The sequence below is a fragment of the Aspergillus sclerotioniger genome (assembly GCF_003184525.1).
Source record: "Aspergillus sclerotioniger CBS 115572 chromosome Unknown BO94scaffold_25, whole genome shotgun sequence".
In the NCBI taxonomy this organism is placed as follows: domain Eukaryota; kingdom Fungi; phylum Ascomycota; class Eurotiomycetes; order Eurotiales; family Aspergillaceae; genus Aspergillus; species Aspergillus sclerotioniger.
Window position 1 is genome coordinate 213,815 of NW_020291015.1, and position 102,303 is coordinate 316,117.

The 102,303-nt window shown below is 47.8% G+C and overlaps 27 protein-coding genes, 1 non-coding gene and 1 pseudogene across 29 annotated transcripts; 16 read left to right on the plus strand and 13 right to left on the minus strand.

Moving 5' to 3' along the window:
• Positions 1–5,767: 5,767 nt before the first annotated feature.
• Positions 5,768–5,852, plus strand: BO94DRAFT_t236. Its single transcript has one exon. It is a non-coding gene; the product is annotated as a tRNA-Thr (tRNA).
• A 932-nt stretch (positions 5,853–6,784) lies between these two features.
• Positions 6,785–6,870, plus strand: BO94DRAFT_t237 (annotated as a pseudogene). Its single transcript has one exon. The product of its transcript is annotated as a tRNA-OTHER (tRNA).
• A 2,287-nt stretch (positions 6,871–9,157) lies between these two features.
• Positions 9,158–11,460, plus strand: BO94DRAFT_185162 (peptide MFS transporter). Its single transcript, XM_025606002.1, has 3 exons — positions 9,158–9,527; positions 9,674–10,014; positions 10,068–11,460. Exons 1-3 carry the CDS (start codon positions 9,496–9,498, stop codon positions 11,444–11,446), a joined length of 1,752 nt encoding a protein of 583 aa, XP_025464583.1. The 5' UTR covers positions 9,158–9,495; the 3' UTR covers positions 11,447–11,460.
• Positions 11,461–14,911: 3,451 nt separating this feature from the next.
• BO94DRAFT_588377 (syntaxin) lies at positions 14,912–16,111 on the plus strand (the record flags this gene model as incomplete). Its single annotated transcript, XM_025615883.1, has 5 exons — positions 14,912–14,917; positions 14,973–15,126; positions 15,190–15,656; positions 15,710–15,989; positions 16,047–16,111. The coding sequence occupies 5 exons, from the start codon at positions 14,912–14,914 to the stop codon at positions 16,109–16,111; spliced, it is 972 nt and encodes a 323-aa protein (XP_025464584.1).
• Positions 16,112–16,707: 596 nt separating this feature from the next.
• BO94DRAFT_537855 (BolA family protein) lies at positions 16,708–17,398 on the minus strand. Its single transcript, XM_025612366.1, has 3 exons — positions 17,193–17,398; positions 17,031–17,137; positions 16,708–16,965 (listed from the first exon to the last, which is right to left on the minus strand). Exons 1-3 carry the CDS (start codon positions 17,238–17,240, stop codon positions 16,791–16,793), a joined length of 330 nt encoding a protein of 109 aa, XP_025464585.1. The 5' UTR covers positions 17,241–17,398; the 3' UTR covers positions 16,708–16,790.
• Positions 17,399–17,548: 150 nt separating this feature from the next.
• On the plus strand, positions 17,549–20,029 carry BO94DRAFT_498136 (acyl-CoA synthetase). Its single transcript, XM_025609341.1, has 5 exons — positions 17,549–18,227; positions 18,290–18,591; positions 18,644–19,551; positions 19,605–19,837; positions 19,890–20,029. The coding sequence occupies exons 1-5, from the start codon at positions 17,864–17,866 to the stop codon at positions 19,928–19,930; spliced, it is 1,848 nt and encodes a 615-aa protein (XP_025464586.1). The 5' UTR covers positions 17,549–17,863; the 3' UTR covers positions 19,931–20,029.
• Positions 20,030–21,889: 1,860 nt separating this feature from the next.
• Positions 21,890–23,662, plus strand: BO94DRAFT_522557 (cytochrome P450; the record flags this gene model as incomplete). The annotated part of the gene is made up of 5 exons (XM_025610188.1): positions 21,890–22,101; positions 22,152–23,005; positions 23,070–23,177; positions 23,233–23,399; positions 23,491–23,662. Exons 1-5 carry the CDS (start codon positions 21,912–21,914, stop codon positions 23,660–23,662), a joined length of 1,491 nt encoding a protein of 496 aa, XP_025464587.1. The 5' UTR covers positions 21,890–21,911.
• A 586-nt stretch (positions 23,663–24,248) lies between these two features.
• BO94DRAFT_185333 (FAD-binding oxidoreductase) lies at positions 24,249–26,653 on the plus strand. Its single transcript, XM_025606003.1, has 8 exons — positions 24,249–24,413; positions 24,466–24,975; positions 25,020–25,133; positions 25,181–25,266; positions 25,313–25,564; positions 25,614–25,642; positions 25,687–25,882; positions 25,935–26,653. Exons 2-8 carry the CDS (start codon positions 24,480–24,482, stop codon positions 26,250–26,252), a joined length of 1,491 nt encoding a protein of 496 aa, XP_025464588.1. The 5' UTR covers positions 24,249–24,413; positions 24,466–24,479; the 3' UTR covers positions 26,253–26,653.
• A 364-nt stretch (positions 26,654–27,017) lies between these two features.
• On the plus strand, positions 27,018–28,420 carry BO94DRAFT_537859 (uncharacterized protein). The gene is made up of 3 exons (XM_025612367.1): positions 27,018–27,455; positions 27,533–27,864; positions 27,922–28,420. Exons 1-3 carry the CDS (start codon positions 27,297–27,299, stop codon positions 28,019–28,021), a joined length of 591 nt encoding a protein of 196 aa, XP_025464589.1. The 5' UTR covers positions 27,018–27,296; the 3' UTR covers positions 28,022–28,420.
• Positions 28,255–28,870, minus strand: BO94DRAFT_537861 (MoaD/ThiS family protein). The gene is made up of 2 exons (XM_025612368.1): positions 28,439–28,870; positions 28,255–28,360 (listed from the first exon to the last, which is right to left on the minus strand). Exon 1 carries the CDS (start codon positions 28,735–28,737, stop codon positions 28,465–28,467), a length of 273 nt encoding a protein of 90 aa, XP_025464590.1. The 5' UTR covers positions 28,738–28,870; the 3' UTR covers positions 28,255–28,360; positions 28,439–28,464.
• A 177-nt stretch (positions 28,871–29,047) lies between these two features.
• Positions 29,048–30,311, minus strand: BO94DRAFT_472595 (cystathionine gamma-synthase; the record flags this gene model as incomplete). The annotated part of the gene is made up of 2 exons (XM_025608441.1): positions 29,048–30,085; positions 30,150–30,311. The coding sequence occupies 2 exons, from the start codon at positions 30,309–30,311 to the stop codon at positions 29,048–29,050; spliced, it is 1,200 nt and encodes a 399-aa protein (XP_025464591.1).
• Positions 30,312–30,462: 151 nt separating this feature from the next.
• Positions 30,463–34,414, minus strand: BO94DRAFT_185373 (uncharacterized protein). Its single transcript, XM_025606004.1, has 5 exons — positions 31,515–34,414; positions 31,270–31,467; positions 31,156–31,207; positions 30,748–31,094; positions 30,463–30,687 (listed from the first exon to the last, which is right to left on the minus strand). Exons 1-5 carry the CDS (start codon positions 34,258–34,260, stop codon positions 30,614–30,616), a joined length of 3,417 nt encoding a protein of 1,138 aa, XP_025464592.1. The 5' UTR covers positions 34,261–34,414; the 3' UTR covers positions 30,463–30,613.
• Positions 34,415–39,801: 5,387 nt separating this feature from the next.
• On the plus strand, positions 39,802–43,932 carry BO94DRAFT_185576 (uncharacterized protein). The gene is made up of 2 exons (XM_025606007.1): positions 39,802–40,580; positions 40,657–43,932. Exons 1-2 carry the CDS (start codon positions 39,979–39,981, stop codon positions 43,529–43,531), a joined length of 3,477 nt encoding a protein of 1,158 aa, XP_025464593.1. The 5' UTR covers positions 39,802–39,978; the 3' UTR covers positions 43,532–43,932.
• A 562-nt stretch (positions 43,933–44,494) lies between these two features.
• BO94DRAFT_185551 (phosphatidylinositol-3-phosphate-binding ubiquitin-protein ligase) lies at positions 44,495–46,837 on the plus strand. The gene is made up of 3 exons (XM_025606005.1): positions 44,495–44,732; positions 44,878–45,856; positions 45,927–46,837. The coding sequence occupies exons 2-3, from the start codon at positions 44,894–44,896 to the stop codon at positions 46,572–46,574; spliced, it is 1,611 nt and encodes a 536-aa protein (XP_025464594.1). The 5' UTR covers positions 44,495–44,732; positions 44,878–44,893; the 3' UTR covers positions 46,575–46,837.
• Positions 46,838–47,664: 827 nt separating this feature from the next.
• Positions 47,665–50,600, plus strand: BO94DRAFT_472401 (putative C6 transcription factor (War1); the record flags this gene model as incomplete). The annotated part of the gene is made up of 4 exons (XM_025608429.1): positions 47,665–49,058; positions 49,117–49,400; positions 49,453–49,991; positions 50,097–50,600. 4 exons carry the CDS (start codon positions 47,665–47,667, stop codon positions 50,598–50,600), a joined length of 2,721 nt encoding a protein of 906 aa, XP_025464595.1.
• A 563-nt stretch (positions 50,601–51,163) lies between these two features.
• On the minus strand, positions 51,164–53,458 carry BO94DRAFT_603917 (Zn(II)2Cys6 transcription factor; the record flags this gene model as incomplete). The annotated part of the gene is made up of 8 exons (XM_025616450.1): positions 51,164–51,526; positions 51,605–51,704; positions 51,758–51,864; positions 51,921–52,379; positions 52,439–52,706; positions 52,767–53,077; positions 53,132–53,326; positions 53,410–53,458. 8 exons carry the CDS (start codon positions 53,456–53,458, stop codon positions 51,390–51,392), a joined length of 1,626 nt encoding a protein of 541 aa, XP_025464596.1. The 3' UTR covers positions 51,164–51,389.
• Positions 53,459–55,605: 2,147 nt separating this feature from the next.
• BO94DRAFT_537870 (putative MFS transporter Fmp42) lies at positions 55,606–58,307 on the plus strand. The gene is made up of 4 exons (XM_025612369.1): positions 55,606–55,862; positions 55,925–56,316; positions 56,385–56,547; positions 56,602–58,307. Exons 2-4 carry the CDS (start codon positions 55,926–55,928, stop codon positions 58,088–58,090), a joined length of 2,043 nt encoding a protein of 680 aa, XP_025464597.1. The 5' UTR covers positions 55,606–55,862; position 55,925; the 3' UTR covers positions 58,091–58,307.
• Positions 58,308–58,317: 10 nt separating this feature from the next.
• Positions 58,318–60,817, minus strand: BO94DRAFT_185855 (uncharacterized protein). Its single transcript, XM_025606009.1, has 3 exons — positions 59,939–60,817; positions 59,368–59,875; positions 58,318–59,299 (listed from the first exon to the last, which is right to left on the minus strand). The coding sequence occupies exons 1-3, from the start codon at positions 60,642–60,644 to the stop codon at positions 58,546–58,548; spliced, it is 1,968 nt and encodes a 655-aa protein (XP_025464598.1). The 5' UTR covers positions 60,645–60,817; the 3' UTR covers positions 58,318–58,545.
• A 1,007-nt stretch (positions 60,818–61,824) lies between these two features.
• Positions 61,825–64,159, minus strand: BO94DRAFT_603923 (putative acetamidase; the record flags this gene model as incomplete). The annotated part of the gene is made up of 4 exons (XM_025616451.1): positions 61,825–63,068; positions 63,129–63,599; positions 63,654–64,057; positions 64,119–64,159. The coding sequence occupies 4 exons, from the start codon at positions 64,157–64,159 to the stop codon at positions 62,245–62,247; spliced, it is 1,740 nt and encodes a 579-aa protein (XP_025464599.1). The 3' UTR covers positions 61,825–62,244.
• Positions 64,160–64,725: 566 nt separating this feature from the next.
• On the minus strand, positions 64,726–65,572 carry BO94DRAFT_626675 (uncharacterized protein; the record flags this gene model as incomplete). The annotated part of the gene is made up of 2 exons (XM_025617369.1): positions 64,726–65,387; positions 65,466–65,572. The coding sequence occupies 2 exons, from the start codon at positions 65,570–65,572 to the stop codon at positions 65,219–65,221; spliced, it is 276 nt and encodes a 91-aa protein (XP_025464600.1). The 3' UTR covers positions 64,726–65,218.
• Positions 65,249–66,020, minus strand: BO94DRAFT_603925 (uncharacterized protein). The gene is made up of 2 exons (XM_025616452.1): positions 65,469–66,020; positions 65,249–65,387 (listed from the first exon to the last, which is right to left on the minus strand). The coding sequence occupies exon 1, from the start codon at positions 65,927–65,929 to the stop codon at positions 65,672–65,674; it is 258 nt and encodes an 85-aa protein (XP_025464601.1). The 5' UTR covers positions 65,930–66,020; the 3' UTR covers positions 65,249–65,387; positions 65,469–65,671.
• Positions 66,021–67,056: 1,036 nt separating this feature from the next.
• BO94DRAFT_522596 (uncharacterized protein) lies at positions 67,057–69,055 on the plus strand (the record flags this gene model as incomplete). The annotated part of the gene is made up of 2 exons (XM_025610189.1): positions 67,057–67,509; positions 67,560–69,055. The coding sequence occupies exons 1-2, from the start codon at positions 67,395–67,397 to the stop codon at positions 69,053–69,055; spliced, it is 1,611 nt and encodes a 536-aa protein (XP_025464602.1). The 5' UTR covers positions 67,057–67,394.
• A 736-nt stretch (positions 69,056–69,791) lies between these two features.
• Positions 69,792–77,457, minus strand: BO94DRAFT_626677 (putative cholinesterase; the record flags this gene model as incomplete). The annotated part of the gene is made up of 4 exons (XM_025617370.1): positions 69,792–72,382; positions 75,580–76,680; positions 76,738–77,377; positions 77,432–77,457. 4 exons carry the CDS (start codon positions 77,455–77,457, stop codon positions 70,178–70,180), a joined length of 3,972 nt encoding a protein of 1,323 aa, XP_025464603.1. The 3' UTR covers positions 69,792–70,177.
• A 929-nt stretch (positions 77,458–78,386) lies between these two features.
• Positions 78,387–79,238, plus strand: BO94DRAFT_537877 (uncharacterized protein). Its single transcript, XM_025612370.1, has one exon. The coding sequence runs from the start codon at positions 78,431–78,433 to the stop codon at positions 78,974–78,976; it is 546 nt and encodes a 181-aa protein (XP_025464604.1). The 5' UTR covers positions 78,387–78,430; the 3' UTR covers positions 78,977–79,238.
• A 386-nt stretch (positions 79,239–79,624) lies between these two features.
• BO94DRAFT_472378 (uncharacterized protein) lies at positions 79,625–80,317 on the minus strand (the record flags this gene model as incomplete). Its single annotated transcript, XM_025608426.1, has 2 exons — positions 79,625–80,089; positions 80,144–80,317. 2 exons carry the CDS (start codon positions 80,315–80,317, stop codon positions 79,625–79,627), a joined length of 639 nt encoding a protein of 212 aa, XP_025464605.1.
• Positions 80,318–80,896: 579 nt separating this feature from the next.
• On the minus strand, positions 80,897–81,790 carry BO94DRAFT_537879 (uncharacterized protein). The gene has a single exon (XM_025612371.1). It carries the CDS (start codon positions 81,575–81,577, stop codon positions 81,389–81,391), a length of 189 nt encoding a protein of 62 aa, XP_025464606.1. The 5' UTR covers positions 81,578–81,790; the 3' UTR covers positions 80,897–81,388.
• A 3,486-nt stretch (positions 81,791–85,276) lies between these two features.
• On the plus strand, positions 85,277–86,088 carry BO94DRAFT_548889 (uncharacterized protein; the record flags this gene model as incomplete). The annotated part of the gene is made up of 4 exons (XM_025613424.1): positions 85,277–85,331; positions 85,389–85,515; positions 85,608–85,751; positions 85,890–86,088. The coding sequence occupies 4 exons, from the start codon at positions 85,277–85,279 to the stop codon at positions 86,086–86,088; spliced, it is 525 nt and encodes a 174-aa protein (XP_025464607.1).
• Positions 86,089–86,276: 188 nt separating this feature from the next.
• BO94DRAFT_427470 (nucleoside monophosphate kinase) lies at positions 86,277–86,816 on the minus strand (the record flags this gene model as incomplete). The annotated part of the gene is made up of 2 exons (XM_025607455.1): positions 86,277–86,471; positions 86,535–86,816. Coding segments are annotated over 2 exons (477 nt in total), but the record flags the coding sequence as incomplete, so codon positions are not given.
• A 402-nt stretch (positions 86,817–87,218) lies between these two features.
• BO94DRAFT_626681 (ankyrin) lies at positions 87,219–100,264 on the plus strand (the record flags this gene model as incomplete). The annotated part of the gene is made up of 7 exons (XM_025617371.1): positions 87,219–87,682; positions 88,453–88,909; positions 88,966–89,199; positions 89,252–89,573; positions 89,626–90,032; positions 90,110–90,445; positions 100,256–100,264. The coding sequence occupies exons 1-7, from the start codon at positions 87,420–87,422 to the stop codon at positions 100,262–100,264; spliced, it is 2,028 nt and encodes a 675-aa protein (XP_025464609.1). The 5' UTR covers positions 87,219–87,419.
• Positions 100,265–102,303: the final 2,039 nt, after the last annotated feature.

Here is a 102,303-nt window from a genome sequence, read left to right on the forward strand (position 1 = left end):
CAAGCTTTTCCAGCTCCTTAATTTCCTTTATATCACGAGCTATAAAATCGCCAGCTCGTCTTTATAATAACCACTTTTATTTTTATAATCAAAGAAGTTTTGCCAGAATAACTTTCTCTTCTTCTTTAATAGAATTTTAGGCCTTGATCAAACACTTCTACTTAATATCAGAGAAGAAAGAATTAGATATTTTATAACAGATATTATTTATCTTTATATACTTACTACAGTAATCAGAACTCTCAGATTTAATATATATCTTGTATAGATAGATACAGCACTCACAAGGAAAAACCATAAGAAAACCCTTATCTTCAATCTGTTGGCAGAGACTCTTCTTATAAATAAAGAAATTAGACAATATAATTAATGATTTAGATAAAAATTTTAAGAATTAGTACTGAACACTTATCTCACAGAAGGATGCTACTAATTTATGTTTTTTAAGAACAAGAAATCTTGAAAAGGGAGAGTGGTGTTACAGACCCCTGTTAACTGAATAATTAATAAGACAGACACGTTAGACAGAAGGCTATGTCCAGATAGATGAGAACTCTTATCAAGTAAAATCCTGATCTGAGTAACCAATACCCGGAGCCGTCACACAGCACGTGACCACGATGGACATGTCACTGACAAGCTATAACATGTCAGCGCTATAACAGGACATGGCAGTAATATAAAATAATATATCAAGTAGCATGATATGTCATGACAATACTATAACAGAGAATAGGATATAAGAACACTCTTTCATATATTTAGCTAGTTCTGTTCTTCATGCTCAATATAATCATCTTTAAGTAACCATATGTTTGAAAGCTTAGTAACAATACTCATCCACACTTACTTACAGATAGCTGCACGGCACTATCTGGCCTTACTTCTCTTCTCTTGTTCAGGACCAGTCATCTTTAGATAGTCATCAGTCTGACACTCCCTCGATTCAATTCGAAGGTACGTACACCAGTGAAGCTAAGCTAACAGGAACAGGGAGAAGCGATCCTAGGGTTTGACAACTATATTAAAATAAGAAAATCTAGATTTAGTCTGTATGCTAGTCTTATAGAATTAAAAAAAGATTTTATATTAATTAAACATAACCTGTCTTTACTAAAATTTAAAAAATAAAAGATTTTATATTAATTAAATATAATCTATTTTTATTATATCTTGAAAAAGACCTTTCCAGAAAAATTGTTATACTAATTATTTATTCCTGAGTCAGTGTAATATTTAATAATAAAATATATTAAGATTATTAAAAAAATTTAGATAACCCTGTAAAATATATAATAAATAAATAAATAAGTATATAATATTCTAAAAGTTTTAATAATAAGTAAAACTGCTATCTAGATATTTTTTAACTTTTTATAAAAGGAGAGCCTACTATTCTATAAAGACTATTTTTAAATCTCTAATTATAATAAGTTAAAAATTAAATTAATCTGTTTAATCTATGAAAATTATTATTAGAATATTCTAGATGGTCCCGTACTTATAAATTATTAATTTAATTAATATTAATATATAGAATAATAAATAAAGAACTGTTATATCTGCTAAAGAATAATCTTTTTTTAAAAAGTAAAATAAAATATTTTAAAGTTTCTACTAATATTAAAATATACATAATAAAATATATTAATAAATTTTATTATATATTTATCCAAAAATCATAGTTATAATATTATATTAATAACAATCAATTATTTAATTAAAATAAAGTACCTGATTCCCTGTAACTTTATAATTAATATTATTATTATTATAATTTTAATATATATTTAATATATATATAAATTATATGATTTGTTTTATTCTATTTTCTTAGATAAAGAATCCTAGTTTATTTCTAAGTTTTAGAAATATCTGATTAATATCTAAATATTATAAATAAATTATTAACTACTTATTACTCGGAGACTGATAAATAAACTAAGAAAGTTAATATAGTATTAAAATAATATTTTTAGACTTATATAAACTACTTATAAAATAACTAGAATATATAGTTTCTATTAATCAAGTTTATATTAAATATAATTTATTTAGATATAATTAAAATAATTCTATCTTTTATTAATTATAGATTTTATTCTTATATAGGATTTAAGTCAATCTCTATTTCTAGCTAGCCAGTAATCTAAGATACTAAATAATTTATTATAAGAATATAATTTATTACTGAGTTTATAAACATAAAGATAATTATTATTTAGACTTAGTATTTTAAATAAATAAATAAAAAATTATTTTATCTAAAGATTTTAGTAAGATTAGAAACTCTAGCTTAATACTTATTATATTAAAATATTATAATTTAATAAGAAATTAGACTAGAATATTTTAAGTTTATATCTAATTAAAAAATAATTAATTTTTATATTTATTAACTGAGACTCCTGCTGAGTATAAAGATTTATTTAGTTTTTAATATCAGTTTACTTATTTTTATTAATAATAATTTATTATTAAATTAATATTAATCTTTTTTATTCCATGTTAAAGTTAACAGGCTTGAAAATAGAAAATTAAAAAGATTTTAAATTTTTTCTAGAATTATTAAGAAAGATTATCTTTATTTAATATATTTTATAAAGTAGATAAAATATATTAATCCTATCATTAAGTCTACTAAGTCTTTAAAAAATACTTATTAAATTATAAAGAATTTTTATTGTTATTATTTACAGAAGTCCTCATCTTACAGAATCTCAATTGAAAAAGAAGAGATATATTATTATAATATAATTAGAATATACTTTTATTAAGGCTTTACACGTGCTTTTATATACTGTTAAAAAGTGTTTTATTTCTATAATTCTGTTTATAGCCTTGAGTTATATTTTAATTATTAACTTGTATATAACTTGACTAGTTATCTATCTAAATATAAGTTACTTTGATTGAACCTGCCCGCCTGAGTCTTTTATCTTACCATCTTGCCAGCCCGCACCTTGACACCCTGGGCCTATTTCCCCCAACTATTCACGGCCGCTGGAGGCGTGAATGGTTGGAGGAAATAGGCCCAAGGCACATCTGATACCGGTGAGAATCCACCCGAGTACCTTATAAGTGATGGGTGTTTTGAAAGCGACTCAGAAAGCACTTCATTTATACGGTACTCAGGCGGATTCTCACAATACCTCCATTCCGCAGTACGTGGGATGGTGTCCTATCTTTCTTTTTTCTTTTTCCTTTTTTTTTTTTTTGCCCCATCCTTTCTGTTTTCCTGCTCATTCACAACCTCTTTCTGTTCCGTGATTCTTCCAATGCAATTGACCGCTCATTGTACTAGTCTTGAAGCAAACTGGGCATGTTGGTTTCTATTTCCTTGGTTCGAAGACCGGGTGTGGTGGAGGTGCGAGGTGGAGCTCGAGGATAATGGACTGTCTTGGTGGGGTTGCTGTTGTTGAGGAAGGGTCTCAGACAATGTAACTATTGAGTTAGCTGAGTTGGAATAAACACGTTGAGTCCTTCCCCATCTTATCCGATATGCATAATCATAGAGCCATGGGCTTGACAGTAGAGGCATGGTTCGTAAGTAGTATCGCATTTGGGAAGCAATAGAGCGGGTGGGAAGAAATTGGGGGATTGATATGTCTCAATGAGGTTTTTCGCGGTGTTGAATGAAGATGTAGTATATAGTAGAAATTATCTACAACTAGAGGACTCCGATTTATAGAGAATAACTCTGTGGAACTAAACACTGAATGAGTGTTGGATCCAATTGACTTCCCTTCTCCATGGCACCACTATGTATAATCACGATACTATGCGGAATAACTAATACTATCTGTTGTAGATATCCTCGCAGTACTATGAGTAACACCAAGAACAGGCGGCCGGTTGACCTCATATTGTTGTTTCACGGGGTTATAGATAATGTTAGCTGCCTGCTGTCAGTGATATTCTATATAGTATGAAGGAAGTTCTGATATTCTACTCAAGTCTCTAGAGCATAGTTCTGCTGGTTACAACTTTCACTGATTTGTTGGCACGCAACTCAACGATAGCTTCTATTCACGATAGATTCCCATGTGGATTTGGTCCTTTGTGTTCCTTGTCAGTGATGCTGCGGTGGCTGATGGTTTGGTTCTATCCTACATCGTGGGATGCGTCCTGAACATACTTTCGAACGTTGAGGTAGGATCCCTTGGAAACTTGTACTCGTAGATGTGAGTTTCACATTTATAGGAGTCTTGAGATGATGGTGTTGTCCTGTACGTGAAGTGAGAGCATGGCGATTAATTGAGATAAACAGTGAATCGGGGGGTATGATAAAGAAGAGCTGGTAAGGATAGGTAGCCCAAAGGCCACTCCGTGATTATGAACTAATGATGGAAACGGCTCGGCAGCCAGTCATGGCTTTAGCGATGCTCTGTAGTGATATCTGAGGGGGGAAGCTAGGGGACAAACTATCATGGGAAGAAGGGCTGAGACAAGGTTATAGGCATGGCATAATAAGTATGTATTTTGAGTGGAGACTTCCTCTGGAGATTAGACAATCAAGGAGTCATAAGGGCCATCAGATCCCAATCAGTCAGGGCACGTCCATAAACTGCAGATGACCCCGGGTAGCAAAATATAGAGTAAGAGGTGTTCGCTATATATTGATGCTCCAACCTCATTCTCTCTACTTACATTACGAGGGGACAGACAATAGTTGACATATATAGACTGGCTATTGCTCGGCTGAGAATTGTGGTCTACTTACAAGTCGCAGAAGTGCCTGGACAATAAGTATCAATAGCAGAATGGAGTCGGGGGTGGTCAGTCTGGTACCTCATGCTCAGAATAATCCTTGGCGTTGCTATAGCAATCTCATAAAACTGGTAGACGTTATAAATATATCGAGTATAATCATAGGTCGATGCCTACCCCATGTTGCGAGAGCCGGGATTGATCGAAGATGTCTCTTCTGCTCCGCTGTAGGTGGGTAGAGCTCCTAACCCCTATTTCTTTTACCTTTCGATAGATATTATTAAATTATATCCTAAAGATCACTTAGCTAGGCTGCTACCTATCTATATGGTTCCTTAATTTTGATCCTTCTCGCGTGTTTGGAGAGGAGACAGAGACCTAGAGCGTCGTTCTGCCATCAGAGCCGTAGCACGGCAGAGGAGCAAGGACAAACATTGATACTATTGGGGGCAGAACTCAGATCTCTTTCATTAACCCAAGTATAATCACCCCACTGAATATTGTTCTCTTGTGATAGCTTCAATCTATCATCGCATTCATCATCATACTGAAGTCTTTATCGTAGTGACCATGTTAGCCACATTCGGCGGACTATGCAATCTCACTACGAAATCGAGCTTCGTTACCAAAAGGACTAAACCGTAGCATTTTTCACGATTATAGGGAAGTTTTCAGGTTGTCCTGTTTGATAAACTCTACTGGGCATGCCGTTGTTGGTGTTCTTTCGTTGTTTATCACTGAACTTGGTAATCTATCTATCCTATTCTGCCTTGAGCGAGAAAAGCAGCTGTATATCTTATGTGCACGATAAACTTGGTATAGCTAGCTCGGCGCTGGTTATAGTAGATATACGGCAAAGTAAGAGAGATTGGATAGATATTTGAGGAATATGAATTCGAGAGATGAATTAATATATGAAAAGAATTATGAACTGATTTTATGCACAACATATCTAGGTATTTGTTATGTTCAGGGGCGAATGCCGTTGGGAAACCATGTATAAGAAAATTTAGCTGTAGTATGTAGGCCAAAGTTTAAAGACAACTTTCAACAGACAGCCCTTGTAGCTCAGTGGTAGAGCGCTTCACTCGTATGACAATACTGCCATGAAGAGGTCCGCGGTTCAATCCCGCGTGGGGGCATGTTGTCTTCTTTTTTTCTCCCTGTTGTGTGTGGCCCTTCCCTGAAGGGTGGATACTTGGCCGACGGGTCGACAAATGAAAGTCCCGGGTTCTATCTAGTGCCTAGTAGAACATCCCCAGTAATGACTGAGTGGTAGAATGCTCCATCCACTAAGTATCCAAATACTATTAGGAGTTAGGAGAGGGCTGCAGTTTGACTGCACAAAAGCACATTCCCTTTTTGTTCTATTTTTTTTTTCTGCGTATCATTTGTGATATACTATGTACGCGTCACATTTTCCCAGGTAAGTCTCTGGCAATGAGGTCGGTGTATATCAATCAGTCTTCATATCATCATGCTCAAGGTCCTGAGGTCTTCGCCTCAGCTAACTAACCCTTTAGATACCAAACCATGTGTACGACGCTAGCTACAATAGGTATTATTAAATGCTCCGCGCCATTCAATTGGAGTTCCACTTGTGCACAGTATCTCTTATACACGGAGTACATAGTAAGAAGAGGTCCATGGCTTGGCTCCTTGTAGGGGCAACGCTTCTTCCTCTTCCACCTGCCGAACGGTCGCTTGGACTCTTCGCTGTAGTTGATTGTTAGATAGTCAGTTTCCCAGAAACCAAAGGTACCCTATCTACATAGTGGTAGAGTGCTTCACTTATTCTTATCTAGTCTTCTTTAGAAAGAACCGCGACGAGTTCGCTCGTGAGCATTCTATTTATACCCACCACAGAGCATTAGCTCGGTAGAAATAGTCACCGATAATAATGATAACAATAGACTCTGATATCTTTACTACAAGATGAATTGGGATGAGATATTGCATTATAACATGGCCGTCCATCAACCTCGTGGACTGTTTAGTCCTAGCAGTTTCATAAGGTGGGGCAGCGGGGCGGGACGAGCCAATTAAACAGTTAACTAAGACTGAGTCTGCCCATACCTAGATAGCTCAGTGGCAGAGTACTCCACTTATTCTTATGAGTATTCTTAGGAGAGGGCCGCGGTTCGAATCCGCGCGGGGGCAACCCTTTTTTTTCTGCCAGCAAACAAAAACACCTTTTCTCTAAAGGCCTTTCCTTCCACTCTTCTCTTTTGTTTTTTGGGGGATAGTTTCATCTATTTTTCTTTTCAGTTTTGCTTTTTGGTTATTTTTTTTTGGCTTTCCTTCCTGTCTTTTGCTCCCATGCTGGTCGGAGTCTATACCACATTCCCCTCCATGCTTCCAGTCTGGTACGAGTAAGGTCAAAGCATTCCCTCAGCCTAAGACTATAGTGGAGATGAATATCCTGTTCACCTGGGTTCAGAATGTCTACAGGTCTGTAGTCTGCCTGTTACTCAAATACGTACCAAGTTCTTTAGTAAAAGAACGCAAATTGTTGACTCACAGTCTCCTGCTTTGCGCCGATGTGTGGAGTTGCGGAGCTTGACAAGAAGTGATCGCCTACTTTAAGAGCATTAAAGGGTTGTTTCATGCCCAATAGGCTGCCCTAGTCCCCATCTCATACAAACCGCCTGACGAGGCTTCAAGTTCAGCTTTTCGGCCGACACCTTGTGTGATTCCACGGAACAGAGAATCCTTGATGTGAATCCTGATGTACCGCAGGCTTGAGTACGGGAGGGATGAACAACCTTGGGTGTCGAGATCCTCTTCCAACAGAGCCATTCCACAGCTCAACGAAGGGGACCCTGAAGATCATCCTGGCCTTATTTCTGCCACCATCTCGAGTCGACCTCAAGCCAAGCCCGTTGGGGCAGCGACAAGCCGTGTCCGTAGGAGTCACTCGCAGGTACCCCGTACTGAGTCATTGTAGCGTTTAGGAAGAGGCCAGGCACATATTAAGACTCAATTCCTTGGCCATCAAGAAATGGAACTCATCCAATTATCGCCCTAAGTCTCCAAGGTTGGCAAGCACGCCATCCCCAATAGGCTCGATATTGTCGACAGATCGGACGAACATCGGAGGTGTTGGAGTCTAGTGCATGGAATTGACCAGATAAGAAGAAGACGATCCAATCATCCAAGTACAATTCTAGCAGGCTCGGACATATCGTTGGCTGTTTTCCGGTCAGCTTCGGCGGAAAAGGACAAAGCCAGCGAGGCCGCGGATGACGAATCACCGTTTGAGGGAGGGCGAAGTCGGCCTTCGGAAGGCCAGGATTAGGTAGGGAGGATACTTAACCACAACGGGCGCGCCTTCCGAGTTCTGCTGCCTGCGTGTCTCCTTGTCTCCAGGCATGAATTAAAGTCGTTCTCCTTTTGATTCAGTCGCACAGATGCAAAGTACTCTACAAGTGCATTTAAAATGCAGCTCCAGTGATTGCCTGATGCCAGTCCGTTCTATAGCCGGATGATCACTCAGCACAAATCCGCTGCTGGCCTGTTTTGGGCGGCTTGAGCCGGTCGGCTACGAACTCCACCCCAATTAGGAATGCCTCGATCGTCGTCATGAGCAGACTGCAGAGGGCTTTGCTTTATTGCATATGGCTACATCCAGGATTGCAAGTCAGATGAAAGACTAATAATCAACTTGCCAGGGCACCGTCATGAATTGTGTTCCCACTTCCCACCTCCGCGCTCGATGGGGGCCATTGTCTCACTCGCCGCCTCCTATCACCATGCTTCCAACAGGGCTATGACCGTGGCTACAATCCAGCAGGAAGATAGGCAGGGTCTTGGCCGGGGACGCTACATCCTACGCCTATGAACTATGAATCAACGCGAGAGAGCTGATGGGCCACATCTACACTCCATACGGAGTCGACCATCGCCAGGACGCGGGGAAACCCGACGTTGCAGCCGCTCTCTGCTGATCGTCTCATGGGCGGGGGACGTTGAACTGGATGTGCCGACCGCCAGCGCCCTTGCGCCCTGCGAGAACATCGACGGAGTTTGTCTCGTACTCCGCTGGCCTACGAATGAGACACGCCAGGCTTATCGGCAGGTCAACAGCTTAAAGGTTTATGTTACCTAACGCGTTCCGCATGCGGTGGTTCTACCGACGGCACCAACGATTAAGCCCTCTTGCAGCTTGGCGTCCAACTCGATGAATCCGCTGCAACAGTCGACATGCGATCCGGCGGCTTGAACTAAAGGGAGGAAAAACTGGCTTGTTGGGACGGAACTGAGACTGAGACATTTCTTGTGGTCATGCTGGGCATACGGACAAGGAAGGGACAAAGGAATTGGAAAACCATGTGAGGGGAAGCCACGAGGGAGTGGAAACTCTGGAAGAATTCGTCGCCTTCTCACCGGCAAACTCCGACTTCTTGGCGTTCCATTCTGTAGCCGGGCTTTGGACCGGCGGGCCAATCACGGCAGGTTTCCGCCATCTCGGCTGGTGCTTAACGCTGCTTGTCAATTATTGTCATATCGAGGGTCGCCTCCGGCCTTTGGGTTACATCCGGAATCATTTCTAGGTCTAAGCGATTTGGTCCTCACTTGACCACGGACATGGTCGTTTCATGGTAGTCATTGGTCGCGCCGGGGCAAGACGGTCCCGCTTCGGCTACCTCTCTATATCTCCCACCACCAGTATAAGGTGAGGGCCGATTCCCTCGTGAGGATCTCGTGCCTACCTACCTTTCCTGAGGAAAATTGCGTCCAGTCCCCCGCTCGTCCCTGGGATTTTCCTGCCTGGTCCCTGCAAATATGTCTGGAGATCATGAGGCTGGCATCACCCAGTAAGTGTCCACCACTTCCTTGCTTCAGTTTTCACTTTTCCATCATGCCATGTCAGTTTTCATGGCCTATGACCCAATAAGTCATCTACCCGCCGCAGCTCACCCTACTATCACTTTCCTAACCCCAGTACTAATTTATATCTCAGGCCGCAACAACAGGGCCATGCTACCGTCTCCGACAGCATCGTAAACGAAAAGACAGAATTTCCTGAGGCTAGCGAGAAGGCATTGAGTGCCACTCCCGATGGCGAAGAACCCAACGCCGAAGAGGCCGCTACTCTTCGCCATGTCGCCGAACATCTGCCTATCTCTGCTTGGCTAGTCGCGGTTGTCGAGTTGTGCGAGCGTTTCACCTACTATGGAATGTCTGGCATGTTCCAGAACTATGTCGACCGCCCTCTAGACGGAAGTGAGGGACGTGGTGCCCTGGGCATGGGCCATCAGGGAGCCACTGGTCTAACCACCTTCTTCCAGTTCTGGTGTTATGGTTCGTTTATCATCTCATACGCTCTCGGACTCACGTACTGATGTCTTGGCCAGTTACTCCCATCATCGGTGCCATCGTCGCTGACCAATACCTCGGCAAATACAAGACGATTGTGGTTTTCTGCATCATCTACTTGGTCGGTCTGCTCATCCTTGTTTGCACCTCGATCCCCACCGCTCTCAGCCATGGCGCCGGCGTTGGAGGCTTCATCGTGTCTATCTTGATCATTGGTCTGGGCACTGGTGGTATCAAGAGTAATGTTGCCCCCCTCATTGCCGACCAGTACAAGCGCAAGAAGATGGCAATCTCGACTACCCCGAAGGGCGAGAGGGTTGTTATCGATCCTTCCCTGACGATCCAGCGCATTTACATGATCTTCTATGGCTGTATTAATGTGGGTTCGCTGTCTTTGCTGGCAACCCCTTACATGGAGAAGTATATCGGCTTCTGGTCCGGATACCTGCTTTGCTTGTGCATGTTCGCCGTCGGTACCCTGGTGCTCGTCGTTGGCCGCAAGTACTACGTCGTCCGCCCTCCGCAAGGCTCGATTATCACCGATGCCTTCAAGGCCCTGTGGATCATGATTGTCAGCCGCAACATGGATGCTCCCAAGCCCAGCTGGCAGGCGGCCAACGGCGGTGCAAGGACCAACCTACCCTGGGACGACCACTTTATTGACGAGCTCAAGCGTGCGTTGGTCGCATGCCGGGTGTTCTGTTTCTACCCGATCTACTGGGTTGTCTACGGTCAATTCTCGAGCAACTTCGTCACCCAGGCCGGCCAGATGGAGGGTCATGGAATCCCGAACGATCTCATGCAAAACTTTGATCCTATCTCTATCATCGTCTTCATCCCCATCCTGGAGACCCTGGTCTACCCATTGCTGCGTCGCTTGCGCATTCGCTTCCGGCCCATTACCCGTATCGCCCTGGGTTTCGTCGTTGCCTCTCTGGCTATGATGTACGCAGCCATTGTTCAGCACCTCATTTATTCCGCAGGTCCCTGCTACGAGCATCCCCTGTGCGACGCTTCGGAAGTTGATGGATCGACCACTGGCAATCACGTTCACATCGCGATTCAAACTCCCGCCTACGTCTTCATTGGTCTCTCTGAGATTTTCGCGTCGGTGTCTGGACTGGAGTATGCCTACACCAAGGCTCCTCCGTCGATGAAGTCCTTCGTGCAGTCGATGTACCTCCTTACCAACGCATTTGGTTCCGCTCTCGCCGAGGCCCTGACTCCCGCTGCCTATGACCCTGCTATCATGTGGATGTTTGTGGGTCTGGCTTGCGCCTCGTTCATTGCCGGTATCATCTTCTGGCTGGTGTACCACCACCTGAACGACCAGGAAGATCAGCTGAACGCGCTCGACGCCGATGACGCGGACGCTCCCACGCCGGCTCATGAAGAGAAGAAGGAGCAGGAGAATTAAGCTCCAACCACCCTACCATTCTAATGTATTATAATACTTGACCCGCAGTTCTTGTGTATACGCACTGAACGCGATATGATCTCGCGCAGGCCCGCGTAAGAGCACCTGCAGAGCAGATGAGGGGAGAGCGGGTGTACATACGATGTACGATTATGCATAACTTGTTGTTATTATGATGATTAAATATAATTTGAAGTTGCCTGACTGAGACATCCAATGTTGACCTGTATAATGCGTTGGCCCGCGAAATCATCGGATAAACTGCCTGTGCAGCGGTCCTCCACCGTCGCCGAGCCGTGCCTGAAATTATTCTCGAACAACCCACTCAACCAAATTAAACTACACCGGTAAGTGGAACCTGTTATCTACTATGTACCTGCATCTACCAAGCACCTAGTACCTTAAACCACCTTGGTGGATAAACTCCTTAGGTAACGGATATTCATTTTGCGGTGAACAACTCGCCGGCAGTTCTTCACAGTTCAGACCCGAATACGACCTAGCGCGAGGAAAAGTACCCTAGCAACCAAATATATCTGGATACTTATCGTAGTTCGTAATTTTTTCCAGATACGTAAGTGAATCAAATGAGAGGAAATGTAGGGCATAGAGTGGTTGTGGTTGTGGTTGTGGTTGTGGTTGTGGTTGTGAAAAACCGTTTACTGTCAATTATCTAATGGAATGCGCATGAGTCACGTACCGGTACGATTATCTAGTACTCATCCGCCCAACCCGAACCCATGGATTCGGAGATCAGAGATTGAATGGGATTGGAATAGGTAGAAGAGGGGATTTTTGAGGAGGGGGTAGGTAGGGGTCTTCGTGTTAGTGGGTTTGGATTGTGGGTTTTGTGGCCTGGGATGGACCATGTTTTTGGGATGGGTGGTTTGTTCCGTGGGTTTGGGGGGTGTATCATATGGATGTGGTTCATCGCTCTTAGCTGTACAGTTTGTTGGTGGGTGGGTTAAAATTGTGCTGGGTTTATGTACAGTCATTGGTTTGTGGCATAAGATGGCTGTTTGCTTTTGGATTGGGTTGAAGATGTAGTAGGTGAATTAGATAAATTAGGGAATTGTCATAGACTCAGGCCTAGAATGATTCATGTTATAACTTATGGGATGGGTGTGTACCTTGCTTATTATCAACTTACCGTGCTTTATGTACTCCTATGTAGGTGGTTAAAGTACAGAAGGCACGGAGGTTTAATAGATATATTTCCCTTGCCGCACTGCACAGATATGCATGTGCTACTTGCTAGTTGCTGTGTGATAATTGAATCTCTTTCTCGTAATTAAGGTTTGTTGCATGATCGTGTTCTCTTCGTTTAATGTGAATCAAGCATTCCGTCCCATATGATGGTATGCCAGGGATCCGGGAGAATTGTCCACTGGTGCTGGAAGTTAATGCTAGGCTGCATGTGATGCATTCTTCTCTTAGGGTCACACGTGTCGTGTCACAACATGAGAATGGAAGAACTGGGCCAGGTGGTTCTACATAATCAGTTGTGGGATTTTGCCCAGCAGTACCTAGATATCAAAAATAATCGACATAGGCAGCTATAGCTAACTGCTAAGCCACATCCATGATGATAAGGTTCCGTTGACCGGAATCCGGATGATGGAAAAACGGTTGCCTGAGGTTAGTTACTTTGGCCCTTTGGGGGGCAGTGCCAGATGCGGCTCCAAGGGTTTGTGCGCACGTTGCCATTTAGACACCGACATTTCATTCCTCGATGACTTGGAGCCTGGATGCACGCGCCTGCAGTCGAATGGGGTTCGTTGCTAATTATACTCTCGCTTGTGGGTTAGGCTGGCAGGCTTTGCCCTGGATGGCCAAGAAGGATCGCAGTGGAGCTAGCTGCAGTGGAATCTTCGATTATCGTATTGGAAAGTTGGTGTGTTGTCCACCGTTATCTGTCTGTTTGGGGTGGTGGAATGTAGGTACTATGACTCTGTCAGTATCCTATCTGGATTCTGAAATATACGATCGTCGAATAAAGCAGATGAAACTTGACGGGATGGTTCTGCCGCGCTGGAGATTGGGTGATTGCGCGGGGTGGAGAAGCGGCGTCAAGGGAAATTAGCACTAATGAATACTAGAGATTCCCCTCGCGATTCATTGCTTGTCTAGAGTCGGGAATGCGTATGGGGTAGATTGGGCGCGTAGAGGTTCTGGCGGGTGGGGAGACCGTTGAAGCTCTATCTGGTACCAGGTCATATAGCCATCTATCTAGTATCTACATGTGGTCTGCCTCGTGCTGGTTGCTGGGTGGGACACAGCAGGGCCGATGGTCGGTCGGTTTTGGGGGCTGGTCCAAACCAAGTGGATAGGTAGATAGGTAGGTAGCTCAAGACACGGTGTAGATAGCTCTCGAGTTAATTCCTTTGTTGTCTCCGTGTGGATGCCGTCTTGGAAGGTTCTTCTGGACGGTCTGGTTGCAAAGGATGGCTTTTACAATCAGACTTGGCATAAAAAGCAAAGAGCTGGAAGTAAGGAAAAATCCCTGTCAGGGCCACTCTTCTTATGATTCCACAGGCGAGGAGGGAACTACTAGATATACGGAGTACCGGGCGGTGATGATGATAGATAATTGATATAGCATCATTTCAGCCAATTGCGACGATCGTCCACTGCATAATATCTGCCTTGATCCACCGTAGCATGACTCCAGGGCTTCAGCCCATTCCCTCGATTCCACTTTCAGGCCCGACCGAGCTGTTTCAGCGACCGCCGACGGTGGATGTTTTGATTATCATCATCGAGGAAAAGGGGACTCGAGGATCGCCGGCCGGCCTGTGCAGCTAGTTGGAAGCCCCCTACTAATAATATCGAGAAAACCCATCGTCGGGAGGTTTCACCCCTGATTGTTGACGAGAGGATCTACTGAGTGCAAGAGAAAACAGCTTCACATCCTCTATCCTCTCCTCTTCATTGTCCCTCACATCTAATTCCCATTCCCTAACCTCCAGTCGTTCCTTACCCAGTGATTGATTACTACCTAGTAGTATTTGCCATCTGCGGGCCAGAGCCAGTCCGTCCACTGCCTTTCGCAGCCGCCAGTGGCTCAGCCGCCTTGTCTCACCCGTCACTCTTTCGTCCTTCCCATCCTTTCTTACCTCACTCACTCACTTCCTCTGCTTTTTTTCCTGCCTGCTACTCTCGCAACTTTCTCCTCAATTTCCCCCCCACCTTATTTCTCTTCCCTTCTTGGACTTAATTCTCCTCAACCTTTGGTCCACCTTTCGTCGCTTTTGGGGTAGTCGCAATTTGTCGCCGTTTCGCGCGTACTCATCGTTCTCGTTTCCCGTACGACCCCGAGCTACCACCCACCCACCACCACCTTTCGGAATACACTCTGCGACCTGTCACCACGGTCACCACACTGCATCGCGACTGACCTGTCTCAAGCGACGACCATACGAGCAATTTGACTTCAAGTATTGAAGGATCGCAATAAATATCACCATGAGTGTAGGTTGACCTAGCAAGCCTTCGTTCTGATTTCCTCTGCTACCCCTCCCCTTAGTACCAACAAATCGCGCATTCCCAAGGGTCTGCTAACCCGTCGAATAAGTACGGTGGCAACCAAGGCGGCTACGGCCAATACAACCCCTATGGACAAGAAGACGCCAATCCCTATAGCGACTCCAATGCTATGGAGCAGGGAAATGGCACCTATGGTAAGCGCACCACGTTCCATGACCTTGACCCGACCAGGGCCTAACATTCGTTCGCACATCCAGAGATGGGCTCTTATGACACGCCCGTTGACACGACAACGATGTTGAACAAGTGCAGAGAGATCAACGATGGTATTGCGGATCTCCGCGCCAAGCGGGAGGGCCAGCTTGCGGCCGCTCAGAACGCTTTGCTGGACTCGAGCACCGGAAAGGAAGACCAGGTCTCTCGCCAGACTTTGGATTACATTGAGGATGAGATTAACAACGGCTTCCGCTACCTCCGTGACCTTCTGAAGAAGGTCAAGCAGACCCCCGGCTCCGGCGACAACCGTGTACAGACCCAGATCGACGTCACTAGCCGGAACCTTCGCCGAGAGATCGAACAGTACCAGAGGTGCCAGTCCGATTTCCAGAAGCGCCTGAGGGAACAAGTTCGCAGACGTTATGAGATCGCCAACCCGGAAGCTTCCCCCGAGGAAATCGAGCAGGGTGTTGACAATGTCCTGATGGGTCAGGAACAGAGCTTCCAGGTACGCCTCTTCAGAGAAGTATCGGAAAGTCGATGCTAACATGTCCGTTTTAGGTCACTGGTAGTCGGACTAGACAGGCCAACGACGCGAGACAAGCCGCTTTGGAGCGATCGGCCGCAATTCGCAAGATTGAGCAGGACATGATGGAGCTTGGCCGACTGTACCAGGAGGTTGCAGAGCTTGTTCATCAGCAGGAGCCTGCTGTGGAGCAGATCAGCCAGGACGCAGACAATGTCGCACAGAACGTTTCGCATGCGAATAACCAGATCACGGAAGCTATCGCCAGCGCTCGTCGGGCAAGGAAGTGGAAGTGGTATGCTCTGCTTGTCGTCAGTAAGTGGTCCCGATGCTATTCTCCGATATATAGGCCAAGCTGACACGGATCCCTAGTTATCATCATTGCCATCATCGTTGGTGTTGCCGTCGGTGTTACCGAAGCGAACAAGCACTCATAAGCCGGTGAATCTTCTGGCAACCTGCTATAATTGGCTTGATCTGATGATTCGACCTCGCTCTGATAAACGCTTCGCCATGCCAATGTCCTTCATATCCTAAGATACCCTCTGAGGTATCGAACCTTGGTCTGTTTCTGTTCGCTCTCCGTTCAAGTTTACGCAAGGCTGTAACGAACCTCATATCGTCTGTGTACCTTGTTCTCGTCCAGTGCTCTACTTCTGTTGACTACGCTTACGGTAAGCCAATTTGAGGGTCGTTCGCCTGTTGTGATTCTTCTGTTGTTATACCACTTTGTCGTTTGTTTCTCTTGGTTTGAAAAGCACGTCACCTGCCGATCGTCTCTTTTGTTTGTGCTTGCTCGTCTCTGTCTTTCTGTATCCACTGATCGGTCGTGTATAGTTTCTGCGTCTTGGGGCGTATGCGACCTGATGAACCCTGTCGCAGCTCGTTGGCTAGGATGCGCATGATGCTATCGCAGTGTATATATTAGAGTCTCTTCGTTGCCCCTACTTTGGCGCTAGAACCATGTAATAATCGACTACCTTAATAATAATGTGTCCTGTTATGTGTATTTGGTGCATGGACGAGCACTGTGGTTCGCACAGCACCTGTTCGATTTTGTATATGCATTCGTGGGTATCGCAGACCAAGTGAACAATATCAACCCTTCGCCGTCTATCAAGCCTGGGCCTGTCTTTCCTTCTCCCGCTCCTCCTCCTCCGGTGTCTTTGTCCGCAGTTGCAGCGCATGGATGCCTCCCTCTTGACTCATTTCCTCCTTCAACAAAGCATAGACCATACGATGGCGCGCAGGCTGGGGTTTCGACTGGAAAGAGGGGGAAGTAATCGTGACGCTAGAAGCCATACGTATTGATTAGACCAGGTTTTACCAGATGGGAATAGGAGCGAATGGACGGACTGAAAATGTGTTTCTTTGGAAGTCGCCCCGCGCATCGCGGCATGATGCGCGTGGAGATGAGAATCGTTCCGGATGATAAGGGTGGAGGGGGAGAAAGCGGTTGTCATCTAGCAAATCATAAATTAGCATCGCTATCGCCCATCGGGGGTATGCATTGCGGACCTTCTCCCGGATGAGATCTTCGATGGGGGTAGTGGAGGTGGAGGCCATTCTGGAAGTAGTGAGGGAGAATAGACGGCGGGGTAGGAAGCCTGGAAGGCTGCTGCGGGGGAGCATTGAGGGGCGTGGTTTCTGGAGAGCCGTTCTTGGCTTTTTGAATTGCAAGAAAGTGGTTTGTACGGCGTGCGCAAAGGGTGAGTTTGGTCTGGGGATGGCTTGATGGATGAGAATCGAGGGACCGCAATTGGTCGGAGACGGCGGGTTACTGTTTCGGGAATGGTGCGGAGCAAGCGGAGTGACGGTTTGTTTGTCCGGCATGCAATCCGATGGCTGCTGCTGCTCCTCTTCCACTCGCCCTGGCTGTCAGACAGAAGCTTCCACGATCTTTCTCCCGGACAGACGGCCGACACTTGCATCTGACTGGTTCGATGCAGTTTCTTAACCTTACCATGCCTACTTCAGCTGCGTCAACGACCGATATCCGGAGCGAAGCACCGCCAAGTTGCCGAGCCGAGACCGTAAAGCTCCGATGCGCTTCTTCCCCGTCGCGCGCTGCTTGCAATCCGCCTTTATCTTTTGCCTTGGGTATCCATGCCTGCTCTTTGAGGCTTTACAACCCTTACATATAGTGACGAAGGGGTCATGTTATACAAGCCTCAGTCATCTCATCAATCATGCCAGGACGCACCTTGATGCCGCTCCTCTCGCGGAGCTCAGCAGCCTCGTCTCGACCTCCGCTCCAGACCCTTATAGCTTGGAGGGCTTGTAATCATCGATTCCGGTCATTAGTAGCTCCTGTTATTCGTCGATCGCTTTCATCCCTACCGAATCTACCTCTTTTCCGCGCTCTTCAAAATCACGACCAGTCCAATCTCGCGGTTGTTCACAGCGCGTCTGCTCGTTCCTTTACATATGGCAATTTGGTTGCGGATGTACTGCAGGCGAAAGAAAGGCTGATCGGATCTGCTGGGGGTAAACAAGATGGCTTGTCTGGCGAGAGAGTCGCGTTTTTGGCTGAAAATAGCTACGACTACGTAGGTACTGTGTTTCCTGCCTCTTTTACATTCTGTTGGAATGTCGCTCGCTGACTGGTGTACTAGTGACGCTTCTTTCTATTCTTGCTAGCGATGCAATTGCCCTACCTCTTTCCCCGGCCTTTCCAATTGGCGAATTGAAGTATATTATGGATAATTCTCAGGCAAAGGTGCTAGTTGCTACGGAGAAGTACGCGGGGAAAGCGCAAGATCTTCTCAAGGCGGGTCTGGATCGGGTGCCGGTTCTGGATGTGAAGGACAAGATTAAAGTGGGCGCGCATAACTCGGGTTCCGTGTCATTGGAGGATCTCAATGCGAAATCTCGTGGTGGGATGATGCTCTATACTTCTGGCACCACTAACAGACCGGTAGGATTACCTGCTTTTGCGATAACTAGGAGGCTGGGCTAACAGAAACTAGAAAGGTGTACTGATCCCTCAGTCAGCGCTGACAGCACAAGCCGCGTCTCTCCTTGAGGCGTGGAACTACACCCCTGATGATCGATTACTTCATTTGCTTCCCCTGCATCATATCCACGGCACCGTGAATGCGATTGTCACCCCCATACTTGCAGGATCTTCCATTGAGTTCATGTTTCCCTTCAACACCGATGCCGTGTGGAAGAGGCTGGCAGCTCCATTCCTACCGGCTACTCCAACGACAAGCAAGATAACCTTTTTGACTGCCGTGCCCACTATCTACAACCGACTGCTCTCTTCGTTCCCTGGCTTGAGCCCTGATATCCAGGAGGCGGCAAGGAAAGGCATCTCACCCGAGAACATGCGCCTCAACATCTCCGGCTCCGCAGCCCTACCTACGCCCACCAAGAAAGCCTGGCAGGATCTCAGCAACGGGAATGTGCTTCTTGAACGCTACGGAATGACCGAGGTTGGAATGGCTATCAGTTGTGGACTCGACTTTGCAGATCGTGTTGATGGTAGCGTTGGCTGGCCACTACCATTCGTGGAGGCCAGACTGGTGGACACGGATACCAACGAGGTCATCAATGCAGGAGAAGAGCGCGATAACAATGGCCGAGAGCGTGAAGGCGAAATCCAGCTTCGCGGCCCGACCATCTTCCAGGAATACTGGGCAAATGAAAAGGCCACCAAGGAGTCCATTGTCTCTGGCGAGGATGGCAAAGGCGAATGGTTTAGAACCGGAGACGTCGCAACGCGTCGTATTGTCGACAATGCCGGTAAGGGAACCAGCGGCGAGTGGGCCAAAGGACCCATGTACTTTATCCAAGGCCGTCGGAGTGTCGACATCATTAAGTCCGGCGGCGAGAAAGTCAGCGCGCTGGAAGTAGAGCGGGAACTGCTATCCCTGTGAGTCTTCGTCGTCCAACCTCAACTAACAGCAATTAACCAAATTTTATCAGTCCCCAAATCGCCGAAGCCGCCGCCGTCGGTCTTCCCTCGGACCAGTGGGGTCAGAAAGTCGCCGCTATTGTCGTTCTGAGACCCGAAGTTGCAAAGAAGACCGGGCGCAACGGCAAGACATGGGGCGCTTTGGACATGCGCCGCGCTCTCAAGGACCGCCTGGCTAGTTATAAGATGCCTCAGGAAATGAAGGTTCTCGATGGGCCTATACCAAGAAATGCTATGGGGAAGGGTGAGTGCCTACTTTCCTGGACCTGGTCATTGCTAACACACTTTTTGTATAGTTAATAAGAAGATGCTTGTGAAGGAGGTTTTTGGCATATAGTACAGATTTTGTGATGTGCTATGTGTGATACTGCAATCCATACATAGATCTTGGATATATGGTGTATTGTATGCTGAATATAGATGAGATGTGCATTTGATGAGTCCCTATACATATAAGTAGATATAAGTAGGAATTAAATACACGAGCACCCCGTTCCTTTCGCGTGTCTGGCTAGAGATAAGTTGGTGATAGGAACGGGCCTAGCAGGCCCCCAACCACCAAGTAAGGCAAGTCCCCTCCGAGACTAAACCCCCTCCCCATTCCCCCCTCCTCCAGCAATTTCCACGTAGTTGGCCACCGCTACTTACTTCTGTAGCACATATATCCCAGGATACAGATAACCACCCTACTACCCGACCACTCAGAGCATCTGCCTCCAGATCCAGATCCAGTAGCGGAATATCCCGCCCATCGCTCCACAAGCGAAGTGATTCCTGCACGTCTTCCTGCATCACATCCAAGCCTCACTAATTTCCCCTTCCTTCCCTGCTTGATACATTTGTTGCCTGCTTCGCTTCACTTTATCCCCCCCCCTGCATATGAAATATTACAATAAGTTTACTTGCGATAAGAATTGGGAGATGCTGGGGTTGTATTACTTTAAGTAATAGTAACAGTACTTCTAATGTGATCAAGGTAGGTAGGTAGTATGTACGTATTCGAGGAGAGTTAGAGTAGATAGCTAACGCGATAAATAAACAAACAATCTAAAACATATGGCGTATCAACAATCCCTGGTCGGTGGCTTATGTCAATATTACTTTTCTTGCTTCTTGTTGGGCGGGTGGTTGTGGTTTGGAAGCAAACATGCCAGTACATACATGTCTTGGGGGCACGGACCCCTTTACTGTCCATGGGGCACGGACATGCTCGCAGTGGGTGGGGTTCGGAGAATATGGGATGAGGGGGGGGCTTTGATCTAGAGGTGGTTATATAAGTGATAGAGTGTTTTGGAATCGCGGTACTGTTACTGTGTTTTATGTCCTAAGTGGTTGTGATAGTTTATAATAATAGTGTTACCGTGGAGTAGATTGAATGTGATGGAGATGTGATAGCCTACTGGTCGATACTATGCGGGTGATATCGGCCATCAGGCGAATAGCAGGAGTACGGTTACCCGTACGGACCACTAGCGTTCGTATGGAGGAAGGTGCAGTGGTCATTTGTCTATATTAGTACTGTCATGTTGGACGAAGGGGTGGCATAATTTTTTTTTTTTTTTTTTTTAAGAATCGGCACCTAATAAAGCAGCGCTGCTACATGACTGAGCTAGTGGTACAGCTGCTAGGCAGAGGGAGTGCTGAAGCACATCGCTTGTTTGACTGCCACTGCTTGACTAACCACCATTTCTGACTATCGGTGAATATCCACCTCAAAAAGGATGAAGCCAGCATAGAAAGCACGATCAAGTTTATGAGAGCCGCACTGATGCTGTCAAGCTGCAAGATGTCTGTTCATCCAGCCACACTGATCTCAGCAGGTCAAAACAGGAACGTCTTCCTGGCCGGCGGGGTTGGAAATTGGGATCGTCAACGACACATTTGCTTTTCCCAGTGACACTGTCCCGGTTAGAGCGGCTCTCTGGCGTCACTCAAGATATGTGAGCCATTTCCCAGAGGTCTCATGGCCGATGACGGCTCCGCTGGCATCTGGGGGGCCTTATCCAGCCGCAATAGGAACAGAACCCATACGAGAGGTACCTTGCGGAAGCTTACCTATCGCAACATGAGTCGAGTCCGGTCTGGCCAGAGGCACCCATGGCATTAGACGGATATTTGTGCCGTTTTCAACGTGTGCTGGGTGTTAGCGCTTGTCATCTGAGGGGGTTCATAGCTGGATGCATGTCATATATGCAGGGATTGTTACTATATCTGAGAGAATAATGGGTATATTATGTCTTGCCATGCCCACATGAGATCGGAGTTGATGGGTAGTAAATTCTGCATCAGAGGGCAAGGGAAACTAACGGTTACTCAAAATGTACACCCTTATTCTTCTCTCAGTTGTCTATCTCTTCGCGAGAACCATCTACCGGATCTACTTTCATCCTCTTAGTAAGATCCCAGGACCCAAGCTAGCAGCAGCCACTCACCTTCACGAGTTCTATCATAATGTCATTCGTGGTGGGAAGTTCATCTGGGAAATTGAGAACATGCATAGACTATATGGTAGGGTGTCCCAGACCACCAATGGTTCACCAAACTGAGAATGCCTATAGGGCCGATTGTGCGAATAAATCCACGGGAAGTTCACATTTCTGACCCATCAATGTACGATGAGATCTATGCGGGAGGTGGACGAAAGCGCGAGAAGGACACGGGCTTGGTGTCATCTTATGCATCATCGTATGCGGCGCTGGCAACTATCGACCATGACCTTCACCGTGCTCGTCGAGCCCCATTGAATCCATTCTTTTCAAAGAAGTCTGTATCTGAGCTCTCAGACGTCCTTCATGAGAAGATTTCCCTTCTGTCACGGCACCTTGAGCGGGCACATGCAGAACGAACTAGGATCACATTAAGCACTGCCTTGATTGCCCTGACGGGCGACATCATCACCCACTATCTTTATGGTCAGGATAATGGATACCTAAAAGACAGAGACTTGGCGAAAAGAAACATGGTTTGGGAGATCATGGCCGAAGGCACTAGCGCATGCCATCTGTTTAGATTCTTTCCATGTATTCCCACGTTAACGAAGGCTTTGCCTGGACGTCTCATGCGCCTCATTCGTCCGGCGCTGTCAAATGTTTATGATATGCAGGAACAGATTGCTCACCAATCAGAGGAAGCCATATCAAGCCATGGCTCTCTCAAACTGAGGACGATCTACCATGCTTTGAATGACCCCTCCGTCCCTGCTTCCGAGCGGTCCCTGGCTCGTCTGCGCGACGAGAGCTTTATCGTCCTGATTGGGGGGACTGAAAGCACAGCGGCAACATTGACGTTTGCGATATACCACCTTCTCCAAAGCAAGAATATGTATCTCAAACTCCGGCAAGAGTTACAACAACTCATGCCAACAGCAACCAGTGAAGCGAACTGGTCACAGCTGGAGCAGCTCCCGTACTTGGTATGTGACAAATCCGTATGATCGAAAAGTAGCCGCAGGCACTAATTTCAGAGATATTGAACAGACAGCTGTAGTCAACGAAGCTCTTCGACTGGGGTCAGCGGCATTGAGACCAGCACGAGTCGCACCCACGGAGACACTGTATTATCAGGGGCACAGCATCCCACCTGGCGTGAGCACCGCCTGTCTCGAAATAATGTATCTTAGCTGACACTTTGATATGTAAGACTCCGGTCAGCACAATCAGTTATTTCATCCACAGAAACCCAGCCATCTTCCCTAATCCAGAAAGTTTCAACCCCGAGCGATGGATTCAAGCTGCTGAGCGAGGAGACAACCTTACCAGATATCTTGTTCCTTTCACACGGGGCAGTAGAATCTGTATTGGCATGAAGTGAGTGAGTGTTATTTCACTTTTGTTCTCCCGTACCTCCTCGCCCTTCAGTTCGTTCCCAACAAGTAAATTGAGCTGACTGTATACCCAGCCTGGCATATGCAGAGTTGTATATGACTCTCGCGTCCATTGTGCGACGCTTTGACCTAGAAATCTGCGGGACATGCCCTGAAGATATGGAGTTTGCACGTGAGATGGTCGTACAGCGTCCGGAAAAGGGGGTGTGGACGCTCGACGTTCGAGTAGCTGGCGTCACTCAATGAAGAGGATCACTGCAGGGTCAGCAATCTCACGAGTTGGCCCATTTAGACATGGGTAGTATCTTCTGCGATCATGATACAAGATGTCTAGAAAAGATAGAAGCTTTATTTTTGGGTGACAAAGGAAGATAGTAAGTAAGAACAGCGTAGAAAGAAAGGAAGTATACTGCCCGCCGGTTGCCCCTCTACCCCTCACCGGCAGGGCGGTCAGACTGATCTGATCGTCTTGCACTCCCCCGAGCAACTTTCTCCTAATCCTACAGCTTGAGGAGATCTTTCTCGAAAAGTGCAGCTGCATCAAGATATAGCTTCCAGCCATTGCATTGACGGAGGTGCTTTCTCCCCCGCCTCGGTGGATATTCATACAGGCGCAGCAAGCAATCCTTCACGATGTACCAATGTCACTGATATTAGAGCGTATAGCTTCGTGCCTGGCTATCCAACAACTTGGTCTATCGAGAAGGCTACGGGTTCTCTGTATTTCCTTTTGCAGGTATAGTGAGGTCCGAGGCTGATATCGAAGACCAGCTTGATCATGTGCATTTAGCATTCTTGAAGCAGCTACACAGTATATACTCCTCCATGTAGGTGAACACGCTGAGAAGCTATTGCTTTACGGACTCGACAGTGGTTGACAGTTCTGCACCGAGTACTACTATCAAATCCTTGATTGATCTTGCCATAGTCTCCACCAACAAGATCCACGAACCTCTAGGCACCTACGAATCCTTTCATCACCCATTGCACTCATAGCGTACGAGTATATCCTGGCTCGACAGTGTTGCAAAATTGCTTATGTATTCCAGTCTTCCCAAACACCATGAGTTCACTATCGAGATGGCCAATTATTGTGATCTTGATTACAGTTCTCATGGCTACCCTGGTAGCTGCAGATATATGCTCGAAGCTGAAAGCAGACGGGATCCAAGTCGAAGAACCTCTCACTTTAGACTATAACGTTGACCTTTGGAGATATTGGTCCACTGCTTGTGGTGATCTCCGTCCGACATGTATCGCCGCTCCATCAAACGCACTAGAAATGTCACAGGTCGTGAAGGAGCTCCACCACTTCGAAACTCTCTTTGCCGTGAAATCAGGAGGGCACATGCCCAACAATGGCTTTGCTAGCATTCAAGACGGTCTTCTCATAGCAACCAAGAACCTTGACCAAGTATTATATAACTCTGATGATCAAACCGCAACCATCGGGCCGGGACTCTCGTGGGGGAATGCCCAGAAGGAACTACATGGAATCGGTCGAACTTTGGTGGGTGCTCGTATGGCCGGTGTAGGCGTGGGAGGATACATGCTCGGAGGTACTGCCATTGGCAACTAACAGTTCTTACTCTAACTTGTGTAGGTGGGATGAGCTTCCTGAGCTCACAATACGGATGGGCGGCGAACAATGTCATCAACTTCGAGGTTGTTTTGGCAAATGGGACTGTTGTGAATGCAAACAAGAAGGCAAACACCGGTCTGTTTTGGGCAATTGACATCGTAGGATTTGACTAATAGGAGCAGATCTCTTTACGTCTCTGAAGGGAGGTGGAAATAACTTTGGCATTGTCACTGCGTACACTCTCCAAACACACCCGCAGGATCACAAGGTCCATCTTATGATTCCCTAGTCTTGAATCCTGCTGATCCTGTCAGGTCTGGGGAGGCAACTACGTCTTTGCTTCAGATAAAGGTCCTCAAATTCTTGAGGCACTTCGGGACTTCGTTGAATACTGCCCAGATGACAAGGCTGCCATCATTTTGACGGCGGAGTGCGCTGCATTTCTCGATACCTGGATCATGTTTCTATTTTATGATGGCCCTAAGCCCCCCCAGGGCGTCTTTGACAACTTCACAGCCATTGGTCCACTTGATGCCACCAAGACGTGGAATAGATATTACGATCTGGTTCGTGGCCTGTCAAGATTGGCTGCTAGACCGAACTGACCCTGCACAGCTCAAACACAACGACTTCTTCATTTTACAGTAAGTGCAGTGTGTCTGCATTTTAACACATGCTCATCATACAGTGGCAAGCGATACGCCATCGCTACTGAGACAGCACCCCTTCCCGACAAAAGTGTTGGTGCAGAGGTGCTGCGCACATACTATCGCCATTGGCACAGCGTCACCAAAACAGTGCTTGATGTCCCGGGCATGGTTGGCTCGCTTGCCTTTCAGCCGATGCCCAAAGCCATCACTAGCAAAGCCAAGGCGAGAGGCGGAGTAAGTGGTTATAATCAGGCCATTAGCATCCGCTAATGCAGGGGTGATGTAGGATCTGATTGACTTCCCGATTGACCAAGACTACATCGTGATCGAATTTGACTTCTCCTATGACCTCTCCAGACACGATAAAGAGATAGATACGGCCATCAGGAGCCTCTTCAATGGTTTCGACAACATTACCAGCCAATATATTGACAACGGCATATTACCCAACGTCTACCGACCCCTCTTCATGAACGATGCCAACCACGCACAGGACTACTGGGGGCGCCTGCGCACGACGGAACAAGCCCGACAGACTAGACGCCGATATGACCCTGAGGGCTTCTTCCAAAAGCGCACCAGCGGTGGCTGGAGATTGGAGTAGATGAAGCTGCGTCCCTCGCAGCCAATACCTGCTCAGGAGTAGCCCGTGCCGTCAATCCTTCCAGCACGGAACGTATATCTTGAATCGACATCCTTCTCCACAAAACCTCAATCCATCCACCTGCATATCCTTAATATAGCGACAAGCGGCTTACCTGAAGACCGAGCGAGAGCGATCTGCACTGCAGGCGCCTCCATCCACACACATCATCAGAGAATGGATATAAAGCAACCCTGCATAAACCAAACGAGGCGGAGCCGCTCCTCCACCACTGCAATCAATTCAACATACCCTCCGCGCCAATCATCCTGACGCCGGTGGTCTCAGGTTCAAATAAGTTCTGCTGGCTGTTGGCCAGGAACAAATCCGCGATGGGGTCTCTAAGCGCCAGAGTAGGGAAAAACCAGCCCTAGCTAGATCAGGGAGCTACTAGCTGCAGTCACTCTTTTTGATAGCTAGCGGGTATCTAAACAGGTTTATCCAGGTAGGTGCTTTCTATTTGGTAAGCGCTCGCTTCACCTCCCTAACAGAGCGCACCCTGTCTGCACTGCCAGTCCAGACTACTACGTGCCGTGCCATCGGCGCTTCACCACGCAATGAGAGGGCGGGGATCCAAGTCAAGAGAAATCGATCGGACCTAGAACCTGGCTGTAGCTAAATTTGTCTGGGTCTGGAACTCGAGCTCTTTCTTTCCTTGTAGATGGGAAGGTATATAAGGTGTCTTGTCTTGGTCTGAGGATGAGTCTTCTTTGTCTACATTGACTTGTGTCACTTTGCTTATACTAATACGGATAGCTATACATTCTCTCTTCCTTTCTCTTTGTACATTCCTTTGAATTGGATTGTCCGCTCTCCTTCGCATGATTGTTTGATTGTTTGATATATTAACCAGTCTTCACGGTCCTTACTTCTGTGTGCTTGAGATACACCACTCACTCTCTCAGGAAGTGTCCCCAAGCAATTTCTGCTATAATACATCCATCTATCCAAGTGAGCAGATCAAATTACATTCAGAGAAGCAAAAAAAGAAAAGAAAGAAGAAAGATGGCTCCTTTCGGCCTCCTCGGCGCAACCTTCCTCTGCGCCCGCATCATCCAACTCTGCTCCCTCATTGCTATCATCGGTCTCACGGCCAACTTCATCGCCGAGATCGTCTCCAACAGCGCATCGCCGCCCGCCATTTTCATCGGGACCATCACAGTCGTAAGTCCCCCCCCTCACAAACCACTTCCTATCCACACACACACTCTCTCTCTAACCAATTGATGAACGCTGGACAGACCAGCATCGCTGCAATCTATGCCTTCATCACGACCATCCTATTCGTGGACAACATCCTCCCATTCCTCGCAACCGCTATCCTCGACACCCTCATCCTGATCGCCGTCATCGTCGTGTCGGTCATCATCGGCAAGCCGCTGTCCTATCTGCAGTGCAATAACATCGAGAATTATGCGACGAGTGACGGGTCTTCGGCGTATACGTTTTCCACGCACTTGAGCAATTATCTGGATGATTTGAGCGGCAAGGTGGATTACACGAGTTGGATTGGTGGGACGAAGGCGGTTTGTTTAGAGGCCAAGTCTATTTGGGGGTTGTGTATCGCGATGTGGTGGGTCTTTTAGAGTATTCGTTGGAATGGAACGAGCTAATGATCTGCTTTTTGTAGCATCATGTTCTTCTTCTCGGGAATTTGTGGCCTCGTGCTCTGGAGACAGAAGAAGGCAGCAAGTGCAGGCGTGGAGAAGCTAGAGGGTCGATCTGTGTGATCTGATCTGATCGGATCTGAACCATTGGTGCAATGCAGCCATGTGCAATATGATATGCTGAATTCTGGATAACGACGATGACGGTGACGAGGCTAATAATGCTGATGATGATGACGGTGGTTGTGATGGCGACTCGACACGCGTTTCCTTTCCTTTCCTTTCCTATCCTGTCCTGTATCTTTCTTAATCTTTCTGTTCTTCGCTTCTCTTTTCTCCTGCTCTGCTCTGCTCTGCCCTGTTCTGCCCTGTTCTGCCCTGTTCTGCCCTGTCTTCTCCAACCCTAATACTCCAGACTTCCCCAATACCTATGCTTGTACTTATACACACCTATACCTCTACCTATAACCAAAACCAAAACCATCAATCAGTAAATCAATCCACGCACACACACTCTCTCTGTCCTTCCCTTATACTCACCTCAAACCCCAACTCCCCGAAAACATTCACCCCGAACTAACCGGGGGAATAACCGCAACTTCCTCTCCCTCCTTAATCACAACCTGACTATCCTCCACCATATCAACATATTCATCCCCCAGACTGACCCCGCAGCTGGAGAGCACCTTCTCCCTGATCCCGGGGTACATTGAATCTAGGGTATCGAAGAGGAGGGATAGCGGTAGCGGGGCTGCGAGTCGCTCGGTCTGTTTGCCTGTGTAGGTGGATGCGGAGGCGAAATAGTGGATTTGGAATGTTGGGGGGTTAATGGTGGACATTGTGTTGTTGTGGTTGGGTTGTTTTTGCAATGGATGGATGGATGGTGAGGTGGTGGATTGGGGTGTCTGTATGGGGTGTGTAGTTTGTGTGTGGTTGGGGTGGTAGGTTTTGTTGTATGTAGCCTGAAGCTTGTTGGGGGTGAATTTGGAGGGGAAGGGAAAAGAGGAGGGGAAGAGACGGAGCAAAGCCGTGCGGGGTCCGCTGATAGGGCCGGAACTCTCCAGTTGGTTTTTGGCCGCGGCCAGATATCAGTATCTACAAGGTACACCTCAAACCATCATCTAAGAATATCATGATCAAATATGTTGCTTATTTACCCTCGACTAATTCCCCGAACGCAGTCACCAGATCCTGGCGGAGATCCTCCCAATTCTCTAATCCAACACTGATACGCAGCAACCGGCGATCCACTGTTGCGTCTGACATCGTCCGCCACTCGATCAACGTCTCGACACCTCCAAGGCTGGTGGCATGCTGGAAGAAAGCCAGCTTGCTTGGAAGCTTTCGGGCAAAGTCCTCCGTCTTCATAGTGATTGAGAAGACCGGGCCGAACCCACAAGGCATCTGCTTCAACAACCACGACTCATCCTCCTTCTGTAAGCTCGCATGGAAAACCCGCTCGAGGGCCCGCTGAACCACAGCCTCGTCGCTATCCGGAGCGGGGCTGGGCGCATGCAGTGCATCATTCAGCCATGACACGAGGCTCGTCGCGTTTTGGCTCTGGCGCTGCACTCGGATTTCCAGAGTCCGCAAGCTGCGAACGCCTAGCCAGCTTTCCATGTTCCCCATCACGCTGCCCAAGAAGACCCGGTCCTGGGACAGTTGTTTCGCCCAGTCCTTGCGCCGGGTGGCAAGAACCCCGCAAAGAACATCACTATGTCCACCAAAGTATTTGGTCCCCGAATGCATCACCAAGTCGGCTCCCCATTTGAAAGGGTCTTGGAGAAATGGCGGGGCAAACGTGCCATCAACAACGAGATATGCGCCTCGTGAATGGGCCTTCTCGGCATACGCTTGGATATTGAAGGCGGTTCCCTCGGGGTTCACCGGTGTTTCCAGATGAATAACGTCGCCAGCCTCCAGCTGTTCCACAGGGCAGTCCAGATCTACCTTCTGAAGTCCAGTCAGGCGCGTGAACAGAGAAATCACGCCGTGGCATCCGTGATAACCGTTTCCAATGGCAATTCGGCGGGGGTTAAGCAAGACCAGCGCCGCATGCAAGGCCGACAGCCCAGAGGAGTAGCTGATGACTTCTCCATTGAGGAGAGACGACAAGATAGCCTCAAAACGGGTAGGATTGGGGGCAGTCAGTCGAGAGTAGATGTGCGTTGTCTTCTCCTGGTCCTGCTAGCATTGCACCAGAGTTAGCACCGGGCTCGGGTTGCACTACGTCGAGAAGCGAGAGACATACCCCACTGAGGTCCGCGACCGGCACCAGATCGTCTGGATTGTCAGAGTACCGAAACGTCGTAGCAACATGCATGGGAGGAGCCACATCTGAGACCACATTCAAGGCATCATCGGCATGCAGAGCGCGCGTGGAGGGGCCCATAGGTCGATTGGCGGGAGCCATGGCGTGCAATTGATGGGGGGAAAATGGAATGAGGAAACACCAAGCCGCGGACGCAAGCGGGCTTGCGACTTCAAGGGAAGAGTTGACTCAATGAGGGAGGGAGGGGGTAGAGAGAGAGAGAGAGAGAGAGAGAGTGGGGAACACGAGGAGAAGAGCTCCACTGGGAAGAGGAGGAAGGGGGGTGCTGACACGTGATGTAGGCGGGACGGAGGGGTGGGGAGATGATTGGATGATTGGATGGTGACATGAGGGGACAGAAAATGGAAACGGGAAACGGACTCAGTCGGGTTCCATAGCGAGCTTTACCGACGGAGCGAGCTCATTCTCGACGGCTCGCGGACAGAACCCGGCACAGCCGCATGGAAATTGGTCCGGTCTAAAAACAAGCATCAGTCAGTATCAACGATGGGGCCAATGGAACCACGGGACAACATACCTGCCTCGGAGTCAAAGGCGATTGAGATATCGTCATGCTCCATTGGATACTCCGGCGTGTCCAGAGACACAAAGTCTGATGCCGGATCATCTTCGGTCTTCGGCAGAGCAAATTTGGCATCCACAATGCGCACTCCGAACTTGCCGCCTTTACCGAAGCTCTCCAGGGTGTCGGTACCTTTGAGAACAAAGTTCATGCATTTGCCATGATGGAAGTCGCTCAAGAAGACCACCAGTTGCACAATCCGCTCGCGCCGGAGGACCTGGATCCGAGCCAGACTGGACTCCCATTTCTTGGTGATCGGGACCACCATCCGACGTCGTGAGATGGCAAAGGAGGAAGCCACGCTATTACCCAGATGTTAGATCTCAATCCCCTCGGACAGCAATGATGTTCAGGAATACATACCTGTCAAACAGCACCTTGTATCCCGTCACAGCTCGTTCAAATATATGGAGGTCTGAGACACAAATCAGTGACTGGACTTGATGGCTAGGATTGATCACCGCAGTGGATAGCTACCTTGTACGGACCCAAAGTCAAATCGTCGGATCATTGGTTTCGCCATGGCGGTTTGCAAGAAATCGGTTAGTTTGTCAGGCATCTCCGGTAGGATTAGATTCTCCGCGACGGAAACGGTCAGGTCTTTCTGGCCAGGTCGATACAGACTGAGTCCCGTCCGGTTGTTGATGTCGAGGCCTAGTCTCAACTCACCGGGTCCTAGAGATTTGTCAGTGCAATCCCCAAGGCCGTGCCAATCTACATACCGAGGTTGATCCGGTCCGTAACGGAGCCCCATTCGGTTGCGATGAAAGCCCGCAGATGCTCGGATAGCACCGTCGGGCCGTACCCATGATCCACGTGCGAATGCTCCCGGTCGATGACCGAGACGGTACCAGCAGGGAATTGCAGATGTTCCTTGGCGAGCTGCCCGTTGGCGCGATCCGCTGGTTGTTCGATGGTGTAGGCACGGATGGGGATTTCAGGGGATTTCACTTCCCGGTCCTGGGGCAGGATTCCCAGAAGTAAAGAATGCATGGTGGTTCGATCTTCCAACTCGTAAAATGACATGAGCATAGACCGGGTTCTCCCTTCCTCCTTGACCTTGAGCAGCAGGGCTGGTGCCCCGTCCTCACCTCGAAGCAGGCCGAAAACAATCGGTGTGCCGTAGCCGAGAACATGACGCACACTGCTGAGAGTCTTGACTTTGGGGCTCGTGAGCACCGCTAGTCGAAAGCCTTGATGCAAGCTTCTATTGCCAGTGCCCTCAGTCATGGTCATGGACTTCTCAAACAGCCGAAGCCGACACCGCTCAACAGGGTCGGGTGGGAAGGACTTGGGCGTGCCAGGGTCCATGTACTGAAACGACTTGAGAGTATTTTCGAAAATTATTGTTTCACCCGACTCACGCTGAAGGCCAGCTTCGGTCTTCCGGGTATATTGAACAATATTCCAGATGTTCTTGAAATCGTCCTCCTGGAACACTACATCCAAGTCGAAACCGCGGGGCAGCTTGACCCGGATTGAGTGCGATCGGACTTGCCAATCCACGCTATCCCAAGTAGGGCCTTTCTTCCTGTCCGACTGGATCATGACATTGACTAGTTCATTCTGGCTGATGATGGCGGCGAATACGTACCAGTCGGCACGATCGCGGATAATGGACAATACGCAAGGCATCGTCAATTGCTCAATGTCATCTTCACTTGAGCTGACATAAACATGGACAAACATGCTTCCGTAACTGAAATAGCGATTGGTATCGCCGAGGGGCATCATCTGTACGAAGGAAGGCCCCTTGCCCAGCATTTCCACTAGAGATGCCCTCGTGGCTGCACCAGAGAGCACCGCGGAAACGTCTGCAGCGAAGGATGGATAGCGCACCCACACACTGGTGTCAACTGGGATTGCGGAATCCCTCTGCGTGGATATTGTCACTAGGATATTGTTCCTCTTAATAGACATGGCCAATGAACGTAGATGATTCATCATGGCCTGATGCAGGCTAAGGAGATCGGCCAACTGTACATTCCCGGTTGTGCTGGCTACTGCAATCAAAGCATCAATACCCATGGCACCATAGCGCGTCACCTCATCATGCTGGGCAACAATATTTTCATTGATCCACAAAGCTTTAGCAAGATCAATAATAGCTTGTTTCGCACTTCCCGTGGAGCTCTGCTGGGGTGAACGTGCTCCAGAGCTCGAAGGACGGGCGCGTGCATAAGCTTCCAGTTGTTTCTTCCCACGCAAAAACCACCATGCCGCAGCTCTCATCCATTCGGAAAGGGAAGTCTCTGCTATAGGCTTTGCATCTTCGGCCGAGGTTTGAATCAGGCCTCTAAATTGTGTCATATACACTTTCAGATCCGCGAAAGCGGTGTTGCCTAGCTGATTGGCAATAGACCGCAACGAAATTTTGGGGGGTTGAGGGCTCCGAGAAGTGTCACGATTATCCCTGCTAGATGGACGTGCAGGGCCGTCCGGCTCAGCGATCTTGGGGATAGGGTGACGCGATTGAGGGGAAAGGATTTGGGTACTTCCACCAGGTGAAAGTATAGAAGGATGGACGGGGGTCTCAGGACTGCGATCGATTGGACTGCGATCGATGTGAGGAGGAATCGGGGATCCTCGAAAAGAATTCTCTGGTGGGCTTGGCTCCGTCTCTGAGAGGGGAGGCGTCTCATACGTTGAACTGGGACTATCGGGAACAACTTCCGCGGGGGCTTGGACCCCGGCGTCCTCAGCAGGTGAGGGAGGTTCCGGCAGTCGATGCTGTAAAGCACGCCCCTCCTCGGCTTGCATTTTGTCCCGGATACGTTGGGCAAAAGAATGGGACTCGGGCGATGCACGGAATGACAAACGGGAGCCTTTGTCTCCCAGATTCAACGTCATGAGGAAATCAGCGTCCTGGGGGTTTTGTAGCAGCAGTGGCTTCCAGTCTTCTGCATTCATTCCCTTCTGCTGGTCTCTCTCTTGAGGTGTGGATCCATTTTTGTCACCAAATGATGTGTCCAGGCGGAGTTGGGGAAGTTTAGGCTGGCGGTCACCAAGATCATCCAGCTCATCGGGGCCCTGAGTTTGCGCGGTCTTGCGACTTAGAGATATTTCCATTGTCGGCGTATCCGTCTCCTCACCCCCTTCTCCGATCAAGTCGGGCATCCGGTTGCTAAACTTCACTTTCAATTTCAACCCCTTTCGGCGACTTTTGAAAGGGGGTTTGGTGAAGTCCGCAGGCGGTGGAGTATCACGAAGAGAAGGCGCATTTAGGACGTCTTGGGCAGACGGCCATCTATGGCCGGCGTCCAGTCGCGGAGGCGAGATCTGGTCTGCTCCGTAGGATACGGATTTCGAGCGGGTGGGCCCGAGGAAAGCCTCGATCTGCTGGTCAGTGGATCCCTTGGGCCGCTTATCCTTTGAGAACAGCTTCTCCCTCCAATGTGGCTTCTTGGCCGGCGCCGGTTTCTGTTCGCCAGCAATGAAGGCGAAAGGATCATCGGTAGACGTAGACATGTCTGCCGATTTCAAGGTGTGTACACTTTTCCGATACGGTACGGCCTGCTATAGAGCATCGCAAGAAATACAGGATAGGGCCGTGCAAAGTATATACGGTTCTTGTCCGTGTGTATTCCCCGCCTAGTCTCGTAGGTGCTTGTGCGCAGGTAGAGGATCGACAGGGGCTATTGTAGACAATTCTTCCGGCAAATACGTAGCGTAGTTAGACACCGCCGGTCGCAGGTGACTAGTACTCCAGGCAAGGTAGATGCTCAATGTAACGAAGAAATAGAGCGGGAGGCAAGTGGCGGCGGGCAAGCGACTCGCTAGAGTTGTTTGTTTTCGCGGTGGATAGAGAAGCGCGGTGTGAGAACAAGCCAGCAGATAATAAACTCCAGGACCGGACGTGTGCAGGGCGATTGTCCAGGCAAATTGGTGTTGCTCGTACTGGCACTGGTGGTGGAGGACCGGCGCGATTGCCGTCGTTGTCTGGTGGGGATTCGGAGACGAGCGATCTACCAAGACCAATTAAATGACCGTTTAGAAACGGAGCTGCAACAAAGGGGGATGATCTGAGCAAGCTTCAAGGGGTCAGGTAGAGAGGCATAGGCCAGTAGCTAACTAACCCAATAACTAAAACGTAAGGTGGGATGTCCGTAGACGCCTGCGCGAGCGGGTTTGGCGCTCCCAGCTTCTCAAGACGATAACTATAGGTAGAGATTGTAGGAAGAGAGAGACGGGCACAAAAGCTGTTCCAGCAGCTGCTCACACGATATCTGGGGTGGGGGGGAAGGGCGAGCAATGCTCCAGCCACGGGCAAGGAACCGAAAGAAGAGGGAAGGAAAGGGGGAGGGAGAGAAGGAAAAGGATCACAAACAATCAGGAACATGGGGGACAAGTGATGGTACGACCCCGTGCTATTAAACCTCTCTCCGACCGAGGGACGGGTACCTCAGGCAGGCTAGGGGAGGATCTCCGCCGTGCTGTTCCACCGCTTGCGATTCTTCAATCCACCTCTCCAATCCTCGCGCTATCAGGAATCCCAGCCAACGTGGTCGGTCCCCGCCCTTTCGTGGATGCTATTTCTAGAATGTCAGGCGATGACTGGTGACAATGGAGGATTGCCGTTCTGGTGCATACGAGTCCCTCCCCCCCTACTGTGTACCTAGTACTTGTAATGTGTATGCAATGGCGAATCAGACCGGCCACGAACCATAAACTTCGTCGATCACGTGGGGGAGGGTCGGGGGATAAAGCAGAAGAGCATGGCAGGTCAATTGCTATCTATCGTTTAGCTGCAGGGGCCACAACTGGATCCTCCGTAATAATAATGATAATAATAATAATAACAATAATAATACTAATAGATTTTGAATTTGGGAAATTGTAAACACTAAACACTGGCAACATTCTTGCGCTGGATCGCTGCGCACCGCCTCTCCACTCCCACTCGGCTATTTTACAAGCTTCCAGGTGAGAATGTTCGATCCTAACCAGGATGTCGGAGTGTCTCTGACGGTCTGACCATGGCAGCGGGTGAGGACTATTATTATCTACCCCGATTCCCATCCCGGATAGCACCGCAGCAGAGCAAGTTGAACCTGACGTGGAACTGGTGTGAGACGAAGTTGAATCAAAGCGAATAGAAAGACAACCCCTGTTATCACAGAAACCGATCAATCTGGCCTGGGAGGCGTGATTGGAGCCCACTCCCCCAGTGCGTTCCGTTGGCTGGCCCCGACCCTCAGTTTGAAACGGCCCTAGACCGGCTCGGGATAGGCCCCGCGCCACCCTATCCCTCTTCGGGTGAGGCTGCTGATTGCTCGGTGGGCCGCTGACGAGCCCCCGGCGAACCTTGCACGCTTGGTCCGCATGGGATTTTGGGAAAGAGCCGGACGCCAGGAGAAACAACGGCGCTGCTGACCTGCTGTACCTACCTACTACTAGGTACTAGATAGATAATAGGGCCTGTAGTTAAGTTGGTTCCGGCATCCGTTCGGGCTGGGCTTCTTGCCTTGCATCTGACGGAGGCGAAGCTAAAGCGCTAGATAGAAGCCGTCAATGGTTTGTTGGGGGCTAGTCACACAGTATCTATCTATCTAAACAGCCAGGCTGCAACCAAGAGAGGCCCTTCTTCCGATAGTTCATACCCTACTTACATGGTAATTTACCCTGTTCGTGTGACCTGCATCGAGATAGATAGCAGGGGCGGTACTAGCCCATAGGACCACTACAAGTATATAATCAGCTCACCGAACATGCAGGATTGCCAAGAAATTCAGATGCCGTACATATAATCATCAGTATGCTCTTGTCAGAGTGCACCGTACCGCAAATATGTCCCCTGTCAAGCGACATACAAATGCCACCCAGAGAGATCATACCTACCCCATTCTTTTTTCAGACAACAATGAACAGAGTCACGAGTATGGAGAAGTATCTGGTACGAAGTCCTCCGTACTGCCTAGAGAATCCGAGGGGGCTATAATAATGATCTCATCCCCGGTCAAGCGTTTCCTACGTTCCAAACGGAGTAATCGTCCCGCTATCTCCAGTCCCTAGTACTACTAGGAAGATCAATAATAATGAAGGGCCAATTATTCGAGCAATTTTGTGCCGCTCATATGGAGTCAACGAATAAGCTTCGTCGCAGGATTATTAGGTGCTCAGAACAGCAACGAGCCCAGTATTCACTAATCATCGTATATAATATCTCACAGCATGAAAGACTGGCGCGACTATTTTCAGCCCCAGTGACGACCTCTTGGCACAGAAATGTTGCTGTTGTTGACTCCGCAGCTACTAAAGAAACAACGGGTATGATAACAGTATCGACATACGCGAGTCTTTTCATAACGAAAGTACGTACTGGTGGTACCTACACTTAATAGTGCCTGTGTAGGGAATTGCATTGTCAATTATTCTATCAATTTATCAACACAACTTATCTTCGAGTATTCACCTCTAAGCGGCTATATGAAGTGCGTGGGAAGCTCCGGGAAATATAACAATATAATCAGTGACCATGGAATTTGAACCTGGATTTTATGAGTACACTAAATGGGTCGACAAAATGGCCCCCCTTCCTTCTGGGTCTTTCCTCTTTGCATGCGGGCTGCTTCTGTATGGTTGACATACAGGTGCCACCGGGCAAATCGCAAGGCTCTCGGCAACTGTCTGGTGCCTGAAATGTCATCCTCACTGATGGATATAGTAGAGTATAAATCAGGCTAAGTCTTGAGGTCCTCGGCTTTCCGCTTTCATCGATGCCGACCAACACCTCTCATGCACGTACCTACGTAGCCGCGCATGGCGAATGGTCGTACAGCATAACCTGCCAGGGAACTAGAACTTTAGAAGATCTACCTATCCGCCAATCGGCGAGAACGTGACATTTGTTTGAGTCGTCTACTTATCTGTACCATGATAAGGTAGCTGGCTAAGGTCTTCGACTGCGGTCTTGCCAGATACTACGAAGTATCTGAAGAGTCGAGACTTTATAGCCATTGGTACTCCGTACCGCTGACTGGAAATGATGAGTGCACGGGGATTGAAGTTCTGGAGCTTCCCTCTTTGTGCTCATCCCATCCAGAGTTATTGCCAAGGGTATAACGAGTACATATATATCCCCTCCTCACTCCTCACTAACCTCCTGATATTCTCTCAAATATTTCTCCAAAAGGGAGCGGAAATTATTTTCAGTAGTGGGATACTGCCCCCCCACATACCAACGCCCCTTTTCGATCCATCCAGGTAGCTGGATAAGATTCACCTTGAATGCCTCGAAGGTTGCCTGTAGTAAGTGATCCAAAGCTGTTTCAGTTCTAACGCGATCATACGAGGATGTTAGTGCTTCCAGTAACAATGCTAAGCTTTCGCGAACGTGCTGGCTGTACTCCATAGGACGCAATTTACCGCAATTAGGCAACTGCGTTTTCTTTTCTACCATGTATGATATCTTTCGCCCCTTAATAAGCTGGGAAGAAAAGGCCACAAGATATTTCAGAAAGGAGAAAAAGAAACGAATACAAAAGTCTCGTAAGTACATAGAAGAACAGGGAAATCGATCCTCCAGTGGCAAAGCCTCCCGGAGATGCAAGGACCGATCGTAGGGATCAGCCCTCAATAGCTTACATTGTATTTGAGAATCATAGCCACCCGTTGGGAGCTGGGAGGAAACTTCTTGGTAGACTCATCCTGACTATCGCGATTCGCGACAGCTAAGGTACTAGGTAGGTTCGTGTTCGAGCTTGTTTACCCCAAGCTATCTTTCGTTCCCGATGGTACTCTTCGGTCGGATCAGAGCCCACCCACCATCCCTAGAATGTATATTCCTAACGATCACTCCGTACAGTATGATCCTTAGTTAGAGACCATTTTACAGGCTTGCCTACATTAGAAGATGGTGCATCTAGCCACGTTATGCACCAGGCTGGGACATGGCTGAATCAAAACGCCAGGATCCACACCTGTCATTATGTATAGGGCTACATTGTTCTGTCTCACACTCAGTTTTCTTGGCCTTCCGGCCACCCACGTAGAAAGGCCTAGAAAGTCTCACTGAGACCTAGGCATTATTTTAAGTTTCATGCAGCCTAAACCAGCAGGAGGATGCGGTTGTACAATGGTCGTTATCGCCATATTCATTTTGTTGTGGGAGGGGAGCGACCAGAGGGTCGTGTTTTTCGATTGAAACCCACGGTATGACGGTAAGGGATGAGCTTCTTCCCGACCTTCCCAGCTCCATGAAGCTGGGGCTGGCAGGTTACACAATGATGGACCATGGACGGAACCGATTTCAGCCCCCCCCGATCGAATTCCGGATTTGAACCTTTTGTCAAGTAAGCGACAAAAAGGCGGCCGATTCACAAATGGTAATAATAACCATCAGGTAATAATCGTGGCATGGAGTGAGACATTATTGTCCAGCATGAGCCTCAGTAGTTCCGGTTGATACGGCCGGCCAGGCAGATCAGGTTCTGTGTGGTAACAGTAACCCGGTGGACTTGGTTCCTCAGGTTAGCGGTTTCCAAGTTTAGAAGCCACCGCCCACCACCTCATCCACCGACCACACACCGCCCCAATCAGTGGCTCCCCGGGGGTGTGGGAGCAAAGCGAACAAACATGGCGGCGCAGTCAGCAAGCCCGGCTGCTGGTGGATGGATCGATGGGCCTTCGCTCAGCCCGAACTGGGGGGCCTCGCATACCAATCATGCCAACCTTTTTTTTTTCTTCCTTCTTCCTTTTACCCTTGTCACTGACTCCCAGCGAGGTGCTTTGCCAGTCCGAAGTCTAAACGGCCTATCGTCGTATCGGTCTTCCACTCGTTTTCTCTCCACCACCGCCGACTTCCCGTGTTTACTTCCTCACCTTCCGACCTGACCATCCCCTCCCCGCCGACCCCCGAAGTGATGGTGCGCATCCCCTATATCGCCAACTTGGGGGAGATCGAGGAGTAATCCACTCCTGTTCTCGAATAGCCCTCTCACACGCCTCTTTGTCATTCGTCCCACCCAGCTTTTCCTTTCCCTCGCGACTCGCTCCGTTCATCCCGCCTGCTGTTCGGTCGCTCGTTGCATCTGACCGCGGAGGGTCGCATACTTGAAGCCTTATCTGGTACCTAAGGTCCTGGCATCATCTGCATCCTTCGATACCGCTTGAACAACGTGGATTGAATTAATTACGAGGGGACTGACCTCCCCGAGGAGGTCATCCCGATCGCACCCTACGGCCGAAATGTCTGTACGTCGCGACGCGAGATGGCACCGTGACTCAGGACCGGAGATCATCGCCCAACGATGCGGCACTCCAGGCTTAGGAGTCGGGCAGGATGCTCCTTATAGTCGCTCAGGGCAACAACAGGCACGACGACGATGGCGGCGCAAAGGTCGACCGTGGATTGGCAGTGCTGGGTTGATGTTCATAGTGCTGTTGATATCGTGGATACCTCCGACCTACGCTGCCTTGTTGAATTTTGAGAACTGCTTGGATGCCGCCGTAATCGAATCAAACCCACTACAGCTGCAGTTCGTCCCGTTTGATGTGTCCGTCGTTTTCGATCTAGAGAACTCTCTTCATCCTCTAAACATATCGGTTTATGGTAACGTCTCAGGAACTGCTAATGGGGAGTCCTATCCAGCCCCGGATGATCCCCAGTGGTCGAACCCGAACGATACCGTAGGAAAGATTGTGGACGTGGACATAGCTAATGATAAGCGCTCAACCCTTCTGCCTTTCATCGACGTTCTCAGTTTTTCTCCCTATCATGAAGCGTCGGCATTCTGTGACTCGGTCTTTCAGGGGGCTTGTCCTCTAGGTCCCGTCTTCTACGTCAACTCGTGAGCCATTTCTTTCCGTTGACGCTTTCCCCTCCCAATCATGCAGTGACTAACAAGACATATGCCATTGTTATAGGTCGGACCTGTCTGCTTTGCGCGCCTTCTCTCTTGCGCATGATATGCTATCTTCGTACCGCTTCTCGACATTGTCATCGAGACTTGTGATTAAATCTGGCGACAAAGCGGCTACGGAGCTCGGTTGTATCTCTGTGGACATTACCCCGGACCTTGGAATATCGCTGAGGAACACGTTATCCTATGTTCCCCTCGTGATCCTTCTTCTGGTAGGAATCGCTACTGTGACGGCGGCGATCTATAGCCCCTGGGGCACCACTGATCCTTTCCATTGGACTAGCAACTACGGTCGTGATGAGGATGTTCTGCGACTTGTGACTCCTGGTTTTGGAGACTGCCTACAGTACATTCAGTTTGCAGTGCTAACCGGCTCCCTAACGCTTAACTATCCTGGTTTTTACCAGCCTGTGCTTAGCCAAGTTGCTTGGTCCGTACTCATGTTCAACCAGAGTTTCTTGGACCCTGGAAGGGAGCAAATGCCCGTGAAAGATGGCGTTTATACCGTCAATGCTACGTACGGATTGGACAGGTTGGATCGGTATGTCGGCATGCCTGCAGCGCGTGATATCTGGCCAGGAATGATGGTTTGGCTACTTGTCATTGTGGTAGCGATCACGCTACTGATCCAGGTAGCTTTTGGGCTGCGGTTGCTCCATCGTACGATCGCCAATAATCCGGAAGAGGACCTTCGTTCCAAAAACATGCCCTTTACAGTCGGGAACATCATCCGGATCGTCTTCAATTATCTACTTCTACCGCTTGTCTCGATATCATTTTTCCAGCTGGTTATTGCTGGCGAATCCCCCGCATACTCTGTTGCCCTAGCAGTTGTGGTCATGGTGATCTTGGTAGCCTTTTCTCTCTGGACAGTCCGGCTGATTGCAACTACTCGTCCCAAGTCCTACCTCTTCGATGACCTTTCGACCGTGCTCCTCTACGGCCCGCTCTATAACACTTTTTGTGATGATGCAGCCGCCTTCGCTTTGGTTCCAATCTTCCTAACTTTCGTTCGTGGGATTGCGATTGGGGCGCTGCAGCCATCCGGCATTGCCCAAATCGTGCTGCTCGCCATTTGCGAGGTAGTGTCGATTCTAACACTAATCGCCTTCAAACCATTCCCATCGCCAACCTCGATGAACCTCTACCATGCATGTTTCTCCATCGTTCGATTCCTAACTATCTTGCTCAGCGTCGTTTTTGTCCCTTCCTTGAGCATCTCCCAAGCCGCTCGAGGTTGGATCGGCTATACCATCCTTTTCTTGCATGCGCTGGTCATGGTTTTTGGCTTCTTTCTGAACGCTTTGCAAACCCTTATCGAGGTCATTGCGCGACTCGCTGGTGCGGGAGGCTACGATGGGGGGGTTACTCGAGGTGGCCTTGTTAAGGTTTTCGGTATGCGACAGCTGTCACGGCGCGTGCCCAGACAAAGTGTCGCCACTCGTCAAAGCATGGGCTCCGAAGCTGCGATGCTAGCACACACAGATGATCGGTTATCCTCGCAGTTTGATGGATCCAGACCTCGGAGTCTTTCGGGAAGCTCAGCCATGCTTTTGAACCGAGCCGGTGCAAGTGAAGGGCGAGCTAGCGCGATTTTCGACTCGGGGAGTGCGCACGGAGGAACGCATAGTCGAGCGAACAGCAGCGGGTTTTTCACGCCCTCGACACCAGGAGGATTTGCTGCTGCAGGGTATCAAACTCCGGGAAGCAACTCTCCCAAGAGCGGCCCCGTCTTTCCTATGCATCCACATGACCCTTACTACCGACCTCCTAGGCCCCGCAAGAAGGTCGTAGATATGGGAACTGCTGGGGAGAAGGGTAGGGCATCACGGCACACGCAAAGGTCAGCAAGTTATGGGGAGACAGATGATGATATCATCGAAGGACCCTCGATCTCTGGCAGAGGCACGCCTATTCCCGCGTATATCCCCGCACCCAAAGATGACCTCGATCTTGACGACCCCCGGCAGTCAAGGAAGGATTATGCAGTCCGTGAAGTCGACTTCTACTACCGAGTACGAGGACCGCCATTATCTCAGTCGGGCACTCGCAAGTTGAAGACGGGCCCGGCTGATCCCACGGGCCCCGTATCTTCTGCCACAGGGTTTTTCCGCAGCCTTTTCAGGGGAAAGACCAAGGAGAAAGGGAAAGGCTTCGAAGTTGTGCGCAGTAGCAGAGCGCCACCGCCTGGTCTTTTTCCTGAAGGTGAAGACTTCCATGATGACCCTGAGCCCTACAGAGACGAACTGGACGACCAGGGCACTGCAGGGGAGACTCATGAGGGCTCGGAATCAGATGCCCAATACCACGATTCAGATGGGGAGGGTAACGAGAGACCTACGGAGGCGCAGATTGTTCTGCCAAAGGTAGAAACAGGCGGCGATATCGAGCTCCCGAGTCGTGTGGGCTTCCAGCATAGCTCCCAGTCGCCCTCTTCTGCTCGACAAGGTACCGGACGACAGGGCTCTATAGGATCCTTGGCTCCGGAAGAGCAGGATTTGGCGCAAAAGTCCCTCTCGGCGGTAACGGAGACGGCTATTGGGGAATCAGCTGAGCTCAGTCATAGGCAAGAACCATCGGTTCATCCTTCTAATCAGCTTCACCCCTCAGCTTCGGTCACCAGTCGGCTCCCATTCAGTGCCACCAGCTCACCTTCTCGAGATCGCAATTTCTCCATTGCCTCGACGTCTGCTTCCACGACGTCCAGCCGTCGGGTCAATGATGGAAGTGCCCGGGTTGAGCGTCCGTCCAGCATGGGCTACGTTGCGCAGTTCCGCACTCAGGATAATATCCACGAAGCCAGCCCGGATGAGCCGTCGTTTGCGGGCAGCGCCGCCGAGCTGGTGGACGAGGTGCACCATGCCGGGGAGGCACGCTGAAGATGACGAATTTCTTTTCCTATCTGTGTCATCCTCAAAAACAATTTTGTGCAGGAGTTTGTGATATATGGGTTGGATTTCCGTTACATATGCAATCGGATCCTGCAGCATTCTGCTGGCCAGCGTGTCTCAATTTTCCGTTTTCTCTCTTCTTATATTTATCTTTGTCTCCTATCCAGCTCTCCTGTCCCAATCTCCTTGCTCATGCATTGTGGCCGAGGTCACCGTATCCGCCCAGCCCGGGTCGGGACCGGCCGTTTATTATTATTATTCTTTTTTTCTTCGCAATCCCAGCGTCGCATTTTGTATAGGTTGGCGGTTTCTTTTCATGTATGGAATATTAGGCAATAGTTCTATTTAACTATAATGGGTGGGCCTTGGAGGCCAGGAGTGTGCGACAATATGCTGAAATACCAATCCTGCCGGTTCAAAGTTACCCCTCTATCCCTAGGGATGGCAAACCAGTCCTAGATAGTCCACCGTACCACAGGTATTGGTATTATGGGAAGATGATCTTCCTCCAGGGCGTCGTGGAAGGAAGTTTACACCGAGCTGGGTGGTCTGGCTGACTGTGAGTGACGGGGTGCCAGATCCACCCGATCAGGACTCGGTATGCACGCTGGCCCCAAGATCTCCGAGTCGGAATCCGACCAAGAAACGAGCCAAAGAGCGAGCGGGAGAGAGAGAGAGAGAGAGAGAGACTAGTCATGGGCCGTCGAGGTCATCGGTCGGGGGCTCGTGGCTGGCGCGAGAGAAGAGATTCCCGGACCGCCATTTTGCCCCGCGGCGAACCCTCGGGTGGCTATCGAGCATCGACCGACCTTGGGCCAGCAGCACCGCGTTGGTGATCACTTCTCACGCCTCTTCGCCGGTCCCTTCCCCATTTTCGATCCGTTACAGACTTGCAGTCAGTCAGCCGGGAGGGCCTCGAGCTGTCCAGTCCTGGGGCGCGTGTTCTCCTTCTGGATCCGGAGTCACGAGACCTGTTTCCCCCCTGGCCGACCCTCATTTGCCTTCGACGCCCAAAAGTCCGGACGGGCGATTCTCGTTTCCTCGGCCTCCCTGGCTGGGATAAGCCTGACTTCACTGTCACTTCACTTACTTTCCTCCCCCTCCCTCCTGCTCCTCCTTCTCCTTCAGTGAATTTCCTCTTTTTACATCCTCGCATTCACCCGCCTTTTTAAATCGTCTCTCCACGTCCGCCTGCCAGTTCCGCTTCCCCCTCCCATCCTGGCCTCATCGCGCCACCCGGTCAATGACGGTCCGTCGTCCAAACGGCGGAGATTAGTCTCCTCTGCAGCGACCGGCAGACAATCAGCATCCACCTCGACCTTCCCTCCGCTTGTCCCCTTCCCTAGGTTCATGTCGTCCACGTCGAGTTCAGCCTCGTCCAGTTCCGCTGCCTCAGCCTCCGCCGCCTTCGCCGCCCCACCGCCTCCTGCTAATATCCGACCTCATGCGAGCTCGGAAAATTTACGGTTCAGTGAGGCTGGCCCTGCACTAGATAGACGCACCGAGAGACGGCGATCCACTCTCAGCGGGTCGGATCGTAAACGGCGGATAGTCAATCTGGAGGGCGATGCGTGGTCGAGGCGTGCAGCTCCCGACCCGTTGACCGAAGCCGGCCCGAGTAGTAGAGCAGAGATGGATGCCAGCAGGTCGATTTCCCAACTTTCGTTCCACACGCGACAGGATTCGGCCCTCCCAGGTTCCTCCTATGCAACCCCGGTCGGTTTAACACCCTCACCATTGGAATCTCGCCCGCAGGGCCCGAATGGCCATCGGCGTGGATCGTGGTCGCGCGCGGAAAACAATTACGTGGAGTATATACGGCCGCACTGGCAACCTGATGTGGAGGTGACGAAATGTCCCATCTGTGGATCGAATTTCAGCTTTTGGTACAGAAAACATCACTGCCGTAAGTGTGGCCGAGTTGTGTGTGCGTCATGTTCACCACACCGGATTACCATCCCACGCCAGTTCATCGTGCGCGATCCCAGCCGGTCCCATGCGTCATCCTCTCTGATCCCTCCAAGGACCGCTCCGGCCCTCGGTATGGGAGGAGATGATACCGTCCATTCTCCTACAGCTCTCAACCCGGCCCTGGGCGGCGGGGAGGAGGTGCGGCTTTGTAACCCATGCGTTCCGGATCCGAACCCAGAACCGCCCCGTGGGTTTGCGACTGTTCGAACCCGTGGGGAAGCCGAATCGGGCACGGGCGTAGTGCAGGGGGCCTATGCCGTTCCATCCAGTCAATCTCGGCGCCGGTCTTATCATTCAACGTCGTCATCTTCCGCTACCCAACATCCGTACAGTGCCGTGCTTGTGAGTTCCCTAAGTCCCCCCAAGCAGTGGTAATGCTCTTCACCACTAACCACCAGTTGATCCGCTGCAGCCAGGTACTTTCCCTTCCCGACAGGGTCGACGGACAGTGGGCTCGAGCGATTTCCTGACATTTGGCGGGTTTGGAAGCGCGTTTACTCCACGGCTCCAAGAGCGGCCTATGGATTACGGTTCGCTGTCGAGTTCCCGCATTCCTCCTGCGGCTATGGGTGATGGTGCATCTGCTCGACCACTTTATCCAGCTGCCGGAAGTGCCAGCTCGTTGCCTGTGTCGTCGTCGACCGCCCGGCCCCCAGCCCTGCGGATATCGCAGTGGAATCGGAGCCATGTCGAGGAGCGCGATCTTTGTCCGATTTGTGACCAGGCACTCCCGGCGTTGGGGGAGAACGGGAGCGAGGATGCCCGGGAGGCACATATTCGCGATTGTATTGAGAGTCATGGTCGGCAGGGACGCTTATCACCCCCGATCGGCAGCCCTGTGGCACAAGCGCACCTTCCTGTTCGCCTCGTCGTGTTCAAGGCCACAGAAAAGGACTGCATTGGACAAGATGGCGGGCTGCAGGAGTGTACCATCTGCATGGAAGAATATGAGGTTGGTCAGTCCCTGGTGCGGCTCGAGTGCTTGTGCAAATTCCACAAGCGCTGCATCGTGGAGTGGTTTGAACGCAAGAAGGAGTGCCCGGTGCATAAGGTATCCTGACTGAGCTGATGTGTTGTTGTCGCGGCTGGTTTCGCGCTGGTTTGTTTTCGATCTCCCGTAGCGATTTACATGACGAATGTTCTGTCTGAGAGTTATGTTTCTATGAGCCGGAGTCCTGGCTTGTTGTTTCTGACTTGGCGGCTGATCTACAGCCCGGAGTCTTTGTTTCTTGTTAGGGAGTCATGGGTCTACGTTGGTGTTTTGTACTCATTCTTGTTCCCCCCTTCCCACCCCTCCATGTGTCTGCAGTGATTCGGTGCTCGAGTGGATTCATGTCATTTAACTAGAGCGGGTACAAATACCACCCGCAATTGGATTTAATGAGTCTATTTACTTAAACCCGAAAGGGAGATGTGATGAGAATGGTGCACACGTAAGCTGCGGGGGGAAGGGTTGGAAGTCTGGGAAAATTGGTGGTCCAAGTACATACGTATACTATACATACTTGCTAGGGAATCATGGAGGAGATCGTTGTTGTAGTCAAGTATACATTGTGTCGTGTACTCCTGATGTTTGATGGAATGAAATGATGAATGATGGGCCGCAGATTGGGCGGAGCTGCCAGTCAAGGAAAGAACGAACGAGAGAAAGGTCGGCCGCCCCTCCACTTGAGGCTCCTTCGCTCACCTCTCAGTCTCGCGGCCTCCGCATTTCCCTTCCCTTCTTCTTCTTCTTCCTCCTTCTCTTAGGTTTCATTTTTTCGTCTTGCTTTTCATCGCCAGTGATCCGGACTAGATGTCTTACGGGCCTGTGAACGGAGTCCTTCCTTCCGTTGCCCCTCTGAAATCCCCTTTTTAAGCCGACGACCAACCCGCCTGAGGCCTCCACGTCGGGTGTCGGCCACCGACCGTCCGGTTCTCCGATCTTCGTGAACTGCAGCCCAGCCTCCATCGAGCTCTGCTCCCTTTCTTTCGCCCCTCATTTTCCTACCACTAGGGTAAGCTTCACATTCATTTCGACTGCTGCTATCCATTCTGGGTTAAACCTGCCAAGCGATCGAGAAATTTGCCAGTCGTTGTCGCTGGCCATGGCGACCACCGCCCGTCAAGCAGGCCCAGGCTGACATGCCCATACCCAGTCCCCGCAACCGATGGAGATCGATCCGCGTCTGCGTGCTGGCAGTGACACCGGTCCTGCCAACGGCACAGCAGCCGGTCGCTCATATATTCCATCCCCCGCCTCCAGACATCCCGAGACCACTGCCGGCCCTTCCGCTCCCACAACCAGCGACTACCCTGAACCTCCTTCCCCCTTCTCCCCGGCTGACCAGTTGCGATCCGCCGTCTCGTCCTCGAGTGGGCCCAGCTACTTCGGCAGCGCCGCGCAGTCCCAGTCGACGCAATCTATATACTGCAGCGGGCCTGATCCTGGGTCTGCTCTCGGCACCACTTCCCGACTTGACTCCGTCGACCCAAATGACCCCTATGCAGAGCTGAGACGTCCGCGCGCCTGTGAAGCTTGTCGACAACTTAAAGTCCGGTGCGAGCCGGACCTCACCCACCCCAATGGAACGTGTAAACGGTGCGCGAAAGCTGGCAGAAACTGTATCGTGACTCTCCCGACACGCAAGCGCCAGAAGAAGACGGACAGCCGCGTCGCAGAACTGGAGAGAAAGATTGATGCCTTGACCGCCAGCCTGCAGGCTTCCCAGGGCCATGAATCTCTTCCGCCGCCTGCGCCGCTCGACCCACCGCGCGAGGAGCCCGTGGGAAGGCGCTGGCTGTCATCGACAACGCATGCTCCCTCCAACGGACCTGTGCCTCTAGGTTCCCCAAATTGCTCGACGGGGACCAAACGGCGACACAGTGGAGACGCTAAAGAGGTTGCCGCACCGGTGTGTTCCCGCCATTCGAGCCCTAGCGAAGAACAAGTGCTGTATAACAAGGCTATCAGACAATGGCGCGCCATGGGATACGGACCGGATCCTCAATCAAAGGATGAAGCTGGCGAGGGGGGTGGGGATATCATTGATAGAGGCCTTGTGAGCGCTACCTTGGCTCAGGAGGCATTTACCAAATTTACGGATCAGATGGCCAACCAGATTCCTTTGGTGGTGTTCCCCCCAGGAACAACAATGCATGAGGTGCGGCAGAAGAAACCGGTGCTGTTTCATGCGGTCATTGCGTCTGGGATTGGCACCATTCAACCCCAGGTCCAATTATCTCTTCTAAATGACTTTTACAAGGTGCTCGCAGAACGAGTCATTGTGAAAGGTGAAAAGTCTCTTGACCTGGTTCAGGCGATCCTGGTTTGCTGCAATTGGTACTCGCCGCCAGACAACTTTGAGGAGGTAAAATTCTATCAGTTGTCGCACATAGCCGTCTCGATAGCCATGGATCTAGGTCTTTATCGAAAGGCAATTCCCAAGTCCAGGCCTTTCGCTTTGGTCAAGGAACTCATCTCGAAGAAATCGTCCGTAGTATTAGACCTGGATTCGCCGGAGGCGAGAAGGACCTGGCTCGCGTGTTACTTCCTTGCCGTACAGTCTGTGCTCCAATGCCCACGATCTATGTGTCGGGCTTATTGTTAATACTGTCTATAGGGTTGCTATCTCTTTGAGGCGCGTGAATCTCGTGCGATGGCTCCCGTACATGGACGAGTGTGTGGAGATACTCGAAAAGTCTCCCGACGCCTTACCGTCCGACAAGGCCATGATCCAGTGGGCGAAGCTGGCGCAAATAATCGAAGAAATATCCGTTCAATTCACTAGCGATGAAGCCCCCTCGGTCATGTCATTCTCAGACCAGAAATTTCTCCATACGCTTAAAGTTCTTGAGAGGCAACTAGAGCAATGGAGACGGGAAACTTTGCCGGAGCACTATTCTCGTACGACCTTTCCCTGCAGTCTTCGCCCTAGCACATGCTGACAGATCCATAGCCATCATGAAGCAATGCGAGTGTATTATCAATCTCTTCCTTCATGAGAATGCAATGCACGTCGAATTCAACAAGGATGATCCCAAAACGGCAAATGACGACCTCACAAGCCCTACCATCCCAGCTCACATAAACGCCCTAAGTGCCTGCCTCACCTCCATTCACGATGCCCTTGATACTCTCTGCTCTATCGACCCCAAGGATCTGGTCTTGGCACCCACTGTCGCCCTCGCCCGAACCTCCTTCGCCGTCGTCGCCCTCATCAAGATCTACTCCATTGTCTCCAGCCCAGACACCCGCCTGGGCCAGGTCATAGAAATAAGCAGCCTGAAAACAGAGTACTATCTGGACAAAGTAATCCGTCATTACACCAAGGCAGGCGAATTTCCTGGCGGCCGAACCCCTGCCAAGTTCAGCGTCGTCCTCACCTTGCTCCGGAATTGGTTCATGAAACGTAAAGATCAAGGCCCAGTTCTCAAGGAAGCACTGTCCCTCTACAAGTGTCCAAAGGAGATTCCCGATGACGATGACAGAAACCAGGTTAGTCCAGAAATTCCATGTAGACCTTCTATTCATTCATTCTCACGAACCTACATTTGCCACCCTGAATAGAATCAGAGCTCCCCAACTAACCGACCTGACCAGCAACCGCCCAAAACCAGTCAAACGCCCCTCCACCTTCTCAGCGAAGTCGCCATGGGCGATCCTCAAAACCGCTCGGCGACCGGGGGCCCATTCTCAACTACTAGACCAGTCCCCTACACCCCTGGAACTAGCTACACGGACCCCCTCAGTCAAGCACCTGCTACAACTTCAGCGGACCTCGTCTCTCACTCCCTCGGCCCCAGTCCTGGTCCCGCAACAGCCAGCACCACCGACTCCTCCACCGAACCCTGGGCTCAGTATCCACCTCCACCGCGCCAGTTCTACCCTACGTTCAACTCGGGGTACCAAGATGTGCAGGGGTATACTGACCCGAGTGGGAATGGGGTGGTTATGCCTGGGGGGCCGATTCAGGGATTCTTTGTTCCGGAGTTGGGGGTGCAGATGGGATTTGATCCGGAGAATTTGGTTGCGTTGGGGAATATGTTGGGAGATGGGTTCTTGAATTTCCCCTTTCAGACGGATGGGGGAATGGGGTTCTATTGATGTATGTACGGGGTTATAGGCTGTGGGTGCTTTGAATACCCGCTTTTGGTTATATGTTGATGATATCCCTACTCTTCGGTCCAATATTTTTATTGTTGTGTATTACTCCGGTCAAGTGATGGGTATATATGAACAGGGATGCTGGATCTTGAAGGACACTTCTTTTAGGTACATTGATATATGTCCGGTTCAAGGTTCAGACCTTGTTCTGGTGTGCGTACTTTCCGAATCAGCTCTCAAATCGAAAGGATGTGTTTTCGATAGGGTGAAGGTCAGGTTGGCAATGGGATCATTGGCACCCAAGATCCGCTTTAGAGGCTCAGAAGTTCAACATTAATATTGTTGTAGTAGGTAGGTAAAGTTCGAGTGAAGACACAGTGCCCCACTCAGACCCAGTACACCGTAGCGAACTAGCGAACCAGACACAGCCAAAAGTCTCTGCTCTGATCCACAAAAAATGAAGATAAAAAGTGCAAATGGACCCGAGTTCATTCAGCCGAGGTTTTAAGCGAGGAAGCAACGGCCGTCGCGGATCAGCGCGCCGGGCTACACTGGGTCGCTGGCAGGCTGGCACGGGCTGGATCCGGCCTGCGGACAGCCATTCTCCACCCGCAGATCAAAATTCGTAGCGAGCCACCGGATTATTGAGTAGGAAACGGCGGTCAAGCCTTGCGGGAGGCAGCTGCGCAGAAATGGGAATCATTGGAGCAACTGCAAATCATCCCAACAATATCGAGGCATGGCCGAGTGGACCCTACTGAATAATTTCGACGAACTCAATCCCTCCACCTATCTTACCGCCAGACGCCAATTGTGGCTCAGTTTTTGAACCATAAATGTCCATGGCCAGCCATTCTCAGCCTCGGTTCTTCGCAGAAGGTCTAGCAGGCATGTTTGCGCTAGAGGGTCACGGATCCATGAGCCACCTAAGTAAGCCAATCGATCAGTTAGTGGGTCTCCAAGTTAATTGTGTGTGCCATGACTGGGGAGAAAGGATGGCGTACAAGCACACAGTGCGTGGCATGCCATGATGCGCAGAGATATATCATCGTCAACTGACAGAGCGATTCCAAAGAGGATGCCTAGACTCCGCATCAGGCTTCCCTAAGTAGCCCGAATCAGTTCTACTCAACAACGTATAATTGATGATAACCAACCTCGATCATCTGGATGCCTTGCCGTGGACTAGGAGCCGAGTAAAAGGCCCTGAGTTCTTGCTGCTGGATCAGAGCCTTGGCCATGCAAATATGCTGTACTGCAGTAGCTGAGAGAATTCCTTAATAACCGAGCGGACCAAAACATGAAGAGTCTATCACATACCATGTAGTGACTTGGTGAACCAAACCACGGGAAATGGTCTCCCAATTCTTGGGTCTGCGACCGAGTAATGCAACGGTCGAAAGCTGTCTGGCTTTCCTATATCCCAGGCGTGAATCCTTTGTTTCAGGGCTACCAAACTGATTACCTCGATATGCAGTGATTGGTTGACGCCGTAGCAGTGGTTGATCGTTTCTGCTAGAAGCCAAATGGCCCTATGCGTCCAATCTCGATCTGTTTGGGTCGATGTGTGTTCCCACAAGTGATACAGCCTTTCTCCAAACGGGCTCAGCGTCAATCGCAGGGGTTTCTGATAGGCCAATGCGAACTGGATATCTTGCATCACAAAAACCCAGAACGAAGCTTCCGCAAGCCCACCTGAAGTGGCGCATTCGAGTTGAGAGCTGATATAGACCGAACCGGCTAGGAGATGCCGCTGAAGGTCATTCGATGGGCTATGAGCTGCTGACGTTGTTAGAGGGCTATATCAGATTGTTGAGCTTCTGTCCGACCTCACGTACAGGAAATCTGCTCAAAGAAGCGCAGTATAACGGTCGAGGCAAGAAGTATATCAATACTGATCTCGACCTCCCTATTTTCCAGAAGAGGGAGGAGTATCCCGATGCATCGCTCATGATATTCGTCCGCAGTATTCGGGGGAATGGTATGATTCGTGTGGGAGAGATGACGGGCTGCTATGGCTAGGCATGCGTATAGTAGGAGGGGATTTGCGGGCGCCCGTTCAACCACATCCAATGAGAAATGTCTCTCATGATCGCAAACATCCAACTGTAAACTGACGATTAGCCTCAACTGAAGCGGACCACGATTGGAAGATGGGGTAAGCACCCATGGGCCGAGCGTTTTCCGGAAGTGTCGAAGGAGGAAAGCCTCGTTAAAACTCTTCACTTTCTGTAAGTCGCCAAGTTCATCGAATGCGAAAGGTAGATTGACAGGGTCGAGTTGCTGCACCGGAAAAGATCTGGATGGGGTCGCGTCATTTGGGGAAAGCACAGGATGCAGGGCATGCGACGATGTCGACGCTGCCATGGAGGCCAAGGACCGACGTTTGGATGCGGGCTTCCTGGAAACTGCGGAGGCGTTTACTGGAATGACGTGATAGTCGGCGGCTGTACGGTCTGTTTCGTCTTCGAAGGAAACTGTAACGCAGTCATTAGTGCGATGTCCCAGGCTTTCAATAGCAGAGGACAAACCATGAGCAGGCATCCCGACCCATACCTGATCGGTGGGAAATGCGAGATCGCTCTCGCCGTAACGGGGAGGGCCCCTTGGCCGCAGTGACGGGTTCTGACCGTGTCGAAATGTGACCACTTCTGTCTTCGTAGGTGCCGGGATACACTGTCGCCCCGATCGCTGGCATCGCAAGCACGAGGACCCAGTCTTGTCACCTAGATTCCACTATTAGAGGCTCTGGTCCAGAGAACCGCTACCTTCCGTTCGGCGGATGGTCGTCGGAGGGAAGACACGTTACATTTGAGATGGCGTTGACGGCAGGTGAGACTAGAAATAAACGGTTGCATTAGCTTGGTCGAGAATCTGCGGCAGCATGCTGTATGCCGCCCAGGTGGCATGACAAGAGACTGGGCGAGAAGCGCAAGAAGACTGCCACTTACCATCCCCTCATCACGATGTTCTCAGGTCGGTCCTCGGCAGGCAGTCGTAATAGCAGCCATGGAGGGGCGAAGACATCAACGGCAGGATGCAGCCATTGATGCACGATGATAAAGAGGAAGAAAAAGAAGAGGAAGAAGGGGAGCAGCCAGAACGCGCGCCGACCACAGCACTGCAGCTAAGAAGCGACCGCCTGGGGGAGGGTGATTATGATGGGCAGAACAATGGACAACGGTGAAATCATCAATGCCCAAAGGAGGATGGTTCATGCGGAGTGGGGAGCCGGCGTGATGGCCTTGGACCCCAAGCAAATAAGGATTGGAGGAGCGAGGAAAAGGGAAAAGGAACCCTATACAGAAAGAGTCCGGCTCCGAGTCGATCTCTTCCTTAGCGTGAACACCAGAGCCCAGGTTCAAAGTCGCTCCAGGTTTCAGCCTTCAGGGGCCCAAACCGGACCCAAAGCATATTCGGTCACAACCACCAAACGGCCCTCATCCGCACCCGCCACCGCGCGCCCGTGTTATTTCCTTGATACAATATTGGGGGGGGGGGGTTTAGCCAGGGTTCGGGAAATGAAGCCTTCTCGAATTGTCGCTACTTCCTCCCCGACAAGCGCATGGCGATTGACACGCCCGCCTCTGATCACTGCCCGAAGCAGAAAATCCTCACGAGCTAAATGGGAAGCCCACCAGCGCCGGAACGTTTCGGTTCAAGCTAGCCTAGCGAGAAGCAATTCGGCACTTTTAATTGCACCTTTCCATTAGCTGTAGTTTCATCCAACATTCTGCTACAAGTGACCTGCTGAAACTTGGAGGAGCCCTCAGCGTGACCGACTTTGGTGTGTCAGCCGTGCATCGTGCCTGTGGGTTCAAGCCAAAACAAGTCAGCCACCGAGGCCTGAGAATCGATCATACTAGCCTGCCTGCTGGTTGTTAGTTAACGTCTTGAATACATCGACATTGTCCTTTAATGTCCATTCGACAGAGGCTCACTGCTGCTTCCATGCACCCCTGCCAGCCGACGGGTCTAGATTATGACCGCCAGCATCACTGAGGAAGAACATGAAGCCCCTGGTCGAACCTGTCTTTGTAGCATGCAAATTCTGGGTGGCACCCCCCTGTTTTCCAGCGAATGGTTTTGTTTTTCACATCACCAAGAAAGGTCTCCCGCAGCCCCAGCCTCCGGCAGGTCCGTGAACGCTGTTCTCCGCTTGAAAAGGTTGTGGTATATCGGCAACTGCCAATCAGGAAGGCCGGAGTTTTTTCAGGACAGGATTACTAGACGGGGAAAGCCAGCGACAGCTCATCACTCGGCCTGAGATGCGCTCAGTGGCTCTTCAACCCATTGAACATGCAGTCTGCTTGTGTAAAGCCATTGCAGCGGTTCGTTGTAATGATGTATGATCTAGCAGCAGAGACCTCTTAATAAGGCATGCATTCGACGGAATAGTTGAGCCCGCGGTAGAATCTCGTTCCTAGTGTATTTTCGTGTTGTGGCTATCCCGCGAGCACCGAGGGCAGTATGCCGCTACTAAACCCGAACGAGACGGTTCAGGCCAATGACATGGGCTGCATGCAACCTTCGGCACAGCTGCAGCATCTCTGGAAGCTGCTGAAAGGCTAATGGCTGGGGGGGCTAGTAGATCATAGAGCTACGTGAGCCAATTGACATTTTGGTCGGGCGCGAGTCGATCGGGTTGGAGTAAGTCAGTCAGTCAGTCAGTCAGTCGGTAGTAGTAAGTCATCATCGGGGAAGCGGATAAGCGGAGAAGCACGGAGGGAGGGAAAGGGAGAAAAGCGAGGAAAGCGAGGAAAGCGAGAAAATGCAAGAGGAGGTGAAGCCGAGCAAATGCTAAATAGAGTTCGTTGAAAAAGAGGGAGAGGAAAAAACACACTCTTGGAACTAGTTTGGAACTTGGAAGGAAGGAGGGAACTTGACCGAGCCGAAAGCAGCAGGCGCGGGGAAAGCAGCAGTCAGGTGACGGCCACTCGCGCCGCCGCTTCTTTGCCGCCCGCCAGAAAACCCCGGATCGGCGTGCAATCAACGACCGTCCTTCGTGCGCCTAATGCAATTGATCTTCCGCGGCCGCCAGGGATTTCCGTTGCACACGCTCTCCGCCCTACCAGCGATCATACGAACTGCTCCTTTGGCTCCTGAAGCTTCTCCGCCCATCCCCTCTGATCTACGGGCCGAAAACGGGTCTGACTCCACAGCCAACCAGACATTGTCATAGCTTGTCCGTTGCGATTACGACCAGGCGTATATCTACGAAAGCTCGTTGGTCGAGAATCACGGGGTAGGGATCTTTGCGAGGTACCCAGCTGAAGAAACTCCCATTTTATGTCGGCATGTCTAACTTCCCAGTACTTACATAGAATGTCCCTCAATCGTGTCTCCTATCTGGAGTCGTGGGAACAAAACCCCGCCGCATTCCGCCGCCAACCGCGTCCAGAGGACTCCGAGGATGAAGATGGATATCATGATCTCCCGGAGACTTCACTGTCATCGTCCTTCCAATCAACTATCAGCCGTCGTTCCTTCCGACAGCGCTTAAACTTCAACCCATACGCTGGGCCCGGGTGGAGCGAGGTGTCCGGAGATGAGGCCGATAGACACACTCTTCTCAGGGCTGCCTCACCAAGGCGCAGCCGGGCCGACGAAGTCGAAACCGAACAGCCTCCAGAAAACCATGTTGCCCTGAAAACACAAGACTATGAGAGTCTGGAGACGACAGGGGCATTTGAGGTTGAACGCACAAAGCGAATCTGTGGGTTGCCCCATCGGCCACAGGCAGCAGGGATCCTCCGACCTGAAGCAGCGCTGACATTCGTAAAGTGCAGGTGTGTATCGCAGTCATATATTGCTTTTTTGCGGCGGGGATAGTCTTCGGTTTTGCAGCCATCAAGCCCGTCCTGATCAAAGAAGGTGTCTACCGCAACCAGTGCTCGCAGGAAGAGCTCGAGAGTGGTTCGGACGTATGCTACGGACAGGAACTACGGTGCGTCAAGTGGCTCTGATCTACAAACAAGCAGCTGGCTAACAGGCCCTCCAGGCTGAATTTGATGTTCACGATAGCGGCCGTTGCCACCAATGTATCCGCCTTGCCCGTAGGGACAATCCTGGACACCTACGGCCCACGAGCGTGTGGCGTCATTGGCAGTATCTGTTTGACGCTGGGAAGCCTCCTATTCGGACTTGCCCCTAAGCTCCCAGTCGATGCTTACCTCCCAGGATATCTCTTTCTGTCTCTTGGAGGTCCCTTCGTCTTCATTCCGTCATTCCACCTGTCAAACACCTTCCCAGCCCGCTCGGGTCTTATCCTATCCACCCTAACGGGTGCGTTCGACGCCTCCAGTGCTCTCTTCCTCATCTTCCGTGTAGTGAACGAAAAGACAGACGGTGTCTTCACCTCGTCACGATTTTTCCTTCTTTACCTCATTGTCCCAATCTTCATTTTGGTCGCTCAGCTAACGATCATGCCGACAACATCCTACAAGACCGCCGGCGAGCTTGTCCGGGAAGTTCAAGCCCACATCGCCGCAGAGGCAACCGATCAGATCGACGAGGGTCTTAATGATCGCCATGAAAGTGAACGGCAACGCAATGACCGCCGCCTCCACCGGCAAACGGTCATCAACCAAATTGAAGATCTGCTATCCGCCGAGCAGCACCAGCAGCCACAGCCAGAGCCAGAACCGGCCAAGCCTACGAACCCCCACACTGCCGGCGGCGTTTGGGGTGCCCTGCACGGCCTCTCAGCCTTGCGTCAGATCCGTACCCCCTGGTTTATTCTTATCACTCTTTTCACGATCCTTCAAATGCTTCGAATCAACTACTTCGTCGCCACCATTCGCCAGCAATATACCTACCTCCTGGACTCGCCCGCCCTCGCACAAACCCTCAACTCGACCTTCGACGTCTTCCTTCCGCTAGGCGGCCTGATCTCGGTTCCCTTCATCGGCACGATCCTCGACAACGCAAGTACGCCATTCGTGCTGGGAACCCTCGTCACCACGGCCACCCTCATCGGAATCCTAGGCTGTATCCCAAGCATGATAGCGGGATATGCCAACATCGTTCTTTTCGTCATCTACCGCCCCTTCTACTATACCTCGGTTTCTGACTACGCCGCCAAGGTCTTTGGCTTCCAGACCTTTGGCAAAGTATACGGACTCATCATCTGTCTCGCCGGGTTCGGGAACTTCGCCCAGGCCGGCCTCGATGCCCTGACGTTCCGTGTATTTGACAGAAACCCCACCCCAATCAATGCATTCCTCACCGGCACCACGTTCCTCGTTGGGGTGGTAATGGTAGTGTACGTATTCTGGGAGGCAGGGAAAATGGCCGCCGCCTCAAAAGCCAACGAAAACGGCGTCGACGCGACCATCGCTGAGAATGGACTCAGCGTGCCCCGGTTGCACGACGGAATCGATTCCCGGGACTGGGCACTCGGTCGGGAAGGGGAACGCGCGCCGCTACTACAAGCCGCCGGAGGCGGTAGACATGGTGATGCGTCTTCGTATGGGATTTCTGGTCCTTAGGAGACGCTTGTCTTGCCTTCCTCCTTTTTCTTCCCCCCCCTCCCAATTCTTACCATTTGGATAGTCAGGGTAGGTTGTATACCTAGTTATACTTTCTCGTCATTCGTTTGTAGATAGATGTATTGGAGAGATGGATCGATGGATGGATCCATGAAGCATTATATAGTAGTTAGTTTAGGCCGACGAATGTTGAATATGATGAAATGATTGATGGGTGCTTGGTTCTCATCCCCACCAGCCTTTGCAAGGTATTGGTTTATATAGAATTTGTCGTAGTTACACACAGGTCTAATATACTGTAGATACCCAGCGGGAAATCCGCCAGCCCCTGCATCACATCATCCGGTGCATCATAACCTCGTAATTCATATCCTATCCAGGTTCCGGGGGACCACGTGGCATGTGGTATATTAGATTAGAGAGACGAAAGATAATTCTTGCCAGGAGATGTCGTATTATAGCGGCGAGAGTTCCTCCATTTTGATGAGGGATTGCTTCACTTCAGCCCAGAGGTCGCTGCCTGCTCGGTCGCAGGCCCGGTCGTACCAGAGCATTAGGCCGAGGAGTTTGCGGGCGTCGGACCACGAGCCAATCCCGTGGCTGGCGGCGGCTTGGCTAAGGACGTGCACGAACCAGGATCGCTCGGGTTGATCATCTGCGGCAATGCCGCCAAGCATGAGGACCCAGAAGAGGGCGATTCGGGCCTGCGGGTGGTTCCATGTTGATGCCAGATCGGAGATTTGGAGAACGTTTTGGATAAGTTTGGCGAGTTGGGCCAGAGGGGTGCTCTGTGCGGGCAGCGGGAAGACGACGCCAACGCCGAAAATGAGGGCGGCGATGCGGCAGGCCTCGTAAATGATTTCATGAGGTTGGTAGGCGGCGAAGCCGTCCAGTTGACTGGCGGCCGGTAGGGAAAGGAGGGTGTAGTGGGTCAGGTTGCGTTGGTCTGAGATGAGAGAATAATCGGGGTTGACTAAGTGGGCTTTCAGATGTTCCTCGACGATTTTCGTGTAGATGTACATGGCGTATATGACCTCCACTAGATCGGAGGTGAGACCGATGTCTCGGAGGGGGGCGTATCGGCGCTCAATATCTACGGGCGCGAACCCTAGCATTTTCTGCAGGCTAAGGCCCAGCCGCTCTCTGTGGAGGGGCATAAAGGGGAACACTGGGGGCATAAGGAAGGTGCTGCATGTCACAATGTCCGAGCTAGAATAGGGACAGGGTCGTCAGCCATCAGGAGCGGTGGTGTTTTAGGACAAGTACGAGCAACTTACAAAGACAGGGTTGCGGCTAGCCCAGGCAGAGTCAAGTTCTGAATGCCGCCCCGCAATCGTACCATCTGCACCAGACCTTTAATATGGACCAGATTCGGTGGAAGGGCGCCGTAGATATCGAGCCACTGCAAGCGTGGTAGCGGCGCATCAAACGGTGGGGTCAGATGGACTCCCCGTCCATGGTCTTCGGCGACATTATGGGCCATGCAAACTACGCTCAGAATCACTGCATCACACACCGCTCGGTTGGGATTGCTGACTTCCCGAGTCACGTTTTTGATGGTCTCCATTTCACAGTACTGCAAGATCCGCTGCTCTTCCGGCTGGAAGGAGTCCCGTGAAATCCAGCCATTCACCCACCGGAGGCGCTTGTGGGAAAGCGAGCCGAACACGAATGCCGTAAACAAGGTCCGGTCCTCTAAAGCAAGCGGTAACCAGTTGCAGCTGGCTGGCCGCGCCTCTTGGCCGGGAGAGACAGGTGTCAGGCCAGGCCACAATACATAGAGACCTACGGGACGATAAAGGTTAGTTCTCTGAGAGAGCATTTCACTGGGAAAGGTACAAGACGAACAATATTCTTCCGTGGCGGCAACTTCCGTTCTTGCCATATCCATTGGGTTCATATGGAAGGGATCCACGGCGGCACAACCAAAAGTCTCAATAATTTCCGGGGGTGTCGCAGACGAGCGGTCCGGTGGGCTGAGGGATTCGGGGGACGTAGTCCTTGTTGTAGCCTCGCTTTGGTCACAAGGACTTCCTTCAAGGTTCTGTTGCTGGAGCTGCCAGGAAGTCGCGGGGGACAGCTCCATTTCATCCGGATCGAAGTGGAGATGAGGCTCGCCCGCCCAACCCTCGGCAGCGGGCAGACGGTCGGAAAGGCCATAGTCATGGGGAGGCGGAGAAATTGATGAACTATGACGGGCGGACGTTTCGGGGGAGTTGCGTGAGGGAGCAGTCAGAGGGAAGGCAGGAGGCGTCAGAGCGGCAGGGGACGGAGAGCAGTTGGGAGGAGTCAATAAATGATGTCCAATGCCGGGCGGGGCGGGAGGCTGTGGCGGAGAACGACTGGAGGGATCTGGCGTCGAGGGGGACTGGCTGCTTTCCGGAGAGTCCGCGCCGGACGAACGATCCTTGGTCTGGTCGGAGATCCATTTTCCCACGTGGGCGCGGACCAGCCGCTGTATCTTGATCCGTTCGGTCTCTGATGCTGGGCGCGCATTGACAAAGTGGATGGCATCTTTCTTCCGCCCCGCGGTGACGGCTTTGGTTGACGACATATCTTGTTTTCCTTCTTCTTCTTCTTCTTCTTCTTCTTCCACCGCCAAGGGCCGTGGCCCATCAGGAGCACAGGATGCGACGAGGACGGTTGTGCCAAGCAGAAGCCAAGGGTAGCATTCTGTTCCGGAGACGCCAGGCAAGCGAGGGCGGACGGTGGAGGATTGTGCTCAGGAGAAGCAGGAGGCGATGAGGACAGAGGCAATGTGGAATTAGTAGGTCGGGAGGCGGAGGTGGTTTGGCTGGATCAGTGACAGCAGGACGAGCGAGGGGAAGGGAGGAGACACAGAAGCATCGGGCCGAGTCGATGTGATGAGCAGGAAAGTCGATGCAGGTGAATGCAGGTGACTAAGGACGATTGGGGAGGGGGAAGAGCAAGAAACCGATGGATGAAGGAAGAGCAAGGAGGAAGAAGGAAGAAAATAAGGAGGATGAAGAAGGAGAGCGGGAAGCGAAGAGGCAGAAGAAGGGAGTCTGTCGGGATCGTCGCTGGAGCCGCGGAAAGCAGATAACTGCCAAAAAGCAAAACCTCACCATTTGAGGGAACCGGGGACTATCTTTTCGGGGCCTGCAATTACGAAATTTTGGAATTTTTCCAGCGAGACAAGATCGAGGCCGATCCTCGCTCCATTGGGTTGCATCCTGGCCAGGCCAGTCCGGTCCATCGCGATGCCATCGACCTCCCCAACTACTAGTCTCAGTAGCACTCTGATCGATCGTCTCCTGCTGCTGCTTCTGCTTCTGCTTCTTCTCCTCCGTCATCCGTCCTCCGTCCAGTCATTCTTGGTTGTTCCCCTTTGCTTTTTGCCTCCCATTATCAAGACTAGGTGCCCATTTTTTATCCCATTTTTTTTTCTCTCTCTCTCTCGCCCTTTTGACAGCCAGACCGCACTGGCTCTGATCAGCCCATGGATCCGCCCAGCAGCCCCGTCGGTCGATGCGGGGAAATTCCCAGGGAAAGCCCACAAAGCATACCTAGTCGTCCCTATCTATCTGCCATCGGACCAGTCCGGTGCAGACTTGACAGGTCACCTCCCCTCCGTCACTCGGTGTTCGCCGTTTCCTGCTTCTGGGTAGTCCCCGAACCCAACGGACCAGAAGCTATTGGAATGGGATGCGACAGATGGCCCTAGTCGTCATCCGCTGCCAAAATTACGGAGTCGCGCGGATAAGTCCCGAGGCAGCTAGTAGCTAGATAGTAGCTAGGTAACTCCAGTGAGTAGGTAGGCTTCCACCCCGTCGTGCGCCATCACATTAAGGTTATTGCTCTGCTCGCCTCGCCCATGGGTGCCGGATTGCTGATGATTGGTGGGGTTGGCTTCCTCTCCGCGGTCGGAAGCCTACCATCACATGAAGACCCGGGCTGTGACGTACTCCGACCAGAGTTCCTGTCCCTGGGGAAGACACCGCGACTCGGTTGAGGTTGCGAGCTGGAGGGTTACGCCGCAGCTGGCTTGCTTCCCATGGTCCCCATCAAGCCACGCGTTACTGGCTTACTCTGCTGTGACAAGGGGGTGCCATGGTTCGTCAATGCATGTGGGATGTATATCTATCGAGAATAACATGAAGACGTAACACTTCGTTCGTTAAGTCTTAGAGACCCTAGTCAAGCTCAATCAATGGGTATTTTCCTCCCTCCCCAGTCACCGGGTCCTGGTACTGCTCCAAGGCCTCCTCAACGGCCGCCATGTACCCAAGCACCTTCTCCTCCTGCCATCTCCGTCCAACCACCTGGACAGCCGTGGGCAGTCCCGCCATCTTGGCCGCGTCGTAATGCTTCCATGCACCTCGTGCGACAGCGTTGCTCGCCCCGAGCTGCTTCAGTACCGTCTTATACGGGCCGGAAAGTGCATCCTTCTTAGCATCCACGTGGGAGACAGGCAGAACACCCGCCGTGTAATCCAGCAAGTTCCAGAGGAACGTGTAGCCGCACGATGACACCGCATCGTGCATGGCCTTGTGTGGGAGAGCCGGGGTCGCGTTGACGGGGCATAGAATAAAATCATACTGCTGCGCTTCAGCATCCCACCAGCTGTGCCAAGTGGCCCGGAAGGCTTCGCGCTGCGCGGTCAGTTTCCAGAGCTCTGCTGCAGACTTGGGCGCAAAGCCGCGGATCAGAGTTGCCCACTTGACGTCACGTCGGATGTACCGCACCCAAAGGTAGTAGAGATAGCGCAGGGGACGCGGGAGATTAGAAATTCGGGTCAGCTGGTCTGCGCCGGGGTCGGAGGGCTCAAAGCTGTGGAGGTGAGAGTTAAACGTGACACAGCCGTCGGAGTTAAGCAGCTGGGAGGCAAGGTTGAGACCAGTGAACGTGTCAGCCGTAGCGGGTGGTGTGATCTCAGACACGGTATGTCCAGCGGCGGTGAGGGCAGCCACCGTGGTGGAGATAGCACGTTCGATGGCCGGAGTTGGGGGGACGACACCTAACGAAGGTCAAATATGTCCAAACAGCACCATCATATCGCCCCACTCAGAATACTTACCATCGTTAGTCATAAGCCCGATCCTCAGTGTCCTACTCTTGGCTTCGAGCTCCTCCTCCTCCCTCCAGGAGATCGGATGGACGGTGTGGTCGTATTTCCAAGGCTGCATACCGACAATGGCTTTGGTGAAGTAGGTAAGATCGTTCAATGTACGAGCCATAGGGCTGAAGACACTGGCAACACCTTCTTGGCCAGCCATGCTAGTGTTGACTCCAACCTTTGGCCAACGGCCAGTGCTGCAGCGCAGGGAGTAGATACCACTCCAGGCAGCGGGGACACGAACGGAGCCGGCGACATCAGACCCGATACCAATGCGACCACCGAGAGCCAAAAGAGCACCTTCACCACCAGTCGAACCACCAGGAGAGTATTCCGGAACATGCGGGTTGCGGCAGTGACCCCAAAGAGCGTTTGCCGACTCGAACGACAGAAGTGTTACGGGCAGCGCTGTCTTCGCATATGGGACCGCACCTAATGGAGCTCATTAGCACAGGCAATTTTTTCCCGCGTGACATGGGAATCTACCAGCATCCTTCAGTAGCCTTGCCATAGGACCATCCTCCTTGTATGGCTTACACGCAAGCTTAGTATATCCTAGCGTAATGTCGAAGCCTTTGACTTGCACAGAGTCCTTTAGAGAGATGGGCACACCCGCAAGGGGGCCTTTGAGATTGACTTCCGATTGGACCCATGATTCGGCCTCGGGAAGAAGAAGCTCGGTCACACAGTTGGTCTTCTCGTGGGCCTTGACCGCTACCTTGCCGTAGGTGCGGAGGACATCGATGGGCGCCAGGGCGTCATTCTGGACTTCGTACACCAAGTCCTCGATGGGTTTATTAATGATAACCTTATCGACCGCCGAGAAAGGCGCATGATAGTCCGGAGAAAGCGAAGCAAATCGTGCCGCCCGTTCCCTCCTCTTGAGGTCCCTATGAACTGTCGGTCAGCCACCACGAGCGCAGCAAGCGAGCATCGGGGCTATTGGCCTACCGGATGCGACGGTACGTAAAGTAATCAAAAGGAGGAAGCATCGTGCCACTACCTAAGGAACTAGGAGCGATAGAAAGAGAGAAACTTCCACGCAGAGGAAGTGTCCGCCGGCAAAGCAGGGGCGGTGCCTGCCTTTTATTGCGGGGGAGCACAGCACGTGCGGAGAACCCCGATAAGCCGGACCCGCTGATAAGCGTGGAGCCTTGGCCAGATAAATACGAGAGAAAGAGAGAGAGAGAGACAGAGAGAGAGCTGCTCAGCAGTCATGGCCATGTCGGGGCATACCAGCACTTTAATTCCTAGGTTGTTTTCTAGCAGGCTACATATTCTTCTGTTTGTCCGGCAGATCTTTTAGGTACCTAGAGCCCCTTTGGATGTGTCTTTCCCTGACAGCGGAATCACATAGGTACCACACGTGACTGATAAGAATGCCGACAACCGGCTACGGGTCTACCCCATTGGGTAGGTCCATGCGGATAGCTGCCTCTCTACGCCATGGCTTATCTTGTTTGACTACCAAAGCAGATTGTAAGCGACCCGCTTGTCATTTGAGTAAAAAAGGTCGGCTATCGTAATGTCGGGTCTGTCGATTGCTGACTCTCGGCCAAAAATTGGCCCTGGGATAACCACAGTGGCTCTGATCTTTGATGTCTCGTCATAGGCATCATGAATGTCATAGTTGCGGAACTCGAAAAATCTCACTCATATTTACCCCCGGCATCGCCTGTTACATACCAGAAGCTGGCATCTAGAAGCGGGTGTTTTATCTGATAGTCAACATTGAACGCCGTGAAAGAAAAGATTAAAATTCATAGACGAGACCTGCTCGTCCATATCCAGCCCGGACGCCGATATTCACAGAGGTCTTGGCCTGTCCAGGTCCGATCATCTTCTACCCAAGACCGGTTTTTTCTGTCGCGGGGAGGTCCAATAATGCTCTCCGTCTTGACACAATTACAGTATGATGCCCACAGCGGAGATCAGATGCTCGACAATGCAATCATCAATCATAGATCACAGATTGTCAAAAGTTCATCAAGTGAAGCAACAAGATGTTGGTATTTCGTATTCGTCCATGAAGCCGACAATTCTCGGTCCCCTCAAATCTGATCCGATTGATCTGGTAGTGTCTGAAGCCAGTTGCGAGATTTGAGCCACAGGATGACGACCACAATAGCGGCGGCAAACAGCGCTATTATGAGAAAGATCAAGAAACCGCAGATGAAGGTTCGCCTTTTCTTCTGACGTTGGCTCTGAATCCAGGTATCTCTACATCACGAGTTCCAAATGATCAGCCAGATGGTCATAACCGTGCAGAAAGGATCATCTCCAAGGATTTGTACATACGACCAGATGGAGGGTTTTCTTTGATCTGTGCCGGCCTTCGCCTCTTCGTCGAGGTGAATAGCGGCGGAGAAGCGTTTCCAGAACGCCGGGTCCCGGACAAGAGCCATCTCACGCTATTTACTAGTTGCGAGACATGGAGGACGGTTTCTCGTATGTGCAGGGTCGGGGGTTTGTATTGTATTGATTGGCGGCGGCCGTGCTGAGGCTCAACCTCCAAGGTGGGGTGCAAGTTCTCTAGGAATACCAACAAGACTATGACTATAACTGGAGATAGGGCACTTTTGCCTCCAGATGGAGTTCAGGTGGAAGATAGTGGAACAACGGTTGGATAATTCTAATACCAATGGTATCGAGAGAGAAAGAGGACAGAGAAAAGACCGAGGGATATCAGTTGGGAGCCCACGCGCACATAAGATGACAGAAAGATAAGTTACCTGAGAAGAGGAAGGGACGAACGACGGCATTATTGTGCCAATTCAGTAGCCTGGGACGCTGGTGACTTGCAATGCTGTTGTATAGGGCCCCGAATTCCCTACGGCGCGGCGGGAATGACTGGACCGGTCCAGGGTCTGTGCGGAATCCGGATCGGCATCCTTTGGGCCAATCAGAGGCTCCAGAATTTGACAAGCCCCGCCAAATATCCAATCAGAGGGTAAGATACGGCCCATGGTTCGATTCAGTAAGGTACGCGTCATGCCGGCCGGCTGGATCTGGCCAGGAACAACATGGTGGCCAAGTATTTACCAACAAACAAACTGCAATCGGGGCGGCCTTCTTCAGACTGGGGCTGAGGGGCTGATGAAGGTGCCAGAAGCGTGCGAAGTATGCAGCCAAGTCTGAACTAAGAAATTGTGGTTGTCCCGGTGGTCTGAGGGAATTTGCGCAGCATACTTTCCGAGATTGGGGAAACCTTGAGTTTGGATGTGTACCAGTACCACCTGGGAACTTGACAGATCGATCGAGGATCTTGCGATGTGAAGCGTCTGTGGTACAAGCTACAGGCACGTACATCATACTACATGACCTCAGGGTTGTGTCCGATTAAGTGTGTCATTCCTGATGGATGCAGCTGTCACGTACCTGCATGTCCAGTACCACCGGGCTGGTATCTATCTTACTGTGAACTACCGCCGTGGTATGTACTGCCGACCCTGGTGACTATGCATTGAAGAACAGTCGACTTAATGGGTTCTGGAGCATGAACGATAGTAGCAAACCCCAATAGACAACTGGCCCAATGGATTGAGTTAATTGGTTACATGGTCGGTGGGGTTTCGTGTTGGGAGGAGAGCCTGCCGATATATACACATATATACATCCGGAATGCCTCTACTGTCTTCCTCACTACTTAGTAGTAGTAAGTACTTCATCCAACCCGTTTCAAAGTTTCCCCTCCTTGGTTTTGGTTCCCGAGATCATCTGCAACCACCACCACCACCAAATGTCTCCCTAACGCGCATCGGGTGACACAGTGACTGCGAGTCACCAGCGGGGCTGTCACGTTGGCACCCAAACAGGCCTTGTGCAGGGCTTGTCTTGTCTGCCTTTCGCGTCAAGCGCCAGATTGCTCCGATCCTCGTCTGATTCGATTCCGGCAGACGTGCAGATGAGGCGGATTGAGTTGTCTGTCCAGCTTGCCAGCAAACGGCCTTTAAGTAGTCCTTTTGGGCTCCCCCGCAGTGGAGCTACACGGATGGGTGCCTGACCGCCGGCGGTAGCGTTGTGCTTGAGCGTGACTGGCCACACGGACTTGACTGCAGGCCTGGCCTAGGCAGATCGTGAGGTGCTGCTGCTGCACCCGCCGACCGAACCGACAGACAGCCTCGTTCTCCTCATTCCTCTTTCTTCAACTCCTCCAGCTCCATTGATGCAACCTCCATTGTCGCTGCTATCAAATGTCGTTGTCCCGGGCCCCATTCTAGCCTGGCCATGTTTTCCGCCCATGATCAGGGCCCGAGTTACTGGGGAGTGTTGATCAATGCCGACAAGAGTCCTGCCCCGCTGCTAGAGCAGCTGTGTCTGGAGATTGCTCGCATCATAGTAAGTCGGAATCGGTGGAGCTCCGTGCAATGGTGCACAATATTTGAATTAGAGCACATCCTGAATCCTCTCTTCCCAAGACATCATTCGATGACTATGCGACAAGCGACCTCACCCCAGAACGATTGGCCGCGTTTTACCGCAAGGTTGGCGGTAATTACGATGTCCTTTTCCTCCAGACCAAACCATCCGCACTCTCCTTCATCTATCAACGTCTAGGATGCTTCCATAGTATCCAACCGACCTCCGATCCTTACAAACCCCCGGCTATTCCGGCTCTACAACCCAACGGCTTCGTGCGATGGCAGACAATCCAGTTGCTCCTCGACCCGGACGAGCATTGTCGGTACCTCCAGAATGCGGTCGAGCTATGGGACATCGAGACTCCGAGCGGCGAAATCTTTCCCAAACAGATACCTCGAGAGGCCTTCCCCGAAACACCGGACCTAGAAATGGTCGAATGGCATGAGGCAGTTAGCCGACGGTTTGAACTGGACTATGTCAAAAGGAACATCCCGCGCGTATCTCCACCAAATTTCGGCACATACCACTACTATTTTGCCCATAAAGATGCTCCTTCTACCAAGGAAGAGACCAGTCTACCCGCCCGTCGTCGAACGATGGCACACCGCGCCCCCGTGGTTCCAGAGGAGCCATCACCTCCCAGCAGACATCAAAGACGCCGAAGTGGCGAGTTCTCACCGTCGGCCACCCGTCGAGTCCAGTCCACGTACTTCCCACGCCCACCAGAAGTCGAGACGTCCCATCGAGCCCCTTCGCCGCCGATGTGGACCAAGCCTTCCCCCACGATGAGAGGTCGCGACCGTGGTTCGACGTTTTCACGTCCCGTGAGCCCAGGCGCATTACCGGGACACAGCGCATCTGATGCATCGTCCGAGGACTCCGGAGAAGCAGCACGCGACGCATCCCCGTCTGGAAATCGACACAGCCGTCATCTGCACCCGTCTACTCCACACTACTCCCACTCTCGCCGTCATTCACACGAATCATACGCTAGGAAACCCCAACGGGAACTCTCTCCAGGCACCCAGCAACGGTATGCCTACCGGGACATGTATAATACCCCCTCAACCAGACCATACGACTCAGATGGTGCTCGGCGCACACGGCCATCAAGGGCATACGCAGATGAGCCGGTCCATCCCCGGACTCCGGGGCCCAGCTTCCGCGACCACGCCTTCCGCGACCCTTCTGCTGTTCCGGTCAACGCTGAAGTGCCGGTATATACGCACAGGCACCCTCGCTACATGAACATGAACAATGCCTACGTCGTCCGCCCTCCTCCCGACATTGATGTGTGCGCGGTAGACGACTCCAGACGAAGTTACCGAGGGCCCACTGCTAAGTCCAACGCGCCTGTATTCAACAACCCCACAATTCCAGAGCGCACTCGATACCCCTCAGGCGGCTACCGATCCCAGAGATGGGCCAATCCGGTACAGCCATCGCCATCCCGAGGAATCCCAGCAGGTGTACCGGACATGGAATATGCTCTGCGAAGCAGACGGTCGACCATGTATGACCGGTGAGAAATCACGACAGCACAAATATCCAAGTTCCGCAACAAGCCAAACACCATCCCATCTCCAATAAGAATGATGACCATAACTAATGACTTATTGAATTAACGACCGTTTTCCGGTTCTATTTTTCTTCTCTCTCTCTGTCTTTCTTCTTCTTCTTTCTTTTTGCGCATTCTCGCGGACCACAGTACTACCACACATTGATAACGACAGTAGGGATGGTTATTGTGATGACCGGCGTTCTGCGTGGGCGGTTATCTGAATGGTCACAAGCTATTTGAAAGAACACGATGACCGATGAACTGATCAGCCAGCTATATGTTATGATTAACGACTCACGAGAGTTTAGAAAGTTAGACCCCGCACTGGCTTTTCTTTTCTTTTCTTTTCTTTTCTCTTTTTAATTTTTACCCCTGAGCTCTTTACATCAGCTAGTTCACGCTGTCTACGATCTTAGGAATGAAAATCTCTTCTTCCAACCCAGTTTCAATACCTATTTTACCGTCACCGATGGCTACGTACTACCTAGCGAGTGGACTCCGTCACCGAGCGGATTAGATAGCAATGATACCTGATTTGATCCCCTACCGATAGGACATGACCTATAGTCACATGCTTAATAAATACTACCACAATTCTACTGCTATGTAGATATGGAGTAGATCGATTGACAAATAGATAATAGATAATAGATATTAATAATGTGGTATGTTGGTTATCTGCCTGGTGGGACTTGAAAGAAGACATGGCTATTTTTAGGATGCATGGTTCGAAGCGAGTATGATGTATAGCTTGTGGCTTGGTTGGGTCATTCTACATGTTCGAAGTGTGTCGGAAATAAAAACGAGGGAGTGCGAATTTGTCAAGGAGGAGGTATGTGCAGTGTGCATCTCATCCCGTTCCATTCCATTCCATTCTGGCAAGGGAAGTTAAGCATTTGACAATTGGCGGGATGAATCGACATTCTTTGGTACTTATGCATTCTTGGTTCTTCAAGAAGTGGATTATTAGTGTAGGATAAGATCTAGACTGGAGGCTGAGACCGGTAGCTAGCTATCTACGCTAACCATCCATATATACACTCCCCTATTCTCTCTTCATCAGAGCAATCTTCTGTATCTACCACTCTCAGATAGTAAGATTGGCTCTTTGGAAACCAAACCCAAAGTCCTCGAATACGGCACACTTCTCCGTGATATCTGGGTTCATTACAGCCGATGGTGGCATATCCAGAAGACTGACGTTTCGCTCCGCTACTTCATATTCGGACATGTAGTATCCGCGAGGCCCAAAGATCTGGTATGTCGATGCATACGCGGGACCACGGAGCTTCAGCATCTTCAGATCCGGGTTCGGATTCCTGGTGCGGAAGAATGAGCCGAAGATATCGTTAAGGAGTTGGGAGTGTAGGATATCTCGTTGGTTGTAGTATGGGGATACATTCTTGGTCTTGCTGTTGAGGGTACTCCAGTCGAGGAGAACATCTGAAGCATGGCACGTGGCGTTGTAATCGACGTTGGGGGAGCAGATGCTGGGGACGTCGACAGTGGTTTGGATGTGGCCATGTCTGATTTCGAGTTCCCAAAGGCGCGGGAAAATGTGGCGGCCGCCATTGCGGAGGAGGTAGGCTTGTGGGCAACTCCATTCGCTGTGGGTAAGAGCGTCAGCGACGGTGTTCCGGACGCTGTCAGGGTCGGACGAATTCAGAGGGAAGGCGTTGGTTGCGAGGAGGGATTTAATGAGGGAGGTGGGGTAGGCGTAGCTGTAGACGAGCTCAAGGGCGGCCTCCGTTGTACCAACATTCGGGACATAATCGTCTACGTAGAGGGCTGCTTCGTCGGTAACGGTTGTGAAGATGGTTGGAACGCGGTTGGGGAGCTTGTTCGAGGCGAGAAGACGGTAGAATTGGTCGTCAATGACGCCGCTGCCGGTATCGTCGACTATAGGTATCAGGGGCTCTATAGATGCCAGGATCTCGCTGGAATGGAGATAGTCAGAGGCAATTGTCTCGGTGGAGTCTGTCATGGCAGCTTCGAACTCGGTCGTGTTGTCGAGGTATCGCGTTGCCGGAACAGATCTGAGGCAGGAGACGAGGGCAGTTTCGGACGTGGTTCCGTTGCAACCGACAGCACCAGCGATGTTAGGGATGACAATCTTGGTATATACCTCGCGGGTGAACCAGGGGAGGTCTACCGGGGCTGACTGCACAATGGCACCAGAAAAGAGGCCACGGGCAGCAGTCGAGGAGAGTAGTGCAATAACGCTTTGACCTCCGGCCGACTGACCAAAGATTGTGATGTGGTTTGGGTCTCCACCGAACGCCTCGATGTACTTGTTGACCCATTCCAAGGCCAGAATCTGGTCGCGTGTACCGTAATTTCCAGTCGTGAGGTTGCCCGTGGTCAGCCAGCCTAGCGCACCGACTCGGTAGTTGACCGTCATAACAACAATGTCGTTGCGGCTGGCAAAGTTTCCTCCATCGTAGTCGACCATGGATGCGGTGCCGCTGGTGAACCCGCCACCATAGAAGTATACGGCGACAGGCTTGCGAGCGGGGGTTCTATCACGCGGCGAAGGCAGGACGGGAGAATAGATGTTTAGGTATAGACAGTCCTCCGAGATGCCGCCATTGTCGAGTGTTCCAAAGCCTGAGACCGATTGAATGCACGAATCGGCCATTTTCGTTGCGTCGATGCTTTTGGGGCCTGAATAAGGGCGTGGTGGTGCGAACCGCAAATTCCTCACAGGCGGGTCCGCAAAGGGAACGCCTAGAAACCGAAACGAGCGCCCGTCACGATATCCGGTCATTTGGAAATCATCAAACGAGATTGAGATCTTTGATTTGTTCACAGCTGTCCTGTCTTTGTCAGTGGTAGGATGCACGCTGGAGGTACAAAGGGCAGGCAGTTCTTGATAACATGAAACCGAGATGATTCGTTTAAGACTTTGGGAATATGCCTGGCAATCTTCTGGCGAGGACTTGGCTATCCACAGGGAGCTATTCTCCTGTAAATCCTTTGCATAGACAAGATAGTCTAGCTGGTACTCTAGCTCCGTGGCGTTGGATTGGGGTGCATTTTGGAACGGGTAGAGGGCTTCTCCGATGGAAGCACACCGAACCTGCGCGCTGGAGTACGGTAGTTGATCGTAAACCAAGACTGCAGCGGTGCCATTGTTTGCGGAGCCCAAGTTGTTGTACTTCAGTGCCTGGAGGGTACCTAAAGAAGCGATTCTGGGAGGGTATGTTGCGGCTGCTGGAGGAGCTGGGGCCGCCAAAGCAGGGACGCAGAGAAGCAGGGAAAGAGAGAACAGCTGCATCTTCAGGATTGTTGCCTATTCCAGAAACTGCGGAGGAAGACCAGTGAACAAGACAGCTGCCCTTTTAAAACCCCCATGGGTGCCAAGCGAGAAAGCCGATGAGTTGGGTATCCGGACAAATGGTTGCTCGGAATGGCCGGAAGAGCAAGCCTCAGTGGTTCAGGAGATAGAAACTGCCATAGATGGAGCCCATGACGTCCCAGTCGGCATGGGTGGAAGCTGGGGTGCATTGTAGCGTTCCACCAGCAGAAAACGGCGGAGACTGGGGCACTGATGGTTCCTGAGGAAAGATCGCATCGATCTAGCCGAGAGAGCCATTCATATTGGCTCCCTCGGCAAACCACCCCAAGGACTCGCTTCCTTAGCGCACGGAGGTCAACGGGCGATCGATGATTATGATGATGATTGAATATGGAGAAAGTGGGAACTGGAAAGTTGATGTCGGGATGCAACTGGAAGAGGAAAGAAGAAACGAGAGGAACCCTCGCCCCAGGCACTCAGGCTGCCCCTCTCAAGGTTTCCCCGATCCGGTCTAGTTTGCTTCGAGTGCTCTAGCCCTATGCCCTGATCGCTGCCTGAGGTTTATTGTCAGATCCACCATCAAGTAGAGTGGTATGCGTGATGAACCAGTGTGCTTCTGAAAGGCGATGATCTAAAATAGGAGTGATATAATGATCGTGGGTCATCTGATGTTCATTTCCCTCAGGACTCGATATCTCGGTTGAGAGGGGGGCTGAACTTGAGAATGCCTTCCCGAGCCAACCTACTTCCTTCATTTCGTATCGCGCAGATGGTATTGTTGCAAGGTTGGATTTGGTGGGTTGAATCGCTGAATCATGGTGTCGCGTTCAGCAATCTGGTCGGATTGTAGAAGTTAGCCAGAATCATACCTAGCGGCTATGGAAGTTATCGTTGCGGTGAGAACACTCGGTATAGCTGTATAGCTGGTCCTGCCATGAGTATGCGTGATAGTAAGGGCTCGAACTCGGCCGTGGGTGACTACTCTGTTAGGAACGATCGCGTAATCTTCGGTTCGCATCATTCTCGAGATAAAAGGAGGACCGACTGGAGTAATGGAAGGATGCAGGCTGACCTCCGTGGCTCTTGCTGGTCGGCACTCGGCTTCTCCATAGCAAAAACAGTCCCATCCTGAAACGCCGGCAGTTTGATTTGCGAATGCGACCATTCGTGTTCATCCTCGCAGTCGGCCTTAACATCAAGAATTACGCCTGATTCTTCTTATGTTCACCACTTCACTAGGTATAGATCCGAAGATGCAAGGTATTGGATGCTTCGTGGTTTGATAGAATGACGACAAGGTTTTCTAAGCAGAGTGACGTGTTTCTTTCATGTTTCCGAAGGGAGGCACAACGTGGGTAAACACTCAGAGCAAAAACTGGAATTGCAGTTTTTACTTGGTGGCAGTCGAAGGGATGGATAACTATATAGTATCAAAAGACTATGGTAGGGGAGGTGGTGGGTAAGCCATGTTGAGGATAAGAGGAGAAGGATACTGATTGTAGATTTGTCGAGACGTGCGAGAACAGCTGAATAAAGGAATATGATAAGATCTAGCTAGTAGGTGGTTTGTAGATGCAGGAAAGTGAGGTTGCATGGAAGAAAAAGCCTCAAAGGAATGGGATCAGGTGACCAGGCTGGCTTGTCTATGGACGTAGGATGATTCTGTCAACCAGGGAAATCAGGCAGAAAAGCGACGTGCTAAGACATAGCTTTGGTCTGAAAGTAATGGCATACGTGAAGAATCAAGAAAAGCCAAAAAAAAATGGGGCATGTGTAAATTGAGGCAGTGGGAGACTAGTATCCTGCCAGGAGGTATGGTATATGTGCTAGCCGTTCTTCTCTATATTTCCCAGAAAGAAAAGGCAGAGTAATCTTTAGAAGTGTTATCAGTAACTGATAGTGTCTGTCATGAAAACAGTGTGACTGAGACGGTTACCTGCCGAATAGAAGCTGAACGAGTGTATTATCTGCTATCGTGGTAACGATTAGTTCCCTACGAGTCGTGGTATGCTGCATCCAAGCAGGATTGGGGTTATGATCGTTACAGGAATAAAGAGGATAGACAGTAATACAGTACGTACAAGAAAGGTTGGTATGAAGTGATCGCCCTACCTATCGTGAAGCAGAGGGGCGGATGCCTCAAAAGAGTCACATCGAAGGAAGAGAGGCAAAATTGCAAAAGAGAGATAGTTACAAGAGACGGCCGGCTACAATAGGAAGGTGGATGTCTCCACTTCAGCGGGTAGCGGGAAGCGGATCCAAGTAGATAGTACTATGGACCAAGTAGGTAGATAGTACTACTATAGAGTATAGAGAACGGCCGGGAATGGCCTCACTAACTGCCCGACAAGGCAACAGGGCCAGCAAAATCGATGCCTGTGTACATAGGCCAACAAGATTTCCTTTTTAAGACAACAAATGCGAACAGTTAAGCAAATATGCGTCTAGTTCTCAATGATAACCCAGGGTGACTGAGTGGTTAATACGGCGGAGGGTACCCGCTAACTATACCCGCCGACTATGCCCGCGTAGACAGAACCACGGTGGAAGTCCTGGGTTTGATTCGTACCCTGGTTCCTTGGGCTGCAGACCAAGGACACTGGTTGGATCGTCTGAAAACCCCCCAACCCCCCCCCCTAAGGGGGTTTCGTAGGTCTCCCGGTGGTTGGGCAACCCACCAAGTGACTGAGCTTTTTGCTTCTATAAGTATTGACCAAGGTTGCCTCCTTACTTCTTCTACAAGATGCGATCAAAGACAGACTCAATAAAAGAATCGTGCTTTGGACTGCTGCGGATCTCAACTTGAACGGCGGGATGGGAGGGGTGGCTGCCATGCTGCCTCGCTGCCTCGCTGCCTAAGAATGTCAAAGACGGCAGTAGCAGCAGGAGTGACTCACTCGCTCTTGCCTATGAGACAGACTTTGCATCAAAAGTATGCCCTATGAAGCAATGAATCAATCAATGCCCGTCGATGTCGGACTCAGGCTCGTAGCGGTACGTATATATGCAAACTATGTACGTACATACCTCTTTGGAGATAGGAATCCTGAGGCTGATAGTCCCGGACTTTCTATCTAACCTATGGTAATTGGAAATGTTGATTGACACACATAGTATTTCTTACAGCAAAACAGCAACATACATACATACATATATATGTACAACAACTACTCGGTACGGAACTGCCTCACCTCTCGCTGGTTCACAATCTGCTCCTCGGAAAACCAGTTCCCATGCATCCCATACGGCACTCGCTGAGGCAGGACTACCTTGCAAACCACATCTTTCATCCCCACCGCATCAATGACCCACATCTCACTGTGTGAGTCAGGTGGAGCATCACCATTTTCATCCAGTTGTGACTCGTCGAAGACATATGTAACGAGCCAGCCATCATCTTCGGACTTCCCATCCCCGCGCGGAATAAACGAACACTCCTGAGCATACCACCCCGAGGGGAAGGCAAAAACTTGGATGGGATCGTCACGATTACTTGATGCGAGGATGGTAGCTATTGATCGCTTGTCTACACAGCCATCTACCGGGGACGGAGGGTCAGTTTTCGCCCGCAAAAGAAGATGCTGCACATCCACTTTGACGAGGCAATCGATCTTATAGCTGCTGATGTGGGAGGCGGCAAAGTTCCCCTTCCGCATAGAGCATCCATAGACGAACCGTGTCTGTTTCATCTCAAGGTGCTGGGGTACGCATGGAAATTCGAATGGAATGGCCGATAGTGCCCACTGCTGAGAGATAGATGTGGAGTCGTCGTGGTCTGGCGGAAATTGGTAATAATAGAGACGGCATTGGGGATCTGGCTCGTTCATAGCCCCTGGCGCATTCAGGTTGCCCATATGGTACAATGGGGCGATACTGTTCATGCGACAAAGGAGCATGTTCACCCGTATACCGCTGGGAGTTTCTTCATCCCAGCTATTCACGGTATGCATAACCACACAGGCATCCGTCTTGAACCATCGGATAAGCTCCGGGAAGTGTCGAGGGAACACCCCAAGTCTGGTTTGACCTTGTGGATCGTATTGCACCACTGGTTTACCGTGAAAGAGCTTAAACGGGTCCAGTGAGAGAGGCAGGTCTATGATAAGGGTATGTTGATGCGATACTCCAAAATCGTGCATCATCTTCCCTGAAGTAAGGCCAGGGACGGGTTGATTGAGACAGAGCCCCGGCGTTAGCGAGCTTCTAGCAGGTACAATGGAGTAATTGACGAATGGTGGAATAAACGTTGAGTGGAATAGAAGCAGTTCATTGGTATGGGAATCGACTCTAGGCTGCTCATCGACATTTATCAACAACAGGTTACGTTATCATCGTGCTTTGATACTCACATGAGCTGTGGTCATCTCCTTATAGAATCCTTCTATACCTGGCCCGCCAAAGTACGATTTGGGCCTGTCAGAGACCTCAGACTCCCCTTCGGCCGTGTTGCCAGTAAACCAGCCCACCGTTCTCAGCAGTGGAAGTAACATGCGCATGGGAGGTCCGACCTCATTTGTAGCTAAGACGCGGCCATCATGATGGAAAATGCTAGTATTCGCGCTGCTCACCCTCCTGATAGGCCGGGCAACCAAACCGCAGATAGATGCATATATCAATACCATACTCCGCAAGACCTCGAGCAAAATCCGGAAGGACGACAAGGCAGGATTGGTCAAGGTTGCAACACTAGGCGTGATGGGGCCGAGACGGCGATTTCGCACGGTTGCGCAATAAATGTCCGTTAGAACATATTGGTTGGTAAAGATTGGCTGGACACTGGGTTGCCCCGGAATACGCTTAAAGTACACGCCCGTGAGCATGCCATCGCCGTCAAACCAGTGGAGGTCACGCTGAGCGTCGTGCTGAAGGGGATTGGTGCCATTCCGGACATATTGTCCCCCCAGAAACTCCTCAGGAACGGTGCCCTCAAAGTGGCAAGACTCATCGGCGAGTGTAGTTTGAATAGGGGCAAAGTTGCCCGCAAGGTATCTGGCAGATGGTTAGTTAGCACCGAGAGTGTTCATGGCTAGAAGGTGAGCATACGGGTGTCTTCTTTCTGCTTTTGACATGATGCCATTCGTTGCACTGGAGGAAAATCTCGGTGAGGCAATCGGATTTTGAACTCATATAGATATTTACTGGGGGCTTTCCAGCGTTTAAAACCAGGAAACAGAGGCGCCTGCCTGTAAACACTATAAACACCGACATAGTAAAAATGTCCTGGAACCGGTTCATCGAGCTTTGAGCAGGATCGCGTAACCGTGGGATCCGTAGAACCAGCTCTTATCTATCCTGATCCTACTACTTACACAATAGGGCCTAGGCCTGCGTAAGAACCGTGCCGATCTTCGCTCGCAAGGCCTAGAGCCCGGGGACCAGGTGGCATTCATTCCTCGCGGAATCAAACTCTACGAGCCACAAATCAAGTAGGAATTAAGCATGACTACTAGTAGAGAAGCTGTTGCATCATAAGCCCAGCACCTGGAAACCTTCACCAAAGATCCATGCTCTATCTAGCTGGATTTGGGAAGAGATTACCAGGCCAGGTTTCCGTCCAACAGCATCTGATAGCATATCCAATGGAATGTTTGGAGGAACTGCACTGTCCATGGTTGCCACGCACTGTTCCGCGGAGGCAAAACCTTCCAAGACGGCCGAGAGCTTTAGCCCCCAACGCATCCGGATTTTTGGGGTCAAACAATAGATCGTCATCTACACAGTACTGGGTAGTTGGATAGACCTGCTGTTGTGCATGTTGCGGGAGTAAGAATTGATAACGATCTGCGATGGGTGGGGAAACCGAGCGCCCTTAAGGCCGGTCAGGGCTCTAGAGAGTCTAGGCAGTGCAGGCACCCACTTGGGGCCTCAGACATCCCCACTTGGGGCCTAACGGGAGCCTGGGGAGCCTGGACGGCGGTGGGAGTTTCTGCCGGTTCCGGATATTGTAGTTAAGGGTCTGTTTCTCACAACTTCCAACCGAAGAGCAATCATTCACTATACCATCTTACAGACTACGTACAGACTACGGCATCTATCACATCAATGGCGTCCACACTGACCCTGCCTCAACTGCCCGCAAAACATCGGGACCTACCGAGATGGATACAGAGCCATCCAAAACCGCCTCTCAACCAGATTACTGCACCTTACAATAACTATGACGCCGTGGTGCGTAAGCTGTTTGCCCAGGACCCTTCTCACACAGCTTTGCAGGACAACCATCTCAACATTGTGCCCCTTTACGATTCGAGCGGTCTTACTGATGTCCGCGTTCGGGCTCGGGACTTGGCGTCGGAGCCCTCGACAATGAAGGAACGGTACATCATGCCCTTGAAGGAACAAGACCGGCGACCCAATGGTTCCCCAGCAGTGGTTCCGAGGCTTGATGACTTTTGGAGGAACTTCAACATCTTTTCCGAGGGTGCATTGAGCGACATAGACTGGAGTAATGTGGTCGTCGCAGGAAGCGCAGTGGTCACCTGCCTGCTACCAGTGCCTGAAGAGTACCGTGACTCGAAGCGTGCCATGCTTTGCTCTTCGCCGGCCAAGCGGAAGTGGGAATCCAACCGGTGGAGAATACGGAGTTAAACGTTAAGCTTATCGATAAGTGCCCGAGATAGTGTCAGCATCGTTGAACCAAGTGATGTTTGATCATTTGATGGAATGATCATATTGGAAGTAGGGATGTCACATGACATGACCCTATCTTAGTAGCCGCCCCCTCCTAGCTTCCTGAGGAATCTACAAGCATTTACCATCTCACGTTCCATCGTAGGGCGTCACAAGGCAGGAGATAGTCGCTGGGAAGGAGCGGAAAGGAGAGCCGGTTGTTTGATCGGGATGGCTCAAGGGCGGTGACTATATCAGGCGGTAAGATACTAGTTGGGGACGGCGTTCGCCTTTCCAAACAATTAATTTCTTACAGGAAGTGCTGGGAAATTCCTCTATTTTTGACCAAGAGACAGAAATTCATGATGCTATTGCCAAACAGATTTGGTGTAGATTGAACGCACTTCTCCTTCCCAATATAGACTACAAAGATCGACAAGTCAGTCAGTGTCCACGATCCACGTAGGTGGAGCAATGTGGAGAATGAGTTAGTTTATCTGATACGACTAGTGTCCGAGATCGGTGGATCCATCCTAAAGGCAGACATTACAGGGCAAGCAACATATAACCATTTCCAAAACCATCCGGTACAAAAAGCCAAACCCCCACCCCCATCAGGAGCACATCTTACAGCTCATCACCCCAAAATGGTGACTCCGGCTGGTTACTCTTATAAACCCCCTTCCAAATCAGAGATAATACCTTCTCTCCGGTTATTTCGGGATCTCGCACCACCCCCACACCCAATAAATTCGCATATTCCCACTCCATTGGGAATGATATCCGACTCAATGGGTTATTCGCGTACATGAAAACCATTTGCAGATTCCCGGTCGCGGGGGTTTGATCATCCGCGATATAAAAGACCTTAGTACTGATGGCGCTCCCTACACACGTTCTGGCGAGAAATCCTGCCACGTCAGTTTCTGTCATACCTAGAAATGGGGATATGAATGGTGTTACAGGGTGTTGGGTGGCTGAGTCGGGGGTGAGGTTTTGGATGGCGTGTTTGGAGTCGGTGGATAGGACAACGAGGGAACGTGGGGCGTCTGGCTTCTTGTTGTATGCTTCGGTGAGGAGTTGTGTGAGGAGCTGCGGGGGAGAGACTGTCAGCCTGGAAATGGGGTTGGGTAGGGGTGCGTTTACGCTTGATTGGATTGTTTCGTCGGTGCAGATGATGCTGACGAGGGGGGCTGAGTCATTGGAGGTGGTGGTACGTTTTGTCAATATAGGTAGACTGAGATCAGGAATTTGGGTGGAGGTGGAGGTGGTGGAGGTAAAGGGATCTTTGGTTAATATGGGTAGATTGAGACGAGACATATTGGTGGTGTCTGTTGCTGGTATGTAACTTGGTTGGGACAGGCTGCTATTTATGTAAGTGCAGGGTGTTCGGATGCGAACAAAGCGATCGGAGTGTATCTTGTATTCTGGTAAGTGAATGAGGCTGAATGGGGAGAGATCAGGACAAGTCCATTGTAAGGTAAGGCACTTCCCGTCCTGCTTGGTGGTTGCTTCATTGTGCCGTGGATGGACATCGCTTGGGAAGCACGGGGAGATTCATTCACTTTTCCTGGTAATTCAAGAGTAAAGAAACATGCCGTTTCTCAGTTCTGGGGACCGGAAATACGAGAATTTTTGATAGAATCTGATGGGTTCTGTCTTTGTATTAACTGGCTGATCAGAGAGAGGAATGTGAAACATGAAAACAACATGGAAAAGCCATTTAAAGCATGGTTGACCTACACTCTACCTAGGAGTATCGGAGAGGAACAAGTCTGCTGGTGTAGAACACGCATAATGCCGAGATCGCCTTGCTTATATGATTTCAATGAGAGCATGAATGTGCGAAGAAAGAGAGGTCAACAAAGGCGTGGACAATGCCCGAGTCACCTGACCAACGGCACGTTCCGGGGGATGGGGCTTTACTCGGTGCTGAAATCTCCTGGCAGGTATTAGTTGAACTGATACATGTACACTACGCGCTACCATGGTGACTCATGTCATAGATACCTAGCTTGACTGAGATCAAACAAACCAGACCAAATCAAATTGCAATTGGATCAACAAAAGCACACTACCCAACTATCTTAAAGTCAATGCTACCAGACCTCCTTCACCAGATTAAATGCCATCTCTCGACTGTCATTCTCCCACCTAATAATCCCCATTTAGCAAAATCGCGTCTAAACCAAACTCCGGCTTAGCAGGTTCCCCTGAAATACCCCTGTACACACCATCACCATCGGCCAACTGGGTTAACCCGTCAAAAGATCTCGTTCCATGAGCCAACCTTATCGGCTCGATATTTGCAAACTCCGCCGCCACCCGGATCGTTTCCCAATCCTCCGGGTTATATCCAGAAACCAGCAGAAGCGTATCGTCCTTAAGGGTTTACGCATCTGCGATAAGCGAAACTCTATAATCAAGAAGCGAACCATGGGGGACGTCCTTGACCACAAATGTCTTAATGGCTTGAGTGGTCCAGCCCAGGAATGGTGAGTCAAAGTGCTCGGTAACGGGGGGGTTGGTGACATTATCAAAGGTGAGGAATTGGAGCCTGACGACGGAGCGGGTGGTCATGACGATCAGGGACCGGCGGAGATGGGGCCGTTTCTGGTAGGCGGCGGTTAGAATGCGGCTAAGGGTCTAGGAAAGAGACAAGTTAGTAGAATTATTGGAGATGAGGGGGAGAGGGGGTGGGAAGAGAAAGGGGGGAATACGGGGAGTGGGATGTCGACGGTGCAGAAGATTCCGTGAATTTCGGAAGTGAGCTTTTGGCTTGCTAGTTCCTGGTTGGGATACATTCTGTCGGATGGTTTTGGGGGGTGGGGAAGGTACTTTATGGGGAAGCAAGTTGGTTAGGTTGTTCTTTGCGAGGTGGGATGAAGGATGCGTTGGAGATGGGTGAGTGGGAAGTTATATAGGCTTGAAGTGGTAGTTTTATGAGGAAAGAGGAAAGGCAATCCGGTTGAAGAGAACATTCCAGATATTACTAACCGGCCCCTCTGCTATTTTCTCCGGAGTCACACCTTGTGCAATGTGACCGTTCAGTGTCACGGACAAAGTGATCTCACCCGCTGTAATATGCTGCAAGGCATACAAGGAGGCTCGTGGCCCCGCCGTGTGTGATATAGTAATTCTGGAAGGTGGGCATATTAATCACTGTTACATGACTTTCCCTTGAATTTCGCTCCTCACCTGGCTAGTGTTCCCTTATACCAAGTATCCAAAACTTTGAAATCCCGATGGCCACACCTGTTCATGGCGCAAAAGTCCACCATTTTCTATCATGTGAATTTTCTCCCTCTCATCTCATAGTGGAGACTCAACCCTTCCTCTGAAAGTAACATACATTCATACATTAATACAAGTAATGCTGTATGTCACTGTCATCGCCACACCGTGTGACCCCGAAGCTTAGCAGTGGGGTCACTGGGTGAAACTTTTATCACCTCCGTTGCCAATAATGGCAAGATTGAGCAGCTCTACCGTTCAGCCAAGGGCTAGAATTCAGTAGGCCTAGACTACGCATCACTTACATAGCTAGTCGATCAGGTCTCTGAAATTTGTACGACGGTTTAACAAGCACAGCAAGGAGGAGCGTGTCATAAACCCGAGACATGGAAAACAAGAACAAGACAGAGGATGGACTGGATCACTGGCGGTATCACACTTGGCCCAGGCCTCCCTCGGATAATTTTGATATAGATCCAATTGGTACAGAAGGGTATGTAGATAGCACAATGCGAGATGCAACTCAGCAAAATGACATTGTTACTCTTCACCTATCTTTGTCCCAAACACAAGTGTACCCCTTCTCAGTGGCCCACTCCTTAACAGTCTTGCCCGTAGAATCATTCACATCGGGATCCCATGTTGGAGGAGGAATGCCAAGGCATTCAACACGCAACCTTTCATTGTAAGATGCAGTTCTGTCTCACCCACGTCAGTTCAATGGAGCTTGGCACCAGCTTTGAGTAGAAACTCCATGTAAGCAATATTTTTGAAACTCGCGGCACGGTGGAGCGGGCTCCAGCGATCGGGGAAGCGATAGTTTACCTCCGCGCCTTTTTCGATGGGAAACGAGAGGAGAGCGAACTCATCTCCAATTGCTTTACTTTGGACGGCTAGAAGAAAGGGCGACCAGCCATCCTTGATTAAATCGTTCACCAGAAGGCAATACATTATTGTTATCCCGCATCAAAGGGTCTGCGCTGTTTGCGAGCAGCAGCTCGACAGTCTCCAAGGGTGCCTGGTATGCCGTGATGTGTAACATAGCCCCGCCGACAGGTTTGTGCGAGTCTCCATTCTCGAATTTCATCGACCTTACCTTCATTTTGTCGCTCTTCTGCAGAGAAAAGCGAACGACTGGGGATTTTCATTCTTGACCGCAACAAATAGTAGGCTGTCACCCCGTGGATGAAGGTCCTGCAAGTCTGCACCGTGATCAAGTAGTATTTGGATTGTCTCCATACCCCCTGCCGTCGAGACTCCGCGATATAAGATTGGCGCGGACTCCTCGGTCATTGTTCAGTTTGGGTTTGCTCTCTTTGTAAGGAGAAGTCGGAATATTTGAATCAGAGCTTCCCATAAGACCTCCTGAGGAATAATATCACCATTCCACAGTGCATTGCAGCCTTAACCAGGCTTTGGTCTAGAATACGTCGGGGCGTTTCTCCAGGATAGCAGCGCAAAAGAATCTCCAAGAGGTTTGCATATCGATTATGTGCAGCCAGAGCGACCGTCCCCTCTCCCAGTCGTCGGTGGTGATCTGAGCAGGGAACACTCGGTCAATTAGGACCTGTGCCACATCGGCACTTCCCCAATAGGCTATTGTGGCAAAAGGAGTGCATAGCTATGGCACCGGAAGTTGCTCACCAGGACGATCATCCTGGTCGCGCCTGGTACAATCCGCACCAGTGTGGAGGGAACGTACGTACCAAGTTGTGAGATGCAGCGGCGTCTTGCATGGGTTGTTGTATTCGTCCGCGCCCTTCTGTTCCACACTGTAGCCACGATCAATTAGCCATTGTACAAATTCCACATGGCCACCAATAGTGGCCTCATGGAGCGGATTCCTCCATTGGAAACGCAGGTCTGCCGCTCTCACGTTCGGGTCACCCAGGAGCAGGACTAGTATCCATCCCAGTCCCCTTCTCTAGCAAAGTCGAGGATTTCTCATGTCCACCTGATATCCTGTCTTTGGAGAGGTGATAGTTGTGTTGCCATTTACAATCAGACAATTCAAGGCTGGGGTGATGGGTTCGCGAGGGGAACATGATGCTGAGTGATGGCTGTGGCAGCCCAGGGGAACGATAAGAATGAGGGAAAAGCGGATTTCAATTTATCTGCTGAGCAGTTGCCCGGCTTGGCTCAACAGGCTAGCTGGCCCTCCATCACATGACTGGAGCGAAGTTTTATTCCCAGGGCCCCAGGCAACCCTGTGTGTGAAGGGCTCATTCTCAGTCGACCCTTCATCTTTCCTCGATTCCCCTTCTAAGCGTCCTTAATGAATGGGTTGGGACGGTATAAAAGACCTCACTACTCCGTATCCTCATGTGTATGATGTCTCTTCCTGTCACAGGGAAGAATTTGAAATCCCAAGCAGTGGGCTGGGGTGATTCTCTGATTAGACACTGCCCTGGTACGGGATTCTCTCTGAAGTTAACAGCGCAAACCTACAGAATGGGTCTGTCTCTACAGGTGCTGAGCTACTTCCCTCCTAGATCCTCCTTGATCAAGTCCGCTGCCCGCTCCGCAATGGCGTAAACCGCGCTCTGGGTATTCCCCCTGGGCACAATATGAATGACGCTGGCGTCCACAGCCTTTGAAGCATGCTTCTCTGTTAAAGAAGGGGATCAGACTGTTTACTTTAATGCTGAGTACAGTTAGTCTATATACCTGCTTTTTAAATAGTCAGAAAGTCTGATTATATTGTTAGACACGCTTCCCATAATTGGCCATGCCTGTGGTCATAATCTGATCACTATCTTCACTCTTTTTTCTGTCATTAATCTTAAATCTATCTTCAGAATATACTTCATTCCTGGTACACTGGTGGTAATAGATATATTTATTAAAGAATCTTAAGACAGGAAATGGCTGATAGCACAGAACGGTACTTGAAAAGGGTTTAATTTCTGTATTATGATGCATGGAATGACGGATTTTAGTATCCTTGTATACTGTATTAAGGCATTATTAAAGCTATATATTAAGTTTAAAAGTAAATCTGTGCATGCGGCGGCGGGGCCCTGAATAGACAAGAATACTTGTAATATGATTATACAGGTGTATACAGGAATTATAATATTAAGACAACATATTCAGAAGAGTAAGAGTATTTAAAAATATATTTTAAAGATAGAAAAGACTGCTAATCTAATTCCAGATTATGCGGAGGGGCTGTTTAATGTTAGGGCAATGATGGTGAAGGATGTGAAAGAGTTGAGGGAGAGGGTGGAGAGGGTGTTTTATAACGCTGCGGGCGCGACGGGGTGTAAGGTTGAGTTGGAGTGGTGAGTTCTCTTCGTTTTTTTCCCGTCCGGGGTGGGGGCTTTATGTGGGAAGGAGTGAACGGCTGAAAAGATGGATGAGCTAATGGTGGTAGGTTCGCGCTTTACGAGGACGTCGTGACGAATGATACCCTTGCGGAGCAGTACAGACAATATATGCTGCAGTATTTGGGTTTGCAGCCGGAGCAGATGGTATCAGTGAAGGAGACTAGGACGGTTCATGACTTGCTGGGAAGCTCGTGAGTTTTTATATATATTGTTTAAAGGAGAGTCATGGAAGCTAACTACAGCAGTGATTTTGAGAGCTGCTTGTATATCTGTCCTAATATTTAAGCAATGTTTGATATTAAGATAACTAATCTTCCATATTTAATTAGCTTCTGCGAGGCAGTGCAAGATTATGTTGTACATGAGAAAGCACTTCGGGCCGGAAAGGCTAATGCTCTGATATCGCTGGATATGTTGATAAACGACGCTTTTGCTACGAGGATGAAGGAGGACTTTAGGGCGGCGATGAAGGACGCTGGGCGTTTGTCTGAGTGGCATGACCTAGCAAGAAGCGTAGCAACTATTTAAGAGATAATTCCATGAGCAAGAGATGGTAAGCATGCAGCACTACGATTACAAAAGAACCAATATACCAATAAATTAACACCTCAGTCCCATTGCCCTAAGACCTTCCAATAGTTGGCCATACGAAGCCTCAACATCTCCACTAGTATCCATCTAATAAACCATCAATACTAATCAATAAATAGAAAAGTACCATCTACCTCAACCAAAACCCCCCTGCGACGATAATACTCTATAATCCTAGCATTTTCAGCAATATAGTAACAGTATCTCTGATCAAACGTCCCTCTATCATCCACCTGACCAGGAATATTCCTAGTCATGAACCTCTGTCTAGCGATCTTTTCCGGACAGTTAAAGAGAAAGACCAGATCTGGCGACCTGATCTGTAAATTCAGCACGAGCAAAAGATATATCGAAGATGTATGAGTCCTTACGGCTTTCTCAACAGGTCCTGCCTGCTCCAGCACCCGGGGAACACCATCAATCACGATGTTCTTCTTCCCTTCTAGCTCCAACCTCTCGACCTCACCTCGGAGAATAGGAATCAGGTCTTCAACGTCAATCAAGACGTTGCTTCCAATTGCCTGGGTGGCCTCTGGCCTCAACCTCTTCAAACGGCATTGCTCGCGCAAGAGGTCTCCGACTGAGAGGTGATGGTAGTGATAATTCTCAGCGAGCTTCTTGCAGAGTGAGCCCTTGCCTGCGCCGGGTGCACCTAAGTGGGTAATTTAGTGGAGTTGTCACAGTCTGGAATCGACACTCACCTATAACGTAGATGCGATAGTACTTAAGGATGTCCATTGTGCTTGTACTTGGGGTGTACATTACAGGGATGATTTGTTTTGCGGTCGGAAGTACAGCACTGCAGATGCTGGGAAATGGTAGGTGACATTTTAAAGGTCATGAATACGTCTTTAAGTATATTGAATATGGGAATTGTGAATTATGGGTAACCTTTTCCTTGATAGTAATGAAAAGGGTACGATGAATACCTCCATGGGTTTGAGGGGTTGTTACTTTCACCTGTAGTATGAAAGTACGGGTTAGCAAAGCCACCAGACCCGCCTTTGCAGTGTCACAAGAGGAGAAAAATCCGGGCTTGATTCACCTTCCCACAGCAAATTTCTGTGCTCGGTGAACAGGATTTTACCCTACAGAAATCCAGAGTCTGACAGCTGCGCTAACTCTTTCCTTGACACTCGACACCAAACAGAAATTTCACACATTAACCTCCACTGTTCTCCAATCTCTTCAAAGAAGACCCAACACTCCTCCCTTCTCCCTCCACCCAGATCCATACAACAACCTTCCCACATCCAACCTCCAAAAAAATGCTTCTCCTCGAAGTCGAACGCAAATTTCCCCGCCTCACCATAAAACTCCACCTCGCTCCAGCCTACCACCAACCCCCCTTCCGTACCTTCAATTACCTCGGAACCAAAACCCTACGCGACACTTATTACGACTTCCCCTCCTCCTCCACCTCCACCAGCACGCACCCCCACTATCTCTCCACCCAGGGGATCTGGATCCGTAAACGCAATAATACCTGGCAAGCCAAGATCCGGCGCGGCGGGAACTACACCAACTCCTAGTTCCAGGAACTTTCCTCGCTTGCAGAGATCTCCTCCTACTTGGCGAATATTACGAGTGTGAAATAAACTGAGGGGGTGAATTTTGGACTCGTGCTGATGGCGGATTTCGTGACTGTGCGGGAGAGGTGGGTTATGGATAGAGGGTTTACTGTTATGCAGGATAAGATGGATTTCAGACATACAGTGGGGGAGGTGGAGATAGAGTAGAGAGAAGAATGCAAGGAAGGTGTAGAGAGGTTTAGAAAGAAGAAGATGGAGAAGATAGATAAGAGAATTAGGGAGTTTATGAGAAGATATGGATAGGCTTTTTGTAGGAGAGAGGCAAAGAGGAAGTTGTCAGCTTATTTTAAGATGAAGGGGGGACGGTAGGTTAATAGGGATGAGGAAGTTGAGAAGATTTGAGGTGAGAATGAAGGTTGATAGTGGGTATGGGGTTGTGGGTTATTTGGGTAGATTATTTGGGGATTTGGTGTGGTGCGCTGGGGGGTGGCTGTTGGAAGCTATTCGCGTGCATCCAAACAAGTAGTAATGTTAATACACATGTGTTCTATTCTCATACTACCCCGTTATTACGATAATGAATTAAGAAGTACTGGACTTAGTCGTAGAATAGCCATCGACTGCTTCTGTACCGACCCATGGCTCCACTCAGGTGGTCTTCAAAAAGAACTATAAGAGTGGGTCAGAGTGGGCTCACGAGCATATGGAGATGAGTTTCTACAGTGGGTCTCCCGAACGATGTTTTCAGGGTATTGAGTCGAACGTAAAGTTTGGGGAATAGGCGGAAATACTACCATGAGAAGGTTGCCCCAGCATCGGACATTGATCTGTTTCTCTACGGCTTGGATGAAGCACAGGCAATCGAGAAGATCAAGCAAATTGAGGACAAAGTCAAGAACTCAATTCTATACGAGACAACCACAGTGCGAACCGAGAATACTGTCACCATCGTCTCGCAGTATCCCACACGCCATGTTCAGATAGTGCTTCGCATATATAAATCCATCGCGGAGATCTTAACCGGTTTTGATGTTGATTGCGCCTGTGCTGCTTTCGATGGGAAGCAAGTCTTCGTGTCTCCGCGTGCCCTTTCCTCATATATCACCCAGATAAATACAATTGACCTTTCCAGGCGCTCTCCTTCCTACGAAAACCGTCTCTCGAAGTACTCACATCGTGGGTTCGAGATATTCCGGCCGGAATTAGACCGATCGCGAATCGACCCAGTGAGCATTTCTGTGGTGACCTCTGCTATGCTTCGACTAATTTATTACACCCATAGACAATCTTCGAGCGAAGCTTTACCAGAATGGTTGGCCTGGCACGCCTTCTGGTCCTCGAGAAGCTGCCGAAGTCGTCAGATCGGGAATCTTATATTGAACAAAGGCGACAGGAGCGGGGCCGGCCTGCTCCAAGAAACAATATAAGATACCCGGCCGGTAACCTCAAGAATGACTACGCTGATGAGGTTCCCGATTGGGAAGAGGGAGACGAGGTCTCTGATTATAATACATTTGTTGGTTTGAAGCTTTCCCCTCTACTGCTTGATGACTAACAGATTGGGCAAGACAATCCCTTACGGCCCCAGGTACAAAGCTCGAAAGGTCGAGAATCTCCTTCATACGAAAGATCTGTTGCTCAACGCAGAGTGGAACAAGCCCAAGGACAGACAAGTTAATCTCCACCGACACCCAGCGTTTTTTGGCGACGTCGTGGATGTGATTCATGATTGTTGCGGTTTTTGTCCGCAGCCGGAGACTGAGGAAGAGAAAGAGATAGCAGAGAAAGAGAAAAAGCTCTATGTTTCGGGGAACATATCATTCCTTAAAGATGATCCAGGTCGTCAGGAGATTGGTAGCTTTAACCCAATTACGGAGACTGACTGGGCTGGTTTGTGTACCCTTGCTCCTAGGAGAGATCTAAAAGCATGCTAACTCGGCAGAAGAAATGGCGTATGTGGGCAACTTAGAGCAGCTGTGCCAGGCCATCGTCAATTGTGATTTGGAAGGAGTCGCAGCGTGCCTCACAGAAGACATGGTAGACCCTAACAACCGCGACTATACGGGAAGAACGCCATTGCACTTGGCTTGTTTGATGTCCACGCCGGAAATTGTGAAGTGCCTTGTTGACAATGGCGCAAGTCTGGTCTCTCGCCTGGCCGACGGTCGGACAGCGCTGCACCTGGCTGCCGCTAGGGGAAGTTTGGAAATCGTGAGAATATTATTGCAGAAGAGCGAGCAGAACGAAGCAGAGCAAGGTCAGCCTGATATACGCCAAGATAGAAATGGGGGCAACGAGAGTGAGATTGAGGAGCTGGCGCTGGTGGAGACCAAAGCTCCTACACCTCCGGTTCGTTCGTTCATGTTGACAGGGAAACCAACTTGGATTCGGATGGTATTGATTTGGCAATGTGTGATAATGAAAAGGAGCCGGACATTTATGACATCAACGTCGTCGCTTGGGACACTCCCACTTCGGCGCTGCATCTTGCTATGCTAAATGGTCATGTTGACGTGGTGGACGAGCTTGTTGCCTCGTTCGGCGCTGATGTGTTGTTGCCGGTTAAGCTGACACATCCTTATAGCAACACCCCAAGGGTTGCTATTCTGAATCTGGTCTTGGCACTTCAACTGCCTTTCGAAAAGGTTAATACAATGACTGAAAAGCTATTGCAGCTCGGTGCACTTCCAACACAGGCGGACCTCGGCAACGTGACCGCAGTGCACTATGCGGCTGCTTCCGATTATCCCGCCCTCTTGGATGTATATCTCAATCGCAACCGTCCAACAACGTTGAAAGCAATAAACCATCTTATACCCTCGGGTTATTCCTGGAGGACAAGTGCTTATTTAGTACTTACAATAGCTCTTTTAAAAAGAAATATTCTCAGTACAATCAAACTTCTTGAGGCTGTTGCACATTCTTCCATTAACTTTAAATCATTTATAAAGCCTGGACAGAGAACCTTTAAAAATATTAAAGCTAATTTATCTGAAAGAAACAAGAAGATTTTCTAATATATAATTATACAACTAATCATTCTCACAGTACAGAAAGACTTACTAATAATTACTGTTCAACTTCTCAATAGTGACATTAATCCGAAGACACTCACCTCTGAAGAATATAATGTCCTAAATAATATCTTTAGCCAGAGATGTACCATTAAATAATCTTTACTGGATTATATCCGAGATAAGATTACAAAATTATATAAATACTATAAAGAGGATTTAAATAATATATCTTTCCTTCTACTAGTACATGCTGACCAGTACTTATATTGTCTGGAATCTGGAATGTACCAGATGTGATGGCAGCTCTGCCGGGTATCATGTGATGCTTATATCATCTTGTTTATTCTGTTTACTTTACTGTTGCCAGTATTTTTTTTCTTTAGTAAATATCTATAATACTCTCTGTTTTCCTTTTTTTCTCTTCATACTTAAAGTTCTAGAGTAGTTAGTATTAATATAACTTTATTTTATGTTAAATAATCATCTTATAACTTTAAGTATTATTTCTATCTTTTTTTTACTATTATACACAGTCAGCTTCTGTTAAATTGTTAGTAATTCTCTTTACTTATATTTTTAAAAATATCTAATAATTAAAAATAATCTACCCGACTGATTAACTAAACTAAATAAAATAATTGAAAAATAGTTAGATCTTTATTTTTAAAGATAACTAAAGATTCTCCGTGGTAGCCTTTAATAAATTAGATTAGAAAAATAGATTTAATCAGATTAAATTTGATATCTGATATTAAAGTAATCTGAAATAGATCTTTAAATATCTTGTTATAAATTTTTATTAATTTGAAAACTAAAAGAGATCATTTTCTTAATATCTAAGATAGATAGAGCTAGAAGATTACTATCTTAATTTATAAGAAAGAAGAAATAATTAAAGAATAAAATATCCTGGCCCTGTAGATATTCTATTTAATAAGGGATATTTTATATAGTAAGATAATTTCTAAATTAAAAATGATACTGAAGATTTCTAATCCTTTTTTATTTAATAATGAAAAATTTTTTTAAGACTGGATACAAACTATATATCAGAAATTAAAGTCTAATTTTAATTAACTTCTTATCTTAACTATATAGTTTATTTATATTACCAGTTATTGTATAAATAATGTTAGAAAATATCTAAATTTCAGATTCTGTTATAATATTATTAGTCTCTATCTTAATATAGAGAATATTTTAAAATATTTAAAAATTATTTTTATTAACTTAAAAAGACCCGTAACATCTATTACTAATATAATAAATTATATATAAAGATTAAAAGGAAATTCTATATCTTTATCTTATACTTTTATTATCTAGCTGTGGAGATAGAGATTAATAAGAATGTTTAAAAGAAAGATTTATATAATAAGATATTTTTTAAATTAAAGAAAGTAATTCTGTACAGTTTTAATAATAAGAAATATTTCTTTAATTATTATATAAAAGAATATACATACTTTATTAATCTTATTAATAATTTAATAAGATATTATATTAAGAGTAATACTGTGACTACTGACAGTTATAAAGAGATTTATAGTTCTTATATTATTTTAGCTATTTTAAGTATTGAAAGTATGTCTTTTAAAATTCTTATCCATACTTTTTGTGATAGAACGGGTTCGGATGATGATCCTTACCTAATGGGTAACCACCAATGGCAGTTAAGGTGTCTAGACAAGCAATATCAAGATAATAAGATTTATAAGATTATTATTATATATACCATGATATCCCGCGCTCTATTACATAATAAGTATAGAGAGTTCTTCTTTCTAATTTTTTTAGAAATAGACTATACTTATTAATTTATATTGTTCTGGAATGTAATCCGCTTAATTAATATATCTTTTATTCTGATAAGTAGATCTTATTATATTCTAATCTTTTTTTTAATTATTTAAAAAAATATATTTTCTTAGATTTCCAGTAAAGGACCAGAGATAACTTCAGTAGAAAATAATAAAAAATTAATAATTATCTTTATTTTTATTATTAAAGAAATTCAGAAATTCTAAGATATAATCTAATATCTAGAATAAATAAATATTTTATATTACTAAATTATAATTTTTTGAATAGATATTTTATTAAGTGGAACTTCAAGAAATCAGTATCAGTCTTATTCATCTTTTTTTAATAATGATAATTATAGTTATAAAACATTAAATTGAAAAGTATTATATATTTTTTTCTAGACTTGAACTTACAGAAATAATAGAAATAATTATTAAATCTAGAATATATATTCCATGGAGAATTTAAGAAGTATATTATAAAACATTATAAGATTCTTACCATTTTATATTATATATAAATATCTTATTACTGTTACGGACCCCTGCTAGCTGAACGAACTAGTAAGGCGGACTCGTCAGGCAGAAGGCTACGTCCGGAAGGCGAGGACTCTTATCGAGTAGAATCCCGATCTGAGTAACCTACAAACCGGGACGGTTACACAACACGTGACCACGACGGACATGTCACCGACACGCTATAACATGGCAGCGCTACGACAGGACATGGCAGCGCTACGACAGGACATATCGGCGACATGACATATCATGGCGATGCCATGACGAAGGATAGAATATAAGGACACTCTTTCATGTACTTAGCTAGTTCTGTTCTTCGTGCTCAATAACACTGTCTTTAAGTAACCATACGTTTTGGTAAAGCTTAGCGACAACACTCGTCCGCACTTACTTACGGATAGCTGCGCGGCACTATCTGGCCTTACTTCTCTTCTCTTGTTCAGATCAAGTCACCTTTAGATAGTCAACGACCTGACTACCTTGATTCAGTTCACAGGTACGCATCGGAACGGGAGCTAAGCTAACAGGAACAGGGAGAAGCGATCCTAGGGTTTGACAATTACCAGCAGTGGTATTAACATGTAAAAAAAAGTTTAAGAAAGATTAATAAATTACTAGAAATTTATAGATATATTTTATAAATTAAACTATTATCTTAATTTATAATACTACTACTTTGCAATCTAATACTATAGCTTAATTAAAGTAAATTCATGAATAAAATAGTCAAGATTTATAAGAATTTTATACTTATTTTAATACTCTTAAACAGTATTTTCTTCATTAAATAAAAAGAGATTAAGTTTTAATTTATTTTATAAAATTACTTTCAGAGTTGAATTAATATATTTATAAATATATTTTATATTTATCTGAAAATAAAAATAAAATAGTTTTGATATTGTATATTACTATAAACTTTAGAAGAATAAAGGTAAATAGAAATAATATGATTATTCTCTTTTTAAAAAATATTTAAAACAACAATTCTAATAAATCACTATCTTAAAATCTCTTAATATAAATACAAGTCATGATAAATCTGAGAAATTAAAATAAGATCTTATTAAATCTAATAAAAAAATAATTATAGTATTTTAATTATAACAGTAATATATATTTAATAAATTGCTGTTTAATTAAGAAAATCTAAATTGTACAGACTTATTAAGCTTTTTTATAAAATAAAATTTTTTTTAAGAATTAGTGTCAAACCCTAGGATCGCTTCCCTGTTCCTGTTAGCTTAGCTTCACTGGTATACATACCTCCGAACTGAATCGAGGATGTATCAGACTGATGACTATCTAGAAATGACTGGTCGTGAACAAGAGAAGAGAAGTAAGGCCGAATAGTGCCGCGCAGCTATCCGTAAGTGAGTATGGATGAGTGTTATTATTAAGCTTTCCAAACATATGGTTACTTAAAGACAATATTATTGAGCATAAAGAACAGAACTAGCTAAGTACATGAAAGAATGTTCTTATATCCTATCCTTCGTCATGGCATCGCCATGGTATATCATGCCACTTGATATATTATTTCATGTTGCCGCCATGTCCTGTCATAGCACTGACATGTTATAGCTTGTCAGTGACATATCCATCATGGTCACGTGATATATAACCATCTCAGATATTATGATGGTAGTTTCCAAATAATAGTTCGGTCTCACCCGAGCGCTGCCCTTATCAGTGCTTTCTGCCTGATAAATCTGCTTTACTAGTTGTTCAGCTAGTAGGGGTCTGTAACACCACTTCCCTTTCTTCAAGGTTTCTTGTCCCCAAGGAACATAAATCTGCGGTGTCCCCCCTGTTGAGATAAATATTCAGTATTGTTTCTAAATTTTTCATTCAGATTATTAATTATGTTATTTACTTTCTCTATTTATAAGAAGAGTCTCTGCTGACAGATTAAAGATAAGGGTTTTCTTGCGGTTTTCCCTTGCAAGTACTGTATCTGTCTATACAAGATATATATTAAATCTAAGAATTCTGATTACTGTAACAAGTATATAAAGATAAATAGTATTTATTATAAAATATCTAATCCTTCCTTCTCTGACACCGAGTAGAAGTGTTTAGTCAAGGTCTAAAATTCTATTAAAGAAGAAGAGAAAGTCATTCTAGCAAAATTTCTTTAATTATAAAAACAAAAACAGTTATTATAAAAATAAGCTAGTAATTTTATAGCTCGTGATATAAAGAAAATTAAGGAGCTGAAAGAGCTTGAGAAATAAGAATAAAAGAAACATGAAGTACAGAAAAGATTATATAATTAAAAAACTATAATATTTGAGATCGAGATTAATACTGCCATGAGTGGTAGTATTAAGCTAGCCACTATATCTGAGCCTGATCTTAGTTTATTCCAACTGATTGGCTCTCCTTCTTTCTGGGCAAATTTCAACCTGTTCATCAATAATACTGCTTTACAAGTTAATAACAGCTTATTAAATTCTTAATAAATTTCCACATGTTTTTTAAGATATCATATTCTTTCTATTTTATCAGATATTATGATCTACTGCTTATCTTCTTATAATCTAGGATTCTTTTAACTTTATATTCTTCTTTTATATTGTTATTAATCTCCATATTTTCTATAATTCTAGTATTCTTTGATGCAGGTTTCAGCAATAAGATATAAAATACTAGATAAATCTTATTCATTGATTTTAGTAGTCTTAATTTATAATTGACCGGCTCTTTCTTATCTTCAATAATAAATAGTCCTAGCTTGTGATAATCAAGCTTCTAACTTAATTATTTCATCTTAATATTTTTGCAGAGTAAAAATACTTTCTTTTCCCTTTTTAGATCAGGTTTTCTTCTATATTAATAATTATAGTAGATCTTACTTTACAAGTTTATGAACTTAATATCTTAAAATAACTGTATATACATATTTTCCATGAATACAACAATATTCTCAGCTATATCAGTAACTGATTACTTTCTTAATAATGTTTTTAGAAATCTAGAATGATAATCATAATTTATATAAAATAATAAGACTCTAATAGTCAAGTAATCAATATTATTATATAAGAACTATACTATCAGTAATAGACTTATCTAATTATTTTATTGATAGTTGATATAATGTCTCAGATATTGCTTAATTATCTGATTAATTCTTTCTATTTATCTATTTGTCTATGGATGGTAAGCCATTATTATTTATTCTTTAATTTCTATAAGATCTGCAAGTAATTTCTAGAACTTCAAGATAAATAACTTATCTTAATCTGATATAATATACTTTAATATTTTATAATATATAACAACATTTTCTAGAAATAGTTCTACTATCTATATTATTATTATTATTATTTTGCTTAATATAAGATAGATATATTTAATAAGATAATCAGTAATAATTATAATAATATTATATCTCTTTAATTTAGATAGTAGATTCACAAAGTTAATTATTATCTATTTCTATGGCTGCTGTAGCGCCTCCTGTACTTATATTTATTTATAGAATTAGTATCTTATAGACTTATTTTTAATATATATTTTATATTATCTAATATAATCATATATCTTCTGTCTGAGGTTCAGGATGTAATAGTTCCTAGTAATTAGTTCTGTGATTTTTTCAACTTCTAAGTAGTCCTTGAGTAGTTTATTATAGTATCTAGTCACAATCTCTATTCTTATCAATAATGACCTTGTCTAGTAAGTTCTTGCTCATTTCCTGGAGTATTTTATCTTCTTTAATAGTATCAGTTAATTATCTGGTTAGATTACTGCCTATTTCCAACATTATTATAAGATTAGTCTTATTATAACTGATCAATCCATCCATGTTTCACTTCAGGATGGCTGGTTTGATAATCTTTTTATCTAGTTTATAATCTGGCCTGTGGCTCAGCATATCTACATATTTATTCTCTACTCTCTTACAGTATATAATTCTGAAATCATATTATAACAGAATCTCAGCCTATCTTGCCTGTCTTCTAGTCAACTCTTTAGTTATTATAAAGTAAGTCAAGTTCTTATGATCTATCTTTATAATAACAGTATGCTTTACTTCTTCAAGATAGATCTTTCACTACTTGAATATTACTATAATAGCCAATAATTTCTTGTTATAAATATCGTAGTTAAGTTCTGCTTGAACCAACCTTTTTAAATAAAATACAATTAGTCTCAGTTTTCTATCTTCTCCTGGTTGTATTATATGTATTCTAACAGCGTAATCCAATACATCAGTCTCAATAGTGGTTTTCGTTTCTGGATTGTGCTGTACAAGTATTAATAATATGGTAAGTTACTGCTTGATATCTTCAAACATGCTCTGCTGTGGTCCTTCCTACTTATACTTCTTTAACTTCTTTATAAGTTCAAAAAGTAGTGTTATATAGATAGTATATCTATCCACAAATAATTAATAGTAATTAACTAATCTGATAAACTGCTGTAGTTCTTTCAGATTCTTAGATTAAGACTAGTCTTATATAACTTGTACTTTAGCTTACTCAGTATAGACTCTCTCTGTAGATATCCAATATTTCAGAAACTCTGTTTCCTGTATATAAAATTCATACTTCTTCAGCTTATATTATAACTGATATAAGTATAATTTATATAAAACTAGTCTTATATATCTCATATATTCTTTCTCAGTCTTTAGAAAGATTAATATATTATCTAGATAGGCGATCATGAATCTGTCAAGATATTTTCCTAAGATCTTATTAATATATTACTAAAATAATGCTGATGTATTAATAAGCTTAAATAGTATAATCAAGTACTTAAAGTATCTGTATTTTATTCTGAACATAGTCTTCCATTCTTTATCTTCCATGATATATATACAATAATATATATTTATAATATCAAGCTTAATAAGTTACTTTATTTCTTATATCTTGTCTTAGATCTCCGAAATTAAAGATAATAGATGTTGATCCTTGATTATAATAGTATTTAGTGACTGATAATCTATATATAATCATAAACTGCTATTCTTTTTCAGTATAAATAGGACTCCATATCCTGCTAGCAATTTTGAAGACTTAATATTATCTTTTATTAATTAATTATTAATATACTTCTATAGTATCTGTAACTCTTTTTTAGATATTAGATAAATCTTTCTATATATTAATAACTTTTTTTTCTTTATAGAAATAGTATAGTCATACTTTCTATACTGAGATAATTCAGATTATTCTAGCTATTTAAATTAATCCTTGAATCTCTTATACTGTAGCAGAATATATATATTATTCTTAATCACAGCTAGAGATTTTTATAAATCTTCTAGTCCCTGCTTTAGCATCTCAATCTTTATATCAGTACTGTTAATACTATACTCTCAGTACTCTTCTATTATTGTCAGTACTCATCCTGATAATTCTATAAGCTAATCTTATTATAATGACTTAGTTACTGCTATTACTTGTATAACTATACTTAAAATACTATTTTCTTCTAAGTTATCTTCAATACCTGGTATATTAGACTTTCATGATGTTCTCAACCTTTCCATAGATTGCTTAGTCCTTGCTTCAGCTCCTTGCTAAGTAGCAGGCCGTACAGATCTAGACCCCATATCTAGTCCTTGCTGGTGTCGTCTTGGGCAATCATAATTTATGAATTAGAGGCTCTCAGTCTTCCAATCTATCTATGGATTATGATTTCTGAACCATAGAATCTCTAATATAATATTATACTGATTTAAAGATATCACATTAAAATCTATATACTTATAGTGATCCTTTATAATCATAAATATAGTTTCTGACTTGATTATTAATATAAGAGTTTCTAAATTCTCTCTATTCAGTCCTGTAATTAGTTCAGGTTCTGCTTTCTATTATCCAAGTATCCCAAGCTATTGCATAAATTGCGGGTTCATGAAGTTTTTAATCATTTCAGAATCTACTAATACTTGAGCTAATTAATTTAATACAACTGCTTGGATCTTCAGATATAGCCCTGATTCAGTGGCTGCTAATTATTATTCTGGCTAATTAGGTTCTAACTATCTTGAATGCTTTTTTAGAAATCTTAAGCCTTCTATCTTTACCGCATAATATATCATATACTAATTATTAAAATATGCTAATTAATATATTAATCTATAGTAAGAATATTATTAGTATTCTTTGCATGCACAATCAAAGATAAGATATAGATAGTAGCTTATCTTAGTTCTAATCACTTCTAATATTCTAGATTAGTAATTAATAATATACTTTTAATCATGGTATATAAAGCACATGTTTATATAATATATAAGTTAAGAAAGTTTATTATATCTCTAATAATTGTTACTTTTTTTAAAATATATGCACAGACATGGTTTATTATATCAAGATTCTATTCCAGCCATATGTATCTTCTAATTAATCTCTAATAATTAGTAATAATAGTCTATATTATCTTATCCACATGTTAAACAAACTTCTAGATAATAAAGATATCTCTATAAATATTATTTTCAAGTCTTATTCTATAATTTCCAATATCTTAAGTCTCAATGTGGGCAATGCTATATAATCTTCTTAAGTTCTAGGCAGAATCATGCTAGATTTTCTAAGATCTCTTTTAAGATATAATCTAATCAATAAGTAATATTATTCTTATCATTCTTCTAGTTCTCTTTGTCCTCGTCTCGCTATATTAGACAGGATTTACTAATTTCTGATAGAGGTTTTTCCAGAGTATTAAGTATCTCGCTAAGTCTCTTCTTACTGGATTCAAGACCTTTAAGCTGAGTACTGTACTTTTCGTCTAACAGATCGAATTCATCCTAAACTATACTGGGATAGTTATTCCTTGAAACTGACTTACTGCTATTATTGATTTCCATAGTCCAAGCTAATAGTACAGACAATCATTAATCTTCTTATTAACTTAATGATATTATTAACTCATCTATAGTGATCTGTTACCTCAACCAATCATAATATATTCTATTCTTTAATAATTATCTATATTAAATAATATGTAGCTTCTTGTTATTTAGTATCCATATTACAGATTCTATCTAAACTTCATGCTAAATAGTAGTAACATTATAGACTCCTTTATCTTGATCTTGTTATATAGCTCTTAACTGCTTCTGAGGCTGTTGCTGTTTCTGACTATAGTTCTTTAACTAATGATCTGCTTTGCCATAGCTAAAGCACAAGCAGTCTCTTTTACACTGTTTAAGTTTCTTCTTAAATACTCTATTCTATTGAGTCTGATACTGTACTGTATCTAGCTCCATTAGTTTTAGTCTATAGAGATCTTTATATCCCAAACTCTAAGGTTATACTGATCTTCTATTATTAGCTCAGTAATCTGATTAGCTGTTTTATCAAGATATAGACCCGCTGGTCCATCAGCCCTCTCTTTATTTTATATTATACTTATATAACTTATTATTAATCTTGACTGCTGCTTTAATCATCTTTAACAATATGTTCAGTTATTCTTACTAGATAAGTTTCTCTTGAATCTCTATCTTAAGTCCTTCTTTGAATCGTGTGATATAGGTATTATTATTCTAGTCTAAGTAACTAATAACTTATAAAAACTCCGAAGTATATTTAGATACTGATTCAGTCTGCTTAAGTTATTATAACTTTTACTTAATATTATATACTATATTAATATCTCTAAATATCTGTTTAAGACATTGTTTAAATCTAGTATAACTAGTAAAGATTTACTTTATATTATTATCTTGATTATTTACTGACTTTTCTTGATACTTGTAGATATATAGTTCATATTGATTAAATATTGTTCCAGTCAGGTAGATAAACGTAAAAAGAATCTTATTAATCTTGTTTCTGAGCTTTTCTCTGTTTATGCCGAGATACAAGTCCAACTGGATCAAGAAAGCCCTGAGCTTCGCTCGATTGCTGTTAAATAGTTCTGGTGGTTAGATCTTAATAGATTTAACTGCTAAGTAACCTTTAAGTAACTAGTTCTGTTATTTTAAGACAGTGATGCTTTCTTACAACTGACTAACCATACCCATCAGTTCTTGTATTGTCAGGCCCTGCTGCTATAGAGCACGCGATGAGTTTAAAGTAGTTAATATAATAAATAATTGTTACTGGATAACACTCGTACTGACTGGTGCTCAATGTATCAAATCCTAGGATTGCTTCTCCCTGTTCCTGTTAGCTTAGCTTTGCTGATATACGTACCTTCGAACTGAATCGAGACAGAGTCAGACTGATGACTATCTAAAGATGACTGATCCTGAATAAGAGAAGAGAAGTAAGACTAGATAGTGCTATGTAGCTATCTATAAGTAAGTACAGACAAGTATTATTATTAAGCTTCTAAACATATGATTACTTAAAGATAATTATATTAAGTATAAAGAACAGAACTAGCTAAGTACATGAAAGAGTGTCCTTATATCCTATTCTCTATTATGGCATCGCTATGACATGTTATACCACTTGATCTGTTATTTCATGTTGCTGCCATGTCCTGTCGTAGCGCCGACATGTTGTAGCTTGTCAGTGACATGCCCATCGTGGTCACGTGCTGTGTGACGGCTCCGGGTATTGGTTACTCACATCGGGATTCTACTCGATAAGAGTTCTCATCCGTCCGGACGTAGCCTTCTGCCTGACGTGTCCGCCTCACTAGTCGTTCAGCTAGCAGGGGTCCGTAACAGTTTTCTTGCGGTTTTCCCTTGCAAGCATTACATTCGCCTGCACAAGGTGTGCATCAAACCCAAGAGCTCTGATTATTATAATAAGTATATTAAGATAAATAATATTTATTATAAAATACCTGATCCTTCCTTCTCTGACACCGAGTGGAAGTGTTTAATCAAGGCTTAAAATTCCATTGAAGAAGAAGAAGAGATTATTCTAATAAAGCTTCTTTAATTGTGGAAACAAAAACAGTTATTACAGAAATGAGCCGGCGATTTTATAGCTCGTGATATAAAGAAAATTAAGGAGCTAGAGGAGCTCAAAAAGCAAGAGTAGAAAAAGTATGAAGCATAAAAAAGATTGCGCGAATAAAAGGCTGCGGCATTCGAGGCTGAGGCTAGTACTGCTGTGAGTGATAGTGTCAAACTAGCCGCCTTATCCGAGTTTAGTTTGTCTCAACTGGTTGACTCTCCTTTCTTCTAGGCGAACTTTGACCTGTCTGTTAATAGTACTGTTCCATAAGCTGGTGGCAGCCTATTAAATTCTTGATAGATTCCCATGTATTTTCTGAGGTACCATATCCTTTCTATTTTATCAAGTAATGTAATTTACCACTAATCTTCTTATAGTCCAGAATCCTTTTGAC

What these genes read in the sequence shown, in the direction of transcription:
- BO94DRAFT_498136 (XM_025609341.1), top strand. Translation starts at nt 17,864, where the DNA reads ATGCCAGGACGCACCTTGATGCCGCTCCTCTCGCGGAGCTCAGCAGCC. An exon ending in CTGGCACCACTAACAGACCG is followed by an intron (nt 18,592 to 18,643) that starts GTAGGATTACCT and finishes AACAGAAACTAG; the next exon opens with AAAGGTGTACTGATCCCTCA. An exon ending in AAGAAATGCTATGGGGAAGG is followed by an intron (nt 19,838 to 19,889) that starts GTGAGTGCCTAC and finishes CTTTTTGTATAG; the next exon opens with TTAATAAGAAGATGCTTGTG.
- BO94DRAFT_537859 (XM_025612367.1), top strand. Translation starts at nt 27,297, where the DNA reads ATGGCTCCTTTCGGCCTCCTCGGCGCAACCTTCCTCTGCGCCCGCATC. An exon ending in TCATCGGGACCATCACAGTC is followed by an intron (nt 27,456 to 27,532) that starts GTAAGTCCCCCC and finishes AACGCTGGACAG; the next exon opens with ACCAGCATCGCTGCAATCTA. An exon ending in GGGTTGTGTATCGCGATGTG is followed by an intron (nt 27,865 to 27,921) that starts GTGGGTCTTTTA and finishes TGCTTTTTGTAG; the next exon opens with CATCATGTTCTTCTTCTCGG.
- BO94DRAFT_185373 (XM_025606004.1), bottom strand. Translation starts at nt 34,260, where the DNA reads ATGTCTACGTCTACCGATGATCCTTTCGCCTTCATTGCTGGCGAACAG. An exon ending in TGACTTTGGGTCCGTACAAG is followed by an intron (nt 31,208 to 31,269) that starts GTAGCTATCCAC and finishes TTTGTGTCTCAG; the next exon opens with ACCTCCATATATTTGAACGA. An exon ending in TACAAGGTGCTGTTTGACAG is followed by an intron (nt 31,095 to 31,155) that starts GTATGTATTCCT and finishes TCTGGGTAATAG; the next exon opens with CGTGGCTTCCTCCTTTGCCA.
- BO94DRAFT_537877 (XM_025612370.1), top strand. Translation starts at nt 78,431, where the DNA reads ATGGCGTCCACACTGACCCTGCCTCAACTGCCCGCAAAACATCGGGAC.
- BO94DRAFT_185855 (XM_025606009.1), bottom strand. Translation starts at nt 60,644, where the DNA reads ATGTCGTCAACCAAAGCCGTCACCGCGGGGCGGAAGAAAGATGCCATC. An exon ending in TGCCGCCACGGAAGAATATT is followed by an intron (nt 59,876 to 59,938) that starts GTTCGTCTTGTA and finishes ATCGTCCCGTAG; the next exon opens with GTCTCTATGTATTGTGGCCT. An exon ending in CTAGCCGCAACCCTGTCTTT is followed by an intron (nt 59,300 to 59,367) that starts GTAAGTTGCTCG and finishes TCCCTATTCTAG; the next exon opens with CTCGGACATTGTGACATGCA.
- BO94DRAFT_603925 (XM_025616452.1), bottom strand. Translation starts at nt 65,929, where the DNA reads ATGCCGTCGTTCGTCCCTTCCTCTTCTCAGGTAACTTATCTTTCTGTC.
- BO94DRAFT_185576 (XM_025606007.1), top strand. Translation starts at nt 39,979, where the DNA reads ATGTCTGTACGTCGCGACGCGAGATGGCACCGTGACTCAGGACCGGAG. An exon ending in CCCGTCTTCTACGTCAACTC is followed by an intron (nt 40,581 to 40,656) that starts GTGAGCCATTTC and finishes CCATTGTTATAG; the next exon opens with GTCGGACCTGTCTGCTTTGC.
- BO94DRAFT_537879 (XM_025612371.1), bottom strand. Translation starts at nt 81,577, where the DNA reads ATGACCACCCGCTCCGTCGTCAGGCTCCAATTCCTCACCTTTGATAAT.
- BO94DRAFT_185162 (XM_025606002.1), top strand. Translation starts at nt 9,496, where the DNA reads ATGTCTGGAGATCATGAGGCTGGCATCACCCA. An exon ending in CATGAGGCTGGCATCACCCA is followed by an intron (nt 9,528 to 9,673) that starts GTAAGTGTCCAC and finishes TTTATATCTCAG; the next exon opens with GCCGCAACAACAGGGCCATG. An exon ending in CTTCCAGTTCTGGTGTTATG is followed by an intron (nt 10,015 to 10,067) that starts GTTCGTTTATCA and finishes TGTCTTGGCCAG; the next exon opens with TTACTCCCATCATCGGTGCC.
- BO94DRAFT_537861 (XM_025612368.1), bottom strand. Translation starts at nt 28,737, where the DNA reads ATGTCCACCATTAACCCCCCAACATTCCAAATCCACTATTTCGCCTCC.
- BO94DRAFT_537855 (XM_025612366.1), bottom strand. Translation starts at nt 17,240, where the DNA reads ATGGCCTCCACCTCCACTACCCCCATCGAAGATCTCATCCGGGAGAAG. An exon ending in AAGATCTCATCCGGGAGAAG is followed by an intron (nt 17,138 to 17,192) that starts GTCCGCAATGCA and finishes ATGATTTGCTAG; the next exon opens with ATGACAACCGCTTTCTCCCC. An exon ending in TCCAAAGAAACACATTTTCA is followed by an intron (nt 16,966 to 17,030) that starts GTCCGTCCATTC and finishes TATGGCTTCTAG; the next exon opens with CGTCACGATTACTTCCCCCT.
- BO94DRAFT_185333 (XM_025606003.1), top strand. Translation starts at nt 24,480, where the DNA reads ATGAGTTCACTATCGAGATGGCCAATTATTGTGATCTTGATTACAGTT. An exon ending in GGGAGGATACATGCTCGGAG is followed by an intron (nt 24,976 to 25,019) that starts GTACTGCCATTG and finishes TAACTTGTGTAG; the next exon opens with GTGGGATGAGCTTCCTGAGC. An exon ending in AAACAAGAAGGCAAACACCG is followed by an intron (nt 25,134 to 25,180) that starts GTCTGTTTTGGG and finishes TAATAGGAGCAG; the next exon opens with ATCTCTTTACGTCTCTGAAG.
- BO94DRAFT_185551 (XM_025606005.1), top strand. Translation starts at nt 44,894, where the DNA reads ATGTCGTCCACGTCGAGTTCAGCCTCGTCCAGTTCCGCTGCCTCAGCC. An exon ending in ATCCGTACAGTGCCGTGCTT is followed by an intron (nt 45,857 to 45,926) that starts GTGAGTTCCCTA and finishes GATCCGCTGCAG; the next exon opens with CCAGGTACTTTCCCTTCCCG.
- BO94DRAFT_537870 (XM_025612369.1), top strand. Translation starts at nt 55,926, where the DNA reads ATGTCCCTCAATCGTGTCTCCTATCTGGAGTCGTGGGAACAAAACCCC. An exon ending in TGAACGCACAAAGCGAATCT is followed by an intron (nt 56,317 to 56,384) that starts GTGGGTTGCCCC and finishes ACATTCGTAAAG; the next exon opens with TGCAGGTGTGTATCGCAGTC. An exon ending in TGCTACGGACAGGAACTACG is followed by an intron (nt 56,548 to 56,601) that starts GTGCGTCAAGTG and finishes CAGGCCCTCCAG; the next exon opens with GCTGAATTTGATGTTCACGA.